This window comes from Salvelinus fontinalis, chromosome 29, assembly GCF_029448725.1.
Source record: "Salvelinus fontinalis isolate EN_2023a chromosome 29, ASM2944872v1, whole genome shotgun sequence".
In the NCBI taxonomy this organism is placed as follows: domain Eukaryota; kingdom Metazoa; phylum Chordata; class Actinopteri; order Salmoniformes; family Salmonidae; genus Salvelinus; species Salvelinus fontinalis.
In genome coordinates this window covers 13,226,331-13,335,876 of record NC_074693.1, presented here as the reverse complement: position 1 = coordinate 13,335,876, position 109,546 = coordinate 13,226,331, and the positions used below count along the sequence as shown (strand labels likewise).

Here is a 109,546-nt window from a genome sequence, read left to right as displayed (position 1 = left end):
AATCAGGAAACTCCCTGGTTACATCCTGAATGGCTCCCTATTCCCTACACATAGTGCACTACTTTTAACCAGAGCCCTATGGGTCAAGGTCAAAAGTAGTACACTATTTAGGGAATAGCAAATGGTACTCTATTCGGGAATAGGCTACTATTTGTATAATTCACTCACTGCCTCTCCCACTCACTGAACCAACAATACATAGAAATCATCCAATCTTAAAAAACACAGTATGTTGTGGTCTTCATAGTTAATGTAATAGCTTATTTTAATCACATCCATTACATTCTTTAATTCACTGACCAAAACTATGAGAGAAATTATATATTTCCTCTGGCATAGACACTGAGTGTACAAATCATTATGAACACCTGCTCTTTCCATGACCGACTGACCAGGTGAAAGCTATGATCTCTTATTGATGTCCCCTGTTAAATCCCCTTCAATCAGTGTAGATGAAAAGGAGGAGACGGGTTGACTGGGCAAGACAAAATATTTATACATGGAGGTTTAATATCCTGACCTAGTGAGATATACATGGAGGAGGTTTAATACCCTGACCTAGTGAGATATACATGGAGGTTTAATATCCTGACCTAGTGAGATATACATGGAGGAGGTTTAATACCCTGACCTAGTGAGATATACATGGTGGAGGTTTAATATCCTGACCTAGTGAGATATACATGGTGGAGGTTTAATATCCTGACCTAGTGAGATATACATGGAGGAGGATTAATATCCTGACCTAGTGAGATATACATGGAGGTTTAATATCCTGACCTAGTGAGATATGCATGGAGGTTTAATATCCTGACCTAGTGAGATATACATGGAGGTTTAATATCCTGACCTAGTGAGATATACATGGTGGAGGTTTAATATCCTGACCTAGTGAGATATACATGGTGGAGGTTTAATATCCTGACCTAGTGAGATATACATGGAGGAGGTTTAATACCCTGACCTAGTGAGATATACATGGAGGAAGATTAATATCCTGACCTAGTGAGATATACATGGAGGAGGTTTAATATCCTGACCTAGTGAGATATACATGGAGGAGGTTTAATATCCTGACCTAGTGAGATATACATGGAGGAGGTTTACTATCCTGACCAAGTGAGATATACATGGAGGAGGTTTAATATCCTGACCAAGTGAGATATACATGGAGGTTTAATATCCTGACCTAGTGAGATATACATGGAGGTTTAATATCCTGACCTAGTGAGATATACATGGAGGAGGTTTAATATCCTGACCTAGTGAGAAATACATGGAGGAGGTTTAATATCCTGACCTAGTGAGATATACATGGAGGAGGTTTAATATCCTGACCTAGTGAGAAATACATGGAGGTTTAATATCCTGACCTAGTGAGATATACATGGAGGTTTAATATCCTGACCTAGTGAGATATACATGGAGGTTTAATATCCTGACCTAGTGAGATATACATGGAGGAGGTTTAATATCCTGACCGAGTGAGATATACATGGAGAATGTTTAATATCCTGACCTAGTGAGATATACATGGAGGAGGTTTAATATCCTGACCTTGTCACGCCCTGGCCTTAGTATTCTTTGTTTTCTTTATTATTTTTAGTTAGGTCAGGGTGTGACATGGGGAATGTTTGTGTTTTGTCGGTTTTGGGTGATTATATGGTAAAGGGGGTGTTGGGTGTAGTGTATGGGCTTGTGTTGAGTGTATGTGTCTAGCTGTGTCTATGTTAGTGTAGTTGTCTAGGAGAGTCTATGGTTGCCTGAATGGGTTCCCAATTAGAGACAGCTGATTTCTGTTGTCTCTGATTGGGAGCCATATTTAAGGTAACCATAGGCTTTCGTTTGATGTGGGTAATTGTCTATGTTATACGTTTGTAGCCTGTGTGTGCACTACGTTTTATTAGCTTCACGGTCGTTTATTGTTTTGGTTAGTTCGTAAGTGTTTTGTTTCGTTTTGCCTTCTTCTAAAATAAAAGAAGATGGCTTATTTTCCAAATGCTGCGTTTTGGTCCGTCAATCCTCCACACGATCGTGACAGACCTAGTGAGATATACATGGTGGAGGTTTAATATCCTGACCTAGTGAGATATACATAGAGGAGGATTAATATCCTGACCTAGTGAGATATACATGGAGGAGGTTTAATATCCTGACCTAGTGAGATATACATGGAGGAGGTTTAATATCCTGACCTAGTGAGATATACATGGAGGAGGTTTAATATTCTGATCGAGTGAGATATACATGGAGAAGGTTTAATATCCTGACCTAGTGAGATATACATGGAGGTTTAATACCCTCACCTAGTGAGATATACATGGAGGAGGTTTAATACCCTGACCTAGTGAGATATACATGGAGGTTTAATATCCTGACCTAGTGAGATATACATGGAGGAGGTTTAATACCCTGACCTAGTGAGATATACATGGAGGTTTAATATCCTGACCTAGTGAGATATACATGGTGGAGGTTTAATACCCTGACCTAGTGAGATATACATGGCGGAGGTTTAATATCCTGACCTAGTGAGATATACATGGAGGAGGTTTAATATCCTGACCTAGTGAGATATACATGGAGGAGGTTTAATACCCTGACCTAGTGAGATATACATGGAGGAGGTTTAATACCCTGACCTAGTGAGATATACATGGAGGAGGTTTAATACCCTGACCTAGTGAGATATACATGGAGGAGGTTTAATATCCTGACCTAGTGAGATATACATGGCGGAGGCTTAATCAAGCTAGTCTCCTTGATTACTTTCTTGTCATTCTCTCTGGCACCAAAAGTTTAAAAAGTGTTGATAGGGGACAGAATGCGGTCGGACCATCACATAATTGGTATACACATTACTCTTACAGAATTTCCACAAGGGCGAGGATATTGGAAATGTATTCAAAGCCTACTGGATGACAAAACATTTTTTAACCAAGACAGAATAATTCATAACTGACTTTTTTCCTACATAACATAGGTACAGCAGATCCCCTTCTTGTAAGGAACGCTTTTAAATGTGCTTTTAGAGGCCTTGCAATGCAACACTCATCTTTAAAACTGTCACAAAATTCTAGGAGTGGTGGGTGTAGAGTCAGGCGCAGAGAGCAATACTTCCAATGGGTGCGTTTATTTCGCTTGGTCTAGCCAACAATCAGGCAATGACCATAAATCAGGTATGTCTCCAAAAAAAACAGGAAATAACATACAACAAAATTACGCAGGAGGAAAACCAACTTCACCACTGACAGTAGGAATAAGCCCGCACAAAAGCAGGCGGGCACTAGAAGTTTAAATAGACCATTGATGAACCAAAATAAGCAACAGGTGAAAACAATCAAGACAAAACCAACAGAAAAGAAAAAGGGATCTGTGGCAGCTAGTAGACCGGTGACGACGACCGCCGAGCGCCACCCGAACAGGAAGGGGAGCCACCTTCGGTGGAAGTCGTGACAAAAACAAAACAATTTAGGTCAAAAGAAACTCAGTCCAGATATATAGCAACAAACTGTAACATAGAGGTTCAGAATAAGTTTAGAGCAAAAACAAAAAGAACTGGATGAACTTATTCAAGAAAGATCCAGTGTAATATATTATGAAAAATAAAGCGAACTGGATGGAAAATGGGTAAAAAATGCACCAAATTATGTTTTGATCTTCCAACATAGAAATGCTAACAAAAAATAATTTACAGAAACTCATCCATGATAATATAAATAATATAAGACAAGTACTGGAAACAATAGAACACTATTCAAAATATGTGAAACCAGGCCTGGTATTCATAGCTGACTTTGAAAAGGTCTTTGATAAAGTATGACTGGAATTTATGTATAAATGCCTGGACTTTTTTTTTTTAATTTTGGAGAATCTCTTATACAATGAGTTAATGTTATGTATAGTAACCCTAGGTGTTAAATAGTAAATAATGGCTACTTTTCAGAAAGTATTCAACTGTCAAGAGGAGTAAGACAAGGTTGTCCACTATCGGCATATTGTCACGATCGTCTTCTTGTGAGAGATTGGACCAAGGCGCAGCGTGTGCAAAATACATCTTCTTTATTTTAAGAAGAGAGAAAAACAAACAAGAAACGAACAACTAATCACGAACTAACAAAATAACAAAATTGACGACCGTGAAGCTAATAATACAGATAGTGCTGCCACAAACACTACACATAGACAATTACCCACAACCAGCTAAAGCCTATGGCTGCCTTAAATATGGCTCCCAATCAGAGACAACAATAACCAGCTGTCTCTGATTGAGAACCAATTCAGGCAACCATAGACTTTCCTAGACACCTACACTGAACACTAACCCATCTACTCTACTTAACCCCCTAAACCATACAACACCCTAGACAATACAAAAACACACAAAGACAACCCACCCCAACTCACGCCCTGACCAACTAAATAAATAAAAGAAAAAGGAACAATAGGTCAAACGTGACACATATCTATTTCCTATAGCCATCAAAATGCTAGCTATTCAAATCAGATCCAACAACAATATCAAGAGGCTACAAATCCAAGGCTTAAAATCCAAGGTGTCATTGTACGCTTACGATTCATGTTTTCTTTTAAATCCGCAACTTAGATCCCTCCACAGCCTCTTAGAGGATCTAGATACTTGTTCTAACCTCTCTGGATTCAAATCTGATTGTGATAAATGCAGCATATTACGTATTGGATCTCTAAAAAAATATATATATTTAAATTACCATGTAGAAATGATCTTACTACAATACATTTTAATAGAAAGTTAGCCAAATTAGATAAGATTTTGCTACCATGGAAAGAACAACACTTGGAAACAACACTGGAACAACACTGGAAAAATCAACCTGATTAATTCTTTAGTCATATCCCAGTTTACCTATTTACTTGTGGCTCTGCATATATAATGAATATGAGTCCGGAGTGCAGACATGTTTAAATATTAAAGCATTGGACCTCTCATTAAAGGCTTCAGTCATACAAAAACTATACTTAAATCCGAACTGGTTCAGCTCCAGCTCAGCCCAGTCCAAGCTCTTCTCTGTTTTGGCACCCCAACGGTGGAACGAGCTTCCCCCCTGAAGCTAGGACAACAGAGTCCTCTGTACTGTATGATGTACTGTATGATGTACGATATGACGTCTGATGTACTGTACAATGTACTGTATGATGTACGATGTACTGTATGATGTACAATGTACTGTATGATGTACTGTATGATGTATGATGTACTGTATGATGTACGATGTACTGTATGATGTACTGTATGATGTATGATGTACTGTATGATGTACTGTATGATGTACTGTATGATGTATGATGTACTGTATGATGTACTGTATGATGTATGATGTACTGTATGATGTATGATGTACTGTATGCTTTATGACATACTCCATGTTGTATGATGTATTGTATTATATACTGTATGCTGTGCTGTATGATGTACTGTATGATATACTGTATGATGTACTGTATGATGTATTATGTACTGTATGATATACTGTATGATGTACTGTATGATGTATGATGTACTGTATGATATACTGTAGGATGTATGATGTACTGTATGATATACTGTAGGATGTATGATGTACTGTATGATGTATGATGTACTGTATGATATACTGTATGATATATTATGTACTGTATAATATACTGTATTATGTGTTGTATTGTGTACTGTATTATGTACTGTGTGATGTATGATGTACTGTATGATATACTGTACTACGTGCTGTATAATGTACTGTATGATGTACTGTATGATGTATGATATACTCCATGCTGTATGATGTACTATATTATATACTGTATGATGTACTGTGTGATGTACTGTATGATGTGCTGTTTGATGTACTGAATGATGTATGATGTACTGTGTGATGTACTGTATGATGTACTGTATGATGTACTGTATGATTTAAAATATATGTATATATTTCACCTTTATTTAACCAGGTAGGCTAGTTGAGAACAAGTTCTCATTTGCAACTGCGACCTGGCCAAGATAAAGCATAGCAATTCGACAAATACAACAACACAGAGTTACACATGGAGTAAACAAAACATACAGTCAATAATACAGTAGAAAAATAAGTCTATATACAGTGTGAGCAAATGAGGTGAGATAAGGGAGGTAAAGGCAAAAAAAAGGCCATGGTGGCGAGGTAAATATAATATAGCAAGTAAAACACTGGAATAGTAGATTTGCAGTGGAAGAATATGCAAAGTAGAAATATAAATAATGGGGTGCAAAGGAGCAAAATAAATAAATACAGTAGGGGAAGAGGTAGTTGCTTGGGCTAAATTATAGATGGGCTATGTACAGGTGCAGTAATCTGTGAGCCGCTCTGACAGCTGGTGCTTAAAGCTAGTGAGGGAGATAAGTGTTTCCAGTTTCAGAGATTTTTGTAGTTTGTTCCAGTCATTGGCAGCAGAGAACTGGAAGGAAAGACGACCAAAGGAGGAATTGGCTTTGGGGGGGACCAGTGAGATATACCTGCTGGAGCGCGTGCTACGAGTGGGTGCTGCTATGGTGACCAGTGAGCTGAGATAAGGCGGATCTTTACCTAGCAGAGACTTGTAGATGACCTGGAGCCAGTGGGTTTGGCGGCGAGTATGAAGCGAGGACCAACCAATGAGAGCGTACAGGTCGCAATGATGGGTAGTGTATGGAGCTTGGGTGACAAAACGGATGGCACTGTGATAGACTAATTGGTGCTTCCTCCGGGATGGAAACGCTAGCCAGGAGTGGTCACCCGGGATTGCGGTTAGCTAGTTGTGAAGATCCAGATGAAAATGTTCAGAGTTTGCGGTAGGAATCCAGGGATATGGAGAGAAATAGGTCCGTTATGCTCTGGTTTGAGTCACGTTGTTCGAACTGGCGAGAGCTTTCCGAGCTAAAGGTTAGCTGATGACCGCTAGCATGGTTTGCTAACTGATAGCTGGTAGGTAGTTAGCTGGCTAGCTTGATATACTGTATGATATATAATGTACTGTATGATATACTGTATGATATATTATGTACTGTATGATTTATAATGTACTGTATGATATATAATGTACTGTATGATGTATGATGTACTGTATGATATATGATGTACTGTAATATATATGATGTACTGTATGATATATGATGTACTGTAATATATATGATGTACTGTATGATGTATGTTATACTGGATGATGTATGTTATACTGTATGATATATTGTATGATATACTGTATGTTATACTTTATGATATACTGTATGTTATACTGTATGTTATACTGTATGATGTATGTTATACTGTATGATATACTGTATGACATACTGTATGTTAGACTGTATGTTATACAGTATGATGTATGTTATACTGGATGATGTATGTTATACTGTATGATATACTGTATGTTATACTGTATGTTATACTGTATGATGTATGTTATACTGTATGATATACTGTATGTTATACTGTATGATGTATGTTATACTGTATGATATACTGTATGATATACTGTATGATATACTGTATGTTAGACTGTATGTTATACTTTATGATATACTGTATGATATACTGTATGATATACTGTATGTTAGACTTTATGATATACTGTATGATATACTGTATGATATACTGTATGATATACTGTATGTTATACAGTATGATGTATGTTATACTGGATGATGTATGTTATACTGGATGATGTATGTTATACTGGATGATGTATGTATGATATACTGTATGTTATACTGTATGATATACTGTATGATATATTGTATGATATACTGTATGATATACTTTATGATATACTCTATGTTATACTTTATGATATACTGTATGTTATACTTTATGATATACTGTACGTTATACTTTATGATATACTGTACGTTATACTTTATGATGTACTGTATGTTATACTGTATGATGTATGTTATACTCTATGATATACTGTATGTTATACTGTATGATGTATTCTATGATGTGCTGTATAATGTGTGATGTTTTTTTTCACCTTTATTTAACCAGGTAGGCCAAGTTCTCATTTACAACTGCGACCTGGCCAAGAAAAAGCAAAGCAGTGCGACAGAAACAACAACACAGAGTTACACATAAACAAACGTACAGTCAATAACACAATAGAAAAATCTATGTACAGTGTGTGCAAATGTAGAAGGTTAAGGAGGTAAGGCAATACATGGGCCATAGAGGCGAAATAATTACAATTTAGCATTAACACTGGAGTGATAGATGTGCAGATGATGAATGTGTAAGTAGAGATTAATTGAATTTTTAAAATGTTTTATTTAACTAGGCAAGTCAGCTAAAGAACAAATTGTTTTTACAATGATGGCCTACTCCGGCCAAACCCGGACGACCCTGGGACCGTTGCGCGCCGCCCTATGGGACTCCCAATCACAGTCAGATGTGATACAGCCTGGATTCGAACTAGGTGACGCCTCTTGCACTGAGATGCAGTGCCTTAGACCACTGTACCACTTGGGAGCCCATTGAGGTGGGCTGGGGTGCAGAAGAGCAAGAAGATAAATAACAATATGGGGATAAGGTAGTTGGGTGTGCTATTTACAGATGGGCTGTGTACAGGTACAGTGATCGGTAAACTGCTCTGACAGCTGATGCTTAAAGTTAGAGAGGGAGAAATAAGACTCCAGCTTCAGTGATTTTTGCAATTCGTTCCAGTCATTGGCAACAGAGAACGAGAAGAAAAGGCAGCCAAAGTAGGTGTTGGCTTTGGGGAGGACCATTGAAATATACCTGCTGGAGCGCATGCTACGGGTAGGTGATGCTATGGTGACCAGTGAGCTGAAATAAGGCGGTGCTTTACCTAGCAAAGACTTATAGATGACCTGGAGCCAGTGGGTTTGGCGACAAATATGTAGTGAGGGCCAGCCAACGAGAGCATACAGGTTGCAATGGTGGGTAGTATATGGGGCTTTGGTGACAAAACGGATGGCACTGTGATAGACTGCATCCGATTTGCTGAGTAGAGTGTTGGAGGCGAAGTCAAGGATCGGAAGGATAGTCAGTTTTACGAGGGTATGTTTGTCAGCATGAGTGAAAAAGGCTTTGTTGCGAAATAGGAAGCCAATTCTAGATTACATTTTGGATTGGAGATGCTTAATGTGAGTCTGGAAGGAGAGATTACAGTCTAACCAGACACCTAGGTATTTGTAGTTGTCCACATATTCTAAGTCAGAACTATGCAGGGTAGTGATGCTAGTCGGGGGTGCAGGTCCAGGCAACAATCGGTTGAAGAGAATGCAGTTAGTTTTACTAGCATTTTAAAGCAATTGGAGGCCACGGAAGGAGTGTTGTCTGGCATTGAAGCTCGTTTGGAGGTGTGTTAACACAGTGTCCAAAGAAGGGCCAGAAGTATATAGAATGATGTCGTCTGCGTAGAGGTGGATCAGAGAATCACCAGCAGCAAGAGCGACATCAATGATGTATACAGAGAAAAGAGTCGGCCTGAGAAATGAACCCTGTGGCACCCCCATAGAGACTGCCAGAGGTTCGGACAACAGGCCCTACGATTTGACACACTGAACACAATCTGAGAAGTAGGCTATTGAGTCTGCCGATAAGAATGCGGTGATTGACAAAGTCGAAAGCCTTGGCCAGGTTGATGAAGACGGCTGCACAGTACTGTCTTTTATCGATGGCGGTTATGATATCTTTTAGGACCTTGAGCGTGGCTGAGTTGCACCCATGACCAGCTCGGAAACCAGATTGCATAGTGGAGAAGGTGCGGTGGGATTCAAAATGCTCTGTGATCTGTTTGTTAACTTGGCTTTCGAAGATTTCAGAAAGGCAGGGCAGGATGGATACAGTTCTATAACAGTTTGGGTCTAGAGTGTCTCTTCAAAAGGGGGATGACCGTGGCAGCATTCCAATCTTTGGGGATCTCAGATGATATGAAAGAGAGGTTGAACAGGCTAGTAATAGGGATTGCAACAATTTCAGCTGATCATTTTAGAAAGAGAGGGTCCAGATTGTCTAGCCCGGCTGATTTGTAGTGGTCCAGATTTTGTAGCTCTTTCAGAACATCAGCTGTCTGGATTTGGGTGAAGGAGGAGCGGGAGGGGGGGGGGGGGGGGGGGGCAAGTTGCTGCAGGGGGATTTATCGGTGGTGAAAGTGTTTCCTAGCCTCAGTGCAGTGGGAGGCTGGGAGGAGATGCTCTTATTCTCCATGGACTTTACAGTGTCCCAAAACTTTTTGGAATTAGTGCTACAGGATGCAAATTTATGTTTGAAAAAGCTATCCTTAGCTTCCCTAACTGACTGTCTATATTGGTTCCTGACTTCCCTGAAAAGTTGCATATCGCGGGGGCTATTCGATGCTAATGCAGAATGCCACAGGATGTTTTTGTGTTGGTCAATGGCAGTCAAGTCTGGGGTGAACCAAGGGCTATAACTGTTCTTAGTTCTACATTTTTTGAATGGGGCATGCTTATTTAAGATGGTGAGGAAAGCACTTCTAAAGAGGAACCAGGCATCCTCTACTGACAGAATGAGGTCAATGTCCTTCCAGGATACCCTGGCCAGGTCGATTAGAAAGGCCTGCTCGCTGAAGTGTTTTAGGGAGTGTTTGACAGTGATGACCGTGAACCCATTACGGACGCAGGCAATGAGGCAGTCATCGCTGAGATCCTGGTTGAAGACAGCAGAGGTGTATTTAGAGGTCAAGTTGGTCAGGATGATATCTAAGAGGATGCCCATGGTTATGGATTTAGGATTGTACCTGGTAGGTTCCTTGATAATTTGTATGAGATTGAAGGCATCTAGCTTAGATTGTAGGACGGCCGGGGTGTTAAGCATATCCCAGTTTAGGTCACCTAACAGTACGAACTCTGAAGATAGATGGGGGGCAATCAATTCACATATGGTGTCCAGGGCACAGCTGGGGGCTGAGGGGGGTCTATAACAAGCGGCAACAGTGAGAGACTTGTTTCTGGAAAGGTGGATTTTTAAAAGTAGAAGCTCAAATTGTTTGGGCACAGACCTGGATAGTATAACAGTACTCTGCAGGCTATCTCTGCAGTAGATTGCAACTCCGCCCCCTTTGGCAGTTCTATCTTGTCGAAAAATGTTGTAATTGAGGATGGAAATTTCAGGATTTTTGGTGGCCTTCCTAAGCCAGGATTCAGACACGGTTAGGACATCAGGGTTGTTGGAGTGTGCTAAAGCAGTGAATAAAACAAACTTAGGGAGGAGGCTTCTGATGTTAACATGCATGAAACCAAGGCTTTACGGTTACAGAAGTCAACAAATGAGAGCGCCTGGGGAATGGGAGTGGTGCTGGGGGCTGCAGATCCTGGGTTAACCTCTACATCACCAGAGGAACAGAGGAGGGGGTACGGCTAAAGGCTATAAGAACTGGTCGTCTAGTGCGTTCGGAACAGAGAATAAAAGGGCTGGGGGCTCAATAGTGAAATAAGACAATAATCACTAACCAAAACAGCAATAGACAAGGCATATTGACATTAGGGAGAGGCATGTGTAGCCGAGTGATCATAGGGTCCAATGAGTAGCAATAGGTGAGTCAGGGAGACGATTCAGTAGCCGCTACTACGCTAGGCGAGCTGGAGACACGGCGATTCAGACAGCTAGCGGGCCGGGGCTAGCAGATTGGCCTTCGGCGAAGTCGCAACGGAAGAGCCTGTTGAAACCAACTCGGACGATTACATCAGCAGACCAGTCGTGATAGATTGGCTGGGCTCCGTGGCGGCAGTAAAGGGTCAAGGCCAATTGGCAAAAGAGGTATTGTAGCCCAATAATTAGCTGGTGGACCTCTTAGGCTAGCCGGGAGATGGGCCTAGCTCGAGGCTAGCTCAAGGCTAACTGGTGCTTGCTTCGGGACAGAGACGTTAACCAGGAGTAGCCACTCAGATTGCAGCTAGCTAGCTGCGATGATGCGGTGTAAAGTTTCAGAGCTTGCAGTAGGAATCCGGAGATGTGGTAGAGAAAGCAGTCCGATATGCTTTGGGTTGATATTGCGCTGTACAGACTGGCAGGTAATGACCGAGCTGAGGCTGGCTGGTGTCTGAGCTAACAGTGAAGACCGCTAGCAGTGGCTAACTGACTACTAGCTAGTAGCTAGTTAGCTGGTTAGCTTCTAATGGGGTTTCCCGGTTCTAAAGAATAAAAATAGCAGATCCGTACCACATTGGGTGAGGTGGGTTGCAGGAGAGTCTATTCAGTCCATAGATGGAATGTGAGATTAAAATATATACGAAATATACACGAGAAAAAAATGAGGAAAACTATATTTACACAGGATAGGACAAGACAAAACACACGTCCGACTGCTACGCCATCTTGGGTAGACTTTTTTGTATGATGTACTGTATGTGATGAGCTTTATTTGTGAGTGCAGCTGTTGTCAAGCGTCTCAAAGTTAAAAGCGGAAAGAAGAAAAAAAGGGTTTTGAGAGAGGAGGAAATCCCCTACATCAGGCCAAGAGATCCATGGCAACATGTAGACTGTAGACCGTGCATCATTTAAACTGCACCATGCAGCAGCCCAACACTGCTCATTTAAACAAAGACGACATAATTACACAACCTCAGAATTATCCCTATTTCATGTTAATTATTATACATTCATAGATTAAGGTAAATAGTAAGCTTTCTTTGCAATGCATTGTCAGATCATCACCTTGTGTTGCAAAACAACAAGTCATTTCTGACTGCTGTGAAGTAAGACCATTCTTTTGGATTCTCTTCAAGTCAAATTGTACAGTTTAATATAAATTAGATTAAACTTGGTTATTAGGCCTTATGGACATTAATGGCTGTGTTATGTAAACTAAATGTGCACAGATACACATGAGACTTCCGCCATTTAATTTCCATCACACTTTAGTTATGATTCCTACAGATTACGAGGCAAAAAAAAACACTCAAACTGGACAGTTTTATCTCCATCTCTTCATTTAAAGACTCAATCATGGACACTTACTGACAGTTAAGGCTGCTTTGCATGATGTATTGTTGTCTCTACCGTCTTGCCCTTTGTGCTGTTGTCTGTGCCCAATAATGTTTGTACCATGTTTTGTGCTGCTATGTTGTGTTGCTACCATGCTGTTGTCATGTTGTGTTGCTACCATGTTGTTGTCATGTGTTGCTGCCATGCTATGTTGTTGTCTTAGGTCTCTCTTTATGTAGTGTTGTGGCGTCTCTCTTGTCGTGATGTGTGTTTTGTCCTATATATATATATTTTTTTTTATCCCAGCCCCCGTCCCCGCAGGAGGCCTTTTGGTAGGCCGTCATTGTAAATAAGAATTGGTTCTTAACTGACTTGCCTAGTTAGATAAAGGTTAAATAAAATGAAAATAACATAAAACACTAGTATTTCTGTGTAGAGTAGAATTAACACATACCAGACTGATAGTGTTGATTGTGTCTGTTCTGTTGGTTGTCTTGTGTTGTTCACTTTAGGACAGATCAGTCTACACTACCGCTCAGTTGGACGGAGCCCAGGTCCCCCTGCTCTGCTCTGTTCTCTTCTGTTGAGGCTATGAACTGCATCAGACCCTTTCTCTATGTGGGAATTCCCCATGTATCTCTAAAAACATTGAAATAGCTTCCCCCCTATTCACCAGTTTCCTTATTAAAAAGCGTCTCTCGGAAAGACGCTCAATGAGTCGGTGAGTTTCTTTGCTGTTTTTTCTAAATTGTATATATAGATTTCATTTTGTTAAATGTTATACGATAGTTCGTCGAGGTTATAAAGAGTTATGTGTTGAAGTTTTTTGACTCTGACTTGGTCATGCTAAATTAATCATCTAATGTGCTTACATGGGCAAATCAAGTTAGTGAACAAAATGCTATTGATTTGTGAATGATTGCTAACATTAAAAAGGTTAATTTTATCGAGAATATAATTCTTAATATCTCAGACAGATACATCATAAATATAAATATGATACTCTTTCTGTAATCTAAAAATCATGTTTTGATGTCATATAATATAATATATTTTTAAACATTTAAATCCATTTATGTGATGTAATATAATCTATTTAACTGATTAGGAGAAGAAGAAAAAAGGCAAAACTTTCTCGAGTCATTATAGGTCATATTTGTTCCAAAAACACATCAGAAAATATAACATGACATTTCTGTAATCACTCCAAATTAAAAATGATACAGATTTTACAATGGGTGTGCATTAACAGTACAGCCGAGTTATGAATAACAAAGCCTATACTGAACAGTGTACACCATGCAGATATCAGTCAGCTTTTCCAGACTGCACTTCTCTTCAGCACATATCCAATCAAGTTACAGTCCAGATGTGGACTTTTCACAGTATTTTGTGCTTGAGGAGAAGCCAAAAGTGAGCCATGTATTGTGGCAAATTCGTTGATGTTCATTCCTTCACAGAAGAAAATAACTCTGATATTAAAAGTATATTTGTGAAAATGTTTTTGTTGAAGTTGAATGACCAATGTGCTCGAGACCCGAATGAGAAATTGACAGTCTTCCCGTGACCCAAATCGTCCTCCAATGATTCAAATTAAGAATAAATAGTACCCACCTCTCACATGCCCAGGGCCCACTTTTGGTCCTGACCCATAGTTTAAGAAATCCTGGGCTAGATCAAGGGCCAGTATCCACTCAGATGAAAAAATATTTCAATGGAGATTGGAGACTTGTGTTAGATCTGTTTCCATCTACTTTATTCTACTCTACTATACTCTATTCTACTGTATTCGACTCTACTATACTCTATTCTACTGTATTCTACTCTACTATACTCTATTCTACAGTATTCTATTCCACTATACTCTACTGTATTCTACTCCACTGTACTCTATTCTACTGTATTCTGCTCTACCGTACTCTACTATACTCCATTATATTGTATTATACTCTATTCTACTGTATTCTACTCCACTGTACTCTACTCTACTATACTATATTTACTCTATTATACTCTATTCTACTCCATTCTAATGTATTCAACTCTACTGTTCTCTATTCTACTCTATTATACTGTATTCTACTCTACTGTACTATTTTCTACTATATTCTACTGTATTCTACTCTACAGTACTCTATTCTACTGTATTCTGCTCTACTGTACTCTATTCTACTGTAGTCTATTCTACTCTATTATACTGTATTCAACTCTACTGTACTCTATTCTACTCTACTCTATTCTACTCTGCTGTACTCTATTATACTGTATTCAACTTTACTGTATTCTATTCTACTCTATTATACTGTATTCTACTATACTGTACTCTGTTCTACTCTATTATACTGTATTCTACTCTACTGAACTCTATTATATTGCATTCTACTCTACTGTTCTCTATTATACTCTATTATACTGTATTCTACTCCATTCTACTCTATTATACTGTATTTTACTCTACTATACTCTACTGCACTCTATTCTACTGTACTCTATTCTACTCTATTAAACTGTATTCTACTCTACTGTACTATTTTCAACTCTATTCTACTGTATTCTACTCTACAGTACTCTATTCTACTATATTATACTGTATTCAACTCTACTGTACTCTATTCTACTGTATTCAACTCTACTGTACTCTATTCTACTCTATTCAACTCTACTGTACTCTATTATACTGTATTCTACTCTACTGTACTCTATTATACTGTATTCAACTCTACTGTATTCTATTCTACTCTATTATACTGTATTCTACTCAACTGTACTATATTATACTCTATTATACTGTATTCTACTCTATTCTACTGTATTCTACTCTACTGTACTATATTCTACTCTAGTATACTGTATTCTACTCAACTGTACTCTATTATACTGTATTCTACTCTACTGTACACTATTCTACTCTATTATACTGCATTCTACTATTTTGTCCTCTATTATAATCTATTATACTGTATTCTACTCTACTGTACTCCATTCTACTCTATTATACTGTATTTTACTCTACTGTACTCTATTATAATGTATTCTACTCTACTGTACTCTATTCTACTGTATTCTACTCTACTCTATTCTACTCTACTGTACTCTATTCTACTGTATTCTACTCTACTGTAGTCTATTCTACTCTATTATACTGTATTCAACTCTACTGTGGTCTATTCTACTCTACTGTACCCTATTATACTGTATTCAACTCTACTGTACTCTATTCTAGTCTATTATACAGTATTCTACTCAACTGTATTATATTATACTCTATTATACTGTATTCTACTCGACTGTACTATATTCTACTCTAGTATACTGTATTCTACTCAACTGTACTCTATTCTACTATATTATACTGCATTCTACTCTACTGTCCTCTATTATACTGTATTCTACTCTACTGTACTCCATTCTACTCTATTATACTGTATTTTACTCTACTGTACTCTATTCTACTGTATTCAATTCTATTGTACTCTATTCTCCTCTACTGTACTATATTCTACTCTACAGTACTATATTCTACTCTACTGTACTCTATTCTACTGTATTCTACTCTACTGTAGTCTATTCTACTCTATTATACTGTATTCAACTCTACTGTAGTCTATTCTACTCTACTGTACTCTATTATACTGTATTCAACTCTACTGTACTCTATTCTAGTCTATTATACTGTGTTCTACTCAACTGTATTATATTATACTGTATTCTACTCAACTGGACTCTATTATACTGTATTCTACTCTACTGTACTATATTCTACTCTAGTATACTGTATTCTACTCTACTGTACTATATTCTACTCTAGTATACTGTATTCTACTCTACTGTACAATATTTTACTATATTATACTGTATTCTACTCTACTGCACAATATTCTACTCTATTCAAAACCAGCGAGCCGATGTTCAAGATAAGCAATACAACTAAATTATTCCTGATTAGCAAGACAACATTTTGCTTTTTTTTTTTTTGGTTTCACAATATAAACATGTTTTGTTGGTTATGTAACACCAAATGTAAAAGTTTTGCAGAGCTAGAAAATGTCTGTTTCTGAAAAACAGATTTGATGAAGCTTTAGCTCAGCAGGCTAAAACTGTCTTTAGTTTCAACTGGGTTAGAACTTAGGTTGTCTGCGTGCCATCCGACTGGGTTTGATGGAAAGGGAACAATAAAAAGATAGCAGAGTGCCACGTTTTAACCATTGTGATGGTTACCTGGCCTGACATGAGTGAACTGTTGTGTCGTCCCCCATACCGGAAACAAAGCTTTTCAGTCTTTGTAGGTCTAAGGTTGGCTCGGAGGGCTGGTTATCTCCAGGGTTGCCTAAGTTACTTTCTAAATGTAATCCGTTACAGTTAGCTGTCCAAAATTGTCATCAGTAATGTAACTTTAAAATCTGATTACTTTCAGATTACCTTAAAGAGGCATTAGAAGACAAAAATGATAGATCAAATGCCTTAGGTTTGTCATCATAGTGGTTTCTGTGGTTAGTCTCACAAACAAACTTGGAACTTGGAACAAACTTAAACTTGTGCTTTATTTCAATGCTGAATTGAATGTCATTGAAAAAAAAACATACTTTCGGAATTTAAAAGTAATCCAAGAAGTAATCATCCAGTTTTTCAAAAGTATCTGTAATCAGATTACAACATTTTTGCTGGTAATTTAATTGATTACAGTTGCTGTTTTTTGTAATCAGATTACATTACTCCCCAACCCTGAATATGGTGTCCAATGGGTCCTACAGACCATAGAGAATGAGAGAGGCCTCTAGTAGCAAAAATACTGTATTAGCATGGGCATCGCCATTGAGGGCTTCCACCATTTTAATGTAGTCAAATGGGTGGGACTTCCTACTTCCTTGTCTGATCCCTCCTAGTGACACTGTTGGACTCATGTCCAACTGAGTCATCAGGAGAGATCAGCCAATCGTGAAGAAGAAATTGACTACTTCAAAATCAGTGGAGGCTGGTGTGAGGAGCTATAGGAGGACAGACTCTGTGTAATGGTAGGAATGTAATTAATGGAATGGATTCAAACATGTGGTTTCCATATGTTTGAGACTGTTCCATTTAATTCCATTCCAGCCATTACACAAGAGCCCGTCCTCCTATAGCTCCTCCCACCAGCCTCCACTGATTTTGAAGTAGTCAATTTCTTCTTCACGATTGGCTGATCTCTCCTGATGACTCAGTTGGACATGAGTCAGACAACTCTCCTTCCGTGGCCTCCAATTGCTCTTAAATACAAGTAAAACTAAATGCATGCTCTTCAACCGATCGCTGCCTGCACCTGCCCGCCTGTCCAGCATCACTACTCTGGACGGCTCTGACTTAGAATATGTGGACAACTACAAATACCTAGGTGTCTGGTTAGACTGTAAACTCTCCTTCCAGACTCACATCAAGCATCTCCAATCCAAAGTTAAATCTAGAATTGGCTTCCTATTCCGCAACAAAGCATCCTTCACTCATGCTGCCAAACATACCCTTGTAAAACTGACCATTCTACCAATCCTCGACTTCGGTGATGTCATTTACAAAATAGCCTCCAAAACCCTACTCAATAAATTGGATGCAGTCTATCACAGTGCCATCCGTTTTGTCACCAAAGCCCCATATACTACCCACCACAGCGACCTGTACGCTCTCGTTGGCTGGCCCTCGCTTCACACTCGTCGCCAAACCCACTGGCTCCAGGTCATCTACAAGACCCTGCTAGGTAAAGTCCCCCCTTATCTCAGCTCGCTGGTCACCATAGCAACGCCCACCCGTACCACGCGCTCCAGCAGGTATATCTCTCTGGTCACCCCCAAAACCAATTCTTCCTTTGGCCGCCTCTCCTTCCAGTTCTCTGCTGCCAATGACTGGAACGAACTACAAAAATCTCTGAAACTGGAAACACTTATCTCCCTCACTAGCTTTAAGCACCAGCTGTCAGAGCAGCTCATAGATTACTGCACCTGTACATAGCCCATCTATAATTTAGCCCAAACAACTACCTCTTTACCTACTGTATTTATTTATTTTGCTCCTTTGCACCCCATTATTTCTATCTCTACTTTGCACCTTCTTCCACTGCAAACCAACCATTCCAGTGTTATTTTTTTTACTTGCTATATTGTATTTACTTCGCCACCATGGCCTTTTTATATTTTTATTTATTTATTTATATATATATTTTGTTTGCCTTCACCTCCCTTATCTCACCTCACTTGCTCATATTGTATATAGACTTATTTTCACTGTATTATTGACTGTATGTTTGTTTTACTCCATGTGTAGCTATGTGTTGTTGTATGTGTCGAACTGCTTTGCTTTATCTTGGCCTGGTCGCAATTGTAAATGAGAACGTGTTCTCAATTTGCCTACCTGGTTAAATAAAGGTGAAATAAATAAATAAATAAATAACATGGTTCAAATCATAATCGTGGTATCATGGACAGTCAGTCCTTAGCATCTATAGCTCTGTCTATGAATTTGAGAGTGGTTTCATGTCTCCAGGTCCATCCCTCAGCTTTTTACCAAACCAGAGGCGGGTTGACGGCTTTGTTATTGTTTCAACTAAGGATTCTAGCTTTAAGGTCACCGGTTCAAGCCTTGCTCTGGCTGCAGTCATGCATGCACCCAATCAATCCCTGAGCTACCAAGGTTTGGAGCAAAACACTGCACTGTTTCTTTAAAGATTAAACTAGCCTGTGTCAAGCTTCTGCATTGGTCGGCCCGCTTGTCAACCACAACTGTTTACAACATCAAACGACAGCGAGGTGGAATTTCCCAGGTTACAGCAGAGACCACTTCCGCAATTGGTGTCTGGGTAAATCGATGGAGCCACTGAGGCCTAAAGGTAGCTAACATAAGCCAAAGATCTCTTTGTTTACCATGAAATTGATAGAAAGTTGGCCAGCTACGTTGTCTGGAATCAGACACTGGTTTTGATGCGTAGCAAATGACTAGTTAGTTTGCTATCCAATATATATTTTGTCATGTTAGCTATAATTTGCATGACTTTGTTAGCCAGGTCGTTATCTTGTAGAAATACTTTCACTTAGATATATAACGTTAACTAACGCGAATTAGCTATCGTTCAAGTAAGCAAAATGTTAGCTTGCTATACAGTCCGATTTGCTACTTTGTTAGCTGACATTAACTAGCTAATGGTTTTTCGGCATCTTAGCATAGCAACTGAAATGACTAACGTTAGCTAGCTAGCTTTATGGCTAGACATAATTGTATCGTTAGCTAAGCGAGCAGTGTAACTATCGGATGTCGCTCCTAACAACTGAACCGTGAGAAATGTTGTTCTCGCTTGTCATCTAATCAGTGACTCTTTTCTGGACACGATACTTTAGCCACCTCTTCTTCTAATCAATAATGAACGAAGAAAGAAAGAAAGGGCGAAAAGACAGAGTGAGTTGGGTCATGTTGTGGTGTTGTCGTGACTCTCGGTGTACGTCATCACATCTCATGACAACATCCAGTTCGAATGATGACGTTTTCTAAAATAATATATTGTCTTTCATTTCATTATTCTATTTTGCAACTGAGATCAACTGCACTAGCTAGTGTTTATCTAATCGTCTGGTTACTACTGTACGATGTCTTTGTTTCTCATCTGTCTGGCTGGAAGTTCAGTTTAATATTGCATGGTCATTTTTCAGGCATTCTCCAGTGTGGCATTTTTACAACGTTGTTATCACTCAATGACTTGACCACATCAGTGTTTGTAAGTTACACATTTTAAATTATTGTGTCCTGAAATAGTTTTTACAGAAGTCCCCTTTGATGGTGACATTCAAATGTGACTCTTTGCATTGTAAATGGTTTAGAGTGGGAAATCAAAACAATGCTTTTTATGTAACCAAACGTCTCCTCCTACAGCACATTCGGAAAGTATTTAGACCCCTTGACTTTTTCCACATTTTATTATGTTACAGCCTCATTCTAAAATAGATTACATTGTTTTTTTCCATTATCAATCTACACACAATACCCCATAATGACAGAGCAAAAACTTTTTTTTAGAAATCTTTGCAAATGTGTATGAATTTAGATTTTTTTTTAAAGACTAACATACCACATTTACATAAGTATTCAGACCCTTTACTCACTACTTTGTTGAAGCACCTTTGGCAACGATTACAGCCTCAAGTCTTCTTGGGTATGATGCTACAAGCTTGGCACACCTGTATTTGGGGAATTTCTCCTATTCTTCTCTGCAGATCTTCTCAAGCTCTTTCAGGTTGGATGGGGAGTGTCGCTGCACAGCTATTTTCAGGTCTCTCCAGAGATGTTCGTTCGGGATCAAGTCCAGGCTCTGACTGGGCCACTCAAGAACATTCAGAGACTTGTCCCAAAGCTACTCTTGCGTTGTCTTGGCTGTGTTCTTAGGGTCGTTGTCCTGTTGGAAGGTGAACCTTCGCCCCCAGTCTGAGGTCCTGAGCGCTCTGGAGCAGGTTTTCATCAGGGAGCTCTCTGTACTTTGCTCCGTTCATCTTTTCCTCGATTTTTACTAGTCTCCCAGTCCCTGCCGCTGAAAAACATCCCCACAGCATGATGCTGCCACCACCATGCTTCACCATAGGATAGTGCCAGGTTTCCTCCAGACATGACGCTTGGCATTCAGGTCAAAGAGTGCAATCTTGGTTTCATCAGACCAGAGAATCTTGTTTCTTATGTTCTGCTAGTCTTTAGGTGCCTTTTGGAAAACTCCAAGCTGGCTTTCATGTGCCTTTTACTGAGGAGTGGATTCCATCTAGCCACTCTACCATAAAGGCCTGATTGGTGGAGTGCTGCAAAGATAGTTGTCCTTCTGGAAAGTTCTCCCATCTCCACAGAGGAACTCTGGAGCTCTGTCAGAGTGACCATCGGGTTCTTGGTCACCTCCCTGACCAAGGCCATTCTCCCCCTATTTCTCAGTTTGGCTGGGCGGCTAGCTCTAGGAAGAGTCTTGGCGGTTCCAAACGTCTTCCATTTTTGGAGACCTTCAATGCTGCAGAAATGTTTTTGTACCCTTCCCCAGATCTGTGCCTCGACACAATCCTGTCTCTGAGCTCTACGGACAATTCCTTCAACCTCATGGTTTGGTTTTTGCTCTGACATGCACTGTCAACTGTGGGACCTTTTATATAGACAGGTGTGTGCCTTTCCAAATAATGTCCAATCAATTGAATTTACCACAGGTAGACTCCAAGCAAGTTGTAGAAACATTTCTAGGATAATCAATGGAAACAGGACACACGAGCTCAATTTCAAGTCTCATAGCAAAGGGTCTGAATACTTATGTAAATAAGGTACTTCGTTTTTTTATTTTAAATTTGCAAATATTTCTAAAAACCTGTTCACTTTGTCATTATGGGGAATTGTGTGTAGATGTATTTAATAACTTTTTTTCTAAATCAATTTTAGAATAAGGCTGTACCGTAACAAAATGTGGAGAAAGTCAAGAGGTCTGAATACTTTCAGAATGCACTCTATGTGAGGGAATAGGAAGTTGGTACTTCTCCTCCTGTAGGAGGTAGGTACTTCTCCTCCTGTAGGAGGTAGTATGAGGTTTGCATTTTGTAATATCAGGCTAAAGACCATCTCAATGTCTATTAGTTTCCCCCTTAGCCTTGTGTGCTAGAGCTATTGACTTAGCCTGGTCCCAGATCTGTTTGTCAACTGTCAACTCCTTGTCATTCATTGCCATGCCATGGAGTTGACATGATAGCACAAACAGATCTGGGACCAGGCTACTAAAGTCTAGGTTCCTTCCATCACAAACGGGGAACATGACATGGGCCTATTTCCCCGTACTGTAACAAAAGTTACTGAGCACAGTCAAAACACATTCCCTAACTGAAACCTCCCACACAGCCCCTCTTTTTCTATTGGTTCTTTCCTATTGACGTTTCTGTTCTGTTGTTCCTCCAGTTCCCAGCACCATGCCTGGTAAGTGAATCAGTAGCGATGGAAGGAAAAGGTCCCTATCGTATCTACGACCCAGGCGGGGGCGAGGCTAAGGCCAGAGAGGCCAGGGAGGAGGGCAGCAGCGTTGGAGAGAGCAGCTATAGACTACTACTGGAAGAGAACAGCGTGCTCAGAGATAGGATGAAGGGACTCAAGAGCTTAGGTCCGTACCTGCTTTTGTGACATATCCTACCCCTCTGGTCTAGATGACAGCTCTTTATTTTATGATCTCTTGTGGACAGAAAACATAGACACATAAGTGGGGTATCTGGCCAAATTACGCCATATTTTAGTTATGGGTTCATTTTAAATGATTATACTCCATGTAAGACAACATGTCTTTAAACAACATCCCCCTCATCTACCTGTATTATTGTAGGGACTTGTGACATTGCATCCCCCTCATCTACCTGTATTATTGTAGGGACTTGTGACATTGCATCCCCCTCATCTACCTGTATTATTGTAGGGACTTGTGACATTGCATCCCCCTCATCTACCTGTATTATTGTAGGGACTTGTGACATTGCATCCCCCTCATCTACCTGTATTATTGTAGGGACTTGTGACATTGCATCCCCCTCATCTACCTGTATTATTGTAGGGACTTGTGACATTGCATCCCCCTCATCTACCTGTATTATTGTAGGGACTTGTGACATTGCATCCCCCTCATCTACCTGTATTATTGTAGGGACTTGTGACATTGCATCCCCCTCATCTACCTGTATTATTGTAGGGACTTGTGACATTGCATCCCTCTCATCTACCTGTATTATTGTAGGGACTTGTGACATTGCATCCCCCTCATCTACCTGTATTATTGTAGGGACTTGTGACATTGCATCCCCCTCATCTACCTGTATTATTGTAGGGACTTGTGACATTGCATCCCCCTCATCTACCTGTATTATTGTAGGGACTTGTGACATTGCATCCCCCTCATCTACCTGTATTATTGTAGGGACTTGTGACATTGCATCCCCCTCATCTACCTGTATTATTGTAGGGACTTGTGACATTGCATCCCCCTCATCTACCTGTATTATTGTAGGGACTTGTGACATTGCATCCCCCTCATCTACCTGTATTATTGTAGGGACTTGTGACATTGTACCGATGCCACAGTACAGCAGTAGATCTGGGTTAACTACGGTCAAAAGTTTTACAACACCTACTCATTCAAGGGTCTTTCTTTATTTGTACTATTTTCTACATTGTACAATTAATAGTGAAGACATCAACTATGAAATAACACCTATGGAATCATGTAGTAACCCAAAAAGTGTTAAACAAATCAAAAGATATTTGAAATTCTTCAAAGTAGCCACCCTTTGCCTTGATGACAGCTTTGCACACTCTCTTGGCATTCTCTCAACCAGCTTCATGAGGTAGTCACCTCGAATGCATTTCAATCAACAGGTGTGCCTTTTTTAAGGTTAATTTGTGGAATTTCTTTCCTTAATGCGTTTGAGCCAATCAGTTGTGTTGTGACATGGTAGGGGTGGTATACAGAAGATAGCCCTATTTGGTAAAAGACCAAGGCCATAATATGGCAAGAACACCTCAAATAAGCAAAGAGAAACGACATTCCATCATTACTTTAAGACATGAAGGTCAGTCAATACAGAAAATGTCAAGAACTTTGAAAGTTTCTTCAAGTGCAGTCGCAAAAAACATCATGCGCTATGATGAAACTGTCTCTCATGAGAACTACAGCAGGAATGGAAGACCCAGAGTTACCTCTGCTGCAGAGGATATGATGAAACTGTCTCTCATGAGAACTACAGCAGGAATGGAAGACCCAGAGTTACCTCTGCTGCAGAGGATATGATGAAACTGTCTCTCATGAGAACTACAGCAGGAATGGAAGACCCAGAGTTACCTCTGCTGCAGAGGATATGATGAAACTGTCTCTCATGAGAACTACAGCAGGAATGGAAGACCCAGAGTTACCTCTGCTGCAGAGGATATGATGAAACTGTCTCTCATGAGAACTACAGCAGGAATGGAAGACCCAGAGTTACCTCTGCTGCAGAGGATATGATGAAACTGTCTCTCATGAGAACTACAGCAGGAATGGAAGACCCAGAGTTACCTCTGCTGCAGAGGATATGATGAAACTGTCTCTCATGAGAACTACAGCAGGAATGGAAGACCCAGAGTTACCTCTGCTGCAGAGGATATGATGAAACTGTCTCTCATGAGAACTACAGCAGGAATGGAAGACCCAGAGTTACCTCTGCTGCAGAGGATATGATGAAACTGTCTCTCATGAGAACTACAGCAGGAATGGAAGACCCAGAGTTACCTCTGCTGCAGAGGATATGATGAAACTGTCTCTCATGAGAACTACAGCAGGAATGGAAGACCCAGAGTTACCTCTGCTGCAGAGGATATGTTCATTAGTTACCAGCGTCTGAAATTGCAGCCCAAATAAATTCTTCACAGGGTTCAAGTAACAGACACATCTCAACATCAACTGTTCAGAGGAGACTGTGTGAATCAGGCCTTCGTGGTTGAATTTCTGCAAAGAAACCACTACTAAAGGACACAATAAGAAGAAGAGACTTGCTTGGGCCAAGAAACACAAGCAATGGACATTAGACTGGTGGAAATCTGTCCTTTGGTCTGGAGTCCAAATCTGAGATTTTTGGTTCCAACCGACGTGTCTTTGTGAAACACGCTGTGGGTGAACGGATAATATCTGAATGTGTATTTCCCACCGTGAAGCATGGAGGAGGAGGTGTGATGGTGTCGGGGTGCTTTGCTGGTGATACTGTCAGTGATTTATTTAGAAATAAAGGCACACTTAACCAGTGTGGCTACCACAGCATTCTGCAGCGATATGCCATCCCATCTGGTTTGGCCTTTAGTAGGACTATCATTTGTTTTTCAACAGGACATTGACCCAACACACCTCCAGGCTGTGTAAGGGCTATTTTACCGAGAAGGAGAGTGAATGGAGTGCTGCATCAGATGACCTGGCCTCCACAATCCCCCGACCTCAACCAAATTGAGATGGTTTGGGATGAGTCGGACCGCACATTGAAGAAAAACCATCCAACAAGTGCTCAGCATATGTGGGAACTCTGTTGGAAAAGCATTCCGAGTGAAGCTGGTTGAGAGAATGCCAAGAGTGCAAAGTGGCTATTTTGAAGAATGGCGTCTGGTAAGACAAGGGGCGGGTGACTATGTATTTTTGTAAATAACAGCTGATGCACGATATCAGAGAGCTATTGCTCGCCTGAGTATCTCATGATAAGCTGTAGACCACACTACCTACTGAGAGTTTTCATCTGTATTTTTCGTAGCTGTTTACATTCCACCACAATCAGAAGCTGGCACTAAGACAGCAATGAATGAGCTGTATTCCGCCATAAGCAAACAAGATAACGCTCACCCAAAGCCGGTACTCCTAGTAGCCGGGAAACTTAATTCCGTTTTACCAAATTTCTATCGGCATGTTAAATGTGCAACCAGAGGACAATAACTTTGGACTACCTATACTCCACACACAGAGACGCATACAAAGCTCTCCCTCGATTTGTCAAATCTGACCATAATTCTATCCTCCTGATTCCTGCTTACAAGCGAAAATTAAAGCAGGAAGCACCAGTGACCTAGATCAATAAAAAAGTGGTCAGATGAAGCAGATGCTAAGCTACAGGACTGTTTTTCTAGCACAGACTGGAATATGTTCCGGGATTCCTCCGATGGAATTGAGGAGTACACCACATCAGTCATTAGCTTCATCAATTAGTGCATCGACTACGTCGTCCCCACAGTGACCGTACGTACATATCCCAACCAGAAGCCATGGATTACAGGCAGCATTCGCACTGAGCTAAAGGCTAGAGCTGCCGCTTTCAAGGAGTTTGACACTAAACTGTAAGCGTATAATAAATCCCACTATGCCCTCGGACGTACCATCAAACAGGCAAAGCGTCAATATAGGACTAAGATCGACTCGTACTACACCGGCTCTGACACTCGTCGGATGTGGCAGGGCTTGCAAACCATTACAGACTACAAGGGAAAGCACAGCCGAGAGCTGCCCAGTGACACGAGCCTACCAGACAAGCTAAACTACTTCTATGCTCGCTTCAAGACAAATAACACTGAAACATGCATGAGAGTACCAGCTGTTCCGGAAGACTGTGTGATCACACTCTCCGCAGCTGACGTGAGTAAAACCTTTTAAACAGGTCAACATTCACAAGGCCGCAGGGCCAGACTGATTACCAGGACGTGTACTGCGAGCATGCGCTGACCAACTGGAAAGTGTTTTCACTGACATTTTCAACCCCTCTCTGTCCGAGTCTGTAATACCAACATGTTTTAAGCAGACCACCATTGTGCCCAAGAACACTAAGGTAACGTGCCTAAATGACCACCGACCTGTAGCAGTCATGTCTGTTGCTTTGAAAGGATGGTCATGGCTCACATCAACACCGTCATCCCAGAAACCTTAGACCCACTCCAATTTACATACTGCCCCATCAGATCCACAGATAATGCAATCAAAATTGCACTCCACACTGCCCTTTCCCACCTGGACAAAAGGAACACCTATGTGAGAATGCTATTCGTTGACTACAGCTCAACACTATAGTTCCCTCAAAGCTCATCAATAAGCTAAGGACCCTGGGACTAAACACCTCCCTCTGCAACTGGATCCTGGACTTCCTGACGGGCCGACCCCAGGTGGTAAGGGTAGGTAACAACACATCCTCAACACAGGGTCCCCTCAGGGGTGCGTGCTCAGTCTCCTGTACTTCCTGTTCACTCATGACTGCACGGCCAGGCACGACTCCAACACCATCATTACATTTTCCAATGACACAACAGTGGTAGGCCTGATCAACGACGAGACAGCCTATAGGGAGGTCAGAGACTTGGCTGTGTGGTGCCAGGACAACAATCTCTCCCTCAACGTGATCAAGACAAAGGAGATGATTGTGGACTACAGGAAAAAGAGGACCAAGCATGCCCCCATTCTCATCGACGGGGCTGCAGTGGAGCAGGTTGAGAGCTTCAAGTTCCTTGATGTCCACATCACTAACATGGTCCAAGCACAGTCAAGACAGGTCCAAGCACACGGCCCAGTACAACGAACGGCCCAGTACATCACTGGGGCCAAGCTTCCTGTCAGACTCCAGCCACCCTAGTCATAGACTGTTCTCTCTGCTACCGCACGGCAAGCGGTACCGGAGCGCCAAGTCTAGGTCCAACAGGCTTCTAAACAGCTTCTACCCCCAAGCCATAAGACTCCTGAACATCTAGTCAAATGGTTACCCAGACTATTTGCATTGCCCCCCCCCCCCCCCCCCCCCCCTACATCACTGCTACTCTGTCATCTATGCATAGTCACTTTAATAACTCTACCTACATGTACATACTACCTTAACTAACTAACCGGTGCCCCTGCACATTGACTCTGTATTGGTAACCCCCCTGTATATATTGTTATTTTACTGCTGCTCTTTAATTACTTGTTACTTTTTTTTTCTTATTTTTATCCCCAAATTTTTTTAACTGCATTGTTGGTTAGAGGCTCGTAAGTAAGCATTTCACTGTAATGTCTACACCTGTTGTATTCGGCGCATATGACTAATAAAATTTGATTCGATTCACTATTGTTCTACAATGTAGAAAATAGTAAATATAAAGAAAAACCCTTGAATGAGTAGGTGTTTGTAAAACCTTTGACCGGTAGTGTACATGTGATCTGTCTGACAGATCTCAAGACCATATCCCCCCCCGCCCCCTCAACCCTCATCACACTCCTCTGTCGAGATTAGTGTTGTGACCTATACATTATAGCTACATATTCTATTCTCATAGCCTTGTAGGAAGAATGTGGTTAGACCTGATTCCATTCTTGTGTTATGTGCTGTAATGGTTGCAGGGAGTTTCTCTGTAGTGACTTGTGACTATTACGTTTTTGTTGAGTTGGCGTAGTCCATTCTTTGGTTATGTGTTGTTTCTCTGTAATGAGTAATGTTCTCAGGGTCGGCATGATTTTAGTTGTTAGTCATCAGAAGCACTAGCTACTGTCTATCCTTCATGTATTATAGGTCATGTAGACTGTGAATAACATATTCAGCTATATGCCACAACCCAAAATGAACAAGTGACTACTTCAAATCAAGATGTTTCTAACCGTCTGTCTGTCTGGTGTGTAGGAGCTGTTTGTTACTGTTGTAAATACGGTTGTTATTACTGATGGTTTGTCTGTCTGGTGTGTAGGAGCTGTTTGTTACTACTGTAAATACGGTTGTTGTTACTGATGGTTTGTCTGTCTGGTGTGTAGGAGACCTGTTGGAGGAGTCTCAGTGGGAGGCTTCTAAGTTGCGTCAGCGTGTAGAAGAGCTGGTCAGAGACAACGAGGCCCTGAAATCTTCTACCTCCAGCTTCGCTACCAGTCTGTGTATGGGAGGACCTGTTCAGACTGAGACACAGGGTATGCGATCAGAGATGGAGTTTCCTACCTGATTATTCATGATTTGCAGCAATATGTTATCTCTAATGGCCCAGTGCAGTCAAAAACGTGATTGTCCTGTTTTTTTGTTTTTTAAATATACATTTCCACACTGAGGTTGGCGTAATATTGTGAAAATGATAATGTCATTTTAGTGTAAGAGCTGATTGAAAAGACCACATGAAATGTCATGCCTGTTTTGGTGGGACAGTTTTGGCCTTGGTGACATCACTAGTTAATAGACCAATAGGAGGTCCTAACCTCTCTCTGTCAATAACAGCTCATTTTCATACCCTTCCCAGACACTCCTAGCAAAATTCTTGCTTGAGAAATTGCCCTTTTGATAAGAAGCTATTTGTAATTTATTTTTGACCCTTTAACCGTGGTGTGACTCCTGTTTCAGGTCAAGGGAAGCTTCACCGCCAACCCAGTATGGACCAGAGACCGAGTCAGTCGGTTCTCTCAACGGAGAAGGCCCTACATCATGATCAGCCCAGCGTAAGTAAACAGAGATTTACTTTATAGCTATATAGTACTTTATATTTGATAGATAATGTGCTGGGCTGCTCATCCTGCTCAATAATAAGTACAGCCTCATATCCTACATCTGAAACATGTCTTTACATGTCCCGTGGTTGAGTGCTTTTTATTAAATTACATTTATTTATATAGCCCTTCTTACATCAGCTGATATCTCCAAAGTGCTGTACAGAAACCCAGCCTAAAACCCCAAACAGCAAGCAATGTAGGTGTAGAAGCTGTCCCAACTGGCATCCAGCAAACGCTAACTGAAAGTAGTTTCATTTTAAACGGTTCACTTACGTTCAACACATTGTAGCTACAAGTGTCAAACCATATTGGTTAACTAAATAGTCGTATTGGTTTACTTAAAGGGATAGTTTGGGATTTTGGCAATGAAGTTCCTTTTTCTTTCCCAGAGTTGGGTGAACTTGTGGATATATTTGTTTTTTTTGGGGGGGGGGGGGCTCTGTGTGTAGTTTTAAGGAAGTTGCTAACTGGCATTAGTGCAGCATGCTAGCTGTTCTCATAGACTTCCAGGCATTGCGCTAATGCTAGTTAGCCTTGTTTCGGGAAACTCCTCTAACTTCCTCCTTACTGGATACAAAGGCATTAAAAAAAAGGTATCCATGAGTTCATCTCACTCTGGGGAAGTAGAGAAAGGGCTTCATTGCCAAAATCCTGAAGCATCCCTTTTAATACTGACCAGTCTGCATCGTTGTCCTCTTTGGTGCTTGTAGGAAAGTCTGTCCGAGTTTGAAGTGGTGAATATGGAGGAGAAGATCTCTGATACCCAGACGGTAAGTACTAATTTTCACACGAGGCTAGCTAACAATAACGGGGCAAAAAATGGGATGTTTGGAAACTATCCAGGTTCTTTATGTAATAGGTTCAGTTTCATCCATAAAGATGTGCGTGTGTGTGTGTGTAGCCTACATTCAGGACCACTCAATGCATCTGTTTGTGTCTAGAAGGCTCAAGTTCAGCAAGACTGTACTCTGTGTGTGTGTGTGTGTGTGTGTGTGTGTGTGTGTGTGTGTGTGTGTGTGTGTGTAGTTATAACTTCTAGTCAACACCGTTAACCTGTTAACCTGAGCGGTTGTTTTTTTTATGCCCTGTACAAGGCCAGACAAGACCTATAATATGATCAGAAAATAGAAAGTGACATATCATTTAAAAGCTACACCTCTCCCCCATAAACACCATAAATCATGCTCTATGTTCTTATTCATAGACTATACAATATAGGTCAAGTCACCAAAGATGCAATTGGTGTCATATTTTATTTCAAATCTCTTATTCACCAACATGGGGACAATTGTCTTTTTTGTTTTTGGGCCTATCTCTGTAGTAGACACATTTTTGTTTTTGGGCACCTTCTTAACATAATTCCTCTGTTACCTTTTCTAACAGTACTAAATCAGATCCTTCGTACCGCCATACTGACTGGACAGGACTGTGTTTGTAGGACTTAAGAGTTCTGAAACCCCAAAAATGTATTTTTTATGAGGGTAGGATATAATATTCATATGTCGTTTTAGAAAATGCCACCTAGAGTTGAGAGGTTTAAAAACCATTGAACATGGTCGTTATACCTGGTGAAGAATCTTAAGAGCAGCTCCGCAAGTTTAATTTCCTTAGCTGTCGGTTGTCTTTGGTCATGTCTTCTATATCAGGAACTTCTCCTGTGTCTCTTCTCTAGTCAACTAACAGCCAACTAACTCAATACTGGTAGCTAGACATGCGTCAGCACAGGGAATGTCCACCATTATTACTGACCACACACACACACGCCTGCAGTTAGGGAATGCCTAACAGGGAAGAATGTCAGTCACAGAATATTCCAGACTGATAGGGTATAGAATCAAATGACTTGTCACTGATATCATGCATCATCACCCAAAATGTATAGGAAAACAGTGACACATTTTCACAAGTCTATAGACGGAGCTTCTTCTAAATGTTTCATCAGCTCGGAGTCAATCTTAATGGGGTTTTGCTTCATTGTACAATATTGCACAACGTGTGTATAGTACTGCATTGCATATAGGATATGGAGCGTTACTTACATGATCGATCAATCAATACAACACGGAGGGATAGTCTTCCTTTGTGTGTGTGTCAGTCTATCTACAGGCTGTATGATTCAGATGGGATTTGTCCTTTATATACATCTAGTGTCCATGAAACTGGAGAACTAGAAATATGTTGTTTTTGACGTGACTTGGTGTCCAGTCAGTATGGCAGTACAGAGCTTCTGACTGGTGTTTCTCAGGTCCTCTGTTTTACTATTGTTGAACTAAAATCTTCGTTTTTTTTTTTAAATCTTGATGTCATATTTGTCTAGAAATGTATTGTTTTGGAGGTGCTATATAAATAGAGTTTGATTTGATCTCCAGGCTGGTGCAGGAACAGGACAGTTCCCTCAGGAGAACCAGGAGTTAACCAGCCAGCTGCAGCGTCTAGAAAGCTCTTTCAGTATCTTTGCTGAGGCGTCCAACCCCAACCAACTCCTAGCCCACCTGGGACGCATGGCCGTCGAGTTCCACCACCTCTCCTCCAAGGTCCAGAAGAACGAGCAGAGGACGTCCCTCCTGCAGGTAAGGGGAGAGAGGCAGGTAGACAGCCAGGCAAGTAGACAAATGTCCACACGGCTTTTTCGAAGACTGGAAATTCAGCATGTGACCTGAATAGCGAATAACAATTGTGTATTTTGTCATTCCTGATGCTGAACCAAATTATGTTGCAAAACCAAGGCCTACTCTTCCTGGGTCCAAATAGGAAACAAAACACAGCAAATAAAATGCCTAACACAATACATCATATAATTCAAAATAAAAAAAATATTAAAATGTGTGTCTCTTCACAGTCCCCGTCGTACCATAAGGTGTTCTTTTATCTGTTTTTATTGCCTGCTTGAGTTACCTGGGTTACCAGAGTTCCATGCTACCGCACAGCAAGCGGTACTGGAGCGCCAAGTCTAGGACCAAAAGGCTCCTTACCAGCTTCTGCCCCCAAGCTATAAGAACTGCTGTAAATAGTCCGGCCACCCAGACTATTGCTTATTATGACAGGGGGGACTGGAGCACTAGCATAGCGGTTCACTATGTTGGAGATCATCCTGGAACCACTGTGGTTAGGGAGAATCCCCTCTCTTTTAGAGACTGTTGGTTGCTCCCACAGCAAGTCAAAATTGTCACAAATGGAGGCATTCCTGTCTTTGCAAAGTTTCTTCAGGAACTCCTTTAGGGCAGCGAGGCGGCTGTCATTTTCCGAAACCATTCTATAGTACTGCATCGGGTCAGATATGATTATTCACTTCCCTGTGCCAACAAGGGTGTACGAGACAATGTTGTAGTCCTTCTACGGTTCCTCAGATTGCCGAAAGCGATTGTCGTTAAAGCCAACGTGAGTGACGATGGTGCCAGTGTTAGAGTAGTTGGCTAGAACAGTGGGCAGAAGGGAATTGATGTATCGGACACGGGCGCCTGGGTGACACTGGACCTTGGTCAGGCCACAGGCCGTAGGGCAGGCCAAAGTCTCTCACCATCGAGCGTCCCATGATGACTGTGGTCGTGAAGGAGTCCGATGGGGAAGGAAAAGGGGGAACAGAACGGGACTGCCTCGGTCAAGGGGGAGGTGTGTGTCTTGGTACAGGAGTAGACTGCTGTGTTACTAATGCTTGTCCCTCTGTTTGTCTAGACTCTTTGTGAGCAGCTCAGACAAGAGAACAACGAGCTGAGAAAGAAGATGGAGGAGGACCTTCAGTACAGAAACGGAGACGTTGAACTTCTGAGGTGAGTTTTGGTATTTTCTCTGGATTCAGTTTCATCTCCCCAGGGGAGAGAAGGAGTTATTATTGTTTCTTGTGAATTGAAACTGAAGGTTGGCTTTTATACAGTTTTTCTGCTCCTAAGTCAAGTTTAGTACTTTGTTGGAGTTTATTGAGCTTAAATAAAGGCAATAAACACTTGGTAGTAAATTTATAAGTGGACTTTCACTTTTCTTTTTCACAATGATTCTCTGTCCAGCAACTACAATGCTTCAAGTGAAGTGACAGTTGGTCAAAGTTTTGTTTTTGATGTTTCCTGGAATTGCCCTAATATTCTCCCTACCTCAGTGGGGCTGCAGGGTCTTCCCAGAGGATATGCTAGGGCTCTGCCAAGCTGCACATTACTCTACTAAAACACGGCGATACATATTCTAGATATCTCTAGAACTGCATAGTAACACTAACCCTGCTTTCACTGCAGACCAGAGAACCTGAAGCTAAAAGAGCAGGTAACGGGAGCAGGAGAGACCGCAGCAGAGAGCCAGGGGCAACCAGAAGCCAAAGAAGAAGTGGTGAAAGAGGAAACTGCCAGCGTTAGATCCAAGATGGAAGTCAGCACACCACAGAAGGTATGTAAATGGATGGAATGGCACCTGTCTGATTCAGAGGACATTTAAAAGCTGGGGGAGAGAGAGGGGGGACATGGATCAGCATAGACGTCTAGGAAGCCATAGCATCATTTTAATTTAACACCCTTACTGTTACAGTAAATACTCCAGTTTTAAATACTCTAGTTTCCGTATTGAGTATTGGCAGTATGAGGTCATTGCCAGGCATCGCAGTACTGGAATAGTTACCATGACTGATGTCTCATCCTAACGTACTGTACAGTATGTGGATGTGATTGACTGTAGTACTACTGTAATGTTGCTGTGTGTGAAATCCTTTTTTTATATATTGTCACATTGGTCAGTGTAGAATGTCAAAGAGACTTCCCCAAAAAAAAGCAAGTGTTTTATTTTTATGACACGACTTGGGGAATATAAGAGCAATGTTTCATATCCTTGTCCTGTTGCAGAGTGGGCTCTATGAATGAATTACGTTTCAAAACATTTATTGCGAAACGCATCATTGTGATATTTTGACAGTTAGCTTTTTGAAAGTCCTATGTCTTGAAAATGTGATTGCTGACATATGGGGGGGGGGGGGGGGGGGGTTGGCACTGACTAATGAAAACAAATAACAACAAAAAACAGGTTTGGTGTGGATTATTTATTTTTTGAATCATCATCATCATCATATCCCTGTCCCACAGCGGAGGGGGAATGCCACAGAGAAAGCCCCTGCCAAGCCCTGTGACCCAGAGGCCTATGAGAAGAAGATCAAGCTTCTAGAGAAGCAGAGGAAAGATGTGAGTCCCTCTCTAAGTTACATCAGGTGTCCTCTTGTCACGTAGAAAAAGGTATTTTGTTATAAATGTGGGAGTACATCCCAAATGACACCCTATTCCCTTTTTATAGTGCACTAGTTTTGACCTGCGTCCATACATAGTAGTGCACTAGGTTTGACCTGCGTCCATACATAGTAGTGCACTAGGCTTGACCTGCGTCCATACATAGTAGTGCACTAGGCTTGACCTGCATCCATACATAGTAGTGCACTAGGTTTGACCTGCGTTCATATATAGTAGTGCACTAGGTTTGACCTGCCTCCATACATAGTAGTGCACTAGGTTTGACCTGCGTCCATACATAGTAGTACACTAGTTTTGACCTGCCTCCATACATAGTAGTGCACTAGTTTTGACCTGCGTCCATACATAGTAGTGCACTAGGTTTGACCTGCGTCCATACATAGTAGTGCACTAGTTTTGACCTGCCTCCATACATAGTAGTGCACTAGTTTTGACCTGCGTCCATACATAGTAGTGCACTAGGTTTGACCTGCGTCCATACATAGTAGTGGACTAGGTTTGACCTGCGTCCATACATAGTAGTGGACTAGGTTTGACCTGCGTCCATACATAGTAGTGCACTAGGTTTGACCTGCGTCCATACATAGTAGTGCACTAGGTTTGACCTGCGTCCATACATTGTAGTGCACTAGGTTTGACCTGCGTCCATACATAGTAGTGCACTAGGTTTGACCTGCCTCCATACATAGTAGTGCACTAGGTTTGACCTGCCTCCATACATAGTAGTGCACTAGTTTTGACCTGCGTCCATACATAGTAGTGCACTAGGTTTGACCTGCGTCCATACATAGTAGTGCTCTAGGTTTGACCTGCGTCCATACATAGTAGTGGAATAGGTTTGACCTGCCTCCATACATAGTAGTGCACTAGGTTTGACCTGCGTCCATACATAGTAGTGCACTAGGTTTGACCTGCCTCCATACATAGTAGTGCACTAGTTTTGACCTGCCTCCATACATAGTAGTGCACTAGTTTTGACCTGCCTCCATACATAGTAGTGCACTAGGTTTGACCTGCGTCCATACATAGTAGTGCACTAGTTTTGAACTGCCTCCATACATAGTAGTGCACTAGTTTTGACCTGCCTCCATACATAGTAGTGCACTAGTTTTGACCTGCCTCCATACATAGTAGTGCACTAGTTTTGACCTGCGTCCATACATAGTAGTGCACTAGGTTTGACCTGCGTCCATACATTGTAGTGCACTAGGTTTGACCTGCGTCCATACATAGTAGTGCACTAGGTTTGACCTGCCTCCATACATAGTAGTGCACTAGGTTTGACCTGCCTCCATACATAGTAGTGCACTAGTTTTGACCTGCGTCCATACATAGTAGTGCACTAGGTTTGACCTGCGTCCATACATAGTAGTGCTCTAGGTTTGACCTGCGTCCATACATAGTAGTGGACTAGGTTTGACCTGCCTCCATACATAGTAGTGCACTAGTTTTGACCTGCGTCCATACATAGTAGTGCACTAGGTTTGACCTGCGTCCATACATAGTAGTGCACTAGGCTTGACCTGCGTCCATACATAGTAGTGCACTAGGCTTGACCTGCATCCATACATAGTAGTGCACTAGGTTTGACCTGCGTTCATATATAGTAGTGCACTAGGTTTGACCTGCCTCCATACATAGTAGTGGACTAGGTTTGACCTGCCTCCATACATAGTAGTGCACTAGGTTTGACCTGCCTCCATACATAGTAGTGCACTAGGTTTGACCTGCGTCCATACATTGTAGTGCACTAGGTTTGACCTGCGTCCATACATAGTAGTGCACTAGGTTTGACCTGCCTCCATACATAGTAGTGCACTAGGTTTGACCTGCCTCCATACATAGTAGTGCACTAGTTTTGACCTGCGTCCATACATAGTAGTGCACTAGGTTTGACCTGCGTCCATACATAGTAGTGCTCTAGGTTTGACCTGCGTCCATACATAGTAGTGGACTAGGTTTGACCTGCCTCCATACATAGTAGTGCACTAGGTTTGACCTGCGTCCATACATAGTAGTGCACTAGGTTTGACCTGCCTCCATACATAGTAGTGCACTAGTTTTGACCTGCCTCCATACATAGTAGTGCACTAGTTTTGACCTGCCTCCATACATAGTAGTGCACTAGGTTTGACCTGCGTCCATACATAGTAGTGCACTAGTTTTGAACTGCCTCCATACATAGTAGTGCACTAGTTTTGACCTGCCTCCATACATAGTAGTGCACTAGTTTTGACCTGCCTCCATACATAGTAGTGCACTAGTTTTGACCTGCCTCCATACATAGTAGTGCACTAGTTTTGACCTGCCTCCATACATAGTAGTGCACTAGTTTTGACCTGCCTCCATACATAGTAGTGCACTAGGTTTGACCTGCGTCCATACATAGTAGTGCACTAGTTTTGACCTGCCTCCATACATAGTAGTGCACTAGGTTTGACCTGCGTCCATACATAGTAGTGCACTAGTTTTGACCTGCGTCCATACATAGTAGTGCACTAGGTTTGACCTGCCTCCATACATAGTAGTGCACTAGGTTTTGACCTGCCTCCATACATAGTAGTGCACTAGGTTTGACCTGCCTCCATACATAGTAGTGCACTAGGTTTGACCTGCCTCCATACATAGTAGTGCACTAGGTTTGACCTGCGTCCATACATAGTAGTGTACTAGGTTTGACCTGCCTCCATACATAGTAGTGCACTAGTTTTGACCTGCCTCCATACATAGTAGTGCACTAGGTTTGACCTGCGTCCATACATAGTAGTGCACTAGGTTTGACCTGCCTCCATACATAGTAGTGCACTAGGTTTGACCTGCGTCCATACATAGTAGTGGACTAGGTTTGACCTGCCTCCATACATAGTAGTGCACTAGTTTTGACCTGCCTCCATACATAGTAGTGCACTAGGTTTGACCTGCCTCCATACATAGTAGTGGACTAGGTTTGACCTGCCTCCATACATAGTAGTGCACTAGTTTTTACCTGCCTCCATACATAGTAGTGCACTAGGTTTGACCTGCGTCCATACATAGTAGTGGACTAGGTTTGACCTGCCTCCATACATAGTAGTGGACTAGGTTTGACCTGCGTCCATACATAGTAGTGCACTAGTTTTGACCTGCGTCCATACATAGTAGTGCACTAGTTTTGACCTGCGTCCATACATAGTAGTGCACTAGGTTTGACCTGCGTCCATACATAGTAGTGCACTAGTTTGACCTGCGTCCATACATAGTAGTGCACTAGGTTTTGACCTGCCTCCATACATAGTAGTGCACTAGGTTTGACCTGCGTCCATACATATTAGTGTACTTTTTATAGGGAGCCGTTTTGGGACAGTCTGTGCAAAATCTGTACGTGACGTATTGGTTTGTCATATTTCTGTTGTGATGATGATGACAGGTACTGGACGTGAACAAGCAGTGGGATGTCCAGTGGAACTCTATGAAGTCACAGTTTGAACAGAAGGTATGTTCTATCTCTCACACACACACACACACACACACACACACACACACACACACACACACACACACACACACACACACACACACACACACACACACACACACACACACTGTGTTCATATAGTAACCTGTGTGTGTTGATGGAAAAGTTGCAGTGGTGTGTACTTGGATGGCACCCAGGCTGTGTGTGTGTGAGTCAACCCACATGTTCTAGTGATACATCTGTCAGAAATCCCCTCACCTCTCTGAGTACTCACTGTTCCTGCTGTGGTCCACACACCCACACACTGAGACGCACACACTTTGAGACACACACACCTACACGCCCACACACACTTCCACGGCTCGGAGATTTGGGGCTAACCCTAAACTGCGCCACATCATTCTGCTGAGTCTGAAATGCTGATTCTGATCATCCGTCTCGTTGAAAAGACATACTCCCTGTTTTTTTAAGCGTTTGAACCCCCCCGATCAGATCACAGACCTGCGTCAGCGGCTAGCGGACTCCCAGAAGGCCGTGCAGGAGTTAGAGGCGGAGCGAGAACAGAGGCAGCGGGACTACGATAAGAAGCTGCTGCTCGCCAAGTCCAAGATCGAGAACGTACAGGTGAGAACATACAGAAACCTAGTACAGACCCAACAATGTCCTCAAGACCTATACAAACCCAACAACGTACACAACATTTTTGCTGTGTTGGTGAGTGTGGTATCTTTACTGCTGGGAACAGGTCAGTGTGGAGGAGAACTGCTCCAGCCCACTCAGCCACGATTCAATGAGTGTTTCTCACCTGTCTGTTGTGACACAATGACTGTATAATGGACTCAAAATAGCTCATTTGAAGCCAAGGAAATCAAATATGTATGTAGACATAACATGCACAGATTAAGCTACTCCAGGAAGTGACGTTGCAGGCTAGCTCAGTGCTGCCTCCTCTCATTGAGTATCTCAAATTGAAGGCCAACTGGGGTACTGCAGGCTGCAGGTAGTTCTTCTGTGTGCAAAAACATTTTTTTATTAAAATGTTGGTTCAAGGACATGCATCTGGTGTAATGTAATATATAACAATCATTGTAAAATTACATTTTGTCACATGCGCCGAATACAACAGGTGTAGACTTTACTGTGAAATGCTGACTTATGAGCCCTTTCCCAACAATGCAGAGTTAAACAGTAATGTCGTATGTATGTATGTATGTATGTATGTATGTATGTATGTATGTATGTATGTATGTATGTATGTATGTATGTATGTATGGAGAACCAGTACTGAGTCAATGTGCAGGGATACCAGGGTAGTTAAGATAATTGATGTAATATTTGCATGTACAGTGCCTTCAGAGTATTCATACCCCTTGACTTATTCTACATTTTGTTGTTACAGCCGGAATTCAAAATGGATTTTAAAAATCTCACCCATCTACACAGTGGCTCATAATGACAGTGATACCATGTGTTTAGAAACATTTGCAAATTAACATATTTCATGTATACAGTTGAAGTTGGAAGTTTACATACACCTTAGCCAAATACATTTAAACTCAGTTTTTCACAAATCCTGACATTTAATCCAAGTAAAATTTCCTTGTCTTAGGTCAGTTAGGATCACCACTTTTATATTGAGAGAATGTGAAATGTCAGAATAATAGTAGAGAGAAGGATTTCTTTCAGCTTTTATTTCTTTCACCACATTCCCAGTGGGTCAGAAGTTTACATATACTCAATTAGTATTTGGTAGCATTGCCTTTAAATTTATATTTACATTTTTGTCATTTAGCAGACGCTCTTATCCAGAGCGACTTACAGTAGAGTGCATACATTTTATATTTTTTTAATATTTTTATTTATTTTTTACATTTCATTACATTTTACATACTGAGACAAGGATATCCCTACCGGCCAAACCCTCCCTAACCCGGACGACACTATGCCAATTGTGCGTCGCCCCAAATTGTTTAACTTGGGTCAAACGTTTCGGGTAGCTTCCCACAATAAGTTGGGTGAATTTTGGCCCATTCCTCCTGACAGAGCTGGTGTAATTGAGTCAGGTTTGTAAGCACATACTTTTTCAGTTCTGCCCACACATTTTCTAGAGGATTGAGGTCAGGGCTATGTGTTGGCCATTCCAATAACTTGACTTTGTTGTCCTTAAGACATTTTGCCACAACCTTGGAAGTATACTTGGGGTCATTGTCCATTTGGAAGACCCATTTGCGACCAACCTTTAACTTCCTGACTGATGTCTTGAGATGTTGCTTCAATATATCCACATCATTTTCCTGCCTCATGATGCCATCTATTTTGTGAAGTGCAACAGTCACTCCTGCAGCAACCACCCCCACAACATGATGCTGCCACCCCCGTGCTTCACAGTTGGGATGGTGTTCTTTAGCTTGCAAGCCTCCCCCTTTTTCCTCCAAACATAACAATGGTCATTATGGCCAAACAGTTCTATTTTTGTTTCATCAGACCAGAGGACATTTCTCCAAAAAGTACGATCTTTGTCCCCATGTGTAGTTGCAAACCGTAGTCTGGCTTTTTTATGGCGGTTTTGGAGCAGTGACTTCTTCCTTGCCGAGCGGCCTATCAGGTTCTGTCGATATAGAGCTGGTTTTACTGTGGATAGAGATACTTCTGCACCTGTTTCCTCCAGCATCTTCACAAGGTCCTTTGCTGTTGCTCTGGGATTGATTTGCACTTTTCGCGCCAAGGTACTTTAATCTCTAGGAGCCAGAACGCGTCTCCTTCCTGAGCGGTATGACGGCTGCGTGGTCCCATGGTGTTTATACTTGCGTACTATTGTTTGTACAGATGAACGTGGTACTTTCAGGCATTTGAAAATTGCTCCCAAGGATGAACCAGACTTGTTGAGGTCTACAATTTATTTCTGAGGTCTTGGCTGATTTTCTTTTGATTTTCCCATGATGTCAAGCAAAGAGGCACTGAGTTTGAAGGTAGGCCTTGAAATAAATCCACAGGTACACCTCCAATTGTAAATTAGCCTATCAGAAGCTTATAAAGCCATGACATTTTCTGTAGAACATGTAGAATAAGTAAATGGGTGTGAATACGTTCTGAAGGGAATGTAGGTATGGGTAAAAGTGACTAGATAATAAACGTGTGTGTGTGTGCACGCTGTGTGTGTGATTATATATAGTCTGTGTGTTGGGACTGTCAGTGTAGTATGTGTGAGTAGAGTCCAGTCAGTGTGCATAGAGCCAGTGCAAATAATAAAGGAGCTCAATACAAATAGTCTGGGTAGCCATTTTGATGAACTGTTCAGCAGTCTTATGGCTTGGGGGTAGAAGCTGTTCAGGAGCATTACCCTCCGTAAAGGTTAAGCGAGGCGTGAGAGAGGGGAACGGGGGGAGGCTAAGAGACTGAAGAGGGTGGAAGGATGGGAGAGAAGGAGGGAAAGAGGGTGGAAGGAGAGAGAAAAGAGTGAGGGGAATAAGGAGGTAGAGACAGACATGAGATAATCAGAAGTATGTCAACCCTGTGACACTCATCTTTTCCCATTGACTGAAATGTACTGAGAAAAACATCAAGTATTGTGACATTTTGACATTTTTGCAAAAACATGCCAGGATGACTATGATATGTTGGTCATTGTTAGGTCACCATCAGATGAACTTTAACCTGACACTCTCTGACATGTGGAACATTACTCATCAGAATTTCACATCCTTCAGTCTGGTTTTAAACTGTGAATGAACTCTGGAAAAAGTGGAGTTGAAGCAGGTTGTGGTAATGGTTGTGGTAATGTTGTATGAATGTTTTCAGGGGGAGAAGGAGTGTCTGAACTCTGAGACCACAGAGTTGAAGAAGAAGGTTCGTTACCTGCAGGATCAGCTGCTGCCCCTCAGTAAACAGAGAGAGTACCAGGAGAAGGAGATACAACGCCTCAACAGGGTCTCTATCGTCTGTCTGTGTGTGCTGTGTGTGTGTGTACTGTGCGTGTGTACTGTGTGTGTACTGTGTTCTAATTTACTGTCTCCCTCTGCCACCCTTCAGGCTCTAGAAAAGGCCCTGAACCTGCACCCTCCCCCCTCCTCCCAGCAGCCACCGGGCCAGGGCACCAGTGGTAACCATGACGACAGGCCTAGTGACTTGATAACGGTGTTAAAGGAACAGGTCAGTTAGGCACACTTAGTACCCGAGGTAATCATCCTCCTCTCTCGCCAACTTAGTACCCGAGGTAATCATCCTCCTCCCTCGCCAACTTAGTACCCGAGGTGGTAATCATCCTCCTCCCTCGCCAACTTAGTACCCGAGGTGGTAATCATCCTCCTCCCTCGCCAACTTAGTACCCGAGGTGGTAATCATCCTCCTCCCTCGCCAACTTAGTACCCGAGGTGGTAATCATCCTCCTCCCTCGCCAACTTAGTACCCGAGGTGGTAATCATCCTCCTCCCTCGCCAACTTAGTACCCGAGGTGGTAATCATCCTCCTCCCTCGCCAACTTAGTACCCGAGGTGGTAATCATCCTCCTCCCTCGCCAACTTAGTACCCGAGGTGGTAATCATCCTCCTCCCTCGCCAACTTAGTACCCGAGGTGGTAATCATCCTCCTCTCTCGCCAACTTAGTACCCGAGGAGGTAATCATCCTCCTCTCTCGCCAACTTAGTACCCGAGGAGGTAATCATCCTCCTCTCTCGCCAACTTAGTACCCGAGGTGGTAATCATCCTCCTCTTTCGCCAACTTAGTACCCGAGGTGGTAATCATCCTCCTCCCTCGCCAACTTAGTACCCGAGGTGGTAATCATCCTCCTCCCTCGCCAACTTAGTACCCGAGGTGGTAATCATCCTCCTCCCTCGCCAACTTAGTACCCGAGGTGGTAATCATCCTCCTCCCTCGCCAACTTAGTACCCGAGGTGGTAATCATCCTCCTCCCTCGCCAACTTAGTACCCGAGGTGGTAATCATCCTCCTCCCTCGCCAACTTAGTACCCGAGGTGGTAATCATCCTCCTCCCTCGCCAACTTAGTACCCGAGGTGGTAATCATCCTCCTCCCTCGCCAACTTAGTACCCGAGGTGGTAATCATCCTCCTCCCTCGCCAACTTAGTACCCGAGGTGGTAATCATCCTCCTCCCTCGCCAACTTAGTACCCGAGGTGGTAATCATCCTCCTCCCTCGCCAACTTGGTAATCATCCTCCTCCCTCGCCAACTTAGTACCCGAGGTGGTGGTAATCATCCCATTGCTGTATCTACTCTCTCAGGTGAAGATCTTTGAGGAGGACTTTCGGAAAGAGCGGAGCGACAGGGAACGAATGAACGAGGAAAAGGAGGACTTGAGGAGACAGGTGGAGAGGCTGCAGGGTCAGGTGACCAACCTCACCAATCAGGTTAGGAGCTGCTTTCATCTGCTTCCTAAATGACACCCTATTCTCTATGTAGTGCACATACCTATGGGCCCTGGTCAATAGTACACTGTATGGACGCACTCTTGGGACGCAGACTGTTTCACAGCACTTTGCATTGAATAGGGAGGTTCTCATCTCCTCCACCTCCCATGTGTGGGTTTTCCTGATGTGTGTTCATCCATTTCTGTTGGTTTGTTCCTCTGTCATCTTGTCCAGGCCCAGAGGGAGAGATGCAAGCTGGAGAGACTACAGATGCAGCATCATAAACAGGTACTGTAGCCACCGGGCCTCAGTCCCTTCTCATCTCCCATTATAGACGGGTACTGTAGTCACCGGGCCTCAGTCCCTTCTCATCTCCCGCTATAGACGGGTACTGTAGTCACCGGGCCTCAGTCCCTTCTCATCTCCCGCTATAGACGGGTACTGTAGTCACCGGGCCTCGGTCCCGTCTCATCTCCCGCTATAGACGGGTACTGTAGTCACCGGGCCTCGGTCCCTTCTCATCTCCCGCTATAGACGGGTACTGTAGTCACCGGGCCTCGGTCCCTTCTCATCTCCCGCTATAGACGGGTACTGTAGCCACCGGGCCTCGGTCCCTTCTCATCTCCCGCTATAGACGGGTACTGTAGCCACCGGGCCTCGGTCCCTTATCATCTCCCGCTATAGACGGGTACTGTAGCCACCGGGCCTCGGTCCCTTCTCATCTCCCGCTATAGACGGGTTTAGCTTGTCGTCACATGACTGTGGTGATCCTAGTCCATTAGTACAGGTATTATAGGCTAACCCCTCAGTCATCAGACAGACAAGACAGGTTTACCACCACAGTCATGTGAAGACAAGCCCTGTCAGTCTAGTTCCACATAGCACTTAAAGACATCCCTGAAGTAATGACAGCAATAGGATGGACTTTCTCCTGATTAGATGTAGTACAAACGGCTGTGTGCTTCACTTCCTGTCTGTTTTGAGGAGCACCAACTAGGGCTGTGCTTTACTCCAGTTATATCTCAAACTACTGGAACATTCCTCTGCCTGGCTGAAAACAACCCCCTCCGGATTTTCAGATGTAGATAAACTAGATATGTTGTATAAATCCGAGTGACTGGGCGCTGTGCTTCCTCTACCTGCCTGCTTGCCCTGCATTACTCTGACCGGGGTTACCGAGGTGTGTCCCCCTGTGTTCCCTGGTAAGGCCAGCAGCAGCAGGAGAGGCGTACCTCAGGCACCATGAACGGCCCTCTGAGCCCTCCCTACTATGGTCCCTTTATGCAGGTGGCTCCAGGAGGAGGCCCGGGGCAGGACGTCCGGACAATACACCACCAACCCAGGATACTCAACATCGCAGCGGCCGCTGACAGTGTAGCGCAAACGGGACATGGCAACTTCACACCGGTAAGGGTCCGTATCACAATAGATTTATTAGTGGAAACTGTTTTGCAATGGAAAACGAAAATAAGCGTTTTCGTATTGGACTTTTTCAGGTTGTCTATCCCTATTTTGCTTTGTCTTCCGTTTTGGTTCCTAGTGAATATGATCCAATCCCAAATGGACCGCTAGCCACTACCCCTAGATTATAGATACTGACAGAGAAGCGCTTTCTCCTTGCCACTAAGCAGCTACTTGCTGTTTGGAAGCTTAAGCCGGGTTACCGTAAAGCACTTTGTGACAATTTATGTAAAAACTATATGAATAAAATGTGATTCCCGGTGCTGTCATCGTTCCCCCAGCCCAGAGGCTCCAGGTGGGCCGAAGCCAGAGATGGTTCCAGACCACCACCAGAGAACACGGGTACGCTGACACAACAGATGGCTACGAAAAAAAGGTTGCAAACTTCTGGAAAACCTGGTTGGAAGATCACCCGGAATCAGGATGCATAAGCAGGAAATTCTGGATCCTCCAACCAGGATATCTGGTTGGGAAAGTTATCTGAATATTTTTTTTTTTTCTTTGCAAAACTATCTTTCTCTCGTTCTCTGAATGGCTGATTGTGTGATTGCTTAGAGTTAAACCTTTTCCTCTACTCTGTCTATAGATCAGTCCACCGCAACTGGATTTGGAAGAAGAGAGCGATAGAATACTGACCCTGGAAAGCACTAAGGTCCTCTTTGTTCCCTCACCGTGGAGCCAGCTGGGTGGCAGCAGCATGAATCAGTTTGTTTTCAGTTGACCAGGTGTGATTTGAACTATAATTTTCCTACTGAACTGTAGATATCCTGTTGTAATGTTGTTTATACTTGCCTTTTTATAAGCCTACTTGTTGAAACACTGTTTTCGCTCTTCAGAATTATAATATAATTTAGATTTTTCTTCTTTAACCTCATATAATCTTTTGGGAGATTCAATATCTGCTTCATATGATTCTATGCAGGAACTGAAGTCATTTGTGTGTAATAGGTTGAAATGATCAAAATGTAATATTTAAGACAATATACCTATGTGATTATCGACTATTGACGATCGTCCCACTGCAAAATATGTAACGTTTTTACAAAGCTGTTTTTTTTATTTACTCGTAGGGTCAAGGGGTCTATTATCCCATGTCAATAACAACAAATACTACTTGTATTCATTCCAACGATATATAATTTATATAGGTAAATTGCCTTGGAATTGGAATCCATAGAAATGGTAACCGTGGATGTTTCCATTTCTGAGAATGTTTTCAGTACCGTTGGTGTTCTAGAACTGTGCTGTAAGTATAACTGTTCATACAGTGATTTGTTACAATACATTAAACTTGGGAAGTGAATTTAGCTGGTATGTCACACCAAAAAAAAAAAACATGATTGTGGTGATCATTTATTTATAATCTACTGTTTTGATGGTTGCATTGACTAAATGTAAATCACTTGTCTTTAGTAATGCTGTTCTTTCTGTTAGTGTACTCCCAATATATTGTAGCTATGGGCGTCGTATGTTGGTTACGCATACATGCGCACGTACCCTCACAAGAGTACCCGATTCGCCAAAAATGAGCAATGTCATTTCAATGCAACACCTTTTTTGATTTAAATATTTGATAATCGATTGCGATATGTATTGCTATCCTAAGGTAGACAAGTCCTCAACATATTTACCCCCAAAGCTGTCCAGTCATATGTCTGGAGGATTGGTTCATAGTTCGTAGTATACCCAGGCTTTGTCCCAATAGTCTTGAATGGCTTCCTTTCCTGACTTCCTTTCCTGACTTCCTTTCCTGACTTCCTTTCCTGACTTCCTTTCCTGACTTCCTTTCCTGACTTTCTTTCCTGACTTTCTTTCCTGACTTTCTTTCCTGACTTTCTTTCCTGACTTCCTTTCCTTCCCTAATGCTGACAGTTGATAGCACTACTGTAGGGTGTAGGCTGGTTCTGGTTAGCCTACCTGAGCGCTCTGCTAGCAGACTATGGTCAGTATACTGTAGGAGCTGTAATATGTGAATTTTATATTGAGTTAACAGGGTACGATTGGTCTCCATCATATTGCTTTAACCTGTCAGTCATGTCCTCTTCTTTTTTTTTTACATCAGAGGAGAGGAAACAAAGCTAAAAATAAAATAAAAAATAAACATTTTTTAAACGGAGACTCGTCTAACCCCCAAGGATCAGTCAGTCAGCGATTTACCTCAGTGATAAACCACCTCAGCCAGACTCCCGGCCCTGGTCAAAAGTCCCTTTTGCTGTTGGGGCCACATCCCTGACTCCGCTGGCTTCTGTCTCAATCCTGTAAGACCAGCAGCTCCATACTAATGCCTATCTATCTACAGTATCTATCCGGCAGAACCTCTGTGATACCGTCAAGAGCCGTTTTGAAATACAAACCCAGCCTTGTACCTTACCCCCAGGTACTTCTGTTGATCAGAGGATTGGATAGGTGTTGATAAAATGGTGCAGAGTTATTACTATATTGCTTATACTTTACCGATGCTTTGATATCTTCACTAGTGTCTGGACTTTAAGGGGCGAGGGGTCGGTCACTACCCTAGAGCTCCACCAAACCAAATCACACATCAGAAGGATTGGAGAACTAGTCTTCTGTATCTCCTGAATCAAAGCTACATAGGATTGCATATGTATGGGTATTATAAACCTTCTGTGTATGTTGCATTCAGACTGGTAAAGATGGGTGTTTTATTCACAATATTCACTGTAAATCCAGTTGGATTTTTATTTTTTAAAGAAGTTAGATTCCAGAATAGTCCAATAGTTGAATTGCACTTTGAAATGAATGCTTTTGTTTTTTTTTCCCCTCTGGCAGTTGTCTTTTTCTAGTTTGTAGTTCTGGAGTTTTGCAGGAGGCAAAAAAAGCACAATACCTTTTTTGTATTTGGCTTAATAAACATATCCTAAATGTCTTCGTACATCTTACTCTGGTGGTTGTCATTTTAACGTTTTTCTTTGTTGACCCTAGACATTTTGAACATTTGAGTGGCCACAAACACCACAGTTCATCATCGTTTACAGGAAGAACTCGGCATCATGTTGCACTGACGTGATTTATTGACATGAATTAGTCAGGCAACGGCAGTGGGTAACCAGGCGTCTGGTCTGGGTGGCAGGACCAGGAGGTAACATGGCTCCCAGGGTTACCAGGCCCAGCCTGAATGCACTGAAGGACTGGCCTGGACCCTAGACTCAGGTTTGGCACCACAGACTCACTGTTTTCAAGCCTCACCTTCATACAACATGCCACCTCCTCTACGACCAGCGACCCTTACCCACTACCACCACAGCCAGTCGTTCATTTGAATTGATTGACATTTCTTCTACAAATCAGTTGAATGATGTTCTATTCTACACATACATGGCTTGTCAGAGGTTTTTTGACAAGGATGGAAAAAAAAGTGTTGTATGACATTGGTTTCCCTGATCCAGATTAAGCCTACTCTTGGAACACAATGATAGCATACTCATTGGAGAATTTCCATTGAAAGTGCTTTTTAGTCCAGAAAGAAGAGGCTTAATCTGGACACTGGAAACCAGTCCACTGTGTTTTCATGTATCTAAAAAGGTAAATCTAATAAATCTGTAGGCTGAATTTGACCTTTCTATCAAGGTTTGGATGAATTCCAATTAAATTCAGGAATTTACTCCACTGAAATGGAATCGTCCCCAGCCCTGATAACACAGGCGGCATTCCAAATGGCACCATGTTCCCAATATAGTGCACTACTTTTGACCAGAGCCCTATGGGCCCCGGTCAATTGGAGAATTTCCAGTAGTGCACTATATTGGGATTAGGGTGCCATTTGGGACACACAGGCAGTAAAACCTTAGTCAATGTTCTGCTGGGTGGACTGGGAGAAGAGTTGACGGAGGTATTTGAGGATGTCCTCCCGAACCTCAGACACTGGGACCCGGGGGAACCACCTCATCACGGGCTTCCCGTCCGGTCCGACCAGGAACTTCTCAAAATTCCACTTGATGTCATTGATCTTCAGGGGCTCCCAGAACAGCCTGTTGGTGGGGTTCCCAAAGCTGTCCCCTACCGGCGGGCAGGAGTTCTAGAAGACAGGGTTATAGTGTTAGAACCGTTCTAGAAGACAGGGTTAGAACCGTTCTAGAAGACAGGGTTAGAACCGTTCTAGAAGACAGGGTTAGAACCGTTCTAGAAGACAGGGTTAGAACCGCTCTAGAAGACAGGGTTAGAACCGCTCTAGAAGACAGGGTTAGAACCGCTCTAGAAGACAGGGTTAGAACCGTTCTAGAAGACAGGGTTAGAACCGTTCTAGAAGACAGGGATAGAACCGTTCTAGAAGACAGGGTTATAGGGTTAGAACAGTTCTAGAAGACAGGGTTAGAACCGTTCTAGAAGACAGGGTTAGAGGGATAGAACAGTTCTAGAAGACAGGGTTAGAACCGTTCTAGAAGACAGGGATAGAACCGTTCTAGAAGACAGGGATAGAACCGTTCTAGAAGACAGGGTTATAGGGTTAGAACAGTTCTAGAAGACAGGGTTAGAACCGTTCTAGAAGACAGGGTTAGAGGGATAGAACAGTTCTAGAAGACAGGGTTAGAACTACCGTTGGGCAGGTTGTGTTGTCCTATCAGAAGGATGTTACCGGAAGGATCCAAAGTCATACTCTTTTTGGACAGAGTGCATCAGATACATAGGCTAAAAATACTGGGACAAAGGGGCCCTGTTTCGCTCGCTAGGACGTTTTTTTTCTTGTTCACATTTTTGGTGAAGCATGTCTTCCCTTGGCAACCATGAATACAGCCAGTGTTGTAGGCCTAATGACACCTGCTGAATGTCCATAATAAACCACTTCTCTACCTTCTTAACAACACTATCAGCAAGGCAGGTCCTACAGACTCTAATTTTGTCCCACCTGGACTACTGTTCAGTAGTGTGGTCAGGTGCCACAAAGAGGGATCTTTGTCTCAGAACAGGGCAGCACAGCTGGCCCTTAAATGTACACAGAGAGCTAACATTAATAATATGCATGTGAATCTCTCATGGCTTAAAGTGGAGGAGAGATTGACTTCATCACTACTTGTTTTTGTAAGAAGTGTTAACAAGCTGAATGTACCGAGCTGTCTGTTTAAACTACTAGCACACAGCTCAGACACCCATACATACCCCACAAGACATGCCACCAAAGATATACTCACAATCCCCAAGTCCAGAACAGACTATGGGAGACACACAGTACTACATAGAGCCATGACTACATGGACTATTCCACATCAAGTAACTTATGCAAGCAGTAGAATAAGATTTAAAAACTGACAAAATACCCCTTATGGAACAGTGGGGACTGTGAAGAAGACACACACACAGGTACAGACACACATTAGACACGTACTCTACACACACGTACACATGGATGTTGTATTGTAGATATAATGTAGTAGAGTAGTGGCATGAGGGAACACACTAAATGTGTTGGGTAAAATGTTATGAAATGTCATGTAATATTTTAAACTGTATATAACTGCCTTAATGTTGCTGGACCCCAGGAAGAGTAGCTGCTGCCTTGGCAGGAACTAATGGGGATCCATAATAAACCCCAGGAATAGTAGCTGCTGACTTGGCAGGAACTAATGGGGATCCATAATAAACCCCAGGAAGAGTAGCTGCTGCCTTGGCAGGAACTAATGGGGATCCATAATAAACCCCCAGGAAGAGTAGCTGCTGCCTTGGCAGGAACTAATGGGGATCCATAATAAACCCCCAGGAAGAGTAGCTTGCTGCCTTGGCAGGAACTAATGGGGATCCATAATAAACCCCAGGAAGAGTAGCTGCTGCCTTGACAGGAACTAATGGGGATCCATAATAAACCCCAGGAAGAGTAGCTGCTGCCTTGGCAGGAACTAATTGGGATCCATAATAAACACCCCAGGAAGAGTAGCTGCTGCCTTGGCAGGAACTAATGGGGATCCATAATAAACCCCAGGAAGAGTAGCTGCTGCCTTGGCAGGAACTAATGGGGATCCATAATAAACCCCAGGAAGAGTAGCTGCTGCCTTGGCAGGAACTAATGGGGATCCATAATAAACTCCCAGGAAGAGTAGCTGCTGCCTTGGCAGGAACTAATGGGGATCCATAATAAACCCCCAGGAAGAGTAGCTGCTGCCTTGGCAGGAACTAATGGGGATCCATAATAAACCACAGGAAGAGTAGCTGCTGCCTTGGCAGGAACTAATGGGGATCCATAATAAACCCCAGGAAGAGTAGCTGCTGCCTTGACAGGAACTAATGGGGATCCATAATAAACCCCAGGAAGAGTAGCTGCTGCCTTGGCAGGAACTAATTGGGATCCATAATAAACCCCCAGGAAGAGTAGCTGCTGCCTTGGCAGGAACTAATGGGGATCCATAATAAACCCCAGGAAGAGTAGCTGCTGCCTTGGCAGGAACTAATGGGGATCCATAATAAACACCAGAAAGAGTAGCTGCTGCCTTGACAGGAACTAATGGGGATCCATTATAAACCCCAGGAAGAGTAGCTGCTGCCTTGGCAGGAACTAATTGGGATCCATAATAAACCCCCAGGAAGAGTAGCTGCTGCCTTGGCAGGAACTAATGGGGATCCATAATAAACCCCAGGAAGAGTAGCTGCTGCCTTGGCAGGAACTAATGGGGATCCATAATAAGCCTCAGGAAGAGTAGCTGCTGCCTTGGCAGGAACTAATTGGGATCCATAATAAACCCCCAGGAAGAGTAGCTGCTGCCTTGGCAGGAACTAATGGGGATCCATAATAAACCCCAGGAAGAGTAGCTGCTGCCTTGGCAGGAACTAATGGGGATCCATAATAAACACCAGAAAGAGTAGCTGCTGCCTTGACAGGAACTAATGGGGATCCATTATAAACCCCAGGAAGAGTAGCTGCTGCCTTGGCAGGAACTAATTGGGATCCATAATAAACCCCCAGGAAGAGTAGCTGCTGCCTTGGCAGGAACTAATGGGGATCCATAATAAACCCCAGGAAGAGTAGCTGCTGCCTTGGCAGGAACTAATTGGGATCCATAATAAACCCCCAGGAAGAGTAGCTGCTGCCTTGGCAGGAACTAATGGGGATCCATAATAAACCCCAGGAAGAGTAGCTGCTGCCTTGGCAGGAACTAATGGGGATCCATAATAAGCCCCAGGAAGAGTAGCTGCTGCCTTGGCAGGAACTAATTGGGATCCATAATAAACCCCCAGGAAGAGTAGCTGCTGCCTTGGCAGGAACTAATGGGGATCCATAATAAACCCCAGGAAGAGTAGCTGCTGCCTTGGCAGGAACTAATGGGGATCCATAATAAGCCCCAGGAAGAGTAGCTGCTGCCTTGGCAGGAACTAATTGGGATCCATAATAAATACAAATACAAATGACCCTGTTTGTAACAGATGTCTCTTTCCATTCATTAAATGGCGCGTGCACAGTGCTGTTTGGAGGCTGGGATTATTTGGAGTGGACGAACGTGAGCAGCCGGAGGTAACCTACTTTTTGAAGTGATTTGTTTGACAATCAGATGAAAACATAATGACTAGTTGTGTTCATGCCACAATAAAAAAATTCATACATTTGTACCATTAAATGGCATGTCTTTTCTATTAGACCTATTAAAAACAATTTCTGTACCCAGTGAATGTCACGGTATAATTCTCACTGTGTAACACAGTTGCAAATGTGTTATAGAGTGATTTTGCCAGCTGTCACATCCACAGTATCTGTCCAATAATTCAGTCAGCATTATAGTGGGAAGTAAGTCGCCCACAAAGTGTTATTGACTCCGCTGTACACTAGGATGACAACAATCAGTCACTTGTAGGATGGCAGAATTCTGATAACTTTTTTTTTTAAATGTTGAATTTTTCCAGAAGTCCTGGTTGGAGGTTTTCGGGTTTCTGTAAAACCTGGGAATATTGAGTGTGTTTCCTGATTTTTTTCCAACTCTAATCACTTGCTTACTTTAAGGAAAGTGTAGACTCCTTGTTCTGTGTCTCCGTTCACATCCCCCCTTTGGAATAGCAGGAAGTTTGGAACGAATCCATTTCCTGGTCGGACATGCCTGGAACCCAAGGAGAGAGAGATCCACTTATCACTGGGCTGCCTCCCAAATGGTACTCTATTCCCTTTATAGTCCCCTACTTATGACCACGGCCCATAAGGCTCTGACCAGGGCCCATAAGGAACTGACCAGGGCCCATAAGGCTCTGACCAGGCCCCATAATTCCCTGACCAGGCCCCATAAGGTTCTGACCAGGGCCCATAAGGTTCTGACCAGGGCCCATAAGGCTCTGACCAGGGCCCATAAGGCCACATAAGGTTCTGACCAGGGCCCATAAGGCTCTGACCAGGGCCCATAAGGCCATAAGGCTCTGACCAGGGCCCATAATGCTCTGACCAGGGCCCATAATCCTCTGACCAGGCTCTGACCAGTGCCCATAAGGCTCTGACCAGGTTTTGACCAGGCCCCATAAGGCTCTGACCAGGGCCCCATAAGGTTCTGACCAGGCCCCATAAGGCTCTGACCAGGCCCCATAAGGTTCTGACCAGGCCCCATAAGGTTCTGACCAGGCCCCATAAGGCTCTGACCAGGGCCCATAAGGCTCTGACCAGGCCCCATAAGGCCCTGACCAGGCCCCATAAGGCCCTGACCAGGCCCCATAAGGATCTGACCAGGGCCCCATAAGGATCTGACCAGGGCCCCATAAGGTTCTGACCAGGGCCCCATGAGGTTCTGACCAGGGCCCATAAGGCTCTGACCAGGCCCCATAAGGCTCTGACCAGGGCCCCATAAGGCTCTGACCAGGGCCCCATAAGGCTCTGACCAGGGCCCCATAAGGCTCTGACCAGGGCCCCATAAGGCTCTGACCAGGCCCCATAAGGTTCTGACCAGGCCCCATAAGGCCCTGACCAGGCCCCATAAGGCCCTGACCAGGTTCTGACCAGGCCCCATAAGGCTCTGACCAGGGCCCCATAAGGCTCTGACCAGACCCCATAAGGCTCTGACCAGGGCCCCATAAGGTTCTGACCAGGGCCCATAAGGCTCTGACCAGGCCCCATAAGGCTCTGACCAGGGCTCCATAAGGTTCTGACCAGGCCCCATAAGGCCCTGACCAGGGCCCCATAAGGCTCTGACCAGGGCCCATAAGGCTCTGACCAGGCCCCATAAGGCTCTGACCAGGCCCCATAAGGCCCTGACCAGGCCCCATAAGGCCCTGACCAGGTTCTGACCAGGCCCCATAAGGCTCTGACCAGGCCCCATAAGGCTCTGACCAGGGCCCCATAAGGCTCTGACCAGGGCCCCATAAGGCTCTGGTCAAAAGTAGCACGCTATTTAGGGAATAGGGTGCCATTTGGGACACAGCCACTGGCTAGACATGCTTTTGAGAACTTAAAGGACCTTTTTAATGGGTGCGCAAACTCACTAAGCTATTGCCCTAGATAGACAGACTATGTGACACGAACACGAACCACAACACTGTTAAGCCTCTTATACATACAAACTCTGCTTTCACCAGAGGTTAACAACCCAGGTTATAAAGCCAAATATACTGAAGGCAGACGCTGGTGAAACTAGGGTTTCTAGTCTGGTGTCTGGTATACATGGGGTTTAAGCTGGCCAGGAGTAGAGTCTAAGGTGGGCTAGAGGGACCAGATACCATAGGAATGTTGTTGTTTTTCTCAGAGTGAGCTATAACTTAGGGATCTGTATATCGCTTCTCAGAAACTGATCTCCCGATCCTGGGATGTTTTTCCCAAACTAAATGAAGCTCTGTTGATTGACAGAGGATTTGCCTTTATTGGCATGCAAGACACTTGCATTAGTTTCAGGTTTATTTCACCTTCATAATAAAAACATTGGTAATGTACAGTATATCATATACATTAGACCACTTTCTATGTATTTTAATGACTGTTCAATTGTTAACGGGTCTTTGAGATAAACAATACTTACTTTAGAGTGGCCAGAATCTCATGATTCTCTCCTGGCTCCTGTTTTCCAAACTGATTGGAGGGGAACCCGAGAATGGTAAACCCATAATCCTTCATCTCCTCGTGTAGTGCATTCAACTCTGATTAGATAACACACACACACACACACACACACACACACACACACACACACACACACACACACACACACACACACACACACACACACACACACACACACACACACACACACACAGCTGGATTAAAGGTTTTATAATAGAAAGATGACAACAACAACAAGATCAATCTGATAAACCCTTGGGTAACTTGAGGTCAAAATCAGATTTATAAACAACGTACAGTAAGTATGGCGCTTACTAGTTTTTCCTGTTCTGGTCACATATGGACTAGCCTTCGTGTTTGTTGCAGAGCACTCTAGGGGCTCCATTCCTAGGATCAGCTTTAACCGACAGCTGCATTGCAGTTGTTTTGAAATGTGTCGGGAGTTGAAACTGCGTTAGCTCTGTCCAATCCGCAAGCGGCTCCCGGCATTATACCTAAAGCGGACATTGCCATTGGCTGCACGGAGTCGCATTAACAGACTTTGTTTACAAGCTCCAACACTGGAATGTGAGATGTAATCTGCACCTCCATTAGGCTGATAGAAATCCTCATTATTTAGTTTAATGATTTTTCAATTTGAGCCTCATTATTTCTATATAGCCTACACTTCCTCCTTCTGGGTGTGGCTTCGTGACAATGATTACAAGAGCAGCAGCTCACCGATCTGACAGTTCCCACCTCCAACACAGCCAAAACGTCAGCTATGCGGGTGACGGCTATCGCCGGTTAACGCTCGATCTGATTGAATCTAGGCCTCAGTCAGTCAAGCCTGTTAGTCTATGTATGGACTTGCTCACTGTAAGAGGGATTTACAGGGTTTTGGGGATAAACTAAGTGTGGGTAAGGTTGGGCTGTATCCAGATGTTCATATCGTCGTACCGTTTTCTGTACCATACCAGGGGATACGATAGTATCGAATTTGCACACAAGCGGTGCTATTAAAGCGGTGCTGTTGATCCAGGAGGGGATTGAATGTCTGCTATAATAATCAAGAAGCTTGATCTTGACATCTAGCAGGTTAGCAAAGCAGATGCATAGCTAGAGCCCTGAGCTGGATATAATAGGATTTGATTATATCTATGATTATATTTATTAGATTTCTTAGTTATAAGCAGTGGCGTCGCAAGCACGCCGGTATCGAAAATCATACAGCCTGCTATTTTGAAATACCCCGGTATACGTATATCGCCCAAGACTAAGCGTGGGGCCAGTTTACTGTGAAGCCTCGAGTTAGCCTACTGCAGTTAGCTAACTCCACTGTTAGCCTACTGCAGTTAGCTAACTCCACTGTTAGCCTACTGCAGTTAGCTAACTCCACTGTTAGCCTACTGCAGTTAGCTAACTCCACTGTTAGCCTACTGCAGTTAGCTAACTCCACTGTTAGCCTACTGCAGTTTGCTAACTCCACTGTTAGCCTACTGCAGTTTGCTAACTCCACTGTTAGCCTACTGCAGTTTGCTAACTCCACTGTTAGCCTACTGCAGTTTGCTAACTCCACTGTTAGCCTACTGCAGTTTGCTAACTCCACTGTTAGCCTACTGCAGTTTGCTAACTCCACTGTTTGTATACTGTTATAATGTTAGTCTTAAACCAGACAGTCTTACCCAGGTACTGGAAGGTGAGTCCTCAGTAAGTGGCTACGTTGATGAAGAGGACTGTCTTCCCCATGTACTCACTGAGGGAGACAGAACGACTCCCATTCAGTGTCTTAGCTTTGTAGTTATAGATGGTGCCATCTTTGGATGGGTCACACACCTGAGGATCAACACACACACATTTAAACGGGTTATGCATATTCTCTGCTGTATAGCCATTTTCGCTGAAGTGTGTTTATTTATGCATATACTTTCTTGTGGTGCCATCAGCTGTTCGTCTTTAGAAAATAGGTCAAAGCACATAGAACCAGTTTTCAATCTTCAACAAAAATCTAAATGAATCAATGACATCCAATAGTGATATCTGTCCCTCCTAATTGACCAAGAATGTAGCCACTGGTATTCTACTTGCTTTACATAACGAATAATGTGTATTTATCTGTCTAGGGTTGTCCTCGACTAAAATACATCTTGGTCAACCGAGTGTCGTCTGTTCTTTCGACCAATATATTTTTGGTTGGCTGGTTTTTCCTTTCAATTAAGACTTAGACAACCAGGTGATTTCCTTACTAATCAGTGACCTTAATTCATCAATCAACCACAAGGGAAGACCGAAAACCCGCAGACACTTGGCTCTTGACCGAATAACCCGCGCTTTCAGCACGTTTGATGAAATAATGAACACACAAATGACTCAAGAGAGAGCCAGAGATCAAGATAACCAGAAAAAGAAAAAGGTATTCCCAACCCCCCCTCCTCCCGCTGCTGCTGGCCTGTCAATACCAGCAGCATACCACCCTCCATACCACTGCTGGCTTGATTCTGAATTCTCAGTCAACTTACCTGGTAAAATAACGGTAAAATAAATAAATAAATACGCTCCTGAAGGTGCGGGTAATAGGCTACACCAGGGGTCGGCAACCTTTTTCATGTGGAATGTGGAATGTCAATTTACCTTACCATTTCTACCAAACCAGTTATGATTTTCATATGCACATTTTCGTGGAACAATTTAATTTCAATTATAATAACGTATTTGTGTTCTATTGCCAACTAGGTAAAATTAGCCTACATAAAGCTAACAAATAAAAACATTGTAAGTAGAAAATATATCCTATAAATCACATTGGCTAAGCATGGGGGTTTGCATAACTATTCAACCCCCCCCAAAGTCAATACTTTGTACAGCCACCTTTTGCAGCAATTACAGCTGCAAGTCTCTTGGGGTATGTCTCTATAAGCTTGGCACATCTAGCCACTGAGATTTTTTCCCCATTATTCAAGACAAAACTGCTCCAGCTCCTTCAAGTTGGATGGGTTCCGCTTGTGTACAGCAATCTGCTCAATTCGATTGAGGTCTGGGCTTTGACTAGGCCACTCCAAGACATTTAAATGTTTCCGCTTAAACCACTCGAGTGTTGCTTTAGCAGTATGCTGAGGGTCATTGTCCTGCTGGAAGGTGAACCTCCATCCCAGTCTCAAATCTATGGAAGACTGAAACAGGTTTCCCTCAAGAATTTCCCTGTATTAGGGCCTCCCGGGTGGCGCAGTGGTCTAGGGCACTGCATCGCAGTGCTAACTGTGCCACCAGAGTCTCTGGGTTCGCGCCCAGGCTCTGTCGCAGCCGGCCGCGACCGGGAGGTCCGTGGGGCGACGCACAATTGGGCTTGCGTCGTCCGGGTTAGGGAGGGTTTGGCCGGTAGGGATATCCTTGTCTCATCGCGCTCCAGCGACTCCTGTGGCGGGCCGGGCGAAGTGCGCGCTAACCAAGGGGGCCAGGTGCACGGTGTTTCCTCCGACACATTGGTGCGGCTGGCTTCCGGGTTGGAGGGGCGCTGTGTTAAAGAAGCAGTGCGGTTGGGTTGTGCTTCGGAGGACGCATGGCTTTCGACCTTCGTCTCTCCCGAGCCCGTACGGGAGTTGTAGCGATGAGACAAGATAGTAATTACTAGCGATTGGATACCACGAAAATTGGGGAAAAAGGGGATAAAATAAAAAAATAAAAAAAAGAATTTCCCTGTATTTAATGTCATACATCATTCCTTCAATTCTGACCAGTTTCCCAATCCCTGCCAATGAAAAACATCCCCACAGCATAATGCTGCCACCACCATGCTTCACTGTAGGGATGGTGTTCTCGGGGTGATGAGAGGTGTTAAGTTTGCGCCAGACATAGCATTTTCCTTGACAGCCAAAAAGCTCAATTTTAGTCTCATCTGACCAGAGTACCTTCTTCCATATGTTTGGGGAGTCTCCAACATGCCTTTTGGCAAACACCAAACATGTTTGCTTATTTTTTTCTGGCCACTCTTCCGTAAAGCCCAGCTCTGTGGAGTGTACGGCTTAAAGTGGTCCTATGGACAGATAATCCAATCTCCGCTGTGGAGCTTTGCCGCTCCTTCAGGGTTATCTTTAGGCTCTCTGTTGCCTCTCTGATTAATGCCCTCCTTGCCTGGTCTGTGAGTTTTGGTGGGTGGCCCTCTTTTGGCAGGGTTGTTGTGGTGCCATATTCTTTCCAATTTTTATTAATGGATTTAAATGGTGCTTCGTGGGATGTTCAAAGTTTCTGATATTTTTTTATAACCCAACCCTTATCTGTCCTTCTCCACAACTTTGTCCCTGACCTGTTTGGAGAACTCCTTGGTCTTCATAGTGCCGCTTGCTTGGTGGTGCCCCTTGCTTAGTGGTTGCAGACTCTGGGGCCTTTCAGAACAGGTGTATATATACTGAGATCATGTGACATATCATGTGGCACTTAAATAAAGTTCACCTGTGTGCAATCTAACTAATTATGTGACTTCTGAAGGTAATTGTTTGTGTATGTACATTACATGAAATCCAAATAAAAATACATTTAAATTACAGGTTGTAATGCAACAAAATAGGAAAAACGCCAAGGTGGGTGAATACTTTTGCAAGGCACTGTAGGTTGTGAGCTCAAAAGTGTCCACAATGACAACGGTAAAGGACTGTACACATATATATATATATATATATATATATATATATATATATATATATATATATATATATATATATATATACAAAGTATGTGGACACCCCTTCAAATGAGTGGATTCTGCTATTTCAGCCACACAAGTTGCTGACAGGTGAAAAAAAAAAATGCACACCGCCATGCAATCTCCATAGACAAACATTGGCAGTAGAATGAAGAGCTCAGTGACTTTGAACGTGGCACCATCATACAATGCCACCTTTCCAACAAGTCAGTTTGTCAAATTTCTGCCCTGCTAGAGCTGTCCCGGTCAACTGTAAGTGCTGTTATTGTGAAGTGGAAACGTCTAGGAGCAACAACGGCTCAGCCGTGAAGTGGTAGTCCACACAAGCTGCCAGAACGGGACCGCCGAGTGCTGAAGCGCATGTAAAGGTTGCCGCTATTGGACTCCGGAGCAGTGGAAACGCTTTCTCTGGAGTGATGAATCACGCTTCACCATCTGGCAGTCTGACGGATTAATCTGGGTTTGGCGGATGCTCAGGTGAACGCTACCTGCCTAAATGCATAGTGCCAACTGTAAAGTTTGGTGGAGGAATAATAGTCTGGGGTTGTTTTTCATGGTTTGGGCCCCTTAGTTCCAGTGAAGGGAAGTCTTAACGCTACAACATACAATTACGTTCTAGACGATTCTGTGCTTCCAACTTTGTGGCAACAGTTTGGTTGCCACAAAGGCCATTTCCTGTTTCGCATGACAATGCCCCCATGCACAAAGCTTGGTCCATACAGAAATGGTTTGTTGAGATCGGTGTGGAAGAACTTGACTGGCCTGCACAGAGCCCTGACCTCAAACTCATCTAACACCTTTGGGATGAATTGGAACGCTGACTTCTCGTGGCTGAATAGAAGCAAGTCCCACCAGTAATGTTCTAATTTCTAGTGGAAAGCCTTCCCAGAGAGTGGAGGCTGTTATAGCAGCAGAAGGGGGGAACAACTCCATTTTAATGCCCACGATATTGGAATGAGATGTTCGACGAGCAGGTGTCCACATACTTTTGATCATGTAGTGTATATTGAAAGCATTAACATAAATGAAGTAACCAAACAAACATTGTAGATTCACACAATTAAGTTCTGAAACAATGAATGCGCGCAAAATGGCGGGAGAGAGACGTGCCTTCTTCTTCCTTGCATCTCTTGCATCTCTCATCTCTCCCCTTTTTGACTCAACATTTTAAATTATACCCAAGAAACATTACCTTCACACACAGACTTACTGTAGGCCTGAGGAATACTCTCACAAACGGTGTCAGGTCTAAAGCAGTAGTAACTTATGGAAAACCAATGCAATTGAGAAACGAATGCAATTTCACTTATTTGATCAATTTTATTAAATTGCTTGGCTACCAAGACAAGTAGTCTCGCCGCACGCGTGCTTTATGGACTGTTCCATACGCAATGGATTAGTCCACTGAGACAAGGCGCAAATCAGACAGGCAAGGTATCTCATGTGCCATGAAAAATCAAATAAATTGCGACTGCTTGACAACATCAAAAAATCTCAGTCGGCCAACAGTTTATTGACCAAATAATCATCTAGTCGACTAAACAGGGTCAGCCCTAATTGTATCTATCGGATGATGTTATTATTATTTTTTTTAAACGATTCTCAGGTGGCCAGTGGTTTTCTGGAAACGTCCATTCCACCGACGTGTCACTTACAATGATAGTATGAAAACAGGCGAGTTTTGCGTAATGGTTCGCGTGACGCTCCAAGGATAAGTCAATATTTAGTCCCCTGATAGAAATAATCAATTTAACAAAAACCACTGGATTGTGAAATAAACAGAATCATTACTGACTACAACAAAACGATCAAAACAAAGTGCCACCTGTAAAATATTAGCCTTGGTAGCAATTTAGTTCTCCCAAACCATATTTTTCAAAGGAAATTCTATTGTGTCAATCGTAATATCACTAGGCTATATAATATATTAATCGATTTACAGAAGGGAAATTACCTGACTGAGTGAGTCGTCTGCAGCCCAGGGCTTTAACAGCCCCAGTAGAACCAGAGGTAGGACCCACAGACTCTCCTGCATGCCCCGCATCGTCACAGTGAGAGGGACCTGTCCGCTCCTTCTCCTTCCCCTGGGACCGAGTTAATCATCTATTCAGTGTGATCTTTCCACGCAGTGACAACGAGCTGACGCACATTTCACTCTCAGCCAATACAAATCCAGAGCCTAGTCTCCAATGTTTGTTTTTTTCTCTCTCACTGGGCTTCGTGTTGTTATTTATCACTTTTATAGTGCCCGAAGACGACTGCTTTTTGACAGAGTAGACATCCAGATAGGTCAGTCACCACACACACTGACAAATGACAAAATAGATATCAAGAGAGGTCAGTCACCACACGCTATTCACAGCAACACATCAGGAGTTATTTTTAGTCTTTTAATCAAAATCTGATGTCTATCATCGTCACCATGTTTGATGTGGCAGAAATACATTTACAATTATGATAGAATTGATTAATTCTACTAAATAAGCAACCATAATGTGTTAGAAGAAGTAGGCCTACCAGAATACAAAATGTCACTAATGTCTAGCCAACAAAAAGAGAAATTATATTTAACTGCCTCCTTCAGTTTTCTGCTGTTACCATGGTGAGCTGAGCCTATTGAACGTTTCTAGAACATCTGTTAGGTATGGGCAAATGTTCTCATTAAACAAAAAAACGATCCAGTCATGGTGATGATTATAGATTGTTTGTATAGAACATTCGTCTGTTATTGCAAGAACATTCTTAAAACACATTTAGTTTGGTTCTTTAAAGGTTCCTATAATGTTTCATTAGGTTGTGGGAAAAGTTTGGTGAGAACAATGTGGGGACATCACAAAATATATGTTCCCAAAACACAAAAAAACGGTCCAGTTTCTTTTAGGGTGCAAAAAAAACATTCACCTGACAAAACCAGATTTTTTTTATCATGTCAGCTCAGGGATTTGATCTTGCAACCTTTCGGTTAATAGTCCAACACTCTAACCACTAGGCTACCTGCTGTATTGAATAGGCCAGTGCTGATCTTGGATCACTTTAGCTCGCGAAAACCTTTCTTCTTGGTATGTCGTGTTTTCAGCGGTGACATCCGCCCACGGTTGGCTCCATGTAAACTTCAAAAAATATATATATATTTCACCTTTATTTCACCAGGTAGGCCAGTTGAGAACAAGCTCTCATTTACAACTGCGACCTGTCCAAGATAAAGCAAAGCAGTGCAACAGAAACAACAACACAGAATTACACATGGAATAAACAAGTGTACAGTCAATAACACAATAGAAAAAAAGAAAGTCTATATACAGTGTGTGCAAATGGCGTGAGGAGGTAGGCAATAAATAGGCCATAGTAGTGAAATAATTACAATGTAGCAGATTAACACTGGAGTGATAGATGAGCAGATGATGATGAGCAGATGATGGTGTGTAAGTGGGGATACTGGTGTGCAAAAGAGCAGCAAAGTAAATAAAAACAATATGGGGATGAGGTAGGTAGATTGGGTGGGCTATTTACAGATGGACTATGTACAGTTGCAGCGATCGGTTAGCTGCTCAGATAGCTTCAGCGATTTTTGCAATTCGTTCCAGTCACTGGCAGCAGAGAAATGGAAGGAAAGGCGACCAAAGGGGGTGTTGGCTTTGGGGATGACCAGTGAGATATACCTGCTGGAGCGCGTGCTACGGGTGGGTGTTGTTATCGTGACCAATGAGATAAGAGATAAGATAAGGCGGAGCTTAACCTAGCATAGACTTATAGATGACCTGGAGCCAGTGGGTCTGGCGACGAATATGTAGCGAGGGCCAGCCGACTAGAGCATACAGGTCGCAGTGGTGGGTGGTATAAGGCGCTTTGGTAGCAAATCGGATGGCACTGTGATAGACTGCATCCAGTTTGCTGAGTAGAGTATTGGAAGCTATTTTGTAGATGACATCGCCGAAGTCGAGGATCGGTAGGATAGTCAGTTTTACGAGGGTAAGTTTGGCGGCGTGAGTGAAGGAGGCTTTGTTGTGAAATAGAAAGCCGATTCTAGATTTGATTTTGTATTGGAGATGTTTGATATGAGTCTGGAAGGAGAGTTTATAGTCTAGCCAGACACCTAGGTATTTGTAGTTGTCCACATATTCTAGGTCGGAACCGTCCAGAGTAGTGATGTTGGACGGGTGGGCAGGTGCGGGCAGCGAACGGTTGAAAAGCATGCATTTGGTTTTACTTGTATTTAAGAGCAGTTGGAGGCCACGGAAGGAGTTTTGTATGGCATTGAAGCTCGTTTGGAGGTTAGTTAACACAGTGTCCAAAGAAAGAAGGGCTAGATGTATATGAAATGGTCCAGTTGTTTTCTTATTTAGTTTTAAGGTTCTGAGTTTGTATTTAAGAATCATATGAATAGACGAATACAAGTTATTTAAAGGAAACCCTATTAAACTAAAATCACATTTCATAAGACGTTCAACACGTGATGAAGAAAGGAATACAGAGATAAGAGAGAGTAAAGGGGTGAGGACCGCTGTAAAGCCAAGTGTACAGAGATAAGAGAGAGTAAAGGGGTGAGGCCCGCTGCAAAGCCAAGTGTACAGAGATAAGAGAGAGTAAAGGGGTGAGGCCCGCTGCAAAGCCAAGTGTACTGAGATAAGAGAGAGTAAAGGGATCAGAGGAAAAGTCCAAATGTACACACACTGACAGAGGAGAGAAAGAGAGAGAAAGAAGAGAAGAGAAGCATTACCACTCCTTACTGCATCCAGCCAATACTCTCAGGTCGTACATACCGGGTTGTACATACCGGGTCGTACATATAGGCTGAGTACGACAGACAAAGGCTCCTCCAACATGCCTTTTCATTTATGTTAAAGCTGCATTTCGCTCCGTCCTTTAACAACGTTCCACCCATGTAAGAGAGAGAACTGCCTTCACCTTGTTGAGTGAAACGTGAGGAATGGGAGCACAGCAGTTACTCTGTCTGGGACCACTCCACCTCCTCTCCTCCTGCTCCAATCCTCCATGTCTTCACTGTCTGATGAAAACCCCCTCTCCTCCTGCTCCAATCCTCCATGTCTTCACTGTCTGATGAAAACCTCCTCACCTCCTGCTCCAATCCTCCATGTCTTCACTGTCTGATGAAAACCTCCTCTCTTTCTGCTCCAATCCTCCATGTCTTCACTGTCTGATGAAAACCTCCTCTCCTCCTGCTCCAATCCTCCATGTCTTCACTGTCTGATGAAAACCTCCTCTCCTCCTGCTCCAATCCTCCATGTCTTCACTGTCTGATGAAAACCTCCTCTCCTCCTGCTCCAATCCTCCATGTCTTCACTGTCTGATGAAAACCCCCTCTCCTCCTGCTCCAATCCTCCATGTCTTCACTGTCTGATGAAAACCTCCTCTCCTCCTGCTCCAATCCTCCATGTCTTCACTGTCTGATGAAAACCTCCTCTCCTCCTGCTCCAATCCTCCATGTCTTCACTGTCTGATGAAAACCTCCTCTCCTCCTGCTCCAATCCTCCATGTCTTCACTGTCTGATGAAAACCCCATCTCCAGACCAGAAACTTTTCAGGAAATATTTTCACATTTAACGAACGTACAATTATGAAACTTCAGAAGCTATTTTGAATACATTTCTTGGTCCTAGAGTCATGAAATGTTCAGAATAGATTGAGTTGAGTTTACTGCTTTTAATAAATATAAATGAAAATGGGCAAAAATGAAGATACCAGGTTTAATCAGACAGCGACATGCAAACTGTTCAATCAGCTACAATTGTCAAAGGGATGTGCTTAAAAAATACGCTTCCCTTCCACTGTTTAAGATATCCAGCATAAAACTGTGTCGTGTTCATTAGGCGCCAAATGGAAGAATACAAACTGAAACAGGGAGGTATTCCCTGGACTTGTCCAATAAGAAACACCCATTTCCATAGCAAAACTAATTAAATTGTTTCCTTTTGTGTGTCCTAATGAACACGACCCTACTCTTTCCAGACCCACTCAGGCATCAGTAATAAACAGATGGAGCAGGCAGGGGAAAGCCCAGAGAGACAACAGAACAAAAACCCAGAAGCAGAAGACAGGCAACACTGACTGAAGGACCCCTCAGGCATCAGAGAGGCTCACCTAGTTGGAAATTGAAATGCCTTTTTTTGAATGATTAGATTTTAATTTGTGTGTTGTGCCTTTAGCTCCCCACCCACCAAACAAGAAAATAAAAAAATGAATAAAGATTTGGTCACAACAAAAAAAGGAATGGAAAAAGTTGTCAATGGTTAAATAGGGTAACGCAACATGATATCATAGGAAAATGTAATCCTGCCATGTTTTTGCAAAAATGTAAAATGTTTTTCTCAATAGATTGCAGTCAATGGGAAAAGATGTCACAGAGATGCTCTTTTTCCTGTTTATATCATGTATGTCTGTCTCTCTACCTCATCTTTATCCAACCCTCATTCTCTTCTCTCACCCTCCCCCTTCATCCCTCCCTCACTCTCCCTCTTTATTTTCCTCTCTTTCCCTCCTCTCTCTCCCCATCCCTCCTTCACTCTCTCTCCCTCCTCCCCTTCCATTCTCTCTCGCTCCTTCTTTCTCTGCCTCCCCCTCCTCTCTCCCTCCCCTCTCCCACCTCTTGTCTGGCTGTTGACTCTCTCTCTCCCTTCTCTCTCTCTCCCTTCTCTTCCCCCTCTTGTCTGGCTGTTGACTCTCTCTCCCTTCTCTCACTCTCTCCCTTCTCTTCCCCCTCTTGTCTGGCTGTTGACTCTCTCTCCCTTCTCTCACTCTCTCCCTCCCCTCTCCCACCTCTTGTCTGGCTGTTGACTCTCTCTCTCCCCTCTCTCTCTATCCCTTCTCTCCCACCTCTTGTCTGGCTGTTGACTCTCTCTCCCTTCTCTCACTCTCTCCCTTCTCTCCCACCTCTTGTCTGGCTGTTGACTCTCTCTCCCTTCTCTCTCTCTTCCCCTTCTCTCCCACCTCTTGTCTGGCTGTTGACTCTCTCCCTTCTCTCTCTTCCCCCTCTTGTCTGGCTGTTGACTCTCTCTCTCCCCTCTTACTCTCTCCCTTCTCGCCCACCTCTTGTCTGGCTGTTGAGTCTCTCTCTCCCTTCTCTCTCTTCCCCCTCTTGTCTGGCTGTTGACTCTCTCTCTTCCCTCTCACTCTCTCCCTTCTCTACCACCTCTTGTCTGGCTGTTGACTCTCTCTCTCCCCTCTCTCTCTCTCCCTTCTCTCCCACCTCTTGTCTGGCTGTTGACTCTCTCTCTCCCCTCTCTCTCTCTCCCTTCTCTCTTGCTCCTTCCTCCCCTTCCATTCTTTCGCCCTCATTTCCCTCCCTCCTCCTCCTCTCATCTCTCACTCCCTCTCCTCCCCTCCTTCACCCTCTCCACCTCTCTCACTCTCTCCCCTTTCTCTCTCTCCTCCCCCCTCCATTCTCTCTCCCTCCTTTTGTCCCTGCCTCCCCCTCCTCTCATCTCGCCCTCTCTCTCCTCTCTCCCCCCCACAGGCCGACAGATGGACAGACAGACACAGACAAACAGGCTGGCAGGCAGACTGAGCTAAAATGACTAATTTCACAGTGAGCTAAGACACTAATATTTGTGTAAACTCTACATAGTTGCCTTCTGTGGGGGTTACTGAGTAGGCTAATACCCCATTTAATGGGTGCACACTCCTTAGGTAAGGCTATACAGTGCATATACAGTATGTATGCCCCCAATGCAATTATGCAGTCTAATAAATCCACAGTGGTATTTGAACAGTTTTTTTGTCTGTTTATTGTCAAATGTATTAATTATTGTATTTATTTGTAAGTTATATAACAGTCCAAATTCCACTATTGTGGCTAATCCTTATTGTGTCAAGCTTCACACAGGTGCAGCTGGCTGACTGGCATATCGATAAGCGACTATTTACCAGCTGTGCACTCAAGCTCCAAGAGTCGATGTTTGTTTGTTTGCGGGATGTCTGTAGACACCGCAGAATTCGCGGGCGGTTTTAAAATAGTATTTTTTCCAGCATCTTACAAACACTGTCAGCAGCGCCTCTAGGTGCCTAGTTGAACTACCCCAGCTCGGTGTCGGCTCGTTTCACACCTCAGGCCCTCGGCCTGTGCTGCGAGAGGGCGGAGAGAGAGATGAATGTGCTGCCAACAGACAAATCCGGGAGGAAAATCCGGTTGGCGCAGGCGAACCTAATGATTCCACTCGTTTGGACAGAGGGCAGGTGCTATTAGTCAGATCAAGAATATAAGCGTTCTGAGATTTGATCAACGCTGGGAGCAATATTTGGTTGTTAGGGAAAATGGGAATAAAAAGTACATACATGTCTTTAGGAATGTAGTGCAGTAAAAGTTGTCAAATATATAAATAGTAAAGTACTACTTAAGTAGTGTTTTAACGTATTTTTTACTTAAGTACTTTACACCACTCCCTAGTTGGCATGTTGTGTGTTCTGTGCCAGAGAAATATTCCTGTCGAGGCGCATTTGAAGTTGCAAGTTCCAAAGGAAGGGAAACCTGCATTCTGACAAGCAGTCGATGCACAATTCATGCAATCGCGGGGAAAACAGACGTTTTGATGACCTTTGTTAAAAAGTGGGGTTTCCCAGCTTTCCACTACGTTATTTCTCAACTCCTAAATATGCGCGAACTGCACCATTTTAAACCGGGAGTTTTGAAAGAGATTTGCGTCAGTTCAAATCTGGCATCAGGACAAAATGTGATTCATAGTCACCGAATATAGTTTAAGTATTTTAATTAAACTCAAACGATACATTTCAAATGCAATTTTCGTATATACGGGTTCACTGGATCTCCGCGCAGGGTAGATCAGAGAACTGTGGAATGTACTCAAAATAGTAGTTTTATACTATGACAAGTTTATTCTCAACTCTTCCAGTTGGCCTATCATAGTAGAGGTTTAGCATGGTTCATACTCTTGCTCCTCCTTTGTGGGCCCCCCAACTTGTCCAAGCCCCTTGGCGTTTTCCTTCTTCACATCTGGTTGTTGGGTAGAGCAGCTCCATCTTGTGTCCACCTCGACCATTCACTTAAACAGTTCCTAATATGGTATTGTCCAGTATTCTAAACTCCTGGTTGGTCTAGAGAGATGCACCCCTCCCCTCTCCAGACTGTCCACAGCTTTTATGGCCTGTGGTGGTCAGTTCTTACACACCTACCCCCTCTGTATTGTGTGTGTGTGTGCAACAAAACATCATTCACCTTCAACTAATATGCTAACAGCCTATAGTGCATAAACATAAATCCTAACAGTTTATAGCAGCGTCATTTTTAAGCACGTTAACGTTACCACTTGCAATTGGCTGTGAGTGCCTAGGGGAGAGTGGGGCTAAATGGATCACGTGTCAATTGTAGGGTAACATGGGGTAAAACGCCACCCTACCTCCTGAAAATGTTTGGGGGAGTGACTTAAATTGTGATGAGACAGGTGACATTTTTCGTTGAGCAAGAGTAATGGCAACCAGGGAAAGTGTTGGGAGGGAAATGGTGACATTCAGTGGTTTCTGTGAGAAGTACAGGCAGTGGACCTATTACCCTAACAGGTAGACCTACCTAATATTCACTGTGTTTATGCAGGTTTTGGGGGGGGGGGGGGGGGACGACGACATAAATTCATCATTAGGATGCTAACTAGTTAAAAGATTACATTTGAGATCTAGCTAATGATTAGCCCAATAGGATGAACACAGATAGACCACCCCATTACTCAGCCTATTTATTTATAGCTACCATGCTGCATCATGAGATGATAGTTCTTGCCAACAGCGTATCTGATCATATGGACCATGCACAGGCTATGGCCAAAATATGTCAATTAAACTTTAACAAAGAATTTGACCAATATGTTATTGGGGTTATTTCTGGAGGTGGAAATGATATTTTAGATGGTTGTCAGCAGCATTTTAATTTCATTCATTTTGGAGTTGAATTCAATGAGTAGCTCCAATTGAATCAGTACTACGTGGAGATTGGTATGTATCTTCTTCCCCCCAGGGAACAACAGTGTGCCAGACTGCAGTACTAGGAGCAGGTGTAATATTGCTCTTTGCTAGTAGAGCATGCTACCACCTGGCTGTCCTCATACTGTCCCAGAACCACAGAGTCCAGACAACATCTCTGACCAGGTGAAGAGCTTCATTCATATAGTTAACATACAACAGTGGAGGCTGGTGGGATGAGCTATAAGAAGGACGGGCACCCCTAAGTGCTCTCTCTCTCTCTCTCTCTCTCTCCAGTTGCTGACCACTCACAGCTGCAGAGAGTCAATACCTCATTCCAATAGACTGATGCATTTTTGCACAACAACAACAACAAAAACCTACCAGAACATCCTCACTGAAATAGAGTAACTATGCAACTTTTAATCTGATCAACAGATGACTGACATCTCCAAAGGGGGGGGGGGGGGGTCTTGTTTTATTTTTTATTCCTTTGATCGGTCACAATGTGTTTGTCAACTGACCGGTGTATTCATTAGCTTGATTGTGCAATTTCATGTCAACTCCTTGTCACTCAATGTCACGGTCAAATGTTTGGCTTGACAATGAACAACAGAGTTGGCAAGAGGACAGCTATATTCATTCCACTACGGAAAGTTTAGCTAAACTTTTGACAGGACCAAAAGTCTTTTTTTATAGGCATTGTTACCTACTTGCCGGCCAGCTAAAAGGAAGTAACATCGGTGTGACCACTTCCATAAGTAATGGAGACAACAGTAGATTAGTTTGTCATTTTCTGTGATCGTACATTGAAGTAAGCTCATTTATTTAAATCAGATATCACCTGTTTTAGCATTTATGGACCAAAAACCCTTTTCCTTCTCACCGGCATCCATTTTATACTGGAATTTTCTAGGAGCTTTATAGCTTAAACGGAATATACTGAGATGGGTGTTATTAATGTTGTAATTACAATGCGTCTCAACACATCAAATGTGAATGAAAGTTCTGAAGTGGGCCACTTCTTCTAGGTTGGTGCGCCTTTCCTCAGTTTAGGGCTGGATTCAATCCAGAAAAATAGCTGAAGATCCGCGTTAAAATGAAGGTCCTTTCCGTTTGGGCCGACATACGCAGCATCTACCGTGAAAGCAGTCTCTGCGACTGCGGGAACGTTGCCAAAGCGGATCGACAAGTGCTACAGATTGATTGAATAGAGCCCCCTTTACACAACCACTATAGTAAGTGTGAAAAATGAAGGAGGGGAAACACAGAGGCGATGGGTTTTCCTACCAGCTGAGTACAGTTCGTGTTGGTCTGTCTTTCCTAGACAGCAGAGATGAATATTCCTGATAGTGAACCCATCCATGTTGTACATCCCAACAAAGACATGCACGCTGAGCTCTGATAACAGCAACGTTACATTTCAATGGTTTATTCTGCAGTATGTACAGATCATCCCTAGTAAAACTATTTTTACAGTATGTACAGGTTAAATCAACCCACTTTCTTATTAAGTTATAATGCTCACGCCTGCAGCAAAGTCTTGATATCCCAGAGAAAGTATTAAATCGTCCATCACTAGGGACGCGACACCCTATTCCCTAGATAGTGCACTACTTGACCAGAGACCTATGCACTGCATAGGGAATAGGGCATCATTACAGACAAAGCCAGACTGAAATTTAACATTGCTTCCTTTAACTCAATGGGTCAGACCTCCCTGTAACACAGTCTGACAAGCTGGACAATAAGGAGGATACATTTTACAGTCAAGCAGAAAAAAAAGAAAAAAGTAACCTTTCACAGTTGGAAGGACAAGTACCAGTGACCTGAGATTTAAAAACACTTCACTTTGTTGTCACTGAACAAGAACTCAGGCCAGGTGTGTATTTGAAGGAGTCGTCCGGTCTCAGGCCAGGTGTGTATTTGAAGAAGTCGTCCGGTCTCAGGCCAGGTGTGTATTTGAAGAAGTCGTCCGGTCTCAGGCCAGGTGTGTATTTGAAGGAGTCGTCCGGTCTCAGGCCAGGTGTGTATTTGAAGAAGTCGTCCGGTCTCAGGCCAGGTGTGTATTTGAAGAAGTCCGGTCTCAGGCCAGGTGTGTATTTGAAGAAGTCCGGTCTCAGGCCAGGTGTGTATTTGAAGAAGTCCGGTCTGTGTGTTGAATATGACCCCTCAGTATTGGGTAAACAGGGGGGGGGGGGGACAAAACCTGCATATGGATCATAAGATGTCAAGCAGTAGAAAAAGAAAAGAATCTTGCTTTTATGTGTTCCAACAACAACAAGTTGTTCCTTCCTCCTCTCTCTTGGCTGTCTGAGTTTAAACAACACAAAACACAGAGCCAGGAGGGGGGAAAGGAGAGAAATAAAATACAGCCATAATTATTAATTGGTCATCGAATGTATTGATTGATAAGTCAAGTTCCCAGAATGCACCAGTAGGCATGTTTTAGTGGTCAGGTGGAGGGGGTGTGGTCTCGAGTTTGCGGAGACGACGGCGCCTCAGCTCTGAAGGGTTGGGCTCTCCGTCTTCCGCGACTTCCTCTCCATCTCCTTCCTCTTCATCCCTCTGGTCTTCACTGTCGCCCAACGTGGTAGAGTCTGGCTGGGAGAAACCTGTGGCCCCATTCACAGCTTCAGGTTCAGGGGCTGGAGAGAAGAGACAAAGGAGAGAAACTAAAGTGAGAAAATGTGTCTACAGTGTAAAAAAAAAAAAGCCTCTTCAAAATCCCACTAACGGCTAGTCCGGATTCCTAACTGAATAATTCTGTTTCACAATATCCGTCAGTCAATAGGAAGACTTACCTGACAGTCATTCTCCTGGGTTTCTGCACTAGTGGAGACATTTTCCACTTTTTAAAAATTATAAATTAGCAACATTTTCTAAAAACCTGTTTCCACTTTGTCATTACTTTGTCATTGTGTGTAGAAAAACACTTTTCTTCTCCATACATTTTAGAATAAGGATGTAACACAAAATGTGGGTGGGGGGGGGAATCAAGAATGCACTGCACCTGTACTGCTCTGAGAGTCTTTCTCCTGGGTTTCTGCACTAGTGGAGGGAGGAGATGATCCACTGGCCTCGCCAGCAGCGCTGCTGGTTTCAGACTGAGGAGGACTGAGGAGCAAAGGAGCAGCGTGATAATCATATGCTAAACAACAAGGGAAATGTTGACCCACATAAAAAATGAAAACAAGGCATCATTACGTGAGCGTGGCGACGGTAGTGAGGTATTGGTCGATGTTGAGCATGGCAGCGTCCAGTAGTGTGTGGATGTTGTGGAGACACTGCAGTCTGGCCTCCAGGCCTCTACGGCCCTCCTGCTCCAACTCCCTCAGCTCAGCCTCTGACATGGTGGACAGGGCCGGGGGAGGAGGGGGCATGGATGACACTGGGACAGAACACACGGCATAACAAGGTTATTCAAGATGCCAGCCTTACAGATTTGTGAACAGCCCTCCTCCCAGCAACTTGGTAAATAAGAACAAATTTGTTGCTTGAAATGTTGAAAATGGTGGCCCATCTACAGTATATCATGATGGAGGCTTCATTTATAAGTGAAGGAGTAAGAATGACTCCAGTTCTTACCAAACGGTGGAGGTGGCATAGTCAGCCATGGAGCTGAGGGGAACGGTGGGGGAGGGAAAGAGGGGAAGGGGAACCCAGGCATAGGGCCTCCTGGAGCAGGAGCAGCACCGACTGTATTGGCCCCAGTGGTGCCTGATTCATACAAAGAGAAATGATGACTTCAATGTTCACAGAATGTTAGGATGGACACTTTAGGGCTGGTCTCCCAGACCCAGAGGAAGTCTAGTCCTGGACCAAAAAGCATGCTCAATTGAGAATCGCTATTGAACGTGCCATTTCGTCATCTAGGTCCGGAGAAACAACCCCTTCAATTGGTTAATAGCTAGCTATTATACTAGAATGTCAAAATGCCAGTCTAAGTACCAGAGAGGAGAAACGACACTCACCAGCTCCCTGAGTCTGAGCTGCCTCTGTGGCCCCTACTGCCTCTGTGGCCCCTGGGGCGCCAGCAGCACCAGCAGGGGGGGCCGCTCCAGGGAAGGGGCCCCAGAAAGGAAACAGCCCTGGGGGGAAGTGGGGCATCATTCCAGGGCCAACTAGAGACAAGGAGACGCATGTCAGTCAGCTGCTTGCTTGGGAGTCAACCCACTTTATACCTAGTAACTTAATGAAACCATTACTAGGTTAGTATCAGATACACAGTAACTTCCTGAAACCATTACTAGGTTAGTATCAGATACCTAGTAACTTCCTGAACCCATTACTAGGTTAGTATCAGATACCTAGTAACTTCCTGAACCCATTACTAGGTTAGTATCAGATACCTAGTAACTTAATGAAACTATTACTGGGTTGGTATCAGATACCTAGTAACTTCCTGAACCCATTACTAGGTTAGTATCAGATACACAGTAACTTCCTGAACCCATTACTAGGTTAGTATCAGATACACAGTAACTTCCTGAACCCATTACTAGGTTAGTATCAGATACACAGTAACTTCCTGAAACCATTACTGGGTTAGTATCAGATACCTAGTAACTTCCTGAACCCATTACTAGGTTAGTATCAGATACACAGTAACTTCCTGAAACCATTACTGGGTTAGTATCAGATACCTAGTAACTTCCTGAACCTGTTACTGGGTTAGTATCAGATACACAGTAACTTCCTGAAACCATTACTAGGTTAGTATCAGATACACAGTAACTTCCTGAACCTGTTACTGGGTTGGTATCAGATACACAGTAACTTAATTAAACTATTACTAGGTTAGTATCAGATACACAGTAACTTCCTGAACCCATTACTAGGTTAACATCAGATACCTAGTAACTTCCTGAAACCATTACTAGGTTAACATCAGATACCTAGTAACTTCCTGAAACCATTACTAGGTTAACATCAGATACCGTAAAAGCCTTGGTTTCATGCATGTTAACATTAGAAGCCTCCTCCCTAAGTTTGTTCTATTCACTGCCCTAGCACACTCTGCCAACCCGCATGTCCTAGCCGTATCTGAATCCAGGCGTAGGAAGACCCCCCAAAACCCTGAAATTCCATCCCTAACTATAACATTTTCCGACAAGATAAAACTGCCAAAGGGGGCGGAGTTGCAATCTACTGCAGGGATAGCCTGCAGAGGTCTGTCTTACTATCCAGGTCTGTACCCAAACAATTCAAGCTTCTTTTAAAAATCCACCTCTCCAGAAACAAGTCTCTCACTGTTGACGCTTGCTATAGACCACCTTCTGCCACCAGCTATGCCCTGGACACCATATGCGAATTGATTGCCCCCCATCTATCTTCAGAGCTCGTGCTGTTGGGACATGCTTAACACCCCGGCCATCCTACAATCTAAACTTGATGCTCTCAATCTCTCACAAATTATCAATGAACCCACCAGGTACAACCCCAAATCCGTAAGCACAGGCAACCTCATAGATATCATCCTAACCAACCTGAACTCCAAATACACCTCTGCTGTCCTCAACCAGGATCTCAGCGATCACTGCCTCATTGCCTGTAATGGGTCCGCGGTGAAACGACCACCCCTCATCACTGTCAAACACTCCCTAAAACACTTCAGCGAGCAGGCCTTTCTAACCGACCTGGCCCGGGTATCCTGGAAGGATATTGACCTCATTCCGTCAGTAGAGGATGCCTGGTCATTCTTTAAAAGTACTTTCCTCACCATCTTAAATAAGCATTCCCCTTTCAAGAAATGTAGAACCAGAACCAGATATAGCCCTTGGTTCTCTCCAGACCTGACTGCCCTTGACCAGCACAAACACATCCTGTGGCGTTCTGCATTAGCATCGAATAGCCCCCGTGATTTGCAACTTTTCAGGGAAGTTAGGAACCAATATACACAGTCAGTTAGGAAAGCAAAGGCTAGCTTTTTCAAACAGAAATTTGCGTACTGTAGCACAAACTCCAAAAAGTTCTGGGATACTGTAAAGTCCATGGAGAAGGAGAATAAGAGCACCTCCTCCCAGCGGCCCACTGCACTGAGGCTAGAAAACACTGTCCCCACCGATAAACGCGCGATAATTGAGAACTTCAATAAGTATTTTTCTACGGCTGGCCATGCTTTCCACCTGGCTACCCCTACCCTGGTCAACAGCCCTGCACCCCTCACTGCAACTTGCCCAAGCCTTCCCCATTTCTCCTTCACCCAAATCCAGATAGCTGATGTTCTGAAAGAGCTGCAAAATCTGAACCCCTACAAATGATCAGGACAATCTGGACCCTCTCTTCCTAAAATTATCCACCGAAATTGTTGCAACCCCTATTACTAGCTTGTTCAACCTCTTTCGTATCATCTTAGATCCCCAAAGATTGGAAAGCTGCCGCAGTCATCCCCCTCTTCAAAGGGGGAGACACTCTAGACCCAAAATGTTATTGACCAATATCCATCCTGCCCTGCCTTTCTAAAGTCTTAGAAAGCCAAGTTAACAAACAGATCACCGAGCATTTCGAATCCCACCGAACCTTCTCCGCTATGCAATCTGGTTTCCGAGCGGTTCATGGGTGCACCTCAGCCACGCTCAAGGTCCTAAAATATATCATAACCGCCATCGATAAAAGACAGTACTGTGCAGCAGTCTTCATCAACCTGGCCAAGGCTTTCAACTCTGTCAATCACCGCATTCTTATCGGCAGACTCAATAGCCTACGTCTCAGATTGAGTTCAGTGTGTCAAATCGGAGGGCCTGTTGTCCGGACCTATGACAGTCTCTATGGGGGTGCCACAGGGTTCATTTCTCAGGCCAACTATTTTCTCTATATACATCATCTTGCTGCTGGTGATTCTCTGATCCACCTCCACCTGATCCACCTCTACGCAGACGACACCATTCTGTATACTTCTGGCCCTTCTTTGGACACTGTTAACAAACCTCCAAACGAGCTTCAATGCCAAACACCCATTCCGTGGCCTCCAATTGCTTTTAAATGCATGCTCTTCAACCGATCGCTGCCTGCACCTACCCACCCGTCCAGCATCACTACTCTGGACGGTTCTGACTTAGAATATGTGGACAACTAGAAATACCTAGGTGTCTGGTTAGACTGTAAACTCTCCTTCCAGACTCACATTTAGCATGTCCAATCCAAAATTAAACTTAGAATCGGCTTCCTATTTCACAACAAAGCATCCTTCACTCATGCTGCTAAACATACCCTTGTAAAACTGACTATCCTACAGATCCTTGACTTCGGCGATGTCATTTATAAAATAGCCTCCAACACTCTACTCAACAAATTGGATGCAGTCTATCGCAGTGCCACTGCGAACTGTATGCTCTCGTTGGCTGGCCCTCGCTTCATATCCATCGCCAAACCCACTGGCTCCAGGTCATCTATAGTCGTTGCTAGGTAAAGCCCTGCTTTATCTCAGCTCACTGGTCACCATAGCAGCACCCGCCCGCAGCACATGCTCCAGCATGTATATTTCACTGGTCACCCCCAAAGCCAATTCCTCCCTCGGCCGCCTTTCCTTCCAGTTCTCTGCTGCCAATGACTGGAACGAACTGAAAAAAATCACTGATGCTGGAGACTCATATCTCCCTCACTAGCTTTAAGCACCAGCTGCCAGAGCAGCTCACAGATCACTGCACCTGTACATAGCACATCTGTAAAATGGCCCATCCAACTACCTCATCACCATGTTATTTATTTTGCTCCTTTGCATCCCAGTATCTCTACTTGCACACTCCTCTTCTGCACATCACTCCAGTGTTTAATTTGCCATACTGTAATATTTTCGCCACTATGGCCTATTTATTGCCTCACCCCCCCTTATCTTACCTCATTTGCACACACTGTATATATACTTTATTGTATTATTGACTGTATGTTTGTTTATTCCATGTGTAACACTGTGTGGTTGTTTGTGTCGCACTGCTTTGCTTTATCTTGGCCAGGTCGCACTTGTAAATGAGAACTTGTTCTCAACTGGCCTACCTGGTTAAATAAATGTGAAATAAAAAAATAAATACACAGTAACTTTTTGAAACCATTACTAGGTTACTATCAGATACACTACATGGCCAAAAGTATGTGGACATCCCTTCAAATTTGTGGATTCGGCTATTTCAGCCTCACCTGTTGCTGACAGGCGTATAAAGTCAAGCACACAGCCATAGACAAATATTGGCAGTAGAATGGCCTTACTGAGGAGCTCAGCGACTTTCAACGTGGCACCGTCATAAGATGTCAGTATGTCAAATTTCTGCCCTGCAAGAGCTGCCCCGGTCAACTGTAAGTGCTGTTATCGTGAAGTGGAAACGTCTAGGAGCAACAATGGCTCAGCTGCAAAGTGGCAGGCCACACAAGCTCACAGAACAGGACCGCAGAGTGCTTAAGCACGTAAAAATCATCTGTCCGCTGTTGCAACACTCACTACAGAGTTCCAAACTGTCTCTGGAAGCAATGTCAGCACAAGAACTGTTCGTCTGGAGCTTAATGAAATGGGTTTCCATGGCCGAGCAGCCACACAAAAGCGTAAGATCACCATGCGCAATGCCAAGCATTGGCTGGAGTGGTGTAAAGCTCGCAACCATTGGACTCTGAAGCAGTGGAAATGCGTTCTCTGGAGTGATTAATCACGCTTCACCATCTAGCAGTCCAACATCAAATATGGGTTTGGCGGATGCCAGGAGAACGCTACCTGCCCCAATGGACAGTGCCAACTGTAAAGTTTGGTGGAGAAGGAGTAATGGTCTGGGGCTGTTTTTGATGGTTCGGGCTAGGCCACTTAGTTCCAGTGAAGGGAAATCTTAACGCTACAGCATACAATGACATTCTAGACAATTCTGTGCTTCCAACTTTGTGGCAACAGGCCCTTTCCTGTTTCAGCATGACAATGCCCCTGTGCACAACGAAGCGAGGTCCATACAGAAATGGTTTGTTGAGATCGATGTGGAAGAATTTGACTGGCCTGCACAGAGCCCTGACCTCAACCCCATCGAAAACCTTTGGGATGAATTGGAACACCGACTGCGATCCAAGCCTAAGCGCCCAACCTCACTAATGCTCTTGTGGCTGAATGGAAGCAAGTCCCTGCAGCAATGTTCCAACATCTAGTGGAAAGCCATCCCAGAAGAGTGGAGGCTGTTATAGCAGCAATGTACCAACATCTAGTGGAAAGCCTTCCCAGAAGAGTGGAGGCTGTTATAGCAGCAATGTACCAACATCTAGTGGAAAGCCTTCCCAGAAGAGTGGAGGCTGTTATAGCAGCAATGGGGAGACCAACTCCATATTAATGCCCATGATATTGGAATGAGATGTTCGACAAGCAGGTGTCCACATACTTTTGGACATGTAGTGTATCTAGTAACTTAATGAAACTATTACTAGGTTACTATCAGCTATCTAGAAACGTCATGAAACGAGGGAAGTTATTTGCCATATAAATCAAGATACTAATTGGCTGAAAGGAGCTGGCATAAAAATATACCGGTTTCATTTGAGGACAAAGGCTGTTGACAGCTGTGCCATACAGGTTACAAAATAAATGGGAAGAGATTTTCGATGTACCAATTCCATGGCATTTGGTTTATGAACTGGTACAAAAAAAAACGACACTTGATTCAACACTGAGTTTTTCCCAGTTAAACTATTATATAAAATTCTTGCCACTAACAGAATGCTATACATATGGGGCAAACAACAATCTCAGCTCTGTAGGTTTTGCTGCCAAGAGACAGAATCAATAGATCATCTATTCTGGTATTGCCCCGATGTAGCTAGTTTCTGGTCACAGGTTCAGGAACTGTTAAAAAAATCACAACATGCACTTCAAATGAACCTTACAAATAGCAGGGCTGGCTGATCTGGAAAACCATAGTCAATAAATAATATAATAATACTCGTAGGAAAGGTTTTCATCTTTAGCTCAATCTGTGGATACTATACGATTAGAACGGTACATTTGATGTAAATTTAATGTAAATGATGTAAAACATCACAGCACAATTGAAAAATATATGGCCACATGGAAACCAAACGAGGTGGTCTGTTGGTGATAGGTGGGACGGGCTGAGAGAGGCTGAGGGGTGGGATTAAAGAGCTGATGTTTGGTAATGTATTATTGTTATGTGACTGCTTTATATAAAAGTATCATGTATGTAAAATGTATATATATGTAGCAAAAAAGCTGTCCAATGTTTTGAAGATATTTGTCCCCCGAGGAGAGGGGTTAATTTAAAAAAAACTAAAATAAAAAAGTTTTTAAAAATCTATGAAACTACATTTGACGTTAGACAATGGGTGTGTTCTGTGTGGTGCTACCCACCGTTCCCAGGTGGACCAGGGACAGGGGCGTTGGCAGCTGCTGCTGGGGCAGGAGGCTGGGCAGGCGCTGGGGCGGGAGGCTGGTTGGGGTTAGAGGCCCGGAGGACATCCATACGACATGTAGGACACGTCTGCTGTCTCTGGAACCAGGAACGAAGGCAACTGAGATACAAAATGAAGGGAAAATGTTAGTTAGCTACACTGAGCTGGTGACAAAAACAGCAGAAAACCAACAGGACCAGCCAAAACAATAAATGGGACAAAAATGGTGATGAAATGTATTCATATGACTAGTCAAATATATATTCAAAAAATACATGCATCGTATTTGCTACTTTCTGATACATTTCTGTCTAAAACAGGACTAGTGTAGACGTCTCCATAAAATACCTTGCGTGGAAGATATGGTTGCAAGGAAGTTTCTTGGCTCCAGTCACCATTTCTTCACGACAGATGATACACACGTTGTCTGAAGCCAGCAGATCTTCAGGAGTGGCATCTGGGTAACTGCAGATATACACATAGAGGTAATAGACCATGGACAAGTCCACTGATGTTTATTAAAAAAAAAAAAAAAAAAATCTTCCTAAATGATGAATATGGTAAGAGGAATGATTTTTGAAATTGTTGAGACACAAAATAACAAATAAAAAAAGACAGATGCATAGCACACTCACAGTGTATTCATGTTGCGGATGGCTCGCCGGGACATTACAGCATCCGTAACGGCTTTCTTGAACTGCCTAAAAAAAATAGAATCCAGAAATTCAAGTGTTCTAATGGTTTACGTCTGCCTCTAATAACAACAAAACGAATAGAGAAGACAATCAGTTGGCCGGGTAACAGATGGAGTCTTCAGAGAGCCCTGGCTTCTAGGTCTAAGAATTTAGAATGGTATCTTTATTTTAGGGTTTAGAGCAGCTGTGTTGCTCACCTCATCGCCAGGTACATGGGCCGGATGGCGAATAGGGGGAAGGTGTGCACCTTTATCATGATGGTCATGAACGCCATGTACAGGACGACCTTGATGAAACCTGGGGGGGGGGGGGGGGGGGGGGATTTTAATGTCTTAAACATCCCACTTCAGTGTATGTGTGTGATATACACACACACACAACCATTCAAAAGTCTGGGGTCACTTGGCAAAAACATTTCTCAGGCTATTCCATGCGAGAAATTGCCAAGAAACTGAAGATCTGGTTCAATGCCGTGTCCTACTCCCTTCACAGAACAGCGCAAACTGGCTCGAACCAGAATAGGAGTGGGAGGCCCCGGTGCACAACTGAGCAAGAGGACAAGTACATTAGTGTCTAGTTTGAGAAACAGACGCCTCACAAGTCCTCAACTGGCAGCTTCATTAAATAGTACCAGCAAATCACTAGTGTCAATGTCAACAGTGAAGAGGCGACTCAGATGCTGGTCTTCTAGGCAGAGTTGCAAAGAAAGCCATATCTCAGACTGTGTTCTTTTCTATTTATTGGCCAGTCTGAGATATGGCCTTTTCTTTGCAACTCTGCCTAGAAGACCAGAATCCCAGAGTCGCCTCTTCACTGTTGACGTTGAGACTAGTGATTTGCTGGTACTATTTAATGAAGCTGCCAGTTGAGGACTTGTGAGGCATCTGTTTCTCAAACTAGACACTAATGTAATTGTCCTCTTGCTCAGTTGTGCACCGGGGCCTCCCACTCCTCTTTCTATTCTGGTTAGAAAGAGTTTGTGCTGTTCTGTGAAGGGAGTAGTACACAGCGATCTTCAGTTTCTTGGCAATTTCTCGCATGGAATAGCCTTCATTTCTCAGAACAAGAATAGACTGACGAGTTTCAGAATAAAGTTCTTTGTTTCTAGGTCATTTTGAGCATGTAATCGAACCCACAAATGCTGAGGCTCCAGATACTCAACTAGTCTAAAGAAGGCCAGTTTTATTGCTTCTTGAAATCAAAACAACAGTTTCCAGCTGTGCCAACATAATTGCAAAAGCATTTTCTAATGATCAATTAGCCTTTTAAAATGATAACCTTGGATTAGCTAAAACAACGTGCCAGTGGAACACAGGAGTGATGGTTGCTGATAATGGGCCTCTCTACGCCTATGTAGATATTCCATAAAATAAGCCGTTTCCAGCTACAATAGTCATTTACAACATTAACAATGTCTACACTTTATTTATGATCAATCTGATGTTATTTTAAATGGACAAAAAAAGTGTTTTTCTTTAAAAAAATAAGGACATTTCTAAATGACCCCAAACTTGGACTAAAATAGCATGTTCAATGAACATGCTTTTCATTCTCAGAAATGTGGCTCCAAGAAACTGGACCTTTAAAGTTGTACAGCAAGTGTAGAGTATATTTAGCGATACAGGGTTCATACCAGTATAGAGTGTAAACTGTACTGTACTGTACTGATACAGTTTACCCTGATCTCTTTTGACGAACATATCAAGACTGTTTCAAGGACAGCTTTTTTCCATCTACGTAACATTGCAAAAATCAGAAACCTTCTGTCCAACAATGATGCAGAAAAATTAATCCATGCTTTTGTTACTTCTAGGTTAGACTACTGCAATGCTCTACTTTCCAGCTACCCGGATAAAGCACTAAATAAACTTCAGTTAGTGCTAAATACGGCTGCTAGAATCCTGACTAGAACACAAAAATTTGATCATATTACTCCAGTGCTAGCTTCCCTACACTGGCTTCCTGTTAAGGCAAGGGCTGATTTCAAGGTTTTACTGGTAACCTACAAAGCATTACATGGGCTTGCTCCTACCTATCTTTCCGATTTGGTCCTGCCGTACATACCTACACGTACGCTACGGTCACAAGACGCAGTCCTCCTAATTGTCCCTAGAATTTCTAAGCAAACAGCTGGAGGCAGGGCTTTCTCCTATTGAGCTCCATTTTTATGGAATGGTCTGCCTACCCATGTGAGAGACGCAGACTCGGTCTCAACTTTTAAGTCTTTACTGAAGACTCATCTCTTCAGTGGGTCATAGGATTGAGTGTAGTCTGGCCCAGGAGTGTGAAGGTGAATGGAAAGGCTCTGGAGCAACGAATCGCCCTTGCTGTCTCTGCCTGGCCGGTTCCCCTCTCTCCACTGGGATTCTCTGTCTCTAACCCTATTACAGGGGCTGAGTCACTGGCTTACTAGTGCTCTTTCATGCCGTCCCTAGGAGGGGTGCGTCACTTGAGTGGGTTGAGTCACTGACGTGATCTTCCTGTCTGGGTTGGCGCCTCCCTTGGGTTGTGCCGTGGCGGAGATCTTTGTGGGCTATACTCGGCCTTGTCTCAGGATGGTAAGTTGGTGGTTGAAGATATCCCTCTAGTGGTGTGGGGGCTGTGCTTTGGCAAAGTGGGTGGGGTTATATCCTTCCTGTTTGGCCCTGTCTGGGGGTATCATCGGATGGGGCCACAGTGTCTCCTGACCCCTCCTGTCTCAGCCTCCAGTATTTATGCTGCAGTAGTTTATGTGTCGGGGGGCTAGGGTCAGTTTGTTATATCTGGAGTACTTCTCCTGTCTTATCCGGTGTCCTGTGTGAATTTAAGTTTGCTCTCTCTAATTCTCTCTTTCTTTCTCTCTCTCGGAGGACCTGAGCCCTAGGACCATGCCTCAGGACTACCTGGCCTGATGACTCCTTGCTGTCCCCAGTCCACCTGGCCGTGCTGCTGCTCCAGTTTCAACTGTTCTGCCTGCGGCTATGGAACCCTGACCTGTTCACCAGACCTGCTGTTTTCAACTCTCTAGAGACAGCAGGAGCGGTAGAGATACTCTTAAATGATCGTCTATGAAAAGCCAACTGATATTTACTCCTGGAGGTGCTGACTTGCTGCACCCTCGACAACTACTGTGATTATTATTATTTGACCATGCTGGTCATTTATGAACATTTGAACATCTTGGCCATGTTCTGTTATAATCTCCACCCGGCACAGCCAGAAGACTGGCCACCCCTCATAGCCTGGTTCCTCTCTAGGTTTCTTCCTAGGTTTTGGCCTTTCTAGGGAGTTTTTCCTAGCCACTGTGCTTCTACACCTGCATTGCTTGCTGTTTGGGGTTTTAGGCTGGGTTTCTGAACATCACTTTGAGATTTCAGCTGATGTAAGAAGGGCTATATAAATACATTTGATTTGATCATACCAGTGTAGAGTATATTTAGCGATACAGGCATCATACCAGTGTAGAGTATATTTAGCGATACAGATATACCAGTGTAGAGTATATTTAGCGATACAGGCATCATACCAGTGTAGAGTATATTTAGCGATACAGATATACCAGTGTAGAGTATATTTAGCGATACAGGCATCATACCAGTGTAGAGTATATTTAGTGATACAGATATACCAGTGTAGAGTATATTTAGTGATACAGATATACCAGTGTAGAGTATATTTAGCGATACAGGCATCATACCAGTGTAGAGTATATTTAGCGATACAGATATACCAGTGTAGAGTATATTTAGCGATACAGATATACCAGTGTAGAGTATATTTAGCGATACAGGCATCATACCAGTGTAGAGTATATTTAGCGATACAGGCATCATACCAGTGTAGAGTATATTTAGCGATACAGGCATCATACCAGTGTAGAGTATATTTAGCGATACAGGCATCATACCAGTGTAGAGTATATTTAGCGATACAGGCATCATACCAGTGTAGAGTATATTTAGTGATACAGGCATCATACCAGTGTAGAGTATATTTAGTGATACAGGCATCATACCAGTGTAGAGTATATTTAGTGATACAGGCATCATACCAGTGTAGAGTATATTTAGTGATACAGGCATCATACCAGTGTAGAGTATATTTAGCGATACAGATATACCAGTGTAGAGTATATTTAGCGATACAGATATACCAGTGTAGAGTATATTTAGCGATACAGGCATCATACCAGTGTAGAGTATATTTAGTGATACAGGCATCATACCAGTGTAGAGTATATTTAGTGATACAGGCATCATACCAGTGTAGAGTATATTTAGTGATACAGATATACCAGTGTAGAGTATATTTAGCGATACAGGCATCATACCAGTGTAGAGTATATTTAGTGATACAGGCATCATACCAGTGTAGAGTATATTTAGTGATACAGATATACCAGTGTAGAGTATATTTAGCGATACAGGCATCATACCAGTGTAGAGTATATTTAGTGATACAGGCATCATACCAGTGTAGAGTATATTTAGCGATACAGGCATCATACCAGTGTAGAGTATATTTAGTGATACAGGCATCATACCAGTGTAGAGTATATTTAGTGATACAGGCATCATACCAGTGTAGAGTATATTTAGTGATACAGGCATCATACCAGTGTAGAGTATATTTAGCGATACAGATATACCAGTGTAGAGTATATTTAGCGATACAGATATACCAGTGTAGAGTATATTTAGCGATACAGGCATCATACCAGTGTAGAGTATATTTAGTGATACAGGCATCATACCAGTGTAGAGTATATTTAGTGATACAGGCATCATACCAGTGTAGAGTATATTTAGTGATACAGATATACCAGTGTAGAGTATATTTAGCGATACAGGCATCATACCAGTGTAGAGTATATTTAGTGATACAGGCATCATACCAGTGTAGAGTATATTTAGTGATACAGATATACCAGTGTAGAGTATATTTAGCGATACAGGCATCATACCAGTGTAGAGTATATTTAGTGATACAGGCATCATACCAGTGTAGAGTATATTTAGTGATACAGGTATCATACCAGTGTAGAGTATATTTAGTGATACAGGTATCATACCAGTGTAGAGTATATTTAGTGATACAGGTATCATACCAGTGTAGAGTATATTTAGTGATACAGGTATCATACCAGTGTAGAGTATATTTAGTGATACAGATATACCAGTGTAGAGTATATTTAGTGATACAGATATACCAGTGTAGAGTATATTTAGTGATACAGATATACCAGTGTAGAGTATATTTAGTGATACAGGCATCATACCAGTGTAGAGTATATTTAGTGATACAGGCATCATACCAGTGTAGAGTATATTTAGTGATACAGGCATCATACCAGTGTAGAGTATATTTAGTGATACAGATATACCAGTGTAGAGTATATTTAGTGATACAGATATACCAGTGTAGAGTATATTTAGTGATACAGGCATCATACCAGTGTAGAGTATATTTAGCGATACAGGCATCATACCAGTGTAGAGTATATTTAGCGATACAGGCATCATACCAGTGTAGAGTATATTTAGTGATACAGATATACCAGTGTAGAGTATATTTAGTGATACAGATATACCAGTGTAGAGTATATTTAGTGATACAGATATACCAGTGTAGAGTATATTTAGTGATACAGATATACCAGTGTAGAGTATATTTAGCGATACAGGCATCATACCAGTGTAGAGTATATTTAGTGATACAGATATACCAGTGTAGAGTATATTTAGTGATACAGGCATCATACCAGTGTAGAGTATATTTAGTGATACAGATATACCAGTGTAGAGTATATTTAGTGATACAGGCATCATACCAGTGTAGAGTATATTTAGTGATACAGATATACCAGTGTAGAGTATATTTAGTGATACAGATATACCAGTGTAGAGTATATTTAGCGATACAGGCATCATACCAGTGTAGAGTATATTTAGCGATACAGGCATCATACCAGTGTAGAGTATATTTAGCGATACAGGCATCATACCAGTGTAGAGTATATTTAGCGATACAGGCATCATACCAGTGTAGAGTATATTTAGTGATACAGATATACCAGTGTAGAGTATATTTAGTGATACAGATATACCAGTGTAGAGTATATTTAGTGATACAGATATACCAGTGTAGAGTATATTTAGTGATACAGGCATCATACCAGTGTAGAGTATATTTAGCGATACAGATATACCAGTGTAGAGTATATTTAGTGATACAGGTATCATACCAGTGTAGAGTATATTTAGTGATATAGGTATCATACCAGTGTAGAGTATATTTAGTGATATAGGTATCATACCAGTGAAGAGCATCTTTAGTGATACAGGCATCATACCAGTGTAGAGTATATTTAGTGATACAGGCATCATACCAGTGTAGAGTATATTTAGTGATACAGGTATCATACCAGTGTAGAGTATATTTAGTGATACAGGTGTCATACCAGTGAAGAGCTCGGTGTAGAGCATGTAGACTGCTTTGTTGTCCCAGGGGTTGTCACTCTGGAGGTCGACAGTATGGAGGGTGTACTTGATGAAGGTGGTGAGCACCATTGTCATCAGGATGGCATACTAAAACAACAAAAGTTATTATTTTGGTAAGAAGAGACGTGTGCTGAATTATTACCAACTGCTTAGAGTCAAGTCAACAAATATTACTGCATATACCAATAAATCATCACACATGACTGAAATTCAAAAAATGGCAATGTATAGTTTTACAAACCTCAAATCCAAAGACCAGCTGGACAGAGGCCCCTCGTGTGATGATACTGTGACAGGCATGGTTGACAAACAGGAAGTCCAGGACTCCCAGCAACACCATCAGAGCTAGGTGAGAGATGCAATGATTTAGATAAAAAGACAGTCAGTGGGTTTCTGTCCATTCCTACCAGTCATTTTGACTAAACACACTAGTATAGGCCTTGAGGTTCTTGCCAAGATATGCCAGTTCTGTTATCAAGCTACAAGGTCGATGTTTCAGTTTAAATGGTGTGCATCCAAGACCAGGTGCAGCAGTCTGATATATTTGCATATTAATTTAAGAAACACATTTGGCCCTAAAAACACCAGTTTCACATATCTGTGACTAAATCAGTAACACGCCAATAAGTAGTAACAATTACGGTACTGATATACACTGTAGGGTCTATTAAAAGATAGCATTACACATACTGTACTGTAAACCACTGAAGGGCCCATTACAAGATAGTGTAAATTACTGAGTGGGCCTTTAACACCTTGAGAAATATAACCCATACTCACAGAGCACCCTGAAGTGGAAGACCCAGGATATATTAGGACTTCTCTCCATCTGAGTGAGAAGGTGGGAAAATACCATCAGAACAGACAAGACACATGCTTTCCTTTCACATTCCTTGCCACTTCACGGATGGTAAACATGTTTAGGGTAGAGTAAACTCAATGTCTTAAACTATGAAATATCTATACAAATGTGTTTAACATGTAACAGCCTCTCACAAAGTCCACCCTGTCCTCAGCCAGCCAGTGGAAGCACTTGATGAAGAGCAGCAGGGTGAAGAGGCCTACGAAGCGGGGAGAGAAGTCATCTCTAAACACGGTAAAGGCCAGACACGTCTCTGTGACGGCATACCAGGATCGCTCTATCAGATGCTGAACAGAGAGGAAGGTGAATATTAGTGATAACCTTTTAAACACTATCATACTGACCCAACCTGTACTGGCTTTGACATTTTATTTTCATGTTTTTCCTTTCTGGCATGAGTCTAGTAAATATGGTGAATGTGTGACCAAGACAACACAGCTTGGGTCAGCTCAGCTGTGTGTAGAGGGTATAAGGGTTGCAACACAGGCGTAAGCATTAACAGCATTACATTACATAGAAGTCCAGTAGTAGTTCATTGAGCAATACAGATATAGTACCCTAGCAAACCAAACAGGAGGTAAACAAATACTGAAATAATATATCATTGGTCCATACCTCCATTTCTGCAGCTCTCAGCTGTCCGAAGAAGACTTTACGCATGAACTTTCCCAACAGAAACACCAACACAAACGCCTGGATGTACAACACCTGACACAAAGAGGAGAGGGGAGGGAAAGCCCCGTTACAGACCCTACATCTGACAAACATATCAAACAAATAGGAGAATGTAGAGAATTAGTGTGTTACTCACTGCCATACTGGGGCTACTCTTGGTGAGGTAGACCACAGTGGGGTAGAACTGGTGTTTGAGCAAGTAGGCATGGGCAATCACTGCGCCAGTCAGAGCCAGACTGGTGGCAGTCACCAGGGCAGCACGCACCATTGTGCGGGAATTATCTACAGCGATGTGACAGGAAGACAGGGCAACACCGTCAGTCAATATCTACAGCGATGTGACAGGAAGACAGGGCAACACCGTCAGGCAATATCTACAGCGGTGTGACAGGAAGACAGGGCAACACCGTCAGGCAATATCTACAGCGGTGTGACAGGAAGACAGGGCAACACCGTCAGGTAATATCTACAGCGGTGTGACAGGGAGACAGGGCAACACCGTCAGGCAATATCTACAGCGGTGTGACAGGGAGACAGGGCAACACCGTCAGGCAATATCTACAGCGGTGTGACAGGGAGACAGGGCAACACCGTCAGGCAATATCTACAGCGGTGTGACAGGGAGACAGGGCAACACCGTCAGGCAATATCTACAGCGGTGTGACAGGGAGACAGGGCAACACCGTCAGGCAATATCTCTAGCGGTGTGGCAGGGAGACAGGGCAACACCGTCAGGCAATATCTACAGCGGTGTGGCAGGGAGACAGGGCAACACCGTCAGGCAATATCTACAACGGTGTGACAGGGAGACAGGGCAACACCGTCAGGCAATATCTACAGCGGTGTGACAGGAAGACAGGGCAACACCGTCAGGCAATATCTACAGCGGTGTGACAGGAAGACAGGGCAACACCGTCAGGCAATATCTACAGCGGTGTGGCAAGAAGACAGGGCAACACCATCAGGCAATATCTACAGCGGTGTGACAGGAAGACAGGGCAACACCGTCAGGCAATATCTACAGCGGTGTGACAGGGAAACACCGTCAGGCAATATCTACAGCGGTGTGACAGGAAGACAGGGCAACACCGTCAGGCAATATCTACAGCGGTGTGACAGGGAGACAGGGCAACACCGTCAGGCAATATCTACAGCGGTGTGACAGGAAGACAGGGCAACACCGTCAGGCAATATCTACAGCGGTGTGACAGGAAGACAGGGCAACACCGTCAGGCAATATCTACAGCGGTGTGACAGGAAGACAGGGCAACACCGTCAGGCAATATCTACAGCGGTGTGGCAGGGAGACAGGGCAACACCGTCAGGCAATCAGAACTTAGAGCAGGTTAGGACCTTGTCATTTCATAATCCTGGTCTTTGGACAATCCAATTTGGAAATTGTCTAATTGTTTCCTTACAACTCGCTAACAGCCAGTGAATATATGCATGCATGTTGACAGCTGCCCAGGGGCAAGTGTAAACAGAGAGCAATGATTGAACTAGATTGACATAAACAAAAATACATATTCACTCAATTTGATTTAGTCTTAATTTCGCTCAAACTAAACCTGCATTGTTGAAATGCCAAGGTGTGTCTATCAAGCTGGGTAGACGTATCGGTTGGCAAGTAAATAAAACAGGCTAGTTTGACAAACTAGCACCCTATTCAACTCAGTCACATAAAAGCTAATACTTAACGTTAGCTAATTAAGAATGCAAGATTATAGTTGAAGGGTTGTGTAAACTAATCTGGCCTGGAAGGGACTGTTCTTTCTCTGCATACCCAGCTAGTTTAGCTAACTACCTAGTTGTACTACTGTCACTGTAGTGCGAAACTAATTTGGACAACTAGCTAGCTACCTAGCTAACGTTAGCTACTCACGGATTCGATGACGTTTTCGCCACGGAATGCACTTGCTGAGCTTGTTCCAACCGCCTTGATTGGGGCGTTCACTAGGATTACAAAATATGTCGGCTCCCTCAACTATATCACGACCAATTACGTTCCCATTCTTCAAGCATTTCGCTGTCTAGTTTACTAACATTTATACCCCAGTCCCAAAGACGCCTGAGTCTCTCGGATACGTGTTTATCTTTGGCTTGCTCCTCCAAGTAGCCACCTCACTTCCGGGGAATTCCAAACTAGGTAACTAACCAGCAATTCAAAGGGATATGAGTTCGATGGAAACCGATTACCTTAGCTGTGGCGCAACGAAGAAAATCTGTTGAATAACAAATTAACTGGCGTAGTATTCCAATATAAATTGTGATACTCAAACTGAAGAATTTATGTCAGTGTTGTAGCTAATAGCTCGCTAACTAACGGTCCTCAATGGGAGTGCATGGGTTTTCACACCGGCATACCCCGGTGGCGTTTTGGCATTGGATTTGTACCCTGGTGACTGTTTATAGACCATCTTTTAGTAGACATGCGGTAAAAAAAAAACGAACCAATAGATGAACAAGCATACATATTTTACCTATGGGGATCTGGCAAGTTGACTTCCTACCACCAATCAAATTATAGGTTTTATTAACCGTAATGATTGTAGTGGCGCAACCCTGACATTTCAGCATCAAAAGTACACACCAATGCATGTTTTTTTTTTTTTTTCATAGAAGTTGTCCTAACAGGCAAGCAGGGACAAAACCAGTCAAAAATAACAGCTAAATAAAATGTAATTGTTGCCCATTACAAGTTTACTTTGTGCTAATGAAGTTGATCATATATCAGCATGGCAGAAACTGTACCCTACACACCAAAACATACCTAGCCTCCACAGGATCCCCCCCAAAAATAAAGAGGGCACAAAATAGTTCATTAATAGAATTACTTGAACAAATATGTACAGAGAATCGACAAGCATCGTTGAGACTGAGAACTTTCAAAAATAAAGTTATCTGATGAGAAGTGTGATGTTCCTAGCTTGTCACATGTTCAAAGCATTGAGTAAAGTAAGCCACCATATCATATTTATTAGTTAGACATACTTTATTTAAGGCAGTAAATCAGTGTTTTTTTTCTAGCGATAGAAACTATAAAAATTTAACATTTTGTTATGAGATCTGGGTCTAATAGTGAACATAATGATATCTAAACCTTAAGATGGCAAGAAAGGAAAGTTATCAGAGTAAAATCACAAGTAGTTTGACTGTGGTAAAGGCAGAGTAGTGATAAAAGAAAATGATGTAACTGAAACATACAGAAAGAAAATCATTACCAAACATTGAAACATTTTTTATGCAAAATCAGAAACATTTAAGGTACATGCTTTCCAGTCCTACTACTCTCAATAGAAGAAGCACATGGTTGGTAGTGATGACTCAGAGCAGTAGTTTGTCCAATATTGTGTGCCGCTACTCTGAATATTCTTCTGTTGGTTTTACGTCTATCTTCTGCTCTTTCTCAACATAATTCTACTGCTCTGGGTTCAAAATCCCCTCTGCTGTCAGATAGTGGAAACAGTTCAGCCTTTGAAGACCTGCATTTGCTCATTAAACAATGCAAAACAATTATAAAGTTAAGTTTGAAAAAAAAAATGTGAAAGAGTCTCCCAGCCTGGCGGGCCGCCTTTAGGACACTGAAGAGATGGGCTTGAGAGTCTGGTCTGTGGGGTGGGTTGGTGGGGGGGGGTAACCATTAGGACACTGAAGAGATGGTGGTTGAGAGTCTGATCTGGCGGGGGCCACCATTAGGACACTGAAGAGATGGGGTTGAGAGGAGAGCCCATTTGTGTCAGCACTTTATCCAGCCACTGCAGAGGGCCGTGAAGATGAACTTCTATCCAACAGGGGGTACTGGTGACATCTTGTCGGTGATACTCGGCTCCCCAGCCCTGTGGAGGGGGAGAAAGAGAGATAAAGCTGGGTCATATTCACGAAAGGAAGTAAATGGTCAGAAAAGGAATGAAACAGCAAATTGTCCAATAAGAAATCCTCATTTTCCATTGCACAATGTGTATGCTACAATGTGCCCTAATGTTATTCTCAACACTGCAGATTTGCTCTCTCAATGAAATTAAGTTAATTGTCATTTCCACAAAAACTTTTTTTTGAATCACTGGCCAAGATGATAAAAGCAGTGAATTGTACATTGTACTGAAACTAGTAGAAACGTTAAAATCAAAATGTAATTGTATATCACCTTTACAAAGCTCATGCGGATGGTGCACATCTTGGTCAGTTCGTAGACAGCCTCAAAGCCATGGTTCACAGACTGGGCCAGTAGCTGAGCAAATTCCTGGTTGTTAAAGATCTTCAGACTGCAGCCACTAGGGATCTTACACACCGTGGTGGGGTGGAAACCATGGTGGTAGTTACAGTTACGGCTCTGAACGAAGATACTGGTGTCACTCAGACACTCTGCATACACCTCACCTCCTACATAGTACAGGTGGACCCCTGAGGAAAGAAAGAACGAGAGTTACAACCCTGAACAAAGATACTGGTGTCACTCAGACACTCTGCATACACCTCCAACAGTACAGGTGGACCACTGGGGGGGCTGAGAGAGAACAAGTAAAAAAAGCTAAATACTAGTGTTTCAAGCTCCTACAGTAATACCTAGATAAATGCTAGTGTTTCTAGCTCCAACAGTAGAGTAATGACACCTAGCTAAATGCTAGTGTTTCTAGCTGCAACAGTAGAGTAATGACACCTAGCTAAATGCTAGTGTTTCTAGCTCCAACAGTAGAGTAATGACACCTAGCAAAATGCTAGTGTTTCTAGCTCCAACAGTAGAGTAATGACACCTAGCTAAATGCTAGTGTTTCTAGCTCCAACAGTAGAGTAATGACACCTAGCTAAATGCTAGTGTTTCTAGCTCCAACAGTAATACGTTAATAAAATAAACCTCCATAAAATAAGAACTGCATGATTCAACAGAACATCATGCATGTTTTTCACCATTCCTTCCCCACACTTTCTCTGAACCTCATATCCACTTTCAACTAATCATCTCAATGTGTTGCCCTGCTCACCTTTGCCGATGTGGCGGCGTGTGTTCTCTATGGTCGAGTTGCGGTTGACGTTGGAGAGCAACCCCAGGCAGAAGCGGTTCTTGTTGTTGGAGGGGTCGGTGAAGCCGTCCACCAGGACGCTGGTAGAAGAGGCATGGTAGGCCTCACCCACTCTGTTGTTCAACTCATAGTACACAATACTGCACCAGTGGCTCGGTTCCTCATACTCCACTGGCTGCACATCTACAGGGACAAGGTGGAGAGGAGGTTGTTCAACACAAAACGGCACCAGTGGCTAGGTTTCTCATACTCCACATCTACAGGGAGAAGGTGGAGAGGAGGTTCAATTCATAGTACACAATACTGCACCAGTGGCTCGGTTCCTCAAACTCCACATCTACAGGGGTCCTTCTGTGTTGTAAAGGAAAAGGGATGGGTAATCTTGAAAATGTACAATTTAATTTGATCAATTCATGAACGATGTGGTGCATTTGTTGTGCTCATGGTTCCTACTCTCGCGACAATTACGCCTGACAAGGCCAAAGAAATCCACACCTCGCTGGGATAAGCGTGAGGCTCGTATTCATTACTTAAATTATTCCGCTCGGTGTGAACACGAACGAGTCACGCTATTTAAAAACACACTGGAAAACGAGACAGTCTTACGTATAAATGACAAAGCCTAATGTAGCAGGAACAATGTTCACCTGCATGTAGAGTATTTATATTAAGTTCATCAGAATATTATATTCTCATTCTAAAAGGGAAGGAATTAGAAGATGTTACCTCTCTATTCAAGGTTCACATGCATTGCTCTTATGCCCTCTCCTGGTATGAACTGGTACTGGTCTTGTGTCAAGTTCACCATTGCCGCCATATTTGAGTTCCCTTTCATTTATGACTATGGCAAAGATGGTACATAGAAAGTTGAGCTATTTCTTTGATACGAGGTTGGAGTCTCTGTTTTTGAACTAAATCAAACGGCTATATCTTGTAATTAAAAATAGTAAGGTGGCCAATAACTGCCGATAATACAGGCTGTAATTTCCCCCCCCGCTAAAACGTTAATCAAAAAGTTCATAGTCGTAGTATTTCCACTGAAATGTCAAACATGCTAATTGCTAACCTGTTAGCTACCATTTTTACGACACCAACAATCACAAAACATTGATATCTTGTGATCAAGCCAACACTGTTGGTCAAATATTAATTAAAACGCTGTTGAATATGCCGATAATACGGGGTGAAACGCTATCTGTATAAAGTGCCTTTGAATGTATATGGATCAAACTGAAAATCAGATCAGATATTTTAACATCTCAGTATCCTGATGTATTTTGTGCCGTGATGCTAGCTAGCGCTAAATAAACAATCTGAATGTTTACTCTGCTAGCTAATGAGGCGTGAAGTGGCTAACGTCACCTGGAGCGGTCAAGTCAAAAGGTATGACTACTATATTTTCACGTACAGGAGAAATGTAAATTCATAATGGTCTGATTCTAACGTAAACGCCTACTTTGTGGGCTTTATTGCCAGACTACAATAAACGAAGCACTTGCCTGAAACGGAGGATCCTGTGTGTCAGTCCTGCAAAGTAGCGACGGTCAAGAATCAAGGGGTTACACTAACACGCCCTATGAATTAAAAGACTCGCATTTGTTATTTTGTACAGTGCCTTCAGAAAGTATTGAGACCCCTTGACTATTCCCACATTTTGTTACAAATCCTCAGCAATCTACATACAATACCCCATAATGACAAAGCGAAAACAGAAATCACTTATTTATATAAGTATTCAGACCCTTTGCTATGAGACTCGAAATTGAGCTCAGGTGCATCCTGTTTCCATTGATCAACTTCATTGGAGTCCACCTGTGGTAAATTAAATTGGACATGCTTTGGAAAGGCACACACCTGTCTATATAAACGGTCCCACAGTTGATAGTGCATGTCAGAGCAAAAACCAAGCCATGAGGTCGAAGGAATTGACCGTAGAGTCAGTCAGGATTGTGTCAAGGCACAGATCTGGGAAAGGGTACAAAAAAAAAATGTATGGAGCATTGAAGATCCCCAAGAACACAGTGGCCTCCATTCTTAAATGGAAGTTTGGAACCACCAAGACTCTTCCTAGAGCAAGCTGCTATAGGAAGAGCAATCGGGGGAGGTGACCAAGAACCTGATGGTCACTGACAGAGCTCCTCTATGGAAATGGAAGAAACTTCCAGAAGGACAACCATTACTGCGGCACACCGCAAAAGCAGGCCTTTATGGTAGAGTGGCCAGACGGAAGCCACTCCTCAGGAAAAGACAGTCCGCTTGGGTTCGCCAAAAGGCATCTAAAGGACTCTTAGAGCCTAAGAAACAAGATTCTCTGGTCTGACGAATCCAAGATTTAACTCTTTGGCCTGAAAGCCAATCGTCACGTCTGGAGGAGCCCTGGCACCATCACCGTGCTTCGGCGTCGGGGTGGCAGCATCATCATGCTGTGGAGATATTTTTTCAACGACTGTGAGACTAGTCAGAATCGAGGCAAAGATGAACAGAGAAAGGTACAGCGAGATCCTTGATGAACTCCTGAGCGGTCTGGAGCAGGTTTTTAGACTGGGTCGAGAGGTCACCTTTCCAACAGGACAACGACCCTAAGCACACAGCCAAGACAATGTAGGAGTGGCTTCAGGACAAGTCTCTGAATGTTCTTGAGTGGCTCAGCCAGAGCCTGCACTTGAACCCGATCGAACATCTCAGGAGAGACCTGAAAATAGCTGTGCAGCAACGCTCCCCATCCAACCTGACAGAGCTTGAGAGGATCTGCAGAGAAGAATGTGAGAAAAAACCCAAATACAGGTGTGCCAAGCTTGTAGCGTCATACGCAAGAAGACTCGATGCTGTGATCGCTGCCAAAAGGTGCTTCAACAAAGCCCTGAGTAAAGGGTCTGAATACCTGTGATCTCAGTTTATTTGTATAAATTAGCAAAAAAAAGCTAAACAGTTTTTGCTTTGTCATTATGGGCTAGTGTGTAGTTTGATGATGGGGGGGGGATTTAATACATTTTAGATTAAGGCTGTAACGTTAAAGAACGTGGTCTGAATACTTTCTGAAGGCACTGCATGTCTCGGCGTATGCTCAGGCTGCCCTCGCGCCAATCAGTTCGTGCGCGAGACTAGGGCACAGCTGGCACGGTTTCCCTTACTAGTCCGCAACGCAGGTTCTCTTGACAACCGTGTAGTCACTTCCTCCTCTCCTGGGTGCCCGTACCTCAGCTGAGTCTAAGTTGAGGGATGCGGCGATGGTTTGGGTTGTTGGTCTGGTCGCAGCTCCTGTGAGCTCTGTCATCGGTTAGGAGAGGCTACTCAAAGAGAGGAGGGCAACCAGCTCCTGTGAGCTCTGTCATCGGTTAGGAGAGGCTACTCAAAGAGAGGAGGGCAACCAGGTTCTGTGAGCTCTGTCATCGGTTAGGAGAGGCTACTCAAAGAGAGGAGGGCAACCAGGTTCTGTGAGCTCTGTCATCGGTTAGGAGAGGCTACTCAAAGAGAGGAGGGCAACCAGGTTCTGTGAGCTCTGTCATCGGTTAGGAGAGGCTACTCAAAGAGAGGAGGGCAACCAGGTTCTGTGAGCTCTGTCATCGGTTAGGAGAGGCTACTCAAAGAGAGGAGGGCAACCAGGTTCTGTGAGCTCTGTCATCGGTTAGGAGAGGCTACTCAAAGAGAGGAGGGCAACCAGGTTCTGTGAGTATCCCCCCCACCACCTGTGTCTGCCTTGGTTAAGCACCGCTTGACTCTTCCCAGAAGGGTCCGGGTTCAACCTCTGTGATTCGGGTCCTACATAGACTTGAGACCAAGCTAGCTAACAAGCGCTGCATAGCGTGCTAGCCAGTTTAGCCAACTTGCTGAGGCGAGCTAGTTACTGCTAGCTATTCCGGCTTCCTAATGGTGAACTTGCTAGGGTAGCCCACTTGTTTTTTTTTTTTTTTTTTTTTTAATCACTCGGTTATTCTAAACGGACCGTGCTGCAGTCAAAGAGAATAGCTAACCTAGGTTAGGATAGAATCCTTATCATGGCTAACGTCAGCTAGCATGCATAACAGCTAGCACGCCACAGATAAACGAGTTGGGGACCTCCACATGCTATCCGTACACCCTTCCTGTACTTAGTTCGCCCCGGGAGACTAAGGTGTCCAAATGCAGCCTTCGCCCCAAAAGTCATGGCTATGTCCTACAGGTCCTTAGCTTTGAGCTATTTTCCACACCCTCCTTCTCCTTCTGAAGAATAACAGAGGTTGCATGTCCTGTGTTCGGTGCGAGCGTCATGCACATACATTGAACGGACCCAGGATAAACAGTTATGTGACCAGCTGTGTGTCTGTTATGCTAATCCAGCTAGCAGCAGGGCACTCCCTAAGCCTCCAAAATCCAGTGGGAGAAATGCTGCTATCTCCTTGGCATACAACAGCAAAGGTTAAAGGTTACCTAGCAGTGTATGTGCCCACACCACCAGGAGTCTGGCAGCGTCTTGGGCAGTTGTTTAAAGAGTTGACTATAGGAGATGAGTTGGGCATCACCACACACGTCCTCAAGGTTATCGGCTGAGTATCACTGCCCTCAGTGTAGCCCATTGTGCTTACGGCTGGGAAAGGGGAAAGGTCACTAAGCAGCGCTCTGTGTGCTCAATACCCAGACTGCCACATCTTGTTGGGTCAGGTATGGATGGTTTGCCATGGGCCGTTTCATTTAGTATCCGTTGGGGTCGGCTTGGAGAGTGAATATATTTCTCCAAGGTATGTTGTAGCGAAGTTGACTGACTGAAAGGGAACAAAACGTTATGATTGTAACTACTGTTCCCCGAAGGAGGGAAACAAGATACAACACTTGTTTGGCCATGAGACCCATTTCTGGGCTCGAGGAAGAACGGTATTAAATTGAAAGAATTAATCCGAGCCAGGATTAAGGCGGGCTTCCAGCGAGGCGCGGATTTCATTGGCCTTGTCATGAGTGATTGTAGATCCTTCAACAGAAGTCACAAGTGTGTGACTCACCAGAGTAACGTACCCCGTTTCCCTCCTTCAGAGAACAGTAGTTAGTCATAACGTTACGATTTCAATATGTATGGACTGCTACGTGATCAGGACGACACAGACAATTAGGCTAAATCAGTTCCAATGAATGACGGATAATGTCTGAAAGCAGGAATTCATGTGATCAGAAAAAATAAATAAAGTGTAAAGTCCGACTCCTCACCCCCACTAGGCATGTTCCTGGGGCCGATGCTGCTGGTCTCCATGGACCCCTCCTGTCCCATCTGCTCATCGGGGGGCATGTAAGCCGGGGGTGGGGTATCAGCTGGAAGGGAAGACCACAATGGACGGATAGTTAGGAGACCAGCTGCTGCGGATGACAAATGGCTGTCCACACACTTACAGCGGACGGACACATACACACAAGGAAGAGTCTAACGCATGCATGCCCACAGTCACGCACACACTCCGACAACTCCCAAGAGGAGTTAAAAACCCATCCACCACCACAGGATCTTTCTCTACCCGGAAACAGGTGTAGGGTTTCACACATCCGTCACATGGAACACTAATGTATGGCTCTATGGACAGTCCGACTTGTTTTGTATTACACAATTACTTATGGAGGACAGAAATTGAGAAAGTGGGGAGTGGGTGTGGGGACAATTGGTAATGTTTTTTAGTTTTTTATGAGAAGGCTAGTCTTCCTACAGACCAAAAATTTACAGGTTACCACGTTGCTTAGAGGGTGGCCAGATTTCTCTGGAGATGTATTCGTATTTCTGAAAAATAACACGGCTTCCCAACGTGACAACTCAATCAACACTGCTTTTCATCCTCTTACACCACATAGAAGTGATAGCACTAGCACTGCAGTGTTTCATACCCGGGGGCAATTCACCACAGAAGCAGTGGTGTACAGTACTTAAGTAAAAATACTACTTAAGTCGCTTTTTGGGGGGTATCTGTACTACTATTTAATTTTTACTTCACTACATCTCTAAAGAAAATGTACTTTTTACATTCTCCCTGACACCCAAAAGTACTAGTTACATTTTGAATGCTTAGCAGGACAAACAATGGTCCAACTCACACTAAACAGAACATCCCTGGTCATCCCTACTGCCTCTGATCTGGTGGACTCACTAAACACAATTGATTTGTTTTTAAATTATGTTTGAGTGTGACCCTGGTTATCTGTAAATAAATAAAGTGTGCCGTCTGTTTGCTTAATATAAGGAATGTTAAATTATCCGTACTTTTACTTTTGATACTTAAGTATATTTAAAACCCAAATACTTTTACTCAAGTAGTATTTTATTTGGATGATTTTCACTTGAGTCCTTTTCTATTAAGGTATCTTTACTTTTACTCAAGTAGGAGTATGAAGTACATTTTCCACCACTGCATAGAAGTGAAAGCACTACAGTGATTCAAACCTGGGGGGGGCAATTCACCACATAGAAGTGAAAGCACTGCAGTGATTCAAACCTGGGGGGGCAATTCACCACATAGAAGTGAAAGCACTGCAGTGATTCAAACCTGGGGGGGCAATTCACCACATAGACGTGAAAGCACTGCAGTGATTCAAACCTGGGGGGGCAATTCACCACAGAAGTTAAAGCACTGCAGTGATTCAATTCCCCCCCCCCAAAAAATTTAAAAGACAAAGGCTCCAGCCTCTTTTCCGCACTGCCATTCTGCCTGCCTGACTACAACAGCCCATCAATCTGTTGTGGATAAGTGCAGCAGCAAACCTCACTGGCTGGGGATATATTCACCAGAACAGGAGCTGGAGGTCAGACCTATGCTGTGTCCAGCGATGGGCGCACTGACTGACGCTCACCAGTCACCCTGATGCAGACCTTTGGTATACACTTTAGTGGCCATTTTTGACTGTTCCCCTGGCTGGAAGAAGACCCTGGTTTGTATCATCAGAAATTGTTAGAAAATCAAACCAAATTGTTCTCCACAGATTTCTAATCCCATTTTTCATTAAAGAAAAAATTATACTTATTTTAAATGGCAATCTTACTTCCCTTTTACATTTTCACATAGAGGCCAAAGGCAGTGTGAGACCAGGTGATGTGTACAAGTGTGAAAACCCAGTGTGAATACATGACATATGCTGTTAGCCTATTATATTGTAATAGCAGCTATCAATAAAACACATAAGTGCATGATAAAGGATAGGAGTGTATACTGACATCTACCTGGAAGCTGGAAAGGGCTGGAGGGTCCAGAGCTGGCAGGAGAGTTGGGGTAGGTGCCCACCCCTCCGCTGGAGGCTGGGGAGGGAGGGTAAGGGGAGTTGGGGGAGATTGGGAAGGAGGTGACGCTGCCTCCGCTGTGCTGCTGGAAGGACTCTGGGAAGGTGGCGTTCACGGGCATGTGGGGCTCGTTGTGAGTCATGTTCCTGAACTGGACCAGGAGGCTGTGTTGGGGGTTGAACTCACTGTGGCGAGGCACCAACACCGGAGGCAGCACTGGTGGAGAAGAGATATAAATAAATATACATATTGATTTGAAGCACCTTAAAAAAACAGGAACCTTGGGACACTGTAGTATTTCATTTGAAACCATTGAAAACATAGGTACTACACACTAATAATGGACTCTTCTCATGACCTGTTGTCATTGGTGGCTGTGGTGCATGTAGTGCATGTGGTGCATGTGGTGCATGTGGTGCATGTGGTGCATGTGGTGCATGTGGTGCATGTGGTGCATGTCCAACTGCAGAATATTTACATGTTGTCAATACCAGTTGTTTTTTTCCATTTCATTCTAAAAACATGCCAATATGATGCAGGTCCTACTGATCAGGTCATCTGTAACTGCTCTGCGCCAACATGTGACCGACAGCTTTGTTTTTACCAATTCAAGGGCAGATGTCTCGTCTGAGTGACGCGATAACACATCCATCTCTAGGATAGCAGCCAGATAGCCCCCATATTGTTCTGAGGAAATCACCTTGAGACATATTTCTTGGAAATCAAAATAGTATAAATAGTCAAGGATGCAGTACTCTCCTTCAATTGGTTAAATAGTCATGATGCAGTACTCTCCTTCAATTGGTTAAATAGTCATGATGCAGTACTCTCCTTCAATTGGTTAAATAGTCATGATGCAGTACTCTCCTTCAATTGGTTAAATAGTCATGATGCAGTACTCTCCTTCAATTGGTTAAATAGTCATGATGCAGTACTCTCCTTCAATTGGTTAATTAGTCATGATGCAGTACTCTCCTTCAATTGGTTAATTAGTCATGATGCAGTACTCTCCTTCAATTGGTTAATTAGTCATGATGCAGTACTCTCCTTCAATTGGTTAAATAGTCATGGAGTACTCTCCTTCAATTGGTTAATTAGTCATGATGCAGTACTCTCCTTCAATTGGTTAATTAGTCCTGATGCAGTACTCTCCTTCAATTGGTTAAATGATCATGATGCAGTACTCTCCTTCAATTGGTTAATTAGTCATGATGCAGTACTCTCCTTCAATTGGTTAATTAGTCATGATGCAGTACTCTCCTTCGATTGGTTAAATAGTCATGGAGTACTCTCCTTCAATTGGTTAATTAGTCATGATGCAGTACTCTCCTTCAATTGGTCAGGATGCAGTACTCTCCTTCAATTAGTCAGGATGCAGTACTCTCCTTCAATTAGTCAGGATGCAGTACTCTCCTTCAATTGGTTAAATAGTCATGATGCAGTACTCTCCTTCAATTGGTTAATTAGTCATGATGCAGTACTCTCCTTCAATTGGTTAATTAGTCATGATGCAGTACTCTCCTTCAATTGGTTAAATAGTCATGGAGTACTCTCCTTCAATTGGTTAATTAGTCATGATGCAGTACTCTCCTTCAATTGGTTAAATAGTCATGGAGTACTCTCCTTCAATTGGTTAATTAGTCATGATGCAGTACTCTCCTTCGATTGGTTAAATAGTCATGGAGTACTCTCCTTCAATTGGTTAATTAGTCATGATGCAGTATTCTCCTTCAATTGGTTAATTGGTCATGATGCAGTACTCTCCTTCAATTGGTTAATTAGTCAGGATGCAGTACTCTCCTTCAATTGGTTAAATAGTCATGATGCAGTACTCTCCTTCAATTGGTTAATTGGTCATGATGCAGTACTCTCCTTCAATTGGTTAATTAGTCAGGATGCAGTACTCTCCTTCAATTGGTTAATTAGTCAGGATGCAGTACTCTCCTTCAATTGGTTAATTATTCAGGATGCAGTACTCTCCTTCAAGTGGTTAAACAGTAACTTAAGTCAGATTCTCCTTACTGTGTCATGTTCAGTCCCTGCAGAAGGACGTGCGCAATAGCCACAAAACCATCACGTATAGGCTAGGTCTTTCAATGCATTGGATCAATACTATAGTAGGAACAAACACGATTTAGATGCCAGTATGTACTAGCTACAAGCTAGTGGTTACTTACCTGGGCTCTCTACTCTCTTGTAGTGGTAGGGGTTAATGCAGACCTCCTTCTGCTTGGAGCCAAAGGGGTATTCACACACCTCCAGAGGCTTGAGCTCATGGTGAGACTGTAGGTCGGGCCACCTCCACACTCTGCAGTAGATAACGTGGGGGAGACCCTTCCTGTGGGACACCTGGAGACGACCGTCCAGAGACCGAGGGATAGTCACACACTTACCTGGCAGGGCAGGAGATAGCGAGACGGGTTAGGGAAGGTTCGAAAATATCTGGACCAAGTATGATGCTGCTATAAAGTAATAGTCTAGCAGACTCTCTGATCCAAAGAGACAGTGTCTCTCTCACACCTGGCCCGGACCAAGTATGATGCTGCACACAGTACACTACAGGCAGGGACACTCACTGGGCTGTCCTGGGCTGCTGAGGGCTTTCTCCAGGTCCTCCATGGCTCCCTTCTTCTTCTTCAGTTTCTTGACCAGGGCGTCAACAGCCTTCTCAGCCCATTTCTCCTCCTCGTCCCCCTGCTTCCACCCCAGCAGACGCTTCACAGCTGGACTGGTGAAGGAGAAGAGGCTGGACATAGAGGTCATGGTGCTGCTGTCTGTGGTGAGAAGGAGTGGAGGGAGGGAGAGTGAAATTTACCAGAAAGTAAGGTGATTGACGAGTCCTCTTCTTGGATCACAGTCAACAGGGAGGGAGAATGTGTGTGTGTGTGTGTGTGTGGTGGGGGGGTGGAGAGAGGAGGCTTAGCCTTGCACACCAAGGACAGGAAATAGAGGCAGGACGCAGGCAGGACACAGCTGCTCAGGAAAGGAAAGCCTGCCGTGAGGTGGGATGTACCCTGGCACTGGGTCACAACCAACCCCACTGAGGGGAGTGCAGTTTGGGGAACAAGTCCAGCTGAGATCCCACCTCTCTGACACACAACAGCCCAGAGGATTTACAAACGTAGCTAGTCAATAGGCAGATATAAATAGGAAAAAGGACCTATTCTCTCCTCTTCTCCCTCTCGTTCTGAGTCTCTGGTTTAGTCCATATGATGTGGTGGCCAGCGCCTGGGTTAAGGTCTAGTGTGGAACCTGGAGGAGAAAAGATTAGAAGCTGTTAGAAATATATTACAAAACAGAATCTTTAGGTCAGGTGACATCTAGGACTGGGACGATAACAATATCACCATACGCCTTAGTATCGTGGCAAGGAAACAAAACACAAAGTGTATTAACATCGACCTGGCCAAGGCTTTCGACTCTGTCAATCACCGGATTCTTATCGGCAGACTCAACCGCCTTGGTTTCTCAAAATGACTGCCTTGCCTGGTTCACCAACTACTTCTCTGATAGAGTTAAGTGTGTCAAATCGGAGAGCCTGTTGTCCGGACCTCTGGCAGTCTCTACGGAGGTGCCACAGGGTTCAATTCTCAGGCCGACACTTCTCTGTACACATCAATGATGTCGCTCTTGCTGCTGGTGATTCTCTGATCCACCTCTACGCAGACGACACCATTCTATATACTTCTGGCCCTTCTTTGGACACTGTACTAACAAACCTCCAGACGAGCTTCAATGCAATACAACACTCCTTCCGTGACCTCCAACTGCTCTTAAATGCAAGTAAAACTAAATGCATGCTCTTAAACCGAGCACTGCCCGCACCTTCCCACCCGTCTAGCATCACTATTCTGACTTAGAATGCATGGACAACTACCTAGGTGTCTGGTTAGACTGTAAACTCTCATTCGACTCACATTTAGCATCTCAAATCGAAAATTAAATGTAGAGTCGGCTTCCTATTTCGCAATAAAGCCTCCTTCACTCATGCTGCCAAACATACCCTCGTAAAACTGACTATCCTACCGATCCTTGACTTGAGGCTACTTTGTAAATGACATCGCCCACACACTACTCAGCAAATTGGATGCAGTCTATCACAGTGCCATCCGTTTTGTCACCAAAGCCCCATATACTACCCACCACTACGACGTGTAAGCTCTCGTTGGCTGGCCCTCGCGTCATATTAGGCACCAAACCCACTGGCTCCAGGTCATCTATAAGTCTATGCTAGGTAAAGCTCCGCATTATCTCAGCTCCACTGGTCACCATAGCAGCACCCACACGTAGCACGCGCTCCAGCAGGTATATTTCACTGGTCATCCCCAAAGCCTATTCCTACTTTGGCCGCCTTTCCTGCCAGTTCTCTGCTGCCAATGACTGGAACGAACGGCAAAAATCACTGAAGCCTTATATCGCCCTCTCTAACTTTAAGCATCAGCTGTCAGAGCAGCTCACAGATCACTGTACATAGCCCATCCAACTACCTCATCCCCATATTGTAATATTACTATTTTTCCTCCTTTGCACCCCAGTATCTCTACTTGCACATTCATCTTCTGCACATCTATCACTCCAGTGTTTAATTGCTAAATTGTAATTACTTCGCCACTACAGCCTATTTATTGCCTTACCTCATTTGCCCACACTGTATATAGACTTTTCTATTGTGTTATTGACTGTATATTTATTCCTGTTTGTTTATTCCACGTGTAACTCTGTGTTGTTTGTGTCTCACTGCTTTGCTTTATCTTGGCCAGGTCGCAGTTGTAAATGAGAACATGTTCTCTAACCTGGTTAAATAAAGGTGAAATAAAAAGATAAATAAAAGCAATGTCATCTAGAGCAGTGGTTCCCAAACTGTGGGGCGCATCACCTTATTTTTAAAGGAACTCAGTCTGGCTTGAAACTTACTCTTGAAAGTTGTAATAGTAAAAATGCACAAGGTGCCATTTCAAAAATTGGGTAGTGCATCATCAGTTCCTTTTGTCATGCTAGTCATTGCACACCTTTAGAGAGCTTTTTTTATAAAATTGTCAAATGCCCATGTTAAGTTTATTTAACCCATAGATTGTCGGGAATTTTTGTCACTCAAATATCACATGAATACACATGAGATATGCCGAAATGTATAGCACCCCTTGACTAAATGTGTAGAATAGCAGGAAACAAGCTTTAAACCTGCTACATTCTCCCAACCAACAAGAGGGGTGTGAACTGTTTGTGTCATGAACAGTGCTTGTTGCCATAGAAATAGACTTGGAGCACACAAGGGGGGGGGGGGCCTTGAGTGAAAATGTTTGGAAACGCCTGATCTAGAATCACATGTATTTATCTACCACGCTATAGCACAAAATATTTCACATACAGCAGGTTTTTAAAAGATCAAAGAATATGGTATGCTTGAGATACAGTTATCTTCACAGCACTAGTGACATCTGTAAGCAACAGCCTCACAATGCCCCAATCTGGGCGATGTATGGATGGGATAGAGAGACAGACAGACAGCCTGGCGGACAGAGACCTCTGGGTAGGCAGGCAGACAGATCCCTAGGTGGACAGGCAAGGGAAAACCGGCTGATAGACAGGCAGACATATCTGGGTGGACAGAGGCAGAAAGAACACAGGTATGGCCGCACAGCTGTTGAAAACAGCCCTAGCAGAGGATGTGAGGTCACTGAAAGCTGCTTCCTCTCCCATCCTTTCCCATCATATCCCTCCCTTACGGCACACAGCTGTCCAACAGCACCAGGCAGTTTACCGCTTCATTGGTACAATAGGGAAAAAGAACTAATGGAGCTCTATAGGCAATACAATATACCCTACACGTCAGTCACCAAAGGAAGAAAAAATTTGCTTTGCATGCGTCATGATTAGGTGAGATGACAGGGCATACAAGGAGAACAAAAATGTAGCAGAGGCTAGGTAGGCCATTTACTGACTCTAATGATGCACGTAGGCCTGTTTCATCCACAAAGATATGGATAACTGGGCTATAAGCTAGGTAGGTAAGCAAGCCTGACCAAATAATATGCTGGTTTCTGTGAGGCTGTAATGCCATGTGAGCGATGACAGCAATACAATAACTTTAATGACAGGAAACGTGCACAGATCCCCAGAGTCCAGCAACTGATCACACCTCAGTATTTTCCTGTCTGGCTGTCCTGTAGCAGGGTCAGGAAGCAACACAAACAGTGTCTGGCTGGAGAGACCATGGCAGTCACCATGGGTACCAGGTTTTGAGAGTGCCTCAATTCAGTAAACATTGGGCAGAAAAACAGAATGTTGTTGAGATGAAGCTTAGCGAAAAGCATCGCAACATTCAACATAGAGAAAATATAAATCACGTTGAGACAATTCTGACATGGCATGCTCTGGCTACACGGTGAAAGTGAAAAGACAAATTATGATTCAGGTAACTAAGCATGAGATGTCTCCCCACCCAAGGTGATACTCAAGAGGATATTGCCTAATTGCCACAAAGGATGATCATTTGACACCAGAAACCCACACTGACATCTTTACTGCAGGATGATAAATCAAAAACTACTTGACCCATAATCACAACCATTATACCACTGAAGCTTGAAACGAGCACAAAAGACATGTCCCGATTCCCATAGAAACAACTTTGTAAACGTAACTAGTTACACTGAACAATGTGACAAAGTAGCTAACGTTAACTTCCAAGGTACACAATCACATGGAATGCCTAGCTAGCTCGAAAGTATAGGTAACAAATTCCACTTGATGTTTATACACATAGTTAGCTAGCCATGTCTTGTGTCAGATACCTATAATTATGTATGTAGCCATGTGATTAGTTATGCCTATGAAGAGTGGAAAATATATAAACTCATCCAATTTCGCTAAAGTGAACTTAGCTAACTACGTTTGTTAGCTAAGCCTAGCCAAGTAACGTTAGCTACCGTTAAAGCTAACGTTAGCTTGCTCAACACGCTACAAGTTAATTAACTAGCTTAGCTAGACAGTTGGTTATCGTTGTTGAACCGAATTGATGTTACAATCAAAGTTATTTGTGTGGTTTCACATGGCTGAGGTTAACACGTCCTATTTTGACCACAAATCTCGTTTTTATCCCACCCCAAGTCTAGCTAGCTACCTCTTCCCTCTCCACCATTCCAGAGATAACTTTTGCAATCACTTCTCTAGCTAACTGGCTAGCTACACCCCCTCTGGAAAAGTACCCAAGCCTATCTTCACTGATTAAAACTTGGTAATTTGGTAGCCTTCCCATGGAAACATGCTTATCTAGTAGATAAACTATAATTTCGTCGCATACCTTTGAATAATTGAGGCAGGCTGGTCGCTTCCTTATTATTTTTTTCTCTATTTAAAGCAGTCCGACAATAAGATGTTTTTTAATTTTCGACTTTTTTCCACCAATGCCTGTTTTGCCCCACTCTCCCGACTCCTTTTTCCTGGCGTCAAGACTGGGAGGCGGAGCGCATATCCCTCCGCTAAATGAGCGATTTTACTCTGTTCTTCATCTTTTTACACTTTGTCACAGTCTTCTTCAAATGAGAGCTATTCCACGTTAAAAGAGTGATGCTGAGACTCAGATTTCTCACTTAAAAATGTATGTCAAACAAAAAACAATAATTGCAACCATTACAACTCTATGCACAAGGACTACTTTATACAATTTCCCTAGAACATTTTACTAAAACATTTACTTGAAGAATCGTGCAGATGCAAACGTTTGGTAACAGAATGAGTTTGTACTGTTTGTGCCATAATTCTGTTCCCAATCTTTGTTTCCGCACTGTTCTTCAATTAAATATTAATACTTTACTACATTTGTAAAGCACTTTTCATTATACAGGACAATCTCAAATTGTATAAAATATATATATATATATTTTTTATAAGTTTCTGTGGAAATTATTAAAAGCAGTCCTTGTTCATAGAGTTGTATGGTTGGGTTAACTTTGCAATCATTTCTCTTTGTTTGACATTTTAAAGTGAAAAAACGGAGTCTCAGAATCACTCTGTTATCGTGGAATTGCCCATGAGCAGTTTGTAAAGAAATATGTTGTAAATAAAAATCATCATAATCGTACATCGTGGTCCGATGAAGCAGACGCTAAACCATAGGACTGTTTCGCTAGCAGACTGGAATATGTTCTGGGTTTCATCTGATAACATTGAGGAGTTTACCACACTTTCATTAAAAAGTGCATCGACGATGTCACCCCCACAGTTATTTTTTTTATTTCACCAG

The 109,546-nt window shown here is 43.2% G+C and overlaps 4 protein-coding genes across 16 annotated transcripts; 1 reads left to right on the top strand and 3 right to left on the bottom strand.

The window, feature by feature from the left end:
- Positions 1-13,554: 13,554 nt before the first annotated feature.
- Positions 13,555-48,309, top strand: LOC129827453 (TNFAIP3-interacting protein 1-like). Of its 10 annotated transcripts, none has more exons than XM_055888318.1 (19): positions 19,679-19,785; positions 20,291-20,348; positions 22,854-23,052; positions 29,206-29,355; positions 29,777-29,871; positions 30,633-30,692; positions 32,292-32,492; positions 33,595-33,689; positions 34,146-34,293; positions 34,980-35,075; positions 38,545-38,610; positions 39,085-39,216; positions 42,391-42,519; positions 42,622-42,741; positions 43,830-43,955; positions 44,190-44,243; positions 45,168-45,362; positions 45,698-45,758; positions 46,003-46,137. In XM_055888318.1, exons 2-19 carry the CDS (start codon positions 20,313-20,315, stop codon positions 46,041-46,043), a joined length of 2,004 nt encoding a protein of 667 aa, XP_055744293.1. In that variant the 5' UTR covers positions 19,679-19,785; positions 20,291-20,312; the 3' UTR covers positions 46,044-46,137. The 10 variants fall into 10 exon arrangements, with proteins under 10 accessions (XP_055744295.1, XP_055744294.1, XP_055744293.1 ...); XM_055888317.1 differs by having other exon boundaries at positions 45,168-45,368; XM_055888324.1 differs by having other exon boundaries at positions 19,680-19,785; positions 45,243-45,362; positions 46,003-48,309.
- A 116-nt stretch (positions 48,310-48,425) lies between these two features.
- LOC129827454 (glutathione peroxidase 3-like) lies at positions 48,426-62,166 on the bottom strand. Its single transcript, XM_055888327.1, has 5 exons — positions 62,013-62,166; positions 57,048-57,198; positions 55,343-55,460; positions 53,350-53,449; positions 48,426-49,452 (listed from the first exon to the last, which is right to left on the bottom strand). Exons 1-5 carry the CDS (start codon positions 62,100-62,102, stop codon positions 49,222-49,224), a joined length of 690 nt encoding a protein of 229 aa, XP_055744302.1. The 5' UTR covers positions 62,103-62,166; the 3' UTR covers positions 48,426-49,221.
- A 9,232-nt stretch (positions 62,167-71,398) lies between these two features.
- On the bottom strand, positions 71,399-91,426 carry LOC129827452 (E3 ubiquitin-protein ligase synoviolin-like). Of its 2 annotated transcripts, none has more exons than XM_055888314.1 (16): positions 91,258-91,426; positions 89,198-89,343; positions 89,002-89,094; positions 88,521-88,673; positions 88,305-88,353; positions 87,766-87,869; positions 87,485-87,611; positions 81,243-81,342; positions 80,986-81,051; positions 80,699-80,815; positions 80,310-80,470; positions 73,957-74,106; positions 73,571-73,702; positions 73,190-73,373; positions 72,996-73,099; positions 71,399-72,630 (listed from the first exon to the last, which is right to left on the bottom strand). In XM_055888314.1, exons 2-16 carry the CDS (start codon positions 89,327-89,329, stop codon positions 72,431-72,433), a joined length of 1,872 nt encoding a protein of 623 aa, XP_055744289.1. In that variant the 5' UTR covers positions 89,330-89,343; positions 91,258-91,426; the 3' UTR covers positions 71,399-72,430. The 2 variants fall into 2 exon arrangements, with proteins under 2 accessions (XP_055744289.1, XP_055744288.1); XM_055888313.1 differs by lacking the exon at positions 91,258-91,426 and adding an exon at positions 90,944-91,235.
- Positions 91,427-92,034: 608 nt separating this feature from the next.
- LOC129827451 (mothers against decapentaplegic homolog 5) lies at positions 92,035-108,774 on the bottom strand. Of its 3 annotated transcripts, none has more exons than XM_055888310.1 (9): positions 108,605-108,774; positions 104,462-104,553; positions 103,878-104,075; positions 103,479-103,694; positions 101,239-101,517; positions 99,255-99,356; positions 94,041-94,262; positions 93,206-93,462; positions 92,035-92,897 (listed from the first exon to the last, which is right to left on the bottom strand). In XM_055888310.1, exons 3-9 carry the CDS (start codon positions 104,062-104,064, stop codon positions 92,754-92,756), a joined length of 1,407 nt encoding a protein of 468 aa, XP_055744285.1. In that variant the 5' UTR covers positions 104,065-104,075; positions 104,462-104,553; positions 108,605-108,774; the 3' UTR covers positions 92,035-92,753. The 3 variants fall into 3 exon arrangements, with proteins under 3 accessions (XP_055744285.1, XP_055744286.1, XP_055744287.1); XM_055888311.1 differs by having other exon boundaries at positions 101,245-101,517; XM_055888312.1 differs by lacking the exons at positions 104,462-104,553; positions 108,605-108,774 and adding an exon at positions 104,235-104,414.
- Between the last annotated feature and the right edge of the window lie 772 nt (positions 108,775-109,546).

Bases quoted from the DNA above. Each gene is read 5' to 3' on its own strand.
- LOC129827452 (XM_055888314.1), bottom strand. From the start codon at position 89,329: ATGGTGCGTGCTGCCCTGGTGACTGCCACCAGTCTGGCTCTGACTGGC. The intron at 80,471-80,698 runs GTATTTTATGGA...TTTGTATCTCAG, and splicing joins AACCATATCTTCCACGCAAG to TTGCCTTCGTTCCTGGTTCC. The intron at 74,107-80,309 runs GTGGGTAGCACC...CCTTGTCTCTAG, and splicing joins CCCTGGTCCACCTGGGAACG to TTGGCCCTGGAATGATGCCC.
- LOC129827453 (XM_055888315.1), top strand. From the start codon at position 20,313: ATGAACGAAGAAAGAAAGAAAGGGCGAAAAGACAGA. The intron at 39,217-42,390 runs GTGAGAACATAC...GAATGTTTTCAG, and splicing joins CCAAGATCGAGAACGTACAG to GGGGAGAAGGAGTGTCTGAA. The intron at 45,369-46,002 runs GTCCGTATCACA...CTCTGTCTATAG, and splicing joins GCAACTTCACACCGGTAAGG to ATCAGTCCACCGCAACTGGA.
- LOC129827451 (XM_055888310.1), bottom strand. From the start codon at position 104,064: ATGACCTCTATGTCCAGCCTCTTCTCCTTCACCAGTCCAGCTGTGAAG. The intron at 101,518-103,478 runs GTAAGTAACCAC...CTTCTCCACCAG, and splicing joins CAAGAGAGTAGAGAGCCCAG to TGCTGCCTCCGGTGTTGGTG. The intron at 99,357-101,238 runs GTCAGTATACAC...CTTCCCTTCCAG, and splicing joins TTTCCAGCTTCCAGGTAGAT to CTGATACCCCACCCCCGGCT.